This window comes from Muntiacus reevesi, chromosome 2 (assembly GCF_963930625.1).
Source record: "Muntiacus reevesi chromosome 2, mMunRee1.1, whole genome shotgun sequence".
Taxonomy (NCBI): Eukaryota; Metazoa; Chordata; class Mammalia; order Artiodactyla; family Cervidae; genus Muntiacus; species Muntiacus reevesi.
In genome coordinates, this window is record NC_089250.1 from 90,847,926 (window position 1) to 90,967,334 (window position 119,409).

The 119,409-nt window shown below is 64.1% G+C and overlaps 32 non-coding genes across 32 annotated transcripts; all 32 read right to left on the reverse strand.

Annotated features, from left to right (window-relative positions):
* Positions 1-742: 742 nt before the first annotated feature.
* Positions 743-861, reverse strand: LOC136161916 (5S ribosomal RNA). The gene has a single exon (XR_010661806.1). It is a non-coding gene; the product is annotated as a 5S ribosomal RNA (ribosomal RNA).
* Positions 862-4,485: 3,624 nt separating this feature from the next.
* LOC136161949 (5S ribosomal RNA) lies at positions 4,486-4,604 on the reverse strand. The gene has a single exon (XR_010661822.1). It is a non-coding gene; the product is annotated as a 5S ribosomal RNA (ribosomal RNA).
* A 3,609-nt stretch (positions 4,605-8,213) lies between these two features.
* On the reverse strand, positions 8,214-8,332 carry LOC136162063 (5S ribosomal RNA). Its single transcript, XR_010661913.1, has one exon. It is a non-coding gene; the product is annotated as a 5S ribosomal RNA (ribosomal RNA).
* Positions 8,333-11,958: 3,626 nt separating this feature from the next.
* On the reverse strand, positions 11,959-12,077 carry LOC136162181 (5S ribosomal RNA). Its single transcript, XR_010662008.1, has one exon. It is a non-coding gene; the product is annotated as a 5S ribosomal RNA (ribosomal RNA).
* Positions 12,078-15,702: 3,625 nt separating this feature from the next.
* LOC136162299 (5S ribosomal RNA) lies at positions 15,703-15,821 on the reverse strand. The gene has a single exon (XR_010662103.1). It is a non-coding gene; the product is annotated as a 5S ribosomal RNA (ribosomal RNA).
* A 3,623-nt stretch (positions 15,822-19,444) lies between these two features.
* LOC136161904 (5S ribosomal RNA) lies at positions 19,445-19,563 on the reverse strand. Its single transcript, XR_010661794.1, has one exon. It is a non-coding gene; the product is annotated as a 5S ribosomal RNA (ribosomal RNA).
* A 3,622-nt stretch (positions 19,564-23,185) lies between these two features.
* On the reverse strand, positions 23,186-23,304 carry LOC136161915 (5S ribosomal RNA). Its single transcript, XR_010661805.1, has one exon. It is a non-coding gene; the product is annotated as a 5S ribosomal RNA (ribosomal RNA).
* Positions 23,305-26,946: 3,642 nt separating this feature from the next.
* Positions 26,947-27,065, reverse strand: LOC136161920 (5S ribosomal RNA). Its single transcript, XR_010661807.1, has one exon. It is a non-coding gene; the product is annotated as a 5S ribosomal RNA (ribosomal RNA).
* A 3,630-nt stretch (positions 27,066-30,695) lies between these two features.
* Positions 30,696-30,814, reverse strand: LOC136161921 (5S ribosomal RNA). Its single transcript, XR_010661808.1, has one exon. It is a non-coding gene; the product is annotated as a 5S ribosomal RNA (ribosomal RNA).
* Positions 30,815-34,439: 3,625 nt separating this feature from the next.
* On the reverse strand, positions 34,440-34,558 carry LOC136161922 (5S ribosomal RNA). Its single transcript, XR_010661809.1, has one exon. It is a non-coding gene; the product is annotated as a 5S ribosomal RNA (ribosomal RNA).
* A 3,613-nt stretch (positions 34,559-38,171) lies between these two features.
* Positions 38,172-38,290, reverse strand: LOC136161923 (5S ribosomal RNA). Its single transcript, XR_010661810.1, has one exon. It is a non-coding gene; the product is annotated as a 5S ribosomal RNA (ribosomal RNA).
* A 3,569-nt stretch (positions 38,291-41,859) lies between these two features.
* Positions 41,860-41,978, reverse strand: LOC136161924 (5S ribosomal RNA). The gene has a single exon (XR_010661811.1). It is a non-coding gene; the product is annotated as a 5S ribosomal RNA (ribosomal RNA).
* A 3,630-nt stretch (positions 41,979-45,608) lies between these two features.
* LOC136161925 (5S ribosomal RNA) lies at positions 45,609-45,727 on the reverse strand. Its single transcript, XR_010661812.1, has one exon. It is a non-coding gene; the product is annotated as a 5S ribosomal RNA (ribosomal RNA).
* Positions 45,728-49,361: 3,634 nt separating this feature from the next.
* Positions 49,362-49,480, reverse strand: LOC136161932 (5S ribosomal RNA). Its single transcript, XR_010661818.1, has one exon. It is a non-coding gene; the product is annotated as a 5S ribosomal RNA (ribosomal RNA).
* A 3,630-nt stretch (positions 49,481-53,110) lies between these two features.
* On the reverse strand, positions 53,111-53,229 carry LOC136161943 (5S ribosomal RNA). The gene has a single exon (XR_010661820.1). It is a non-coding gene; the product is annotated as a 5S ribosomal RNA (ribosomal RNA).
* A 3,606-nt stretch (positions 53,230-56,835) lies between these two features.
* LOC136161955 (5S ribosomal RNA) lies at positions 56,836-56,954 on the reverse strand. The gene has a single exon (XR_010661825.1). It is a non-coding gene; the product is annotated as a 5S ribosomal RNA (ribosomal RNA).
* Positions 56,955-60,594: 3,640 nt separating this feature from the next.
* On the reverse strand, positions 60,595-60,713 carry LOC136161966 (5S ribosomal RNA). Its single transcript, XR_010661827.1, has one exon. It is a non-coding gene; the product is annotated as a 5S ribosomal RNA (ribosomal RNA).
* Positions 60,714-64,351: 3,638 nt separating this feature from the next.
* On the reverse strand, positions 64,352-64,470 carry LOC136161977 (5S ribosomal RNA). The gene has a single exon (XR_010661831.1). It is a non-coding gene; the product is annotated as a 5S ribosomal RNA (ribosomal RNA).
* Positions 64,471-68,094: 3,624 nt separating this feature from the next.
* LOC136161988 (5S ribosomal RNA) lies at positions 68,095-68,213 on the reverse strand. The gene has a single exon (XR_010661841.1). It is a non-coding gene; the product is annotated as a 5S ribosomal RNA (ribosomal RNA).
* Positions 68,214-71,833: 3,620 nt separating this feature from the next.
* On the reverse strand, positions 71,834-71,952 carry LOC136161999 (5S ribosomal RNA). The gene has a single exon (XR_010661852.1). It is a non-coding gene; the product is annotated as a 5S ribosomal RNA (ribosomal RNA).
* Positions 71,953-75,587: 3,635 nt separating this feature from the next.
* LOC136162011 (5S ribosomal RNA) lies at positions 75,588-75,706 on the reverse strand. The gene has a single exon (XR_010661863.1). It is a non-coding gene; the product is annotated as a 5S ribosomal RNA (ribosomal RNA).
* Positions 75,707-79,330: 3,624 nt separating this feature from the next.
* Positions 79,331-79,449, reverse strand: LOC136162022 (5S ribosomal RNA). The gene has a single exon (XR_010661874.1). It is a non-coding gene; the product is annotated as a 5S ribosomal RNA (ribosomal RNA).
* Positions 79,450-83,081: 3,632 nt separating this feature from the next.
* LOC136162033 (5S ribosomal RNA) lies at positions 83,082-83,200 on the reverse strand. Its single transcript, XR_010661885.1, has one exon. It is a non-coding gene; the product is annotated as a 5S ribosomal RNA (ribosomal RNA).
* Positions 83,201-86,828: 3,628 nt separating this feature from the next.
* On the reverse strand, positions 86,829-86,947 carry LOC136161897 (5S ribosomal RNA). The gene has a single exon (XR_010661787.1). It is a non-coding gene; the product is annotated as a 5S ribosomal RNA (ribosomal RNA).
* Positions 86,948-90,575: 3,628 nt separating this feature from the next.
* LOC136162044 (5S ribosomal RNA) lies at positions 90,576-90,694 on the reverse strand. Its single transcript, XR_010661896.1, has one exon. It is a non-coding gene; the product is annotated as a 5S ribosomal RNA (ribosomal RNA).
* A 3,626-nt stretch (positions 90,695-94,320) lies between these two features.
* Positions 94,321-94,439, reverse strand: LOC136162056 (5S ribosomal RNA). The gene has a single exon (XR_010661907.1). It is a non-coding gene; the product is annotated as a 5S ribosomal RNA (ribosomal RNA).
* A 3,604-nt stretch (positions 94,440-98,043) lies between these two features.
* LOC136162069 (5S ribosomal RNA) lies at positions 98,044-98,162 on the reverse strand. The gene has a single exon (XR_010661920.1). It is a non-coding gene; the product is annotated as a 5S ribosomal RNA (ribosomal RNA).
* Positions 98,163-101,784: 3,622 nt separating this feature from the next.
* LOC136162081 (5S ribosomal RNA) lies at positions 101,785-101,903 on the reverse strand. Its single transcript, XR_010661931.1, has one exon. It is a non-coding gene; the product is annotated as a 5S ribosomal RNA (ribosomal RNA).
* Positions 101,904-105,511: 3,608 nt separating this feature from the next.
* Positions 105,512-105,630, reverse strand: LOC136162093 (5S ribosomal RNA). The gene has a single exon (XR_010661942.1). It is a non-coding gene; the product is annotated as a 5S ribosomal RNA (ribosomal RNA).
* A 3,612-nt stretch (positions 105,631-109,242) lies between these two features.
* On the reverse strand, positions 109,243-109,361 carry LOC136162104 (5S ribosomal RNA). The gene has a single exon (XR_010661953.1). It is a non-coding gene; the product is annotated as a 5S ribosomal RNA (ribosomal RNA).
* A 3,614-nt stretch (positions 109,362-112,975) lies between these two features.
* Positions 112,976-113,094, reverse strand: LOC136162116 (5S ribosomal RNA). Its single transcript, XR_010661963.1, has one exon. It is a non-coding gene; the product is annotated as a 5S ribosomal RNA (ribosomal RNA).
* Positions 113,095-116,704: 3,610 nt separating this feature from the next.
* LOC136162128 (5S ribosomal RNA) lies at positions 116,705-116,823 on the reverse strand. The gene has a single exon (XR_010661971.1). It is a non-coding gene; the product is annotated as a 5S ribosomal RNA (ribosomal RNA).
* Between the last annotated feature and the right edge of the window lie 2,586 nt (positions 116,824-119,409).

The following is a 119,409-nucleotide window of genomic DNA, read 5'->3' on the forward strand; positions in this document are numbered from 1 at the left end:
AAAGGCCAGAGGGTGAGTGTGTGAGAGTGTGTGTGTGAGTGTGTCAGTGGGCAAGGGTGTGGGCGGGCCGACTGGGGTCCGGGGGGATACCCAGATTGGAGGGCCGAGGGTGTGGAGGCCGTGGGTTGTTGGGAAGCCTGTGTGGTCCTCTTGCGGTTTCTCTCTCCCTCTTTCTCCATCTCCCTTACCTGTGGTCCCTGGCTCCTGACCTGCCTCGGCGGCGGGCTGGGTGTGTGGGTGTGTGTGTGTGTGGGGGTGTGTCTGCGTGTGTGTGTGTGTGTGTGAGCCCGCGGGAGAGCACGGGCTGTCGCGTGCGAGGATGGCACTAGGGTTGTGGGTGGGGCTGGGGCGTGGGGCAGCCCCCGGGATGGACTGAGGCTTGCCTAGGGAGCCCCAGACGGAGACCGGGAGGTCATGTGGTTTTTGGAAGCCGAAAGCGGAGGGGCTCTCGGGCCGCGCGGAGGCAGCCCAGGTCTGTGGCGGGCATCGGGCCCCCTAACCCCCACCCCCACCCCCACCCCCCCGGCCCCGGTCTCCCACCCGGGGAGGGGCTGTGGCCGCGGGGATCCAAGAGTTGGCATGCTGCTGCTGCCTGCGAGGACCGCCGGCTGGAAGGCAGGCGACGGACGGCTGTGAGCGCGCTGGGGTGCAAGGGGCCAGGGGCTGGTGGGGCTTGCGGTGCAGGGCCACGCCGGGGCTGGGGGAGGTGTGGGGCGGGGGCTAAAGGAGAGGGGAGGCAAAAAGCCTACAGCACCCGGTATTCCCAGGCGGTCTTCCATCCAAGTACTAACCAGGCCCGACCCTGCTTAGCTTCCGAGATCAGACGAGATCGGGCGCGTTCAGGGTGGTATGGCCGTAGACGGAGGCGGCTGCCTCCAGGCTCCCTAAGAGCCCTGCGCCGCGCCTCCCTTTCGCTGTGCCCTGCCTGCCGGTCGGGCCAGCCGGCCGCACCTCTCCACGGGCCGCGCGCTGTACCTGAGCCGGTCGACCCGCCACCGCACTCCGGCACGCCGCCCCGCCCCCGCACACCATCACCCCCTGCCAGCACCCGCCTGGCCCTCCGGGCTCCCGGGACCCCCCAGCCGCAGTCCCGGCGTGCGTGCGTGCGTGCGTCCGTGCGGGGGCGGGAGGGGCGCGGAGGTCTCGGCGCTCTCCCACCCCGGGCCTCTGCAGGCCCGCCCCGGGCTGGGCGGCGCCCCCACCCCCATCCCGTCGTCCGCTGCACAGGGCCAGGTTGCCCCGGAGGTCTCCGGCTTCCGGGCCCGCCGCTGCCCGCCGCCGCCCGCCGCCCGGGGACCTCTGAGCCTCCTCTGGGCCTCCTGCGCAGCCCAGCCGGGGCCCTGAGCGCCCATCCTGCCCGGCACCTGCCCGGTGCCCAAACCCACGGGGAGCCAGCAGCGCGGTCGACAGCAGAGCGTCAGCCCCGCCCCTTCGGCCGAACGAGGCCCCACTTGCCTCCACGCCGCCAGCCAAGCACAGGACCTTCCTGAGAGAGCACACGGGCGACAGACAGGCAGCCACACGGACGGACACACAGACACTCGCACGCGCCCACGCCAGCTGAGACAAGCCGGCCGGGGCAAGCTCGTCAGCCAGAGCCAGAGCCCCAGCAACCTGTGAGAGGCCGGGGCCAGAGGAAGCGACGGGAGGCCGCGTGTCAGGAGATACAGAGACAGAAAGGGACGGAGCTTCAGAGACAAGACTCGAGGACGGCCGAGAGGGAGATGCAGGCAGGCAGGCAGGCAGGCAGACGGGCGCGCCTGCGCAGACACACACACACACACACACACACACACACACACACACACAGAGGGAGACACAGAGACTGACGGACAGAAAACGGCAGGCAGACACGGGAGAGAGGATGGCATCCGATCCGAGCCAGACACAGTGGCACAGTCCCTGACACACCTCAGAGAGAGGCCAGGCGGAAGAAGCAGCTGCCCCAAGGGAGCGGGGCGTCAGCCTCGGGCCGGGCCCCAGCTGGACGCGGCGCCCTGGGGCTGGCAGAGCCCCGTGGGGTCCCCAAGACGTCTTGGCAGCCGAGGTCTCAAAGGTCCCCTTCGGCTTGGCTACCTGAGGCAAGACCCAGCCCCCGTGCAAAGGCCAGAGAGTGAGTGTATGGGAGTGTGTGTGTGAGTGTGTCAGTGGGCAAGGGTGTGGGCGGGCCGACTGGGGTGCGGGGGGATACCCAGAATGGAGGGGGGAAGGGTGTGGAGCCGGGGGGTGGGGGTAGGGGTGGGGTTGCATATCATGTGGAGTCCAAGCATACCGGACGGTCATCTCGTTTCTTGCAATCCGAATGCGGAGTGGCCCTCCGGCCTGCGTTGGGAGTCGGGGCCCCGGTCATCCTCCCGCAGAGGGGCTATGGCCGTGGCGATCCAAAAGGTGGCACGCTGCTACCCGCCATGGCCGCTGACTGACTGACTGACTGGCTGGCTGGCTGGCCAAAGGCCCTGTTGGCTGGAAGATAGGCTACGGCTTGACGGCTTTCCGGTCATATCTGTTCTTATTCCAGGGGTGGGCCTCATCCTAATGTTACTTGGTTGATGATAGGAGAATCTCTGAGTGACAATATTTCCTTGCTTTTCAATGGATCCCTTTTGTTGCAGAACCTTTCCCTCGAAAGTGAAGGAACCTGTGTCTGCACAGGCACTAATGCTCTTGGAAAGGCAATAGCAATTCCGTCCTCCACTAGCTTGGTAAGCACCAAGTCCTTGTTGTCTTCAAGTGCTTCCCATAATACGTGCAAAGTAGGACCCGGTTTTGTGGAGTCTGGAGTCAAGGAGTTTACAAGTGGACGTTATATGACTTTCACCATTGCTGTCACTGCCCACTTACAAACCGCCTCTAAATTTAACCCTCTGTCTTACCTGTTCTTCTCTCACAAGGCTGTGACTGCCTTGCTGCTGCTTCTCTGCCTAAGAATCCACAATGAGATATTAACTTTCTGCCCAGAATCAAGATCCTTCATACTCTGCCTCCGTGTGCATGCTTCTGTGCCACGTTGATTCAGTCCTGTCTGACTGTTTGTGACCCCATGGGCTGTAGCCCGCCAGGCTCCGCTTACTGTAGCATCCTCGAGGCAAGCATACTGAAGTAGGTTGTCATGTCGTTCTCCAGGGGATCTTCCCAACCCAGGTATCAAACCCACATCTCCTTCATCCCCTGCGTTGGCAGACAGGTTCTTTACTGCTAGCACCACCTGGGAAGCCCATTCTGGCTCTACATCTCCTTCATTTATAACTAAACTCTGTTCTAGGCAACGCAGTTTCCCGCACTGTGATCCAACACCACACACACACACACACACACACAGCTTCCCACCCTGTGATCCAACACCAGACACACACACACACACACACACACACACACACACACACAGCTTCCCACCCTGTGATCCAACACCACACACACACACACACACACACACACACAGAGACAGAGAGAGGGAGGGAGACACAGCGACTGACGGACAGAAAACGGGAGGCAGACACCGGAGGAGGATGGCATCCGATCCGAGCCAGACACAGTGGCACAGTCCCTGACCCACCTCAGACAGAGGCCAGGCGGAAGAAGCAGCTGCCCCAAGGGACGGGGCGTCAGCCTTGGGCCCGGGCCCCAGCTGGACGCGGTGCCCTGGGGCTGGCAGAGCCCCGTGGGGTCCCCAAGACGTCTTTGGCAGCCGAGGTCTCAAAGGTCCCCTTCGGCATGGCTACCTGAGGCAAGACCCAGCCCCCGCCCAAAGGCCAGAGGGTGAGTGTGTGAGAGTGTGTGTGTGAGTGTGTCAGTGGGCAAGGGTGTGGGCGGGCCGACTGGGGTCCGGGGGGATACCCAGATTGGAGGGCCGAGGGTGTGGAGGCCGTGGGTTGTTGGGAAGCCTGTGTGGTCCTCTTGCGGTTTCTCTCTCCCTCTTTCTCCATCTCCCTTACCTGTGGTCCCTGGCTCCTGACCTGCCTCGGCGGCGGGCTGGGTGTGTGGGTGTGTGTGTGTGTGGGGGTGTGTCTGCGTGTGTGTGTGTGTGTGTGAGCCCGCGGGAGAGCACGCGCTGTCGCGTGCGAGGATGGCACTAGGGTTGTGGGTGGGGCTGGGGCGTGGGGCAGCCCCCGGGATGGACTGAGGCTTGCCTAGGGAGCCCCAGACGGAGACCGGGAGGTCATGTGGTTTTTGGAAGCCGAAAGCGGAGGGGCTCTCGGGCCGCGCGGAGGCAGCCCAGGTCTGTGGCGGGCATCGGGCCCCCTAACCCCCACCCCCACCCCCACCCCCCGGCCCCGGTCTCCCACCCGGGGAGGGGCTGTGGCCGCGGGGATCCAAGAGTTGGCACGCTGCTGCTGCCTGCGAGGGCCGCCGGCTGGAAGGCAGGCGACGGACGGCTGTGAGCGCGCTGGGGTGCAAGGGGCCAGGGGCTGGTGGGGCTTGCGGTGCAGGGCCACGCCGGGGCTGGGGGAGGTGTGGGGCGGGGGCTAAAGGAGAGGGGAGGCAAAAAGCCTACAGCACCCGGTATTCCCAGGCGGTCTCCCATCCAAGTACTAACCAGGCCCGACCCTGCTTAGCTTCCGAGATCAGACGAGATCGGGCGCGTTCAGGGTGGTATGGCCGTAGACGGAGGCGGCTGCCTCCAGGCTCCCTAAGAGCCCTGCGCCGCGCCTCCCTTTCGCTGTGCCCTGCCTGCCGGTCGGGCCAGCCGGCCGCACCTCTCCACGGGCCGCGCGCTGTACCTGAGCCGGTCGACCCGCCACCGCACTCCGGCACGCCGCCCCGCCCCCGCACACCATCACCCCCTGCCAGCACCCGCCTGGCCCTCCGGGCTCCCGGGACCCCCCAGCCGCAGTCCCGGCGTGCGTGCGTGCGTGCGTCCGTGCGGGGGCGGGAGGGGCGCGGAGGTCTCGGCGCTCTCCCACCCCGGGCCTCTGCAGGCCCGCCCCGGGCTGGGCGGCGCCCCCACCCCCATCCCGTCGTCCGCTGCACAGGGCCAGGTTGCCCCGGAGGTCTCCGGCTTCCGGGCCCGCCGCTGCCCGCCGCCGCCCGCCGCCCGGGGACCTCTGAGCCTCCTCTGGGCCTCCTGCGCAGCCCAGCCGGGGCCCTGAGCGCCCATCCTGCCCGGCACCTGCCCGGTGCCCAAACCCACGGGGAGCCAGCAGCGCGGTCGACAGCAGAGCGTCAGCCCCGCCCCTTCGGCCGAACGAGGCCCCACTTGCCTCCACGCCGCCAGCCAAGCACAGGACCTTCCTGAGAGAGCACACGGGCGACAGACAGGCAGCCACACGGACGGACACACAGACACTCGCACGCGCCCACGCCAGCTGAGACAAGCCGGCCGGGGCAAGCTCGTCAGCCAGAGCCAGAGCCCCAGCAACCTGTGAGAGGCCGGGGCCAGAGGAAGCGACGGGAGGCCGCGTGTCAGGAGATACAGAGACAGAAAGGGACGGAGCTTCAGAGACAAGACTCGAGGACGGCCGAGAGGGAGATGCAGGCAGGCAGGCAGGCAGGCAGACGGGCGCGCCTGCGCAGACACACACACACACACACACACACACACACACACACACACAGAGGGAGACACAGAGACTGACGGACAGAAAACGGCAGGCAGACACGGGAGAGAGGATGGCATCCGATCCGAGCCAGACACAGTGGCACAGTCCCTGACACACCTCAGAGAGAGGCCAGGCGGAAGAAGCAGCTGCCCCAAGGGAGCGGGGCGTCAGCCTCGGGCCGGGCCCCAGCTGGACGCGGCGCCCTGGGGCTGGCAGAGCCCCGTGGGGTCCCCAAGACGTCTTGGCAGCCGAGGTCTCAAAGGTCCCCTTCGGCTTGGCTACCTGAGGCAAGACCCAGCCCCCGTGCAAAGGCCAGAGAGTGAGTGTATGGGAGTGTGTGTGTGAGTGTGTCAGTGGGCAAGGGTGTGGGCGGGCCGACTGGGGTGCGGGGGGATACCCAGAATGGAGGGGGGAAGGGTGTGGAGCCGGGGGGTGGGGGTAGGGGTGGGGTTGCATATCATGTGGAGTCCAAGCATACCGGACGGTCATCTCGTTTCTTGCAATCCGAATGCGGAGTGGCCCTCCGGCCTGCGTTGGGAGTCGGGGCCCCGGTCATCCTCCCGCAGAGGGGCTATGGCCGTGGCGATCCAAAAGGTGGCACGCTGCTACCCGCCATGGCCGCTGACTGACTGACTGACTGGCTGGCTGGCTGGCCAAAGGCCCTGTTGGCTGGAAGATAGGCTACGGCTTGACGGCTTTCCGGTCATATCTGTTCTTATTCCAGGGGTGGGCCTCATCCTAATGTTACTTGGTTGATGATAGGAGAATCTCTGAGTGACAATATTTCCTTGCTTTTCAATGGATCCCTTTTGTTGCAGAACCTTTCCCTCGAAAGTGAAGGAACCTGTGTCTGCACAGGCACTAATGCTCTTGGAAAGGCAATAGCAATTCCGTCCTCCACTAGCTTGGTAAGCACCAAGTCCTTGTTGTCTTCAAGTGCTTCCCATAATACGTGCAAAGTAGGACCCGGTTTTGTGGAGTCTGGAGTCAAGGAGTTTACAAGTGGACGTTATATGACTTTCACCATTGCTGTCACTGCCCACTTACAAACCGCCTCTAAATTTAACCCTCTGTCTTACCTGTTCTTCTCTCACAAGGCTGTGACTGCCTTGCTGCTGCTTCTCTGCCTAAGAATCCACAATGAGATATTAACTTTCTGCCCAGAATCAAGATCCTTCATACTCTGCCTCCGTGTGCATGCTTCTGTGCCACGTTGATTCAGTCCTGTCTGACTGTTTGTGACCCCATGGGCTGTAGCCCGCCAGGCTCCGCTTACTGTAGCATCCTCGAGGCAAGCATACTGAAGTAGGTTGTCATGTTTCCCAACCCAGGTATCAAACCCACATCTCCTTCATCCCCTGCGTTGGCAGACAGGTTCTTTACTGCTAGCACCACCTGGGAAGCCCATTCTGGCTCTACATCTCCTTCATTTATAACTAAACTCTGTTCTAGGCAACGCAGTTTCCCGCACTGTGATCCAACACCACACACACACACACACACACACAGCTTCCCACCCTGTGATCCAACACCAGACACACACACACACACACACACACACACACACACACACAGCTTCCCACCCTGTGATCCAACACCACACACACACACACACACACACACACACAGAGACAGAGAGAGGGAGGGAGACACAGCGACTGACGGACAGAAAACGGGAGGCAGACACCGGAGGAGGATGGCATCCGATCCGAGCCAGACACAGTGGCACAGTCCCTGACCCACCTCAGACAGAGGCCAGGCGGAAGAAGCAGCTGCCCCAAGGGACGGGGCGTCAGCCTTGGGCCCGGGCCCCAGCTGGACGCGGTGCCCTGGGGCTGGCAGAGCCCCGTGGGGTCCCCAAGACGTCTTTGGCAGCCGAGGTCTCAAAGGTCCCCTTCGGCATGGCTACCTGAGGCAAGACCCAGCCCCCGCCCAAAGGCCAGAGGGTGAGTGTGTGAGAGTGTGTGTGTGAGTGTGTCAGTGGGCAAGGGTGTGGGCGGGCCGACTGGGGTCCGGGGGGATACCCAGATTGGAGGGCCGAGGGTGTGGAGGCCGTGGGTTGTTGGGAAGCCTGTGTGGTCCTCTTGCGGTTTCTCTCTCCCTCTTTCTCCATCTCCCTTACCTGTGGTCCCTGGCTCCTGACCTGCCTCGGCGGCGGGCTGGGTGTGTGGGTGTGTGTGTGTGTGGGGGTGTGTCTGCGTGTGTGTGTGTGTGTGTGAGCCCGCGGGAGAGCACGCGCTGTCGCGTGCGAGGATGGCACTAGGGTTGTGGGTGGGGCTGGGGCGTGGGGCAGCCCCCGGGATGGACTGAGGCTTGCCTAGGGAGCCCCAGACGGAGACCGGGAGGTCATGTGGTTTTTGGAAGCCGAAAGCGGAGGGGCTCTCGGGCCGCGCGGAGGCAGCCCAGGTCTGTGGCGGGCATCGGGCCCCCTAACCCCCACCCCCACCCCCACCCCCCCGGCCCCGGTCTCCCACCCGGGGAGGGGCTGTGGCCGCGGGGATCCAAGAGTTGGCACGCTGCTGCTGCCTGCGAGGGCCGCCGGCTGGAAGGCAGGCGACGGACGGCTGTGAGCGCGCTGGGGTGCAAGGGGCCAGGGGCTGGTGGGGCTTGCGGTGCAGGGCCACGCCGGGGCTGGGGGAGGTGTGGGGCGGGGGCTAAAGGAGAGGGGAGGCAAAAAGCCTACAGCACCCGGTATTCCCAGGCGGTCTCCCATCCAAGTACTAACCAGGCCCGACCCTGCTTAGCTTCCGAGATCAGACGAGATCGGGCGCGTTCAGGGTGGTATGGCCGTAGACGGAGGCGGCTGCCTCCAGGCTCCCTAAGAGCCCTGCGCCGCGCCTCCCTTTCGCTGTGCCCTGCCTGCCGGTCGGGCCAGCCGGCCGCACCTCTCCACGGGCCGCGCGCTGTACCTGAGCCGGTCGACCCGCCACCGCACTCCGGCACGCCGCCCCGCCCCCGCACACCATCACCCCCTGCCAGCACCCGCCTGGCCCTCCGGGCTCCCGGGACCCCCCAGCCGCAGTCCCGGCGTGCGTGCGTGCGTGCGTCCGTGCGGGGGCGGGAGGGGCGCGGAGGTCTCGGCGCTCTCCCACCCCGGGCCTCTGCAGGCCCGCCCCGGGCTGGGCGGCGCCCCCACCCCCATCCCGTCGTCCGCTGCACAGGGCCAGGTTGCCCCGGAGGTCTCCGGCTTCCGGGCCCGCCGCTGCCCGCCGCCGCCCGCCGCCCGGGGACCTCTGAGCCTCCTCTGGGCCTCCTGCGCAGCCCAGCCGGGGCCCTGAGCGCCCATCCTGCCCGGCACCTGCCCGGTGCCCAAACCCACGGGGAGCCAGCAGCGCGGTCGACAGCAGAGCGTCAGCCCCGCCCCTTCGGCCGAACGAGGCCCCACTTGCCTCCACGCCGCCAGCCAAGCACAGGACCTTCCTGAGAGAGCACACGGGCGACAGACAGGCAGCCACACGGACGGACACACAGACACTCGCACGCGCCCACGCCAGCTGAGACAAGCCGGCCGGGGCAAGCTCGTCAGCCAGAGCCAGAGCCCCAGCAACCTGTGAGAGGCCGGGGCCAGAGGAAGCGACGGGAGGCCGCGTGTCAGGAGATACAGAGACAGAAAGGGACGGAGCTTCAGAGACAAGACTCGAGGACGGCCGAGAGGGAGATGCAGGCAGGCAGGCAGGCAGGCAGACGGGCGCGCGCGCGCAGACACACACACACACACACACACACACACACACACACACACACACAGAGGGAGACACAGAGACTGACGGACAGAAAACGGCAGGCAGACACGGGAGAGAGGATGGCATCCGATCCGAGCCAGACACAGTGGCACAGTCCCTGACACACCTCAGAGAGAGGCCAGGCGGAAGAAGCAGCTGCCCCAAGGGAGCGGGGCGTCAGCCTCGGGCCGGGCCCCAGCTGGACGCGGCGCCCTGGGGCTGGCAGAGCCCCGTGGGGTCCCCAAGACGTCTTGGCAGCCGAGGTCTCAAAGGTCCCCTTCGGCTTGGCTACCTGAGGCAAGACCCAGCCCCCGTGCAAAGGCCAGAGAGTGAGTGTATGGGAGTGTGTGTGTGAGTGTGTCAGTGGGCAAGGGTGTGGGCGGGCCGACTGGGGTGCGGGGGGATACCCAGAATGGAGGGGGGAAGGGTGTGGAGCCGGGGGGTGGGGGTAGGGGTGGGGTTGCATATCATGTGCAGTCCAAGCATACCGGACGGTCATCTCGTTTCTTGCAATCCGAATGCGGAGTGGCCCTCCGGCCTGCGTTGGGAGTCGGGGCCCCGGTCATCCTCCCGCAGAGGGGCTATGGCCGTGGCGATCCAAAAGGTGGCACGCTGCTACCCGCCATGGCCGCTGACTGACTGACTGACTGGCTGGCTGGCTGGCCAAAGGCCCTGTTGGCTGGAAGATAGGCTACGGCTTGACGGCTTTCCGGTCATATCTGTTCTTATTCCAGGGGTGGGCCTCATCCTAATGTTACTTGGTTGATGATAGGAGAATCTCTGAGTGACAATATTTCCTTGCTTTTCAATGGATCCCTTTTGTTGCAGAACCTTTCCCTCGAAAGTGAAGGAACCTGTGTCTGCACAGGCACTAATGCTCTTGGAAAGGCAATAGCAATTCCGTCCTCCACTAGCTTGGTAAGCACCAAGTCCTTGTTGTCTTCAAGTGCTTCCCATAATACGTGCAAAGTAGGACCCGGTTTTGTGGAGTCTGGAGTCAAGGAGTTTACAAGTGGACGTTATATGACTTTCACCATTGCTGTCACTGCCCACTTACAAACCGCCTCTAAATTTAACCCTCTGTCTTACCTGTTCTTCTCTCACAAGGCTGTGACTGCCTTGCTGCTGCTTCTCTGCCTAAGAATCCACAATGAGATATTAACTTTCTGCCCAGAATCAAGATCCTTCATACTCTGCCTCCGTGTGCATGCTTCTGTGCCACGTTGATTCAGTCCTGTCTGACTGTTTGTGACCCCATGGGCTGTAGCCCGCCAGGCTCCGCTTACTGTAGCATCCTCGAGGCAAGCATACTGAAGTAGGTTGTCATGTCGTTCTCCAGGGGATCTTCCCAACCCAGGTATCAAACCCACATCTCCTTCATCCCCTGCGTTGGCAGACAGGTTCTTTACTGCTAGCACCACCTGGGAAGCCCATTCTGGCTCTACATCTCCTTCATTTATAACTAAACTCTGTTCTAGGCAACGCAGTTTCCCGCACTGTGATCCAACACCACACACACACACACACACACACAGCTTCCCACCCTGTGATCCAACACCAGACACACACACACACACACACACACACACACACACACAGCTTCCCACCCTGTGATCCAACACCACACACACACACACACACACACACACACAGAGACAGAGAGAGGGAGGGAGACACAGCGACTGACGGACAGAAAACGGGAGGCAGACACCGGAGGAGGATGGCATCCGATCCGAGCCAGACACAGTGGCACAGTCCCTGACCCACCTCAGACAGAGGCCAGGCGGAAGAAGCAGCTGCCCCAAGGGACGGGGCGTCAGCCTTGGGCCCGGGCCCCAGCTGGACGCGGTGCCCTGGGGCTGGCAGAGCCCCGTGGGGTCCCCAAGACGTCTTTGGCAGCCGAGGTCTCAAAGGTCCCCTTCGGCATGGCTACCTGAGGCAAGACCCAGCCCCCGCCCAAAGGCCAGAGGGTGAGTGTGTGAGAGTGTGTGTGTGAGTGTGTCAGTGGGCAAGGGTGTGGGCGGGCCGACTGGGGTCCGGGGGGATACCCAGATTGGAGGGCCGAGGGTGTGGAGGCCGTGGGTTGTTGGGAAGCCTGTGTGGTCCTCTTGCGGTTTCTCTCTCCCTCTTTCTCCATCTCCCTTACCTGTGGTCCCTGGCTCCTGACCTGCCTCGGCGGCGGGCTGGGTGTGTGGGTGTGTGTGTGTGTGGGGGTGTGTCTGCGTGTGTGTGTGTGTGTGTGAGCCCGCGGGAGAGCACGCGCTGTCGCGTGCGAGGATGGCACTAGGGTTGTGGGTGGGGCTGGGGCGTGGGGCAGCCCCCGGGATGGACTGAGGCTTGCCTAGGGAGCCCCAGACGGAGACCGGGAGGTCATGTGGTTTTTGGAAGCCGAAAGCGGAGGGGCTCTCGGGCCGCGCGGAGGCAGCCCAGGTCTGTGGCGGGCATCGGGCCCCCTAACCCCCACCCCCACCCCCACCCCCCGGCCCCGGTCTCCCACCCGGGGAGGGGCTGTGGCCGCGGGGATCCAAGAGTTGGCACGCTGCTGCTGCCTGCGAGGGCCGCCGGCTGGAAGGCAGGCGACGGACGGCTGTGAGCGCGCTGGGGTGCAAGGGGCCAGGGGCTGGTGGGGCTTGCGGTGCAGGGCCACGCCGGGGCTGGGGGAGGTGTGGGGCGGGGGCTAAAGGAGAGGGGAGGCAAAAAGCCTACAGCACCCGGTATTCCCAGGCGGTCTCCCATCCAAGTACTAACCAGGCCCGACCCTGCTTAGCTTCCGAGATCAGACGAGATCGGGCGCGTTCAGGGTGGTATGGCCGTAGACGGAGGCGGCTGCCTCCAGGCTCCCTAAGAGCCCTGCGCCGCGCCTCCCTTTCGCTGTGCCCTGCCTGCCGGTCGGGCCAGCCGGCCGCACCTCTCCACGGGCCGCGCGCTGTACCTGAGCCGGTCGACCCGCCACCGCACTCCGGCACGCCGCCCCGCCCCCGCACACCATCACCCCCTGCCAGCACCCGCCTGGCCCTCCGGGCTCCCGGGACCCCCCAGCCGCAGTCCCGGCGTGCGTGCGTGCGTGCGTCCGTGCGGGGGCGGGAGGGGCGCGGAGGTCTCGGCGCTCTCCCACCCCGGGCCTCTGCAGGCCCGCCCCGGGCTGGGCGGCGCCCCCACCCCCATCCCGTCGTCCGCTGCACAGGGCCAGGTTGCCCCGGAGGTCTCCGGCTTCCGGGCCCGCCGCTGCCCGCCGCCGCCCGCCGCCCGGGGACCTCTGAGCCTCCTCTGGGCCTCCTGCGCAGCCCAGCCGGGGCCCTGAGCGCCCATCCTGCCCGGCACCTGCCCGGTGCCCAAACCCACGGGGAGCCAGCAGCGCGGTCGACAGCAGAGCGTCAGCCCCGCCCCTTCGGCCGAACGAGGCCCCACTTGCCTCCACGCCGCCAGCCAAGCACAGGACCTTCCTGAGAGAGCACACGGGCGACAGACAGGCAGCCACACGGACGGACACACAGACACTCGCACGCGCCCACGCCAGCTGAGACAAGCCGGCCGGGGCAAGCTCGTCAGCCAGAGCCAGAGCCCCAGCAACCTGTGAGAGGCCGGGGCCAGAGGAAGCGACGGGAGGCCGCGTGTCAGGAGATACAGAGACAGAAAGGGACGGAGCTTCAGAGACAAGACTCGAGGACGGCCGAGAGGGAGATGCAGGCAGGCAGGCAGGCAGGCAGACGGGCGCGCGCGCGCAGACACACACACACACACACACACACACACACACACACACACACACAGAGGGAGACACAGAGACTGACGGACAGAAAACGGCAGGCAGACACGGGAGAGAGGATGGCATCCGATCCGAGCCAGACACAGTGGCACAGTCCCTGACACACCTCAGAGAGAGGCCAGGCGGAAGAAGCAGCTGCCCCAAGGGAGCGGGGCGTCAGCCTCGGGCCGGGCCCCAGCTGGACGCGGCGCCCTGGGGCTGGCAGAGCCCCGTGGGGTCCCCAAGACGTCTTGGCAGCCGAGGTCTCAAAGGTCCCCTTCGGCTTGGCTACCTGAGGCAAGACCCAGCCCCCGTGCAAAGGCCAGAGAGTGAGTGTATGGGAGTGTGTGTGTGAGTGTGTCAGTGGGCAAGGGTGTGGGCGGGCCGACTGGGGTGCGGGGGGATACCCAGAATGGAGGGGGGAAGGGTGTGGAGCCGGGGGGTGGGGGTAGGGGTGGGGTTGCATATCATGTGGAGTCCAAGCATACCGGACGGTCATCTCGTTTCTTGCAATCCGAATGCGGAGTGGCCCTCCGGCCTGCGTTGGGAGTCGGGGCCCCGGTCATCCTCCCGCAGAGGGGCTATGGCCGTGGCGATCCAAAAGGTGGCACGCTGCTACCCGCCATGGCCGCTGACTGACTGACTGACTGGCTGGCTGGCTGGCCAAAGGCCCTGTTGGCTGGAAGATAGGCTACGGCTTGACGGCTTTCCGGTCATATCTGTTCTTATTCCAGGGGTGGGCCTCATCCTAATGTTACTTGGTTGATGATAGGAGAATCTCTGAGTGACAATATTTCCTTGCTTTTCAATGGATCCCTTTTGTTGCAGAACCTTTCCCTCGAAAGTGAAGGAACCTGTGTCTGCACAGGCACTAATGCTCTTGGAAAGGCAATAGCAATTCCGTCCTCCACTAGCTTGGTAAGCACCAAGTCCTTGTTGTCTTCAAGTGCTTCCCATAATACGTGCAAAGTAGGACCCGGTTTTGTGGAGTCTGGAGTCAAGGAGTTTACAAGTGGACGTTATATGACTTTCACCATTGCTGTCACTGCCCACTTACAAACCGCCTCTAAATTTAACCCTCTGTCTTACCTGTTCTTCTCTCACAAGGCTGTGACTGCCTTGCTGCTGCTTCTCTGCCTAAGAATCCACAATGAGATATTAACTTTCTGCCCAGAATCAAGATCCTTCATACTCTGCCTCCGTGTGCATGCTTCTGTGCCACGTTGATTCAGTCCTGTCTGACTGTTTGTGACCCCATGGGCTGTAGCCCGCCAGGCTCCGCTTACTGTAGCATCCTCGAGGCAAGCATACTGAAGTAGGTTGTCATGTCGTTCTCCAGGGGATCTTCCCAACCCAGGTATCAAACCCACATCTCCTTCATCCCCTGCGTTGGCAGACAGGTTCTTTACTGCTAGCACCACCTGGGAAGCCCATTCTGGCTCTACATCTCCTTCATTTATAACTAAACTCTGTTCTAGGCAACGCAGTTTCCCGCACTGTGATCCAACACCACACACACACACACACACACACAGCTTCCCACCCTGTGATCCAACACCAGACACACACACACACACACACACACACACACACACAGCTTCCCACCCTGTGATCCAACACCACACACACACACACACACACACACACACAGAGACAGAGAGAGGGAGGGAGACACAGCGACTGACGGACAGAAAACGGGAGGCAGACACCGGAGGAGGATGGCATCCGATCCGAGCCAGACACAGTGGCACAGTCCCTGACCCACCTCAGACAGAGGCCAGGCGGAAGAAGCAGCTGCCCCAAGGGACGGGGCGTCAGCCTTGGGCCCGGGCCCCAGCTGGACGCGGTGCCCTGGGGCTGGCAGAGCCCCGTGGGGTCCCCAAGACGTCTTTGGCAGCCGAGGTCTCAAAGGTCCCCTTCGGCATGGCTACCTGAGGCAAGACCCAGCCCCCGCCCAAAGGCCAGAGGGTGAGTGTGTGAGAGTGTGTGTGTGAGTGTGTCAGTGGGCAAGGGTGTGGGCGGGCCGACTGGGGTCCGGGGGGATACCCAGATTGGAGGGCCGAGGGTGTGGAGGCCGTGGGTTGTTGGGAAGCCTGTGTGGTCCTCTTGCGGTTTCTCTCTCCCTCTTTCTCCATCTCCCTTACCTGTGGTCCCTGGCTCCTGACCTGCCTCGGCGGCGGGCTGGGTGTGTGGGTGTGTGTGTGTGTGGGGGTGTGTCTGCGTGTGTGTGTGTGTGTGTGAGCCCGCGGGAGAGCACGCGCTGTCGCGTGCGAGGATGGCACTAGGGTTGTGGGTGGGGCTGGGGCGTGGGGCAGCCCCCGGGATGGACTGAGGCTTGCCTAGGGAGCCCCAGACGGAGACCGGGAGGTCATGTGGTTTTTGGAAGCCGAAAGCGGAGGGGCTCTCGGGCCGCGCGGAGGCAGCCCAGGTCTGTGGCGGGCATCGGGCCCCCTAACCCCCACCCCCACCCCCACCCCCCCGGCCCCGGTCTCCCACCCGGGGAGGGGCTGTGGCCGCGGGGATCCAAGAGTTGGCACGCTGCTGCTGCCTGCGAGGGCCGCCGGCTGGAAGGCAGGCGACGGACGGCTGTGAGCGCGCTGGGGTGCAAGGGGCCAGGGGCTGGTGGGGCTTGCGGTGCAGGGCCACGCCGGGGCTGGGGGAGGTGTGGGGCGGGGGCTAAAGGAGAGGGGAGGCAAAAAGCCTACAGCACCCGGTATTCCCAGGCGGTCTCCCATCCAAGTACTAACCAGGCCCGACCCTGCTTAGCTTCCGAGATCAGACGAGATCGGGCGCGTTCAGGGTGGTATGGCCGTAGACGGAGGCGGCTGCCTCCAGGCTCCCTAAGAGCCCTGCGCCGCGCCTCCCTTTCGCTGTGCCCTGCCTGCCGGTCGGGCCAGCCGGCCGCACCTCTCCACGGGCCGCGCGCTGTACCTGAGCCGGTCGACCCGCCACCGCACTCCGGCACGCCGCCCCGCCCCCGCACACCATCACCCCCTGCCAGCACCCGCCTGGCCCTCCGGGCTCCCGGGACCCCCCAGCCGCAGTCCCGGCGTGCGTGCGTGCGTGCGTCCGTGCGGGGGCGGGAGGGGCGCGGAGGTCTCGGCGCTCTCCCACCCCGGGCCTCTGCAGGCCCGCCCCGGGCTGGGCGGCGCCCCCACCCCCATCCCGTCGTCCGCTGCACAGGGCCAGGTTGCCCCGGAGGTCTCCGGCTTCCGGGCCCGCCGCTGCCCGCCGCCGCCCGCCGCCCGGGGACCTCTGAGCCTCCTCTGGGCCTCCTGCGCAGCCCAGCCGGGGCCCTGAGCGCCCATCCTGCCCGGCACCTGCCCGGTGCCCAAACCCACGGGGAGCCAGCAGCGCGGTCGACAGCAGAGCGTCAGCCCCGCCCCTTCGGCCGAACGAGGCCCCACTTGCCTCCACGCCGCCAGCCAAGCACAGGACCTTCCTGAGAGAGCACACGGGCGACAGACAGGCAGCCACACGGACGGACACACAGACACTCGCACGCGCCCACGCCAGCTGAGACAAGCCGGCCGGGGCAAGCTCGTCAGCCAGAGCCAGAGCCCCAGCAACCTGTGAGAGGCCGGGGCCAGAGGAAGCGACGGGAGGCCGCGTGTCAGGAGATACAGAGACAGAAAGGGACGGAGCTTCAGAGACAAGACTCGAGGACGGCCGAGAGGGAGATGCAGGCAGGCAGGCAGGCAGGCAGACGGGCGCGCCTGCGCAGACACACACACACACACACACACACACACACACACACACACAGAGGGAGACACAGAGACTGACGGACAGAAAACGGCAGGCAGACACGGGAGAGAGGATGGCATCCGATCCGAGCCAGACACAGTGGCACAGTCCCTGACACACCTCAGAGAGAGGCCAGGCGGAAGAAGCAGCTGCCCCAAGGGAGCGGGGCGTCAGCCTCGGGCCGGGCCCCAGCTGGACGCGGCGCCCTGGGGCTGGCAGAGCCCCGTGGGGTCCCCAAGACGTCTTGGCAGCCGAGGTCTCAAAGGTCCCCTTCGGCTTGGCTACCTGAGGCAAGACCCAGCCCCCGTGCAAAGGCCAGAGAGTGAGTGTATGGGAGTGTGTGTGTGAGTGTGTCAGTGGGCAAGGGTGTGGGCGGGCCGACTGGGGTGCGGGGGGATACCCAGAATGGAGGGGGGAAGGGTGTGGAGCCGGGGGGTGGGGGTAGGGGTGGGGTTGCATATCATGTGGAGTCCAAGCATACCGGACGGTCATCTCGTTTCTTGCAATCCGAATGCGGAGTGGCCCTCCGGCCTGCGTTGGGAGTCGGGGCCCCGGTCATCCTCCCGCAGAGGGGCTATGGCCGTGGCGATCCAAAAGGTGGCACGCTGCTACCCGCCATGGCCGCTGACTGACTGACTGACTGGCTGGCTGGCTGGCCAAAGGCCCTGTTGGCTGGAAGATAGGCTACGGCTTGACGGCTTTCCGGTCATATCTGTTCTTATTCCAGGGGTGGGCCTCATCCTAATGTTACTTGGTTGATGATAGGAGAATCTCTGAGTGACAATATTTCCTTGCTTTTCAATGGATCCCTTTTGTTGCAGAACCTTTCCCTCGAAAGTGAAGGAACCTGTGTCTGCACAGGCACTAATGCTCTTGGAAAGGCAATAGCAATTCCGTCCTCCACTAGCTTGGTAAGCACCAAGTCCTTGTTGTCTTCAAGTGCTTCCCATAATACGTGCAAAGTAGGACCCGGTTTTGTGGAGTCTGGAGTCAAGGAGTTTACAAGTGGACGTTATATGACTTTCACCATTGCTGTCACTGCCCACTTACAAACCGCCTCTAAATTTAACCCTCTGTCTTACCTGTTCTTCTCTCACAAGGCTGTGACTGCCTTGCTGCTGCTTCTCTGCCTAAGAATCCACAATGAGATATTAACTTTCTGCCCAGAATCAAGATCCTTCATACTCTGCCTCCGTGTGCATGCTTCTGTGCCACGTTGATTCAGTCCTGTCTGACTGTTTGTGACCCCATGGGCTGTAGCCCGCCAGGCTCCGCTTACTGTAGCATCCTCGAGGCAAGCATACTGAAGTAGGTTGTCATGTCGTTCTCCAGGGGATCTTCCCAACCCAGGTATCAAACCCACATCTCCTTCATCCCCTGCGTTGGCAGACAGGTTCTTTACTGCTAGCACCACCTGGGAAGCCCATTCTGGCTCTACATCTCCTTCATTTATAACTAAACTCTGTTCTAGGCAACGCAGTTTCCCGCACTGTGATCCAACACCACACACACACACACACACACACAGCTTCCCACCCTGTGATCCAACACCAGACACACACACACACACACACACACACACACACACACAGCTTCCCACCCTGTGATCCAACACCACACACACACACACACACACACACACACAGAGACAGAGAGAGGGAGGGAGACACAGCGACTGACGGACAGAAAACGGGAGGCAGACACCGGAGGAGGATGGCATCCGATCCGAGCCAGACACAGTGGCACAGTCCCTGACCCACCTCAGACAGAGGCCAGGCGGAAGAAGCAGCTGCCCCAAGGGACGGGGCGTCAGCCTTGGGCCCGGGCCCCAGCTGGACGCGGTGCCCTGGGGCTGGCAGAGCCCCGTGGGGTCCCCAAGACGTCTTTGGCAGCCGAGGTCTCAAAGGTCCCCTTCGGCATGGCTACCTGAGGCAAGACCCAGCCCCCGCCCAAAGGCCAGAGGGTGAGTGTGTGAGAGTGTGTGTGTGAGTGTGTCAGTGGGCAAGGGTGTGGGCGGGCCGACTGGGGTCCGGGGGGATACCCAGATTGGAGGGCCGAGGGTGTGGAGGCCGTGGGTTGTTGGGAAGCCTGTGTGGTCCTCTTGCGGTTTCTCTCTCCCTCTTTCTCCATCTCCCTTACCTGTGGTCCCTGGCTCCTGACCTGCCTCGGCGGCGGGCTGGGTGTGTGGGTGTGTGTGTGTGTGGGGGTGTGTCTGCGTGTGTGTGTGTGTGTGTGAGCCCGCGGGAGAGCACGCGCTGTCGCGTGCGAGGATGGCACTAGGGTTGTGGGTGGGGCTGGGGCGTGGGGCAGCCCCCGGGATGGACTGAGGCTTGCCTAGGGAGCCCCAGACGGAGACCGGGAGGTCATGTGGTTTTTGGAAGCCGAAAGCGGAGGGGCTCTCGGGCCGCGCGGAGGCAGCCCAGGTCTGTGGCGGGCATCGGGCCCCCTAACCCCCACCCCCACCCCCACCCCCCCGGCCCCGGTCTCCCACCCGGGGAGGGGCTGTGGCCGCGGGGATCCAAGAGTTGGCACGCTGCTGCTGCCTGCGAGGGCCGCCGGCTGGAAGGCAGGCGACGGACGGCTGTGAGCGCGCTGGGGTGCAAGGGGCCAGGGGCTGGTGGGGCTTGCGGTGCAGGGCCACGCCGGGGCTGGGGGAGGTGTGGGGCGGGGGCTAAAGGAGAGGGGAGGCAAAAAGCCTACAGCACCCGGTATTCCCAGGCGGTCTCCCATCCAAGTACTAACCAGGCCCGACCCTGCTTAGCTTCCGAGATCAGACGAGATCGGGCGCGTTCAGGGTGGTATGGCCGTAGACGGAGGCGGCTGCCTCCAGGCTCCCTAAGAGCCCTGCGCCGCGCCTCCCTTTCGCTGTGCCCTGCCTGCCGGTCGGGCCAGCCGGCCGCACCTCTCCACGGGCCGCGCGCTGTACCTGAGCCGGTCGACCCGCCACCGCACTCCGGCACGCCGCCCCGCCCCCGCACACCATCACCCCCTGCCAGCACCCGCCTGGCCCTCCGGGCTCCCGGGACCCCCCAGCCGCAGTCCCGGCGTGCGTGCGTGCGTGCGTCCGTGCGGGGGCGGGAGGGGCGCGGAGGTCTCGGCGCTCTCCCACCCCGGGCCTCTGCAGGCCCGCCCCGGGCTGGGCGGCGCCCCCACCCCCATCCCGTCGTCCGCTGCACAGGGCCAGGTTGCCCCGGAGGTCTCCGGCTTCCGGGCCCGCCGCTGCCCGCCGCCGCCCGCCGCCCGGGGACCTCTGAGCCTCCTCTGGGCCTCCTGCGCAGCCCAGCCGGGGCCCTGAGCGCCCATCCTGCCCGGCACCTGCCCGGTGCCCAAACCCACGGGGAGCCAGCAGCGCGGTCGACAGCAGAGCGTCAGCCCCGCCCCTTCGGCCGAACGAGGCCCCACTTGCCTCCACGCCGCCAGCCAAGCACAGGACCTTCCTGAGAGAGCACACGGGCGACAGACAGGCAGCCACACGGACGGACACACAGACACTCGCACGCGCCCACGCCAGCTGAGACAAGCCGGCCGGGGCAAGCTCGTCAGCCAGAGCCAGAGCCCCAGCAACCTGTGAGAGGCCGGGGCCAGAGGAAGCGACGGGAGGCCGCGTGTCAGGAGATACAGAGACAGAAAGGGACGGAGCTTCAGAGACAAGACTCGAGGACGGCCGAGAGGGAGATGCAGGCAGGCAGGCAGGCAGGCAGACGGGCGCGCCTGCGCAGACACACACACACACACACACACACACACACACACACACACAGAGGGAGACACAGAGACTGACGGACAGAAAACGGCAGGCAGACACGGGAGAGAGGATGGCATCCGATCCGAGCCAGACACAGTGGCACAGTCCCTGACACACCTCAGAGAGAGGCCAGGCGGAAGAAGCAGCTGCCCCAAGGGAGCGGGGCGTCAGCCTCGGGCCGGGCCCCAGCTGGACGCGGCGCCCTGGGGCTGGCAGAGCCCCGTGGGGTCCCCAAGACGTCTTGGCAGCCGAGGTCTCAAAGGTCCCCTTCGGCTTGGCTACCTGAGGCAAGACCCAGCCCCCGTGCAAAGGCCAGAGAGTGAGTGTATGGGAGTGTGTGTGTGAGTGTGTCAGTGGGCAAGGGTGTGGGCGGGCCGACTGGGGTGCGGGGGGATACCCAGAATGGAGGGGGGAAGGGTGTGGAGCCGGGGGGTGGGGGTAGGGGTGGGGTTGCATATCATGTGGAGTCCAAGCATACCGGACGGTCATCTCGTTTCTTGCAATCCGAATGCGGAGTGGCCCTCCGGCCTGCGTTGGGAGTCGGGGCCCCGGTCATCCTCCCGCAGAGGGGCTATGGCCGTGGCGATCCAAAAGGTGGCACGCTGCTACCCGCCATGGCCGCTGACTGACTGACTGACTGGCTGGCTGGCTGGCCAAAGGCCCTGTTGGCTGGAAGATAGGCTACGGCTTGACGGCTTTCCGGTCATATCTGTTCTTATTCCAGGGGTGGGCCTCATCCTAATGTTACTTGGTTGATGATAGGAGAATCTCTGAGTGACAATATTTCCTTGCTTTTCAATGGATCCCTTTTGTTGCAGAACCTTTCCCTCGAAAGTGAAGGAACCTGTGTCTGCACAGGCACTAATGCTCTTGGAAAGGCAATAGCAATTCCGTCCTCCACTAGCTTGGTAAGCACCAAGTCCTTGTTGTCTTCAAGTGCTTCCCATAATACGTGCAAAGTAGGACCCGGTTTTGTGGAGTCTGGAGTCAAGGAGTTTACAAGTGGACGTTATATGACTTTCACCATTGCTGTCACTGCCCACTTACAAACCGCCTCTAAATTTAACCCTCTGTCTTACCTGTTCTTCTCTCACAAGGCTGTGACTGCCTTGCTGCTGCTTCTCTGCCTAAGAATCCACAATGAGATATTAACTTTCTGCCCAGAATCAAGATCCTTCATACTCTGCCTCCGTGTGCATGCTTCTGTGCCACGTTGATTCAGTCCTGTCTGACTGTTTGTGACCCCATGGGCTGTAGCCCGCCAGGCTCCGCTTACTGTAGCATCCTCGAGGCAAGCATACTGAAGTAGGTTGTCATGTCGTTCTCCAGGGGATCTTCCCAACCCAGGTATCAAACCCACATCTCCTTCATCCCCTGCGTTGGCAGACAGGTTCTTTACTGCTAGCACCACCTGGGAAGCCCATTCTGGCTCTACATCTCCTTCATTTATAACTAAACTCTGTTCTAGGCAACGCAGTTTCCCGCACTGTGATCCAACACCACACACACACACACACACACACAGCTTCCCACCCTGTGATCCAACACCAGACACACACACACACACACACACACACACACACACACAGCTTCCCACCCTGTGATCCAACACCACACACACACACACACACACACACACACAGAGACAGAGAGAGGGAGGGAGACACAGCGACTGACGGACAGAAAACGGGAGGCAGACACCGGAGGAGGATGGCATCCGATCCGAGCCAGACACAGTGGCACAGTCCCTGACCCACCTCAGACAGAGGCCAGGCGGAAGAAGCAGCTGCCCCAAGGGACGGGGCGTCAGCCTTGGGCCCGGGCCCCAGCTGGACGCGGTGCCCTGGGGCTGGCAGAGCCCCGTGGGGTCCCCAAGACGTCTTTGGCAGCCGAGGTCTCAAAGGTCCCCTTCGGCTTGGCTACCTGAGGCAAGACCCAGCCCCCGCCCAAAGGCCAGAGGGTGAGTGTGTGAGAGTGTGTGTGTGAGTGTGTCAGTGGGCAAGGGTGTGGGCGGGCCGACTGGGGTCCGGGGGGATACCCAGATTGGAGGGCCGAGGGTGTGGAGGCCGTGGGTTGTTGGGAAGCCTGTGTGGTCCTCTTGCGGTTTCTCTCTCCCTCTTTCTCCATCTCCCTTACCTGTGGTCCCTGGCTCCTGACCTGCCTCGGCGGCGGGCTGGGTGTGTGGGTGTGTGTGTGTGTGGGGGTGTGTCTGCGTGTGTGTGTGTGTGTGTGAGCCCGCGGGAGAGCACGCGCTGTCGCGTGCGAGGATGGCACTAGGGTTGTGGGTGGGGCTGGGGCGTGGGGCAGCCCCCGGGATGGACTGAGGCTTGCCTAGGGAGCCCCAGACGGAGACCGGGAGGTCATGTGGTTTTTGGAAGCCGAAAGCGGAGGGGCTCTCGGGCCGCGCGGAGGCAGCCCAGGTCTGTGGCGGGCATCGGGCCCCCTAACCCCCACCCCCACCCCCACCCCCCGGCCCCGGTCTCCCACCCGGGGAGGGGCTGTGGCCGCGGGGATCCAAGAGTTGGCACGCTGCTGCTGCCTGCGAGGGCCGCCGGCTGGAAGGCAGGCGACGGACGGCTGTGAGCGCGCTGGGGTGCAAGGGGCCAGGGGCTGGTGGGGCTTGCGGTGCAGGGCCACGCCGGGGCTGGGGGAGGTGTGGGGCGGGGGCTAAAGGAGAGGGGAGGCAAAAAGCCTACAGCACCCGGTATTCCCAGGCGGTCTCCCATCCAAGTACTAACCAGGCCCGACCCTGCTTAGCTTCCGAGATCAGACGAGATCGGGCGCGTTCAGGGTGGTATGGCCGTAGACGGAGGCGGCTGCCTCCAGGCTCCCTAAGAGCCCTGCGCCGCGCCTCCCTTTCGCTGTGCCCTGCCTGCCGGTCGGGCCAGCCGGCCGCACCTCTCCACGGGCCGCGCGCTGTACCTGAGCCGGTCGACCCGCCACCGCACTCCGGCACGCCGCCCCGCCCCCGCACACCATCACCCCCTGCCAGCACCCGCCTGGCCCTCCGGGCTCCCGGGACCCCCCAGCCGCAGTCCCGGCGTGCGTGCGTGCGTGCGTCCGTGCGGGGGCGGGAGGGGCGCGGAGGTCTCGGCGCTCTCCCACCCCGGGCCTCTGCAGGCCCGCCCCGGGCTGGGCGGCGCCCCCACCCCCATCCCGTCGTCCGCTGCACAGGGCCAGGTTGCCCCGGAGGTCTCCGGCTTCCGGGCCCGCCGCTGCCCGCCGCCGCCCGCCGCCCGGGGACCTCTGAGCCTCCTCTGGGCCTCCTGCGCAGCCCAGCCGGGGCCCTGAGCGCCCATCCTGCCCGGCACCTGCCCGGTGCCCAAACCCACGGGGAGCCAGCAGCGCGGTCGACAGCAGAGCGTCAGCCCCGCCCCTTCGGCCGAACGAGGCCCCACTTGCCTCCACGCCGCCAGCCAAGCACAGGACCTTCCTGAGAGAGCACACGGGCGACAGACAGGCAGCCACACGGACGGACACACAGACACTCGCACGCGCCCACGCCAGCTGAGACAAGCCGGCCGGGGCAAGCTCGTCAGCCAGAGCCAGAGCCCCAGCAACCTGTGAGAGGCCGGGGCCAGAGGAAGCGACGGGAGGCCGCGTGTCAGGAGATACAGAGACAGAAAGGGACGGAGCTTCAGAGACAAGACTCGAGGACGGCCGAGAGGGAGATGCAGGCAGGCAGGCAGGCAGGCAGACGGGCGCGCGCGCGCAGACACACACACACACACACACACACACACACACACACACACACACACACACACACACAGAGGGAGACACAGAGACTGACGGACAGAAAACGGCAGGCAGACACGGGAGAGAGGATGGCATCCGATCCGAGCCAGACACAGTGGCACAGTCCCTGACACACCTCAGAGAGAGGCCAGGCGGAAGAAGCAGCTGCCCCAAGGGAGCGGGGCGTCAGCCTCGGGCCGGGCCCCAGCTGGACGCGGCGCCCTGGGGCTGGCAGAGCCCCGTGGGGTCCCCAAGACGTCTTGGCAGCCGAGGTCTCAAAGGTCCCCTTCGGCTTGGCTACCTGAGGCAAGACCCAGCCCCCGTGCAAAGGCCAGAGAGTGAGTGTATGGGAGTGTGTGTGTGAGTGTGTCAGTGGGCAAGGGTGTGGGCGGGCCGACTGGGGTGCGGGGGGATACCCAGAATGGAGGGGGGAAGGGTGTGGAGCCGGGGGGTGGGGGTAGGGGTGGGGTTGCATATCATGTGGAGTCCAAGCATACCGGACGGTCATCTCGTTTCTTGCAATCCGAATGCGGAGTGGCCCTCCGGCCTGCGTTGGGAGTCGGGGCCCCGGTCATCCTCCCGCAGAGGGGCTATGGCCGTGGCGATCCAAAAGGTGGCACGCTGCTACCCGCCATGGCCGCTGACTGACTGACTGACTGGCTGGCTGGCTGGCCAAAGGCCCTGTTGGCTGGAAGATAGGCTACGGCTTGACGGCTTTCCGGTCATATCTGTTCTTATTCCAGGGGTGGGCCTCATCCTAATGTTACTTGGTTGATGATAGGAGAATCTCTGAGTGACAATATTTCCTTGCTTTTCAATGGATCCCTTTTGTTGCAGAACCTTTCCCTCGAAAGTGAAGGAACCTGTGTCTGCACAGGCACTAATGCTCTTGGAAAGGCAATAGCAATTCCGTCCTCCACTAGCTTGGTAAGCACCAAGTCCTTGTTGTCTTCAAGTGCTTCCCATAATACGTGCAAAGTAGGACCCGGTTTTGTGGAGTCTGGAGTCAAGGAGTTTACAAGTGGACGTTATATGACTTTCACCATTGCTGTCACTGCCCACTTACAAACCGCCTCTAAATTTAACCCTCTGTCTTACCTGTTCTTCTCTCACAAGGCTGTGACTGCCTTGCTGCTGCTTCTCTGCCTAAGAATCCACAATGAGATATTAACTTTCTGCCCAGAATCAAGATCCTTCATACTCTGCCTCCGTGTGCATGCTTCTGTGCCACGTTGATTCAGTCCTGTCTGACTGTTTGTGACCCCATGGGCTGTAGCCCGCCAGGCTCCGCTTACTGTAGCATCCTCGAGGCAAGCATACTGAAGTAGGTTGTCATGTCGTTCTCCAGGGGATCTTCCCAACCCAGGTATCAAACCCACATCTCCTTCATCCCCTGCGTTGGCAGACAGGTTCTTTACTGCTAGCACCACCTGGGAAGCCCATTCTGGCTCTACATCTCCTTCATTTATAACTAAACTCTGTTCTAGGCAACGCAGTTTCCCGCACTGTGATCCAACACCACACACACACACACACACACACAGCTTCCCACCCTGTGATCCAACACCAGACACACACACACACACACACACACACACACACACACAGCTTCCCACCCTGTGATCCAACACCACACACACACACACACACACACACACACACACAGAGACAGAGAGAGGGAGGGAGACACAGCGACTGACGGACAGAAAACGGGAGGCAGACACCGGAGGAGGATGGCATCCGATCCGAGCCAGACACAGTGGCACAGTCCCTGACCCACCTCAGACAGAGGCCAGGCGGAAGAAGCAGCTGCCCCAAGGGACGGGGCGTCAGCCTTGGGCCCGGGCCCCAGCTGGACGCGGTGCCCTGGGGCTGGCAGAGCCCCGTGGGGTCCCCAAGACGTCTTTGGCAGCCGAGGTCTCAAAGGTCCCCTTCGGCATGGCTACCTGAGGCAAGACCCAGCCCCCGCCCAAAGGCCAGAGGGTGAGTGTGTGAGAGTGTGTGTGTGAGTGTGTCAGTGGGCAAGGGTGTGGGCGGGCCGACTGGGGTCCGGGGGGATACCCAGATTGGAGGGCCGAGGGTGTGGAGGCCGTGGGTTGTTGGGAAGCCTGTGTGGTCCTCTTGCGGTTTCTCTCTCCCTCTTTCTCCATCTCCCTTACCTGTGGTCCCTGGCTCCTGACCTGCCTCGGCGGCGGGCTGGGTGTGTGGGTGTGTGTGTGTGTGGGGGTGTGTCTGCGTGTGTGTGTGTGTGTGTGAGCCCGCGGGAGAGCACGCGCTGTCGCGTGCGAGGATGGCACTAGGGTTGTGGGTGGGGCTGGGGCGTGGGGCAGCCCCCGGGATGGACTGAGGCTTGCCTAGGGAGCCCCAGACGGAGACCGGGAGGTCATGTGGTTTTTGGAAGCCGAAAGCGGAGGGGCTCTCGGGCCGCGCGGAGGCAGCCCAGGTCTGTGGCGGGCATCGGGCCCCCTAACCCCCACCCCCACCCCCACCCCCCGGCCCCGGTCTCCCACCCGGGGAGGGGCTGTGGCCGCGGGGATCCAAGAGTTGGCACGCTGCTGCTGCCTGCGAGGGCCGCCGGCTGGAAGGCAGGCGACGGACGGCTGTGAGCGCGCTGGGGTGCAAGGGGCCAGGGGCTGGTGGGGCTTGCGGTGCAGGGCCACGCCGGGGCTGGGGGAGGTGTGGGGCGGGGGCTAAAGGAGAGGGGAGGCAAAAAGCCTACAGCACCCGGTATTCCCAGGCGGTCTCCCATCCAAGTACTAACCAGGCCCGACCCTGCTTAGCTTCCGAGATCAGACGAGATCGGGCGCGTTCAGGGTGGTATGGCCGTAGACGGAGGCGGCTGCCTCCAGGCTCCCTAAGAGCCCTGCGCCGCGCCTCCCTTTCGCTGTGCCCTGCCTGCCGGTCGGGCCAGCCGGCCGCACCTCTCCACGGGCCGCGCGCTGTACCTGAGCCGGTCGACCCGCCACCGCACTCCGGCACGCCGCCCCGCCCCCGCACACCATCACCCCCTGCCAGCACCCGCCTGGCCCTCCGGGCTCCCGGGACCCCCCAGCCGCAGTCCCGGCGTGCGTGCGTGCGTGCGTCCGTGCGGGGGCGGGAGGGGCGCGGAGGTCTCGGCGCTCTCCCACCCCGGGCCTCTGCAGGCCCGCCCCGGGCTGGGCGGCGCCCCCACCCCCATCCCGTCGTCCGCTGCACAGGGCCAGGTTGCCCCGGAGGTCTCCGGCTTCCGGGCCCGCCGCTGCCCGCCGCCGCCCGCCGCCCGGGGACCTCTGAGCCTCCTCTGGGCCTCCTGCGCAGCCCAGCCGGGGCCCTGAGCGCCCATCCTGCCCGGCACCTGCCCGGTGCCCAAACCCACGGGGAGCCAGCAGCGCGGTCGACAGCAGAGCGTCAGCCCCGCCCCTTCGGCCGAACGAGGCCCCACTTGCCTCCACGCCGCCAGCCAAGCACAGGACCTTCCTGAGAGAGCACACGGGCGACAGACAGGCAGCCACACGGACGGACACACAGACACTCGCACGCGCCCACGCCAGCTGAGACAAGCCGGCCGGGGCAAGCTCGTCAGCCAGAGCCAGAGCCCCAGCAACCTGTGAGAGGCCGGGGCCAGAGGAAGCGACGGGAGGCCGCGTGTCAGGAGATACAGAGACAGAAAGGGACGGAGCTTCAGAGACAAGACTCGAGGACGGCCGAGAGGGAGATGCAGGCAGGCAGGCAGGCAGGCAGACGGGCGCGCGCGCGCAGACACACACACACACACACACACACACACACACACACACACACACAGAGGGAGACACAGAGACTGACGGACAGAAAACGGCAGGCAGACACGGGAGAGAGGATGGCATCCGATCCGAGCCAGACACAGTGGCACAGTCCCTGACACACCTCAGAGAGAGGCCAGGCGGAAGAAGCAGCTGCCCCAAGGGAGCGGGGCGTCAGCCTCGGGCCGGGCCCCAGCTGGACGCGGCGCCCTGGGGCTGGCAGAGCCCCGTGGGGTCCCCAAGACGTCTTGGCAGCCGAGGTCTCAAAGGTCCCCTTCGGCTTGGCTACCTGAGGCAAGACCCAGCCCCCGTGCAAAGGCCAGAGAGTGAGTGTATGGGAGTGTGTGTGTGAGTGTGTCAGTGGGCAAGGGTGTGGGCGGGCCGACTGGGGTGCGGGGGGATACCCAGAATGGAGGGGGGAAGGGTGTGGAGCCGGGGGGTGGGGGTAGGGGTGGGGTTGCATATCATGTGGAGTCCAAGCATACCGGACGGTCATCTCGTTTCTTGCAATCCGAATGCGGAGTGGCCCTCCGGCCTGCGTTGGGAGTCGGGGCCCCGGTCATCCTCCCGCAGAGGGGCTATGGCCGTGGCGATCCAAAAGGTGGCACGCTGCTACCCGCCATGGCCGCTGACTGACTGACTGACTGGCTGGCTGGCTGGCCAAAGGCCCTGTTGGCTGGAAGATAGGCTACGGCTTGACGGCTTTCCGGTCATATCTGTTCTTATTCCAGGGGTGGGCCTCATCCTAATGTTACTTGGTTGATGATAGGAGAATCTCTGAGTGACAATATTTCCTTGCTTTTCAATGGATCCCTTTTGTTGCAGAACCTTTCCCTCGAAAGTGAAGGAACCTGCCTGTGTCTGCACAGGCACTAATGCTCTTGGAAAGGCAATAGCAATTCCGTCCTCCACTAGCTTGGTAAGCACCAAGTCCTTGTTGTCTTCAAGTGCTTCCCATAATACGTGCAAAGTAGGACCCGGTTTTGTGGAGTCTGGAGTCAAGGAGTTTACAAGTGGACGTTATATGACTTTCACCATTGCTGTCACTGCCCACTTACAAACCGCCTCTAAATTTAACCCTCTGTCTTACCTGTTCTTCTCTCACAAGGCTGTGACTGCCTTGCTGCTGCTTCTCTGCCTAAGAATCCACAATGAGATATTAACTTTCTGCCCAGAATCAAGATCCTTCATACTCTGCCTCCGTGTGCATGCTTCTGTGCCACGTTGATTCAGTCCTGTCTGACTGTTTGTGACCCCATGGGCTGTAGCCCGCCAGGCTCCGCTTACTGTAGCATCCTCGAGGCAAGCATACTGAAGTAGGTTGTCATGTCGTTCTCCAGGGGATCTTCCCAACCCAGGTATCAAACCCACATCTCCTTCATCCCCTGCGTTGGCAGACAGGTTCTTTACTGCTAGCACCACCTGGGAAGCCCATTCTGGCTCTACATCTCCTTCATTTATAACTAAACTCTGTTCTAGGCAACGCAGTTTCCCGCACTGTGATCCAACACCACACACACACACACACACACACAGCTTCCCACCCTGTGATCCAACACCAGACACACACACACACACACACACACACACACACACACAGCTTCCCACCCTGTGATCCAACACCACACACACACACACACACACACACACACAGAGACAGAGAGAGGGAGGGAGACACAGCGACTGACGGACAGAAAACGGGAGGCAGACACCGGAGGAGGATGGCATCCGATCCGAGCCAGACACAGTGGCACAGTCCCTGACCCACCTCAGACAGAGGCCAGGCGGAAGAAGCAGCTGCCCCAAGGGACGGGGCGTCAGCCTTGGGCCCGGGCCCCAGCTGGACGCGGTGCCCTGGGGCTGGCAGAGCCCCGTGGGGTCCCCAAGACGTCTTTGGCAGCCGAGGTCTCAAAGGTCCCCTTCGGCATGGCTACCTGAGGCAAGACCCAGCCCCCGCCCAAAGGCCAGAGGGTGAGTGTGTGAGAGTGTGTGTGTGAGTGTGTCAGTGGGCAAGGGTGTGGGCGGGCCGACTGGGGTCCGGGGGGATACCCAGATTGGAGGGCCGAGGGTGTGGAGGCCGTGGGTTGTTGGGAAGCCTGTGTGGTCCTCTTGCGGTTTCTCTCTCCCTCTTTCTCCATCTCCCTTACCTGTGGTCCCTGGCTCCTGACCTGCCTCGGCGGCGGGCTGGGTGTGTGGGTGTGTGTGTGTGTGGGGGTGTGTCTGCGTGTGTGTGTGTGTGTGTGAGCCCGCGGGAGAGCACGCGCTGTCGCGTGCGAGGATGGCACTAGGGTTGTGGGTGGGGCTGGGGCGTGGGGCAGCCCCCGGGATGGACTGAGGCTTGCCTAGGGAGCCCCAGACGGAGACCGGGAGGTCATGTGGTTTTTGGAAGCCGAAAGCGGAGGGGCTCTCGGGCCGCGCGGAGGCAGCCCAGGTCTGTGGCGGGCATCGGGCCCCCTAACCCCCACCCCCACCCCCACCCCCCGGCCCCGGTCTCCCACCCGGGGAGGGGCTGTGGCCGCGGGGATCCAAGAGTTGGCACGCTGCTGCTGCCTGCGAGGGCCGCCGGCTGGAAGGCAGGCGACGGACGGCTGTGAGCGCGCTGGGGTGCAAGGGGCCAGGGGCTGGTGGGGCTTGCGGTGCAGGGCCACGCCGGGGCTGGGGGAGGTGTGGGGCGGGGGCTAAAGGAGAGGGGAGGCAAAAAGCCTACAGCACCCGGTATTCCCAGGCGGTCTCCCATCCAAGTACTAACCAGGCCCGACCCTGCTTAGCTTCCGAGATCAGACGAGATCGGGCGCGTTCAGGGTGGTATGGCCGTAGACGGAGGCGGCTGCCTCCAGGCTCCCTAAGAGCCCTGCGCCGCGCCTCCCTTTCGCTGTGCCCTGCCTGCCGGTCGGGCCAGCCGGCCGCACCTCTCCACGGGCCGCGCGCTGTACCTGAGCCGGTCGACCCGCCACCGCACTCCGGCACGCCGCCCCGCCCCCGCACACCATCACCCCCTGCCAGCACCCGCCTGGCCCTCCGGGCTCCCGGGACCCCCCAGCCGCAGTCCCGGCGTGCGTGCGTGCGTGCGTCCGTGCGGGGGCGGGAGGGGCGCGGAGGTCTCGGCGCTCTCCCACCCCGGGCCTCTGCAGGCCCGCCCCGGGCTGGGCGGCGCCCCCACCCCCATCCCGTCGTCCGCTGCACAGGGCCAGGTTGCCCCGGAGGTCTCCGGCTTCCGGGCCCGCCGCTGCCCGCCGCCGCCCGCCGCCCGGGGACCTCTGAGCCTCCTCTGGGCCTCCTGCGCAGCCCAGCCGGGGCCCTGAGCGCCCATCCTGCCCGGCACCTGCCCGGTGCCCAAACCCACGGGGAGCCAGCAGCGCGGTCGACAGCAGAGCGTCAGCCCCGCCCCTTCGGCCGAACGAGGCCCCACTTGCCTCCACGCCGCCAGCCAAGCACAGGACCTTCCTGAGAGAGCACACGGGCGACAGACAGGCAGCCACACGGACGGACACACAGACACTCGCACGCGCCCACGCCAGCTGAGACAAGCCGGCCGGGGCAAGCTCGTCAGCCAGAGCCAGAGCCCCAGCAACCTGTGAGAGGCCGGGGCCAGAGGAAGCGACGGGAGGCCGCGTGTCAGGAGATACAGAGACAGAAAGGGACGGAGCTTCAGAGACAAGACTCGAGGACGGCCGAGAGGGAGATGCAGGCAGGCAGGCAGGCAGGCAGACGGGCGCGCCTGCGCAGACACACACACACACACACACACACACACACACACACACACACAGAGGGAGACACAGAGACTGACGGACAGAAAACGGCAGGCAGACACGGGAGAGAGGATGGCATCCGATCCGAGCCAGACACAGTGGCACAGTCCCTGACACACCTCAGAGAGAGGCCAGGCGGAAGAAGCAGCTGCCCCAAGGGAGCGGGGCGTCAGCCTCGGGCCGGGCCCCAGCTGGACGCGGCGCCCTGGGGCTGGCAGAGCCCCGTGGGGTCCCCAAGACGTCTTGGCAGCCGAGGTCTCAAAGGTCCCCTTCGGCTTGGCTACCTGAGGCAAGACCCAGCCCCCGTGCAAAGGCCAGAGAGTGAGTGTATGGGAGTGTGTGTGTGAGTGTGTCAGTGGGCAAGGGTGTGGGCGGGCCGACTGGGGTGCGGGGGGATACCCAGAATGGAGGGGGGAAGGGTGTGGAGCCGGGGGGTGGGGGTAGGGGTGGGGTTGCATATCATGTGGAGTCCAAGCATACCGGACGGTCATCTCGTTTCTTGCAATCCGAATGCGGAGTGGCCCTCCGGCCTGCGTTGGGAGTCGGGGCCCCGGTCATCCTCCCGCAGAGGGGCTATGGCCGTGGCGATCCAAAAGGTGGCACGCTGCTACCCGCCATGGCCGCTGACTGACTGACTGACTGGCTGGCTGGCTGGCCAAAGGCCCTGTTGGCTGGAAGATAGGCTACGGCTTGACGGCTTTCCGGTCATATCTGTTCTTATTCCAGGGGTGGGCCTCATCCTAATGTTACTTGGTTGATGATAGGAGAATCTCTGAGTGACAATATTTCCTTGCTTTTCAATGGATCCCTTTTGTTGCAGAACCTTTCCCTCGAAAGTGAAGGAACCTGTGTCTGCACAGGCACTAATGCTCTTGGAAAGGCAATAGCAATTCCGTCCTCCACTAGCTTGGTAAGCACCAAGTCCTTGTTGTCTTCAAGTGCTTCCCATAATACGTGCAAAGTAGGACCCGGTTTTGTGGAGTCTGGAGTCAAGGAGTTTACAAGTGGACGTTATATGACTTTCACCATTGCTGTCACTGCCCACTTACAAACCGCCTCTAAATTTAACCCTCTGTCTTACCTGTTCTTCTCTCACAAGGCTGTGACTGCCTTGCTGCTGCTTCTCTGCCTAAGAATCCACAATGAGATATTAACTTTCTGCCCAGAATCAAGATCCTTCATACTCTGCCTCCGTGTGCATGCTTCTGTGCCACGTTGATTCAGTCCTGTCTGACTGTTTGTGACCCCATGGGCTGTAGCCCGCCAGGCTCCGCTTACTGTAGCATCCTCGAGGCAAGCATACTGAAGTAGGTTGTCATGTCGTTCTCCAGGGGATCTTCCCAACCCAGGTATCAAACCCACATCTCCTTCATCCCCTGCGTTGGCAGACAGGTTCTTTACTGCTAGCACCACCTGGGAAGCCCATTCTGGCTCTACATCTCCTTCATTTATAACTAAACTCTGTTCTAGGCAACGCAGTTTCCCGCACTGTGATCCAACACCACACACACACACACACACACACAGCTTCCCACCCTGTGATCCAACACCAGACACACACACACACACACACACACACACACACACACAGCTTCCCACCCTGTGATCCAACACCACACACACACACACACACACACACACACAGAGACAGAGAGAGGGAGGGAGACACAGCGACTGACGGACAGAAAACGGGAGGCAGACACCGGAGGAGGATGGCATCCGATCCGAGCCAGACACAGTGGCACAGTCCCTGACCCACCTCAGACAGAGGCCAGGCGGAAGAAGCAGCTGCCCCAAGGGACGGGGCGTCAGCCTTGGGCCCGGGCCCCAGCTGGACGCGGTGCCCTGGGGCTGGCAGAGCCCCGTGGGGTCCCCAAGACGTCTTTGGCAGCCGAGGTCTCAAAGGTCCCCTTCGGCATGGCTACCTGAGGCAAGACCCAGCCCCCGCCCAAAGGCCAGAGGGTGAGTGTGTGAGAGTGTGTGTGTGAGTGTGTCAGTGGGCAAGGGTGTGGGCGGGCCGACTGGGGTCCGGGGGGATACCCAGATTGGAGGGCCGAGGGTGTGGAGGCCGTGGGTTGTTGGGAAGCCTGTGTGGTCCTCTTGCGGTTTCTCTCTCCCTCTTTCTCCATCTCCCTTACCTGTGGTCCCTGGCTCCTGACCTGCCTCGGCGGCGGGCTGGGTGTGTGGGTGTGTGTGTGTGTGGGGGTGTGTCTGCGTGTGTGTGTGTGTGTGTGAGCCCGCGGGAGAGCACGCGCTGTCGCGTGCGAGGATGGCACTAGGGTTGTGGGTGGGGCTGGGGCGTGGGGCAGCCCCCGGGATGGACTGAGGCTTGCCTAGGGAGCCCCAGACGGAGACCGGGAGGTCATGTGGTTTTTGGAAGCCGAAAGCGGAGGGGCTCTCGGGCCGCGCGGAGGCAGCCCAGGTCTGTGGCGGGCATCGGGCCCCCTAACCCCCACCCCCACCCCCACCCCCCCGGCCCCGGTCTCCCACCCGGGGAGGGGCTGTGGCCGCGGGGATCCAAGAGTTGGCACGCTGCTGCTGCCTGCGAGGGCCGCCGGCTGGAAGGCAGGCGACGGACGGCTGTGAGCGCGCTGGGGTGCAAGGGGCCAGGGGCTGGTGGGGCTTGCGGTGCAGGGCCACGCCGGGGCTGGGGGAGGTGTGGGGCGGGGGCTAAAGGAGAGGGGAGGCAAAAAGCCTACAGCACCCGGTATTCCCAGGCGGTCTCCCATCCAAGTACTAACCAGGCCCGACCCTGCTTAGCTTCCGAGATCAGACGAGATCGGGCGCGTTCAGGGTGGTATGGCCGTAGACGGAGGCGGCTGCCTCCAGGCTCCCTAAGAGCCCTGCGCCGCGCCTCCCTTTCGCTGTGCCCTGCCTGCCGGTCGGGCCAGCCGGCCGCACCTCTCCACGGGCCGCGCGCTGTACCTGAGCCGGTCGACCCGCCACCGCACTCCGGCACGCCGCCCCGCCCCCGCACACCATCACCCCCTGCCAGCACCCGCCTGGCCCTCCGGGCTCCCGGGACCCCCCAGCCGCAGTCCCGGCGTGCGTGCGTGCGTGCGTCCGTGCGGGGGCGGGAGGGGCGCGGAGGTCTCGGCGCTCTCCCACCCCGGGCCTCTGCAGGCCCGCCCCGGGCTGGGCGGCGCCCCCACCCCCATCCCGTCGTCCGCTGCACAGGGCCAGGTTGCCCCGGAGGTCTCCGGCTTCCGGGCCCGCCGCTGCCCGCCGCCGCCCGCCGCCCGGGGACCTCTGAGCCTCCTCTGGGCCTCCTGCGCAGCCCAGCCGGGGCCCTGAGCGCCCATCCTGCCCGGCACCTGCCCGGTGCCCAAACCCACGGGGAGCCAGCAGCGCGGTCGACAGCAGAGCGTCAGCCCCGCCCCTTCGGCCGAACGAGGCCCCACTTGCCTCCACGCCGCCAGCCAAGCACAGGACCTTCCTGAGAGAGCACACGGGCGACAGACAGGCAGCCACACGGACGGACACACAGACACTCGCACGCGCCCACGCCAGCTGAGACAAGCCGGCCGGGGCAAGCTCGTCAGCCAGAGCCAGAGCCCCAGCAACCTGTGAGAGGCCGGGGCCAGAGGAAGCGACGGGAGGCCGCGTGTCAGGAGATACAGAGACAGAAAGGGACGGAGCTTCAGAGACAAGACTCGAGGACGGCCGAGAGGGAGATGCAGGCAGGCAGGCAGGCAGGCAGACGGGCGCGCCTGCGCAGACACACACACACACACACACACACACACACAGAGGGAGACACAGAGACTGACGGACAGAAAACGGCAGGCAGACACGGGAGAGAGGATGGCATCCGATCCGAGCCAGACACAGTGGCACAGTCCCTGACACACCTCAGAGAGAGGCCAGGCGGAAGAAGCAGCTGCCCCAAGGGAGCGGGGCGTCAGCCTCGGGCCGGGCCCCAGCTGGACGCGGCGCCCTGGGGCTGGCAGAGCCCCGTGGGGTCCCCAAGACGTCTTGGCAGCCGAGGTCTCAAAGGTCCCCTTCGGCTTGGCTACCTGAGGCAAGACCCAGCCCCCGTGCAAAGGCCAGAGAGTGAGTGTATGGGAGTGTGTGTGTGAGTGTGTCAGTGGGCAAGGGTGTGGGCGGGCCGACTGGGGTGCGGGGGGATACCCAGAATGGAGGGGGGAAGGGTGTGGAGCCGGGGGGTGGGGGTAGGGGTGGGGTTGCATATCATGTGGAGTCCAAGCATACCGGACGGTCATCTCGTTTCTTGCAATCCGAATGCGGAGTGGCCCTCCGGCCTGCGTTGGGAGTCGGGGCCCCGGTCATCCTCCCGCAGAGGGGCTATGGCCGTGGCGATCCAAAAGGTGGCACGCTGCTACCCGCCATGGCCGCTGACTGACTGACTGACTGGCTGGCTGGCTGGCCAAAGGCCCTGTTGGCTGGAAGATAGGCTACGGCTTGACGGCTTTCCGGTCATATCTGTTCTTATTCCAGGGGTGGGCCTCATCCTAATGTTACTTGGTTGATGATAGGAGAATCTCTGAGTGACAATATTTCCTTGCTTTTCAATGGATCCCTTTTGTTGCAGAACCTTTCCCTCGAAAGTGAAGGAACCTGTGTCTGCACAGGCACTAATGCTCTTGGAAAGGCAATAGCAATTCCGTCCTCCACTAGCTTGGTAAGCACCAAGTCCTTGTTGTCTTCAAGTGCTTCCCATAATACGTGCAAAGTAGGACCCGGTTTTGTGGAGTCTGGAGTCAAGGAGTTTACAAGTGGACGTTATATGACTTTCACCATTGCTGTCACTGCCCACTTACAAACCGCCTCTAAATTTAACCCTCTGTCTTACCTGTTCTTCTCTCACAAGGCTGTGACTGCCTTGCTGCTGCTTCTCTGCCTAAGAATCCACAATGAGATATTAACTTTCTGCCCAGAATCAAGATCCTTCATACTCTGCCTCCGTGTGCATGCTTCTGTGCCACGTTGATTCAGTCCTGTCTGACTGTTTGTGACCCCATGGGCTGTAGCCCGCCAGGCTCCGCTTACTGTAGCATCCTCGAGGCAAGCATACTGAAGTAGGTTGTCATGTCGTTCTCCAGGGGATCTTCCCAACCCAGGTATCAAACCCACATCTCCTTCATCCCCTGCGTTGGCAGACAGGTTCTTTACTGCTAGCACCACCTGGGAAGCCCATTCTGGCTCTACATCTCCTTCATTTATAACTAAACTCTGTTCTAGGCAACGCAGTTTCCCGCACTGTGATCCAACACCACACACACACACACACACACACAGCTTCCCACCCTGTGATCCAACACCAGACACACACACACACACACACACACACACACACACACAGCTTCCCACCCTGTGATCCAACACCACACACACACACACACACACACACACACAGAGACAGAGAGAGGGAGGGAGACACAGCGACTGACGGACAGAAAACGGGAGGCAGACACCGGAGGAGGATGGCATCCGATCCGAGCCAGACACAGTGGCACAGTCCCTGACCCACCTCAGACAGAGGCCAGGCGGAAGAAGCAGCTGCCCCAAGGGACGGGGCGTCAGCCTTGGGCCCGGGCCCCAGCTGGACGCGGTGCCCTGGGGCTGGCAGAGCCCCGTGGGGTCCCCAAGACGTCTTTGGCAGCCGAGGTCTCAAAGGTCCCCTTCGGCATGGCTACCTGAGGCAAGACCCAGCCCCCGCCCAAAGGCCAGAGGGTGAGTGTGTGAGAGTGTGTGTGTGAGTGTGTCAGTGGGCAAGGGTGTGGGCGGGCCGACTGGGGTCCGGGGGGATACCCAGATTGGAGGGCCGAGGGTGTGGAGGCCGTGGGTTGTTGGGAAGCCTGTGTGGTCCTCTTGCGGTTTCTCTCTCCCTCTTTCTCCATCTCCCTTACCTGTGGTCCCTGGCTCCTGACCTGCCTCGGCGGCGGGCTGGGTGTGTGGGTGTGTGTGTGTGTGGGGGTGTGTCTGCGTGTGTGTGTGTGTGTGTGAGCCCGCGGGAGAGCACGCGCTGTCGCGTGCGAGGATGGCACTAGGGTTGTGGGTGGGGCTGGGGCGTGGGGCAGCCCCCGGGATGGACTGAGGCTTGCCTAGGGAGCCCCAGACGGAGACCGGGAGGTCATGTGGTTTTTGGAAGCCGAAAGCGGAGGGGCTCTCGGGCCGCGCGGAGGCAGCCCAGGTCTGTGGCGGGCATCGGGCCCCCTAACCCCCACCCCCACCCCCACCCCCCCGGCCCCGGGCTCCCACCCGGGGAGGGGCTGTGGCCGCGGGGATCCAAGAGTTGGCACGCTGCTGCTGCCTGCGAGGGCCGCCGGCTGGAAGGCAGGCGACGGACGGCTGTGAGCGCGCTGGGGTGCAAGGGGCCAGGGGCTGGTGGGGCTTGCGGTGCAGGGCCACGCCGGGGCTGGGGGAGGTGTGGGGCGGGGGCTAAAGGAGAGGGGAGGCAAAAAGCCTACAGCACCCGGTATTCCCAGGCGGTCTCCCATCCAAGTACTAACCAGGCCCGACCCTGCTTAGCTTCCGAGATCAGACGAGATCGGGCGCGTTCAGGGTGGTATGGCCGTAGACGGAGGCGGCTGCCTCCAGGCTCCCTAAGAGCCCTGCGCCGCGCCTCCCTTTCGCTGTGCCCTGCCTGCCGGTCGGGCCAGCCGGCCGCACCTCTCCACGGGCCGCGCGCTGTACCTGAGCCGGTCGACCCGCCACCGCACTCCGGCACGCCGCCCCGCCCCCGCACACCATCACCCCCTGCCAGCACCCGCCTGGCCCTCCGGGCTCCCGGGACCCCCCAGCCGCAGTCCCGGCGTGCGTGCGTGCGTGCGTCCGTGCGGGGGCGGGAGGGGCGCGGAGGTCTCGGCGCTCTCCCACCCCGGGCCTCTGCAGGCCCGCCCCGGGCTGGGCGGCGCCCCCACCCCCATCCCGTCGTCCGCTGCACAGGGCCAGGTTGCCCCGGAGGTCTCCGGCTTCCGGGCCCGCCGCTGCCCGCCGCCGCCCGCCGCCCGGGGACCTCTGAGCCTCCTCTGGGCCTCCTGCGCAGCCCAGCCGGGGCCCTGAGCGCCCATCCTGCCCGGCACCTGCCCGGTGCCCAAACCCACGGGGAGCCAGCAGCGCGGTCGACAGCAGAGCGTCAGCCCCGCCCCTTCGGCCGAACGAGGCCCCACTTGCCTCCACGCCGCCAGCCAAGCACAGGACCTTCCTGAGAGAGCACACGGGCGACAGACAGGCAGCCACACGGACGGACACACAGACACTCGCACGCGCCCACGCCAGCTGAGACAAGCCGGCCGGGGCAAGCTCGTCAGCCAGAGCCAGAGCCCCAGCAACCTGTGAGAGGCCGGGGCCAGAGGAAGCGACGGGAGGCCGCGTGTCAGGAGATACAGAGACAGAAAGGGACGGAGCTTCAGAGACAAGACTCGAGGACGGCCGAGAGGGAGATGCAGGCAGGCAGGCAGGCAGGCAGACGGGCGCGCCTGCGCAGACACACACACACACACACACACACACACACACACACACACAGAGGGAGACACAGAGACTGACGGACAGAAAACGGCAGGCAGACACGGGAGAGAGGATGGCATCCGATCCGAGCCAGACACAGTGGCACAGTCCCTGACACACCTCAGAGAGAGGCCAGGCGGAAGAAGCAGCTGCCCCAAGGGAGCGGGGCGTCAGCCTCGGGCCGGGCCCCAGCTGGACGCGGCGCCCTGGGGCTGGCAGAGCCCCGTGGGGTCCCCAAGACGTCTTGGCAGCCGAGGTCTCAAAGGTCCCCTTCGGCTTGGCTACCTGAGGCAAGACCCAGCCCCCGTGCAAAGGCCAGAGAGTGAGTGTATGGGAGTGTGTGTGTGAGTGTGTCAGTGGGCAAGGGTGTGGGCGGGCCGACTGGGGTGCGGGGGGATACCCAGAATGGAGGGGGGAAGGGTGTGGAGCCGGGGGGTGGGGGTAGGGGTGGGGTTGCATATCATGTGGAGTCCAAGCATACCGGACGGTCATCTCGTTTCTTGCAATCCGAATGCGGAGTGGCCCTCCGGCCTGCGTTGGGAGTCGGGGCCCCGGTCATCCTCCCGCAGAGGGGCTATGGCCGTGGCGATCCAAAAGGTGGCACGCTGCTACCCGCCATGGCCGCTGACTGACTGACTGACTGGCTGGCTGGCTGGCCAAAGGCCCTGTTGGCTGGAAGATAGGCTACGGCTTGACGGCTTTCCGGTCATATCTGTTCTTATTCCAGGGGTGGGCCTCATCCTAATGTTACTTGGTTGATGATAGGAGAATCTCTGAGTGACAATATTTCCTTGCTTTTCAATGGATCCCTTTTGTTGCAGAACCTTTCCCTCGAAAGTGAAGGAACCTGTGTCTGCACAGGCACTAATGCTCTTGGAAAGGCAATAGCAATTCCGTCCTCCACTAGCTTGGTAAGCACCAAGTCCTTGTTGTCTTCAAGTGCTTCCCATAATACGTGCAAAGTAGGACCCGGTTTTGTGGAGTCTGGAGTCAAGGAGTTTACAAGTGGACGTTATATGACTTTCACCATTGCTGTCACTGCCCACTTACAAACCGCCTCTAAATTTAACCCTCTGTCTTACCTGTTCTTCTCTCACAAGGCTGTGACTGCCTTGCTGCTGCTTCTCTGCCTAAGAATCCACAATGAGATATTAACTTTCTGCCCAGAATCAAGATCCTTCATACTCTGCCTCCGTGTGCATGCTTCTGTGCCACGTTGATTCAGTCCTGTCTGACTGTTTGTGACCCCATGGGCTGTAGCCCGCCAGGCTCCGCTTACTGTAGCATCCTCGAGGCAAGCATACTGAAGTAGGTTGTCATGTCGTTCTCCAGGGGATCTTCCCAACCCAGGTATCAAACCCACATCTCCTTCATCCCCTGCGTTGGCAGACAGGTTCTTTACTGCTAGCACCACCTGGGAAGCCCATTCTGGCTCTACATCTCCTTCATTTATAACTAAACTCTGTTCTAGGCAACGCAGTTTCCCGCACTGTGATCCAACACCACACACACACACACACACACACAGCTTCCCACCCTGTGATCCAACACCAGACACACACACACACACACACACACACACACACACACAGAGACAGAGAGAGGGAGGGAGACACAGCGACTGACGGACAGAAAACGGGAGGCAGACACCGGAGGAGGATGGCATCCGATCCGAGCCAGACACAGTGGCACAGTCCCTGACCCACCTCAGACAGAGGCCAGGCGGAAGAAGCAGCTGCCCCAAGGGACGGGGCGTCAGCCTTGGGCCCGGGCCCCAGCTGGACGCGGTGCCCTGGGGCTGGCAGAGCCCCGTGGGGTCCCCAAGACGTCTTTGGCAGCCGAGGTCTCAAAGGTCCCCTTCGGCATGGCTACCTGAGGCAAGACCCAGCCCCCGCCCAAAGGCCAGAGGGTGAGTGTGTGAGAGTGTGTGTGTGAGTGTGTCAGTGGGCAAGGGTGTGGGCGGGCCGACTGGGGTCCGGGGGGATACCCAGATTGGAGGGCCGAGGGTGTGGAGGCCGTGGGTTGTTGGGAAGCCTGTGTGGTCCTCTTGCGGTTTCTCTCTCCCTCTTTCTCCATCTCCCTTACCTGTGGTCCCTGGCTCCTGACCTGCCTCGGCGGCGGGCTGGGTGTGTGGGTGTGTGTGTGTGTGGGGGTGTGTCTGCGTGTGTGTGTGTGTGTGTGAGCCCGCGGGAGAGCACGCGCTGTCGCGTGCGAGGATGGCACTAGGGTTGTGGGTGGGGCTGGGGCGTGGGGCAGCCCCCGGGATGGACTGAGGCTTGCCTAGGGAGCCCCAGACGGAGACCGGGAGGTCATGTGGTTTTTGGAAGCCGAAAGCGGAGGGGCTCTCGGGCCGCGCGGAGGCAGCCCAGGTCTGTGGCGGGCATCGGGCCCCCTAACCCCCACCCCCACCCCCACCCCCCCGGCCCCGGGCTCCCACCCGGGGAGGGGCTGTGGCCGCGGGGATCCAAGAGTTGGCACGCTGCTGCTGCCTGCGAGGGCCGCCGGCTGGAAGGCAGGCGACGGACGGCTGTGAGCGCGCTGGGGTGCAAGGGGCCAGGGGCTGGTGGGGCTTGCGGTGCAGGGCCACGCCGGGGCTGGGGGAGGTGTGGGGCGGGGGCTAAAGGAGAGGGGAGGCAAAAAGCCTACAGCACCCGGTATTCCCAGGCGGTCTCCCATCCAAGTACTAACCAGGCCCGACCCTGCTTAGCTTCCGAGATCAGACGAGATCGGGCGCGTTCAGGGTGGTATGGCCGTAGACGGAGGCGGCTGCCTCCAGGCTCCCTAAGAGCCCTGCGCCGCGCCTCCCTTTCGCTGTGCCCTGCCTGCCGGTCGGGCCAGCCGGCCGCACCTCTCCACGGGCCGCGCGCTGTACCTGAGCCGGTCGACCCGCCACCGCACTCCGGCACGCCGCCCCGCCCCCGCACACCATCACCCCCTGCCAGCACCCGCCTGGCCCTCCGGGCTCCCGGGACCCCCCAGCCGCAGTCCCGGCGTGCGTGCGTGCGTGCGTCCGTGCGGGGGCGGGAGGGGCGCGGAGGTCTCGGCGCTCTCCCACCCCGGGCCTCTGCAGGCCCGCCCCGGGCTGGGCGGCGCCCCCACCCCCATCCCGTCGTCCGCTGCACAGGGCCAGGTTGCCCCGGAGGTCTCCGGCTTCCGGGCCCGCCGCTGCCCGCCGCCGCCCGCCGCCCGGGGACCTCTGAGCCTCCTCTGGGCCTCCTGCGCAGCCCAGCCGGGGCCCTGAGCGCCCATCCTGCCCGGCACCTGCCCGGTGCCCAAACCCACGGGGAGCCAGCAGCGCGGTCGACAGCAGAGCGTCAGCCCCGCCCCTTCGGCCGAACGAGGCCCCACTTGCCTCCACGCCGCCAGCCAAGCACAGGACCTTCCTGAGAGAGCACACGGGCGACAGACAGGCAGCCACACGGACGGACACACAGACACTCGCACGCGCCCACGCCAGCTGAGACAAGCCGGCCGGGGCAAGCTCGTCAGCCAGAGCCAGAGCCCCAGCAACCTGTGAGAGGCCGGGGCCAGAGGAAGCGACGGGAGGCCGCGTGTCAGGAGATACAGAGACAGAAAGGGACGGAGCTTCAGAGACAAGACTCGAGGACGGCCGAGAGGGAGATGCAGGCAGGCAGGCAGGCAGGCAGACGGGCGCGCCTGCGCAGACACACACACACACACACACACACACACACACACACACACAGAGGGAGACACAGAGACTGACGGACAGAAAACGGCAGGCAGACACGGGAGAGAGGATGGCATCCGATCCGAGCCAGACACAGTGGCACAGTCCCTGACACACCTCAGAGAGAGGCCAGGCGGAAGAAGCAGCTGCCCCAAGGGAGCGGGGCGTCAGCCTCGGGCCGGGCCCCAGCTGGACGCGGCGCCCTGGGGCTGGCAGAGCCCCGTGGGGTCCCCAAGACGTCTTGGCAGCCGAGGTCTCAAAGGTCCCCTTCGGCTTGGCTACCTGAGGCAAGACCCAGCCCCCGTGCAAAGGCCAGAGAGTGAGTGTATGGGAGTGTGTGTGTGAGTGTGTCAGTGGGCAAGGGTGTGGGCGGGCCGACTGGGGTGCGGGGGGATACCCAGAATGGAGGGGGGAAGGGTGTGGAGCCGGGGGGTGGGGGTAGGGGTGGGGTTGCATATCATGTGGAGTCCAAGCATACCGGACGGTCATCTCGTTTCTTGCAATCCGAATGCGGAGTGGCCCTCCGGCCTGCGTTGGGAGTCGGGGCCCCGGTCATCCTCCCGCAGAGGGGCTATGGCCGTGGCGATCCAAAAGGTGGCACGCTGCTACCCGCCATGGCCGCTGACTGACTGACTGACTGGCTGGCTGGCTGGCCAAAGGCCCTGTTGGCTGGAAGATAGGCTACAGCTTGACGGCTTTCCGGTCATATCTGTTCTTATTCCAGGGGTGGGCCTCATCCTAATGTTACTTGGTTGATGATAGGAGAATCTCTGAGTGACAATATTTCCTTGCTTTTCAATGGATCCCTTTTGTTGCAGAACCTTTCCCTCGAAAGTGAAGGAACCTGTGTCTGCACAGGCACTAATGCTCTTGGAAAGGCAATAGCAATTCCGTCCTCCACTAGCTTGGTAAGCACCAAGTCCTTGTTGTCTTCAAGTGCTTCCCATAATACGTGCAAAGTAGGACCCGGTTTTGTGGAGTCTGGAGTCAAGGAGTTTACAAGTGGACGTTATATGACTTTCACCATTGCTGTCACTGCCCACTTACAAACCGCCTCTAAATTTAACCCTCTGTCTTACCTGTTCTTCTCTCACAAGGCTGTGACTGCCTTGCTGCTGCTTCTCTGCCTAAGAATCCACAATGAGATATTAACTTTCTGCCCAGAATCAAGATCCTTCATACTCTGCCTCCGTGTGCATGCTTCTGTGCCACGTTGATTCAGTCCTGTCTGACTGTTTGTGACCCCATGGGCTGTAGCCCGCCAGGCTCCGCTTACTGTAGCATCCTCGAGGCAAGCATACTGAAGTAGGTTGTCATGTCGTTCTCCAGGGGATCTTCCCAACCCAGGTATCAAACCCACATCTCCTTCATCCCCTGCGTTGGCAGACAGGTTCTTTACTGCTAGCACCACCTGGGAAGCCCATTCTGGCTCTACATCTCCTTCATTTATAACTAAACTCTGTTCTAGGCAACGCAGTTTCCCGCACTGTGATCCAACACCACACACACACACACACACACACACACAGCTTCCCACCCTGTGATCCAACACCAGACACACACACACACACACACACACACACACACACACACAGCTTCCCACCCTGTGATCCAACACCACACACACACACACACACACACACACACACAGAGACAGAGAGAGGGAGGGAGACACAGCGACTGACGGACAGAAAACGGGAGGCAGACACCGGAGGAGGATGGCATCCGATCCGAGCCAGACACAGTGGCACAGTCCCTGACCCACCTCAGACAGAGGCCAGGCGGAAGAAGCAGCTGCCCCAAGGGACGGGGCGTCAGCCTTGGGCCCGGGCCCCAGCTGGACGCGGTGCCCTGGGGCTGGCAGAGCCCCGTGGGGTCCCCAAGACGTCTTTGGCAGCCGAGGTCTCAAAGGTCCCCTTCGGCATGGCTACCTGAGGCAAGACCCAGCCCCCGCCCAAAGGCCAGAGGGTGAGTGTGTGAGAGTGTGTGTGTGAGTGTGTCAGTGGGCAAGGGTGTGGGCGGGCCGACTGGGGTCCGGGGGGATACCCAGATTGGAGGGCCGAGGGTGTGGAGGCCGTGGGTTGTTGGGAAGCCTGTGTGGTCCTCTTGCGGTTTCTCTCTCCCTCTTTCTCCATCTCCCTTACCTGTGGTCCCTGGCTCCTGACCTGCCTCGGCGGCGGGCTGGGTGTGTGGGTGTGTGTGTGTGTGGGGGTGTGTCTGCGTGTGTGTGTGTGTGTGTGAGCCCGCGGGAGAGCACGCGCTGTCGCGTGCGAGGATGGCACTAGGGTTGTGGGTGGGGCTGGGGCGTGGGGCAGCCCCCGGGATGGACTGAGGCTTGCCTAGGGAGCCCCAGACGGAGACCGGGAGGTCATGTGGTTTTTGGAAGCCGAAAGCGGAGGGGCTCTCGGGCCGCGCGGAGGCAGCCCAGGTCTGTGGCGGGCATCGGGCCCCCTAACCCCCACCCCCACCCCCACCCCCCGGCCCCGGTCTCCCACCCGGGGAGGGGCTGTGGCCGCGGGGATCCAAGAGTTGGCACGCTGCTGCTGCCTGCGAGGGCCGCCGGCTGGAAGGCAGGCGACGGACGGCTGTGAGCGCGCTGGGGTGCAAGGGGCCAGGGGCTGGTGGGGCTTGCGGTGCAGGGCCACGCCGGGGCTGGGGGAGGTGTGGGGCGGGGGCTAAAGGAGAGGGGAGGCAAAAAGCCTACAGCACCCGGTATTCCCAGGCGGTCTCCCATCCAAGTACTAACCAGGCCCGACCCTGCTTAGCTTCCGAGATCAGACGAGATCGGGCGCGTTCAGGGTGGTATGGCCGTAGACGGAGGCGGCTGCCTCCAGGCTCCCTAAGAGCCCTGCGCCGCGCCTCCCTTTCGCTGTGCCCTGCCTGCCGGTCGGGCCAGCCGGCCGCACCTCTCCACGGGCCGCGCGCTGTACCTGAGCCGGTCGACCCGCCACCGCACTCCGGCACGCCGCCCCGCCCCCGCACACCATCACCCCCTGCCAGCACCCGCCTGGCCCTCCGGGCTCCCGGGACCCCCCAGCCGCAGTCCCGGCGTGCGTGCGTGCGTGCGTCCGTGCGGGGGCGGGAGGGGCGCGGAGGTCTCGGCGCTCTCCCACCCCGGGCCTCTGCAGGCCCGCCCCGGGCTGGGCGGCGCCCCCACCCCCATCCCGTCGTCCGCTGCACAGGGCCAGGTTGCCCCGGAGGTCTCCGGCTTCCGGGCCCGCCGCTGCCCGCCGCCGCCCGCCGCCCGGGGACCTCTGAGCCTCCTCTGGGCCTCCTGCGCAGCCCAGCCGGGGCCCTGAGCGCCCATCCTGCCCGGCACCTGCCCGGTGCCCAAACCCACGGGGAGCCAGCAGCGCGGTCGACAGCAGAGCGTCAGCCCCGCCCCTTCGGCCGAACGAGGCCCCACTTGCCTCCACGCCGCCAGCCAAGCACAGGACCTTCCTGAGAGAGCACACGGGCGACAGACAGGCAGCCACACGGACGGACACACAGACACTCGCACGCGCCCACGCCAGCTGAGACAAGCCGGCCGGGGCAAGCTCGTCAGCCAGAGCCAGAGCCCCAGCAACCTGTGAGAGGCCGGGGCCAGAGGAAGCGACGGGAGGCCGCGTGTCAGGAGATACAGAGACAGAAAGGGACGGAGCTTCAGAGACAAGACTCGAGGACGGCCGAGAGGGAGATGCAGGCAGGCAGGCAGGCAGGCAGACGGGCGCGCGCGCGCAGACACACACACACACACACACACACACACACACACACACACACACACACACAGAGGGAGACACAGAGACTGACGGACAGAAAACGGCAGGCAGACACGGGAGAGAGGATGGCATCCGATCCGAGCCAGACACAGTGGCACAGTCCCTGACACACCTCAGAGAGAGGCCAGGCGGAAGAAGCAGCTGCCCCAAGGGAGCGGGGCGTCAGCCTCGGGCCGGGCCCCAGCTGGACGCGGCGCCCTGGGGCTGGCAGAGCCCCGTGGGGTCCCCAAGACGTCTTGGCAGCCGAGGTCTCAAAGGTCCCCTTCGGCTTGGCTACCTGAGGCAAGACCCAGCCCCCGTGCAAAGGCCAGAGAGTGAGTGTATGGGAGTGTGTGTGTGAGTGTGTCAGTGGGCAAGGGTGTGGGCGGGCCGACTGGGGTGCGGGGGGATACCCAGAATGGAGGGGGGAAGGGTGTGGAGCCGGGGGGTGGGGGTAGGGGTGGGGTTGCATATCATGTGGAGTCCAAGCATACCGGACGGTCATCTCGTTTCTTGCAATCCGAATGCGGAGTGGCCCTCCGGCCTGCGTTGGGAGTCGGGGCCCCGGTCATCCTCCCGCAGAGGGGCTATGGCCGTGGCGATCCAAAAGGTGGCACGCTGCTACCCGCCATGGCCGCTGACTGACTGACTGACTGGCTGGCTGGCTGGCCAAAGGCCCTGTTGGCTGGAAGATAGGCTACGGCTTGACGGCTTTCCGGTCATATCTGTTCTTATTCCAGGGGTGGGCCTCATCCTAATGTTACTTGGTTGATGATAGGAGAATCTCTGAGTGACAATATTTCCTTGCTTTTCAATGGATCCCTTTTGTTGCAGAACCTTTCCCTCGAAAGTGAAGGAACCTGTGTCTGCACAGGCACTAATGCTCTTGGAAAGGCAATAGCAATTCCGTCCTCCACTAGCTTGGTAAGCACCAAGTCCTTGTTGTCTTCAAGTGCTTCCCATAATACGTGCAAAGTAGGACCCGGTTTTGTGGAGTCTGGAGTCAAGGAGTTTACAAGTGGACGTTATATGACTTTCACCATTGCTGTCACTGCCCACTTACAAACCGCCTCTAAATTTAACCCTCTGTCTTACCTGTTCTTCTCTCACAAGGCTGTGACTGCCTTGCTGCTGCTTCTCTGCCTAAGAATCCACAATGAGATATTAACTTTCTGCCCAGAATCAAGATCCTTCATACTCTGCCTCCGTGTGCATGCTTCTGTGCCACGTTGATTCAGTCCTGTCTGACTGTTTGTGACCCCATGGGCTGTAGCCCGCCAGGCTCCGCTTACTGTAGCATCCTCGAGGCAAGCATACTGAAGTAGGTTGTCATGTCGTTCTCCAGGGGATCTTCCCAACCCAGGTATCAAACCCACATCTCCTTCATCCCCTGCGTTGGCAGACAGGTTCTTTACTGCTAGCACCACCTGGGAAGCCCATTCTGGCTCTACATCTCCTTCATTTATAACTAAACTCTGTTCTAGGCAACGCAGTTTCCCGCACTGTGATCCAACACCACACACACACACACACACACACAGCTTCCCACCCTGTGATCCAACACCAGACACACACACACACACACACACACACACACACACACACAGCTTCCCACCCTGTGATCCAACACCACACACACACACACACACACACACACACAGAGACAGAGAGAGGGAGGGAGACACAGCGACTGACGGACAGAAAACGGAGGCAGACACCGGAGGAGGATGGCATCCGATCCGAGCCAGACACAGTGGCACAGTCCCTGACCCACCTCAGACAGAGGCCAGGCGGAAGAAGCAGCTGCCCCAAGGGACGGGGCGTCAGCCTTGGGCCCGGGCCCCAGCTGGACGCGGTGCCCTGGGGCTGGCAGAGCCCCGTGGGGTCCCCAAGACGTCTTTGGCAGCCGAGGTCTCAAAGGTCCCCTTCGGCATGGCTACCTGAGGCAAGACCCAGCCCCCGCCCAAAGGCCAGAGGGTGAGTGTGTGAGAGTGTGTGTGTGAGTGTGTCAGTGGGCAAGGGTGTGGGCGGGCCGACTGGGGTCCGGGGGGATACCCAGATTGGAGGGCCGAGGGTGTGGAGGCCGTGGGTTGTTGGGAAGCCTGTGTGGTCCTCTTGCGGTTTCTCTCTCCCTCTTTCTCCATCTCCCTTACCTGTGGTCCCTGGCTCCTGACCTGCCTCGGCGGCGGGCTGGGTGTGTGGGTGTGTGTGTGTGTGGGGGTGTGTCTGCGTGTGTGTGTGTGTGTGTGAGCCCGCGGGAGAGCACGCGCTGTCGCGTGCGAGGATGGCACTAGGGTTGTGGGTGGGGCTGGGGCGTGGGGCAGCCCCCGGGATGGACTGAGGCTTGCCTAGGGAGCCCCAGACGGAGACCGGGAGGTCATGTGGTTTTTGGAAGCCGAAAGCGGAGGGGCTCTCGGGCCGCGCGGAGGCAGCCCAGGTCTGTGGCGGGCATCGGGCCCCCTAACCCCCACCCCCACCCCCACCCCCCCGGCCCCGGTCTCCCACCCGGGGAGGGGCTGTGGCCGCGGGGATCCAAGAGTTGGCACGCTGCTGCTGCCTGCGAGGGCCGCCGGCTGGAAGGCAGGCGACGGACGGCTGTGAGCGCGCTGGGGTGCAAGGGGCCAGGGGCTGGTGGGGCTTGCGGTGCAGGGCCACGCCGGGGCTGGGGGAGGTGTGGGGCGGGGGCTAAAGGAGAGGGGAGGCAAAAAGCCTACAGCACCCGGTATTCCCAGGCGGTCTCCCATCCAAGTACTAACCAGGCCCGACCCTGCTTAGCTTCCGAGATCAGACGAGATCGGGCGCGTTCAGGGTGGTATGGCCGTAGACGGAGGCGGCTGCCTCCAGGCTCCCTAAGAGCCCTGCGCCGCGCCTCCCTTTCGCTGTGCCCTGCCTGCCGGTCGGGCCAGCCGGCCGCACCTCTCCACGGGCCGCGCGCTGTACCTGAGCCGGTCGACCCGCCACCGCACTCCGGCACGCCGCCCCGCCCCCGCACACCATCACCCCCTGCCAGCACCCGCCTGGCCCTCCGGGCTCCCGGGACCCCCCAGCCGCAGTCCCGGCGTGCGTGCGTGCGTGCGTCCGTGCGGGGGCGGGAGGGGCGCGGAGGTCTCGGCGCTCTCCCACCCCGGGCCTCTGCAGGCCCGCCCCGGGCTGGGCGGCGCCCCCACCCCCATCCCGTCGTCCGCTGCACAGGGCCAGGTTGCCCCGGAGGTCTCCGGCTTCCGGGCCCGCCGCTGCCCGCCGCCGCCCGCCGCCCGGGGACCTCTGAGCCTCCTCTGGGCCTCCTGCGCAGCCCAGCCGGGGCCCTGAGCGCCCATCCTGCCCGGCACCTGCCCGGTGCCCAAACCCACGGGGAGCCAGCAGCGCGGTCGACAGCAGAGCGTCAGCCCCGCCCCTTCGGCCGAACGAGGCCCCACTTGCCTCCACGCCGCCAGCCAAGCACAGGACCTTCCTGAGAGAGCACACGGGCGACAGACAGGCAGCCACACGGACGGACACACAGACACTCGCACGCGCCCACGCCAGCTGAGACAAGCCGGCCGGGGCAAGCTCGTCAGCCAGAGCCAGAGCCCCAGCAACCTGTGAGAGGCCGGGGCCAGAGGAAGCGACGGGAGGCCGCGTGTCAGGAGATACAGAGACAGAAAGGGACGGAGCTTCAGAGACAAGACTCGAGGACGGCCGAGAGGGAGATGCAGGCAGGCAGGCAGGCAGGCAGACGGGCGCGCGCGCGCAGACACACACACACACACACACACACACACACACACACACACACACACACACAGAGGGAGACACAGAGACTGACGGACAGAAAACGGCAGGCAGACACGGGAGAGAGGATGGCATCCGATCCGAGCCAGACACAGTGGCACAGTCCCTGACACACCTCAGAGAGAGGCCAGGCGGAAGAAGCAGCTGCCCCAAGGGAGCGGGGCGTCAGCCTCGGGCCGGGCCCCAGCTGGACGCGGCGCCCTGGGGCTGGCAGAGCCCCGTGGGGTCCCCAAGACGTCTTGGCAGCCGAGGTCTCAAAGGTCCCCTTCGGCTTGGCTACCTGAGGCAAGACCCAGCCCCCGTGCAAAGGCCAGAGAGTGAGTGTATGGGAGTGTGTGTGTGAGTGTGTCAGTGGGCAAGGGTGTGGGCGGGCCGACTGGGGTGCGGGGGGATACCCAGAATGGAGGGGGGAAGGGTGTGGAGCCGGGGGGTGGGGGTAGGGGTGGGGTTGCATATCATGTGGAGTCCAAGCATACCGGACGGTCATCTCGTTTCTTGCAATCCGAATGCGGAGTGGCCCTCCGGCCTGCGTTGGGAGTCGGGGCCCCGGTCATCCTCCCGCAGAGGGGCTATGGCCGTGGCGATCCAAAAGGTGGCACGCTGCTACCCGCCATGGCCGCTGACTGACTGACTGACTGGCTGGCTGGCTGGCCAAAGGCCCTGTTGGCTGGAAGATAGGCTACGGCTTGACGGCTTTCCGGTCATATCTGTTCTTATTCCAGGGGTGGGCCTCATCCTAATGTTACTTGGTTGATGATAGGAGAATCTCTGAGTGACAATATTTCCTTGCTTTTCAATGGATCCCTTTTGTTGCAGAACCTTTCCCTCGAAAGTGAAGGAACCTGTGTCTGCACAGGCACTAATGCTCTTGGAAAGGCAATAGCAATTCCGTCCTCCACTAGCTTGGTAAGCACCAAGTCCTTGTTGTCTTCAAGTGCTTCCCATAATACGTGCAAAGTAGGACCCGGTTTTGTGGAGTCTGGAGTCAAGGAGTTTACAAGTGGACGTTATATGACTTTCACCATTGCTGTCACTGCCCACTTACAAACCGCCTCTAAATTTAACCCTCTGTCTTACCTGTTCTTCTCTCACAAGGCTGTGACTGCCTTGCTGCTGCTTCTCTGCCTAAGAATCCACAATGAGATATTAACTTTCTGCCCAGAATCAAGATCCTTCATACTCTGCCTCCGTGTGCATGCTTCTGTGCCACGTTGATTCAGTCCTGTCTGACTGTTTGTGACCCCATGGGCTGTAGCCCGCCAGGCTCCGCTTACTGTAGCATCCTCGAGGCAAGCATACTGAAGTAGGTTGTCATGTCGTTCTCCAGGGGATCTTCCCAACCCAGGTATCAAACCCACATCTCCTTCATCCCCTGCGTTGGCAGACAGGTTCTTTACTGCTAGCACCACCTGGGAAGCCCATTCTGGCTCTACATCTCCTTCATTTATAACTAAACTCTGTTCTAGGCAACGCAGTTTCCCGCACTGTGATCCAACACCACACACACACACACACACACACACAGCTTCCCACCCTGTGATCCAACACCAGACACACACACACACACACACACACACACACAGCTTCCCACCCTGTGATCCAACACCACACACACACACACACACACACACACACACAGAGACAGAGAGAGGGAGGGAGACACAGCGACTGACGGACAGAAAACGGGAGGCAGACACCGGAGGAGGATGGCATCCGATCCGAGCCAGACACAGTGGCACAGTCCCTGACCCACCTCAGACAGAGGCCAGGCGGAAGAAGCAGCTGCCCCAAGGGACGGGGCGTCAGCCTTGGGCCCGGGCCCCAGCTGGACGCGGTGCCCTGGGGCTGGCAGAGCCCCGTGGGGTCCCCAAGACGTCTTTGGCAGCCGAGGTCTCAAAGGTCCCCTTCGGCTTGGCTACCTGAGGCAAGACCCAGCCCCCGCCCAAAGGCCAGAGGGTGAGTGTGTGAGAGTGTGTGTGTGAGTGTGTCAGTGGGCAAGGGTGTGGGCGGGCCGACTGGGGTCCGGGGGGATACCCAGATTGGAGGGCCGAGGGTGTGGAGGCCGTGGGTTGTTGGGAAGCCTGTGTGGTCCTCTTGCGGTTTCTCTCTCCCTCTTTCTCCATCTCCCTTACCTGTGGTCCCTGGCTCCTGACCTGCCTCGGCGGCGGGCTGGGTGTGTGGGTGTGTGTGTGTGGGGGGGTGTGTCTGCGTGTGTGTGTGTGTGTGTGAGCCCGCGGGAGAGCACGCGCTGTCGCGTGCGAGGATGGCACTAGGGTTGTGGGTGGGGCTGGGGCGTGGGGCAGCCCCCGGGATGGACTGAGGCTTGCCTAGGGAGCCCCAGACGGAGACCGGGAGGTCATGTGGTTTTTGGAAGCCGAAAGCGGAGGGGCTCTCGGGCCGCGCGGAGGCAGCCCAGGTCTGTGGCGGGCATCGGGCCCCCTAACCCCCACCCCCACCCCCACCCCCCGGCCCCGGTCTCCCACCCGGGGAGGGGCTGTGGCCGCGGGGATCCAAGAGTTGGCACGCTGCTGCTGCCTGCGAGGGCCGCCGGCTGGAAGGCAGGCGACGGACGGCTGTGAGCGCGCTGGGGTGCAAGGGGCCAGGGGCTGGTGGGGCTTGCGGTGCAGGGCCACGCCGGGGCTGGGGGAGGTGTGGGGCGGGGGCTAAAGGAGAGGGGAGGCAAAAAGCCTACAGCACCCGGTATTCCCAGGCGGTCTCCCATCCAAGTACTAACCAGGCCCGACCCTGCTTAGCTTCCGAGATCAGACGAGATCGGGCGCGTTCAGGGTGGTATGGCCGTAGACGGAGGCGGCTGCCTCCAGGCTCCCTAAGAGCCCTGCGCCGCGCCTCCCTTTCGCTGTGCCCTGCCTGCCGGTCGGGCCAGCCGGCCGCACCTCTCCACGGGCCGCGCGCTGTACCTGAGCCGGTCGACCCGCCACCGCACTCCGGCACGCCGCCCCGCCCCCGCACACCATCACCCCCTGCCAGCACCCGCCTGGCCCTCCGGGCTCCCGGGACCCCCCAGCCGCAGTCCCGGCGTGCGTGCGTGCGTGCGTCCGTGCGGGGGCGGGAGGGGCGCGGAGGTCTCGGCGCTCTCCCACCCCGGGCCTCTGCAGGCCCGCCCCGGGCTGGGCGGCGCCCCCACCCCCATCCCGTCGTCCGCTGCACAGGGCCAGGTTGCCCCGGAGGTCTCCGGCTTCCGGGCCCGCCGCTGCCCGCCGCCGCCCGCCGCCCGGGGACCTCTGAGCCTCCTCTGGGCCTCCTGCGCAGCCCAGCCGGGGCCCTGAGCGCCCATCCTGCCCGGCACCTGCCCGGTGCCCAAACCCACGGGGAGCCAGCAGCGCGGTCGACAGCAGAGCGTCAGCCCCGCCCCTTCGGCCGAACGAGGCCCCACTTGCCTCCACGCCGCCAGCCAAGCACAGGACCTTCCTGAGAGAGCACACGGGCGACAGACAGGCAGCCACACGGACGGACACACAGACACTCGCACGCGCCCACGCCAGCTGAGACAAGCCGGCCGGGGCAAGCTCGTCAGCCAGAGCCAGAGCCCCAGCAACCTGTGAGAGGCCGGGGCCAGAGGAAGCGACGGGAGGCCGCGTGTCAGGAGATACAGAGACAGAAAGGGACGGAGCTTCAGAGACAAGACTCGAGGACGGCCGAGAGGGAGATGCAGGCAGGCAGGCAGGCAGGCAGACGGGCGCGCCTGCGCAGACACACACACACACACACACACACAGAGGGAGACACAGAGACTGACGGACAGAAAACGGCAGGCAGACACGGGAGAGAGGATGGCATCCGATCCGAGCCAGACACAGTGGCACAGTCCCTGACACACCTCAGAGAGAGGCCAGGCGGAAGAAGCAGCTGCCCCAAGGGAGCGGGGCGTCAGCCTCGGGCCGGGCCCCAGCTGGACGCGGCGCCCTGGGGCTGGCAGAGCCCCGTGGGGTCCCCAAGACGTCTTGGCAGCCGAGGTCTCAAAGGTCCCCTTCGGCTTGGCTACCTGAGGCAAGACCCAGCCCCCGTGCAAAGGCCAGAGAGTGAGTGTATGGGAGTGTGTGTGTGAGTGTGTCAGTGGGCAAGGGTGTGGGCGGGCCGACTGGGGTGCGGGGGGATACCCAGAATGGAGGGGGGAAGGGTGTGGAGCCGGGGGGTGGGGGTAGGGGTGGGGTTGCATATCATGTGGAGTCCAAGCATACCGGACGGTCATCTCGTTTCTTGCAATCCGAATGCGGAGTGGCCCTCCGGCCTGCGTTGGGAGTCGGGGCCCCGGTCATCCTCCCGCAGAGGGGCTATGGCCGTGGCGATCCAAAAGGTGGCACGCTGCTACCCGCCATGGCCGCTGACTGACTGACTGACTGGCTGGCTGGCTGGCCAAAGGCCCTGTTGGCTGGAAGATAGGCTACGGCTTGACGGCTTTCCGGTCATATCTGTTCTTATTCCAGGGGTGGGCCTCATCCTAATGTTACTTGGTTGATGATAGGAGAATCTCTGAGTGACAATATTTCCTTGCTTTTCAATGGATCCCTTTTGTTGCAGAACCTTTCCCTCGAAAGTGAAGGAACCTGTGTCTGCACAGGCACTAATGCTCTTGGAAAGGCAATAGCAATTCCGTCCTCCACTAGCTTGGTAAGCACCAAGTCCTTGTTGTCTTCAAGTGCTTCCCATAATACGTGCAAAGTAGGACCCGGTTTTGTGGAGTCTGGAGTCAAGGAGTTTACAAGTGGACGTTATATGACTTTCACCATTGCTGTCACTGCCCACTTACAAACCGCCTCTAAATTTAACCCTCTGTCTTACCTGTTCTTCTCTCACAAGGCTGTGACTGCCTTGCTGCTGCTTCTCTGCCTAAGAATCCACAATGAGATATTAACTTTCTGCCCAGAATCAAGATCCTTCATACTCTGCCTCCGTGTGCATGCTTCTGTGCCACGTTGATTCAGTCCTGTCTGACTGTTTGTGACCCCATGGGCTGTAGCCCGCCAGGCTCCGCTTACTGTAGCATCCTCGAGGCAAGCATACTGAAGTAGGTTGTCATGTCGTTCTCCAGGGGATCTTCCCAACCCAGGTATCAAACCCACATCTCCTTCATCCCCTGCGTTGGCAGACAGGTTCTTTACTGCTAGCACCACCTGGGAAGCCCATTCTGGCTCTACATCTCCTTCATTTATAACTAAACTCTGTTCTAGGCAACGCAGTTTCCCGCACTGTGATCCAACACCACACACACACACACACACACACAGCTTCCCACCCTGTGATCCAACACCAGACACACACACACACACACACACACACACACACACACAGCTTCCCACCCTGTGATCCAACACCACACACACACACACACACACACACACACAGAGACAGAGAGAGGGAGGGAGACACAGCGACTGACGGACAGAAAACGGGAGGCAGACACCGGAGGAGGATGGCATCCGATCCGAGCCAGACACAGTGGCACAGTCCCTGACCCACCTCAGACAGAGGCCAGGCGGAAGAAGCAGCTGCCCCAAGGGACGGGGCGTCAGCCTTGGGCCCGGGCCCCAGCTGGACGCGGTGCCCTGGGGCTGGCAGAGCCCCGTGGGGTCCCCAAGACGTCTTTGGCAGCCGAGGTCTCAAAGGTCCCCTTCGGCATGGCTACCTGAGGCAAGACCCAGCCCCCGCCCAAAGGCCAGAGGGTGAGTGTGTGAGAGTGTGTGTGTGAGTGTGTCAGTGGGCAAGGGTGTGGGCGGGCCGACTGGGGTCCGGGGGGATACCCAGATTGGAGGGCCGAGGGTGTGGAGGCCGTGGGTTGTTGGGAAGCCTGTGTGGTCCTCTTGCGGTTTCTCTCTCCCTCTTTCTCCATCTCCCTTACCTGTGGTCCCTGGCTCCTGACCTGCCTCGGCGGCGGGCTGGGTGTGTGGGTGTGTGTGTGTGTGGGGGTGTGTCTGCGTGTGTGTGTGTGTGTGTGAGCCCGCGGGAGAGCACGCGCTGTCGCGTGCGAGGATGGCACTAGGGTTGTGGGTGGGGCTGGGGCGTGGGGCAGCCCCCGGGATGGACTGAGGCTTGCCTAGGGAGCCCCAGACGGAGACCGGGAGGTCATGTGGTTTTTGGAAGCCGAAAGCGGAGGGGCTCTCGGGCCGCGCGGAGGCAGCCCAGGTCTGTGGCGGGCATCGGGCCCCCTAACCCCCACCCCCACCCCCACCCCCCGGCCCCGGTCTCCCACCCGGGGAGGGGCTGTGGCCGCGGGGATCCAAGAGTTGGCACGCTGCTGCTGCCTGCGAGGGCCGCCGGCTGGAAGGCAGGCGACGGACGGCTGTGAGCGCGCTGGGGTGCAAGGGGCCAGGGGCTGGTGGGGCTTGCGGTGCAGGGCCACGCCGGGGCTGGGGGAGGTGTGGGGCGGGGGCTAAAGGAGAGGGGAGGCAAAAAGCCTACAGCACCCGGTATTCCCAGGCGGTCTCCCATCCAAGTACTAACCAGGCCCGACCCTGCTTAGCTTCCGAGATCAGACGAGATCGGGCGCGTTCAGGGTGGTATGGCCGTAGACGGAGGCGGCTGCCTCCAGGCTCCCTAAGAGCCCTGCGCCGCGCCTCCCTTTCGCTGTGCCCTGCCTGCCGGTCGGGCCAGCCGGCCGCACCTCTCCACGGGCCGCGCGCTGTACCTGAGCCGGTCGACCCGCCACCGCACTCCGGCACGCCGCCCCGCCCCCGCACACCATCACCCCCTGCCAGCACCCGCCTGGCCCTCCGGGCTCCCGGGACCCCCCAGCCGCAGTCCCGGCGTGCGTGCGTGCGTGCGTCCGTGCGGGGGCGGGAGGGGCGCGGAGGTCTCGGCGCTCTCCCACCCCGGGCCTCTGCAGGCCCGCCCCGGGCTGGGCGGCGCCCCCACCCCCATCCCGTCGTCCGCTGCACAGGGCCAGGTTGCCCCGGAGGTCTCCGGCTTCCGGGCCCGCCGCTGCCCGCCGCCGCCCGCCGCCCGGGGACCTCTGAGCCTCCTCTGGGCCTCCTGCGCAGCCCAGCCGGGGCCCTGAGCGCCCATCCTGCCCGGCACCTGCCCGGTGCCCAAACCCACGGGGAGCCAGCAGCGCGGTCGACAGCAGAGCGTCAGCCCCGCCCCTTCGGCCGAACGAGGCCCCACTTGCCTCCACGCCGCCAGCCAAGCACAGGACCTTCCTGAGAGAGCACACGGGCGACAGACAGGCAGCCACACGGACGGACACACAGACACTCGCACGCGCCCACGCCAGCTGAGACAAGCCGGCCGGGGCAAGCTCGTCAGCCAGAGCCAGAGCCCCAGCAACCTGTGAGAGGCCGGGGCCAGAGGAAGCGACGGGAGGCCGCGTGTCAGGAGATACAGAGACAGAAAGGGACGGAGCTTCAGAGACAAGACTCGAGGACGGCCGAGAGGGAGATGCAGGCAGGCAGGCAGGCAGGCAGACGGGCGCGCGCGCGCAGACACACACACACACACACACACACACACACACACACACACACACACAGAGGGAGACACAGAGACTGACGGACAGAAAACGGCAGGCAGACACGGGAGAGAGGATGGCATCCGATCCGAGCCAGACACAGTGGCACAGTCCCTGACACACCTCAGAGAGAGGCCAGGCGGAAGAAGCAGCTGCCCCAAGGGAGCGGGGCGTCAGCCTCGGGCCGGGCCCCAGCTGGACGCGGCGCCCTGGGGCTGGCAGAGCCCCGTGGGGTCCCCAAGACGTCTTGGCAGCCGAGGTCTCAAAGGTCCCCTTCGGCTTGGCTACCTGAGGCAAGACCCAGCCCCCGTGCAAAGGCCAGAGAGTGAGTGTATGGGAGTGTGTGTGTGAGTGTGTCAGTGGGCAAGGGTGTGGGCGGGCCGACTGGGGTGCGGGGGGATACCCAGAATGGAGGGGGGAAGGGTGTGGAGCCGGGGGGTGGGGGTAGGGGTGGGGTTGCATATCATGTGGAGTCCAAGCATACCGGACGGTCATCTCGTTTCTTGCAATCCGAATGCGGAGTGGCCCTCCGGCCTGCGTTGGGAGTCGGGGCCCCGGTCATCCTCCCGCAGAGGGGCTATGGCCGTGGCGATCCAAAAGGTGGCACGCTGCTACCCGCCATGGCCGCTGACTGACTGACTGACTGGCTGGCTGGCTGGCCAAAGGCCCTGTTGGCTGGAAGATAGGCTACGGCTTGACGGCTTTCCGGTCATATCTGTTCTTATTCCAGGGGTGGGCCTCATCCTAATGTTACTTGGTTGATGATAGGAGAATCTCTGAGTGACAATATTTCCTTGCTTTTCAATGGATCCCTTTTGTTGCAGAACCTTTCCCTCGAAAGTGAAGGAACCTGTGTCTGCACAGGCACTAATGCTCTTGGAAAGGCAATAGCAATTCCGTCCTCCACTAGCTTGGTAAGCACCAAGTCCTTGTTGTCTTCAAGTGCTTCCCATAATACGTGCAAAGTAGGACCCGGTTTTGTGGAGTCTGGAGTCAAGGAGTTTACAAGTGGACGTTATATGACTTTCACCATTGCTGTCACTGCCCACTTACAAACCGCCTCTAAATTTAACCCTCTGTCTTACCTGTTCTTCTCTCACAAGGCTGTGACTGCCTTGCTGCTGCTTCTCTGCCTAAGAATCCACAATGAGATATTAACTTTCTGCCCAGAATCAAGATCCTTCATACTCTGCCTCCGTGTGCATGCTTCTGTGCCACGTTGATTCAGTCCTGTCTGACTGTTTGTGACCCCATGGGCTGTAGCCCGCCAGGCTCCGCTTACTGTAGCATCCTCGAGGCAAGCATACTGAAGTAGGTTGTCATGTCGTTCTCCAGGGGATCTTCCCAACCCAGGTATCAAACCCACATCTCCTTCATCCCCTGCGTTGGCAGACAGGTTCTTTACTGCTAGCACCACCTGGGAAGCCCATTCTGGCTCTACATCTCCTTCATTTATAACTAAACTCTGTTCTAGGCAACGCAGTTTCCCGCACTGTGATCCAACACCACACACACACACACACACACACACAGCTTCCCACCCTGTGATCCAACACCAGACACACACACACACACACACACACACACACACACACACACACAGCTTCCCACCCTGTGATCCAACACCACACACACACACACACACACACACACACACAGAGACAGAGAGAGGGAGGGAGACACAGCGACTGACGGACAGAAAACGGGAGGCAGACACCGGAGGAGGATGGCATCCGATCCGAGCCAGACACAGTGGCACAGTCCCTGACCCACCTCAGACAGAGGCCAGGCGGAAGAAGCAGCTGCCCCAAGGGACGGGGCGTCAGCCTTGGGCCCGGGCCCCAGCTGGACGCGGTGCCCTGGGGCTGGCAGAGCCCCGTGGGGTCCCCAAGACGTCTTTGGCAGCCGAGGTCTCAAAGGTCCCCTTCGGCTTGGCTACCTGAGGCAAGACCCAGCCCCCGCCCAAAGGCCAGAGGGTGAGTGTGTGAGAGTGTGTGTGTGAGTGTGTCAGTGGGCAAGGGTGTGGGCGGGCCGACTGGGGTCCGGGGGGATACCCAGATTGGAGGGCCGAGGGTGTGGAGGCCGTGGGTTGTTGGGAAGCCTGTGTGGTCCTCTTGCGGTTTCTCTCTCCCTCTTTCTCCATCTCCCTTACCTGTGGTCCCTGGCTCCTGACCTGCCTCGGCGGCGGGCTGGGTGTGTGGGTGTGTGTGTGTGTGGGGGTGTGTCTGCGTGTGTGTGTGTGTGTGTGAGCCCGCGGGAGAGCACGCGCTGTCGCGTGCGAGGATGGCACTAGGGTTGTGGGTGGGGCTGGGGCGTGGGGCAGCCCCCGGGATGGACTGAGGCTTGCCTAGGGAGCCCCAGACGGAGACCGGGAGGTCATGTGGTTTTTGGAAGCCGAAAGCGGAGGGGCTCTCGGGCCGCGCAGAGGCAGCCCAGGTCTGTGGCGGGCATCGGGCCCCCTAACCCCCACCCCCACCCCCACCCCCCGGCCCCGGTCTCCCACCCGGGGAGGGGCTGTGGCCGCGGGGATCCAAGAGTTGGCACGCTGCTCTGCTGCCTGCGAGGGCCGCCGGCTGGAAGGCAGGCGACGGACGGCTGTGAGCGCGCTGGGGTGCAAGGGGCCAGGGGCTGGTGGGGCTTGCGGTGCAGGGCCACGCCGGGGCTGGGGGAGGTGTGGGGCGGGGGCTAAAGGAGAGGGGAGGCAAAAAGCCTACAGCACCCGGTATTCCCAGGCGGTCTCCCATCCAAGTACTAACCAGGCCCGACCCTGCTTAGCTTCCGAGATCAGACGAGATCGGGCGCGTTCAGGGTGGTATGGCCGTAGACGGAGGCGGCTGCCTCCAGGCTCCCTAAGAGCCCTGCGCCGCGCCTCCCTTTCGCTGTGCCCTGCCTGCCGGTCGGGCCAGCCGGCCGCACCTCTCCACGGGCCGCGCGCTGTACCTGAGCCGGTCGACCCGCCACCGCACTCCGGCACGCCGCCCCGCCCCCGCACACCATCACCCCCTGCCAGCACCCGCCTGGCCCTCCGGGCTCCCGGGACCCCCCAGCCGCAGTCCCGGCGTGCGTGCGTGCGTGCGTCCGTGCGGGGGCGGGAGGGGCGCGGAGGTCTCGGCGCTCTCCCACCCCGGGCCTCTGCAGGCCCGCCCCGGGCTGGGCGGCGCCCCCACCCCCATCCCGTCGTCCGCTGCACAGGGCCAGGTTGCCCCGGAGGTCTCCGGCTTCCGGGCCCGCCGCTGCCCGCCGCCGCCCGCCGCCCGGGGACCTCTGAGCCTCCTCTGGGCCTCCTGCGCAGCCCAGCCGGGGCCCTGAGCGCCCATCCTGCCCGGCACCTGCCCGGTGCCCAAACCCACGGGGAGCCAGCAGCGCGGTCGACAGCAGAGCGTCAGCCCCGCCCCTTCGGCCGAACGAGGCCCCACTTGCCTCCACGCCGCCAGCCAAGCACAGGACCTTCCTGAGAGAGCACACGGGCGACAGACAGGCAGCCACACGGACGGACACACAGACACTCGCACGCGCCCACGCCAGCTGAGACAAGCCGGCCGGGGCAAGCTCGTCAGCCAGAGCCAGAGCCCCAGCAACCTGTGAGAGGCCGGGGCCAGAGGAAGCGACGGGAGGCCGCGTGTCAGGAGATACAGAGACAGAAAGGGACGGAGCTTCAGAGACAAGACTCGAGGACGGCCGAGAGGGAGATGCAGGCAGGCAGGCAGGCAGGCAGACGGGCGCGCGCGCGCAGACACACACACACACACACACACACACACACACACACACACACACACAGAGGGAGACACAGAGACTGACGGACAGAAAACGGCAGGCAGACACGGGAGAGAGGATGGCATCCGATCCGAGCCAGACACAGTGGCACAGTCCCTGACACACCTCAGAGAGAGGCCAGGCGGAAGAAGCAGCTGCCCCAAGGGAGCGGGGCGTCAGCCTCGGGCCGGGCCCCAGCTGGACGCGGCGCCCTGGGGCTGGCAGAGCCCCGTGGGGTCCCCAAGACGTCTTGGCAGCCGAGGTCTCAAAGGTCCCCTTCGGCTTGGCTACCTGAGGCAAGACCCAGCCCCCGTGCAAAGGCCAGAGAGTGAGTGTATGGGAGTGTGTGTGTGAGTGTGTCAGTGGGCAAGGGTGTGGGCGGGCCGACTGGGGTGCGGGGGGATACCCAGAATGGAGGGGGGAAGGGTGTGGAGCCGGGGGGTGGGGGTAGGGGTGGGGTTGCATATCATGTGGAGTCCAAGCATACCGGACGGTCATCTCGTTTCTTGCAATCCGAATGCGGAGTGGCCCTCCGGCCTGCGTTGGGAGTCGGGGCCCCGGTCATCCTCCCGCAGAGGGGCTATGGCCGTGGCGATCCAAAAGGTGGCACGCTGCTACCCGCCATGGCCGCTGACTGACTGACTGACTGGCTGGCTGGCTGGCCAAAGGCCCTGTTGGCTGGAAGATAGGCTACGGCTTGACGGCTTTCCGGTCATATCTGTTCTTATTCCAGGGGTGGGCCTCATCCTAATGTTACTTGGTTGATGATAGGAGAATCTCTGAGTGACAATATTTCCTTGCTTTTCAATGGATCCCTTTTGTTGCAGAACCTTTCCCTCGAAAGTGAAGGAACCTGTGTCTGCACAGGCACTAATGCTCTTGGAAAGGCAATAGCAATTCCGTCCTCCACTAGCTTGGTAAGCACCAAGTCCTTGTTGTCTTCAAGTGCTTCCCATAATACGTGCAAAGTAGGACCCGGTTTTGTGGAGTCTGGAGTCAAGGAGTTTACAAGTGGACGTTATATGACTTTCACCATTGCTGTCACTGCCCACTTACAAACCGCCTCTAAATTTAACCCTCTGTCTTACCTGTTCTTCTCTCACAAGGCTGTGACTGCCTTGCTGCTGCTTCTCTGCCTAAGAATCCACAATGAGATATTAACTTTCTGCCCAGAATCAAGATCCTTCATACTCTGCCTCCGTGTGCATGCTTCTGTGCCACGTTGATTCAGTCCTGTCTGACTGTTTGTGACCCCATGGGCTGTAGCCCGCCAGGCTCCGCTTACTGTAGCATCCTCGAGGCAAGCATACTGAAGTAGGTTGTCATGTCGTTCTCCAGGGGATCTTCCCAACCCAGGTATCAAACCCACATCTCCTTCATCCCCTGCGTTGGCAGACAGGTTCTTTACTGCTAGCACCACCTGGGAAGCCCATTCTGGCTCTACATCTCCTTCATTTATAACTAAACTCTGTTCTAGGCAACGCAGTTTCCCGCACTGTGATCCAACACCACACACACACACACACACACACACAGCTTCCCACCCTGTGATCCAACACCAGACACACACACACACACACACACACACACACACACACACACACAGCTTCCCACCCTGTGATCCAACACCACACACACACACACACACACACACACACACAGAGACAGAGAGAGGGAGGGAGACACAGCGACTGACGGACAGAAAACGGGAGGCAGACACCGGAGGAGGATGGCATCCGATCCGAGCCAGACACAGTGGCACAGTCCCTGACCCACCTCAGACAGAGGCCAGGCGGAAGAAGCAGCTGCCCCAAGGGACGGGGCGTCAGCCTTGGGCCCGGGCCCCAGCTGGACGCGGTGCCCTGGGGCTGGCAGAGCCCCGTGGGGTCCCCAAGACGTCTTTGGCAGCCGAGGTCTCAAAGGTCCCCTTCGGCTTGGCTACCTGAGGCAAGACCCAGCCCCCGCCCAAAGGCCAGAGGGTGAGTGTGTGAGAGTGTGTGTGTGAGTGTGTCAGTGGGCAAGGGTGTGGGCGGGCCGACTGGGGTCCGGGGGGATACCCAGATTGGAGGGCCGAGGGTGTGGAGGCCGTGGGTTGTTGGGAAGCCTGTGTGGTCCTCTTGCGGTTTCTCTCTCCCTCTTTCTCCATCTCCCTTACCTGTGGTCCCTGGCTCCTGACCTGCCTCGGCGGCGGGCTGGGTGTGTGGGTGTGTGTGTGTGTGGGGGTGTGTCTGCGTGTGTGTGTGTGTGTGTGAGCCCGCGGGAGAGCACGCGCTGTCGCGTGCGAGGATGGCACTAGGGTTGTGGGTGGGGCTGGGGCGTGGGGCAGCCCCCGGGATGGACTGAGGCTTGCCTAGGGAGCCCCAGACGGAGACCGGGAGGTCATGTGGTTTTTGGAAGCCGAAAGCGGAGGGGCTCTCGGGCCGCGCAGAGGCAGCCCAGGTCTGTGGCGGGCATCGGGCCCCCTAACCCCCACCCCCACCCCCACCCCCCGGCCCCGGTCTCCCACCCGGGGAGGGGCTGTGGCCGCGGGGATCCAAGAGTTGGCACGCTGCTGCTGCCTGCGAGGGCCGCCGGCTGGAAGGCAGGCGACGGACGGCTGTGAGCGCGCTGGGGTGCAAGGGGCCAGGGGCTGGTGGGGCTTGCGGTGCAGGGCCACGCCGGGGCTGGGGGAGGTGTGGGGCGGGGGCTAAAGGAGAGGGGAGGCAAAAAGCCTACAGCACCCGGTATTCCCAGGCGGTCTCCCATCCAAGTACTAACCAGGCCCGACCCTGCTTAGCTTCCGAGATCAGACGAGATCGGGCGCGTTCAGGGTGGTATGGCCGTAGACGGAGGCGGCTGCCTCCAGGCTCCCTAAGAGCCCTGCGCCGCGCCTCCCTTTCGCTGTGCCCTGCCTGCCGGTCGGGCCAGCCGGCCGCACCTCTCCACGGGCCGCGCGCTGTACCTGAGCCGGTCGACCCGCCACCGCACTCCGGCACGCCGCCCCGCCCCCGCACACCATCACCCCCTGCCAGCACCCGCCTGGCCCTCCGGGCTCCCGGGACCCCCCAGCCGCAGTCCCGGCGTGCGTGCGTGCGTGCGTCCGTGCGGGGGCGGGAGGGGCGCGGAGGTCTCGGCGCTCTCCCACCCCGGGCCTCTGCAGGCCCGCCCCGGGCTGGGCGGCGCCCCCACCCCCATCCCGTCGTCCGCTGCACAGGGCCAGGTTGCCCCGGAGGTCTCCGGCTTCCGGGCCCGCCGCTGCCCGCCGCCGCCCGCCGCCCGGGGACCTCTGAGCCTCCTCTGGGCCTCCTGCGCAGCCCAGCCGGGGCCCTGAGCGCCCATCCTGCCCGGCACCTGCCCGGTGCCCAAACCCACGGGGAGCCAGCAGCGCGGTCGACAGCAGAGCGTCAGCCCCGCCCCTTCGGCCGAACGAGGCCCCACTTGCCTCCACGCCGCCAGCCAAGCACAGGACCTTCCTGAGAGAGCACACGGGCGACAGACAGGCAGCCACACGGACGGACACACAGACACTCGCACGCGCCCACGCCAGCTGAGACAAGCCGGCCGGGGCAAGCTCGTCAGCCAGAGCCAGAGCCCCAGCAACCTGTGAGAGGCCGGGGCCAGAGGAAGCGACGGGAGGCCGCGTGTCAGGAGATACAGAGACAGAAAGGGACGGAGCTTCAGAGACAAGACTCGAGGACGGCCGAGAGGGAGATGCAGGCAGGCAGGCAGGCAGGCAGACGGGCGCGCGCGCGCAGACACACACACACACACACACACACACACACACACACACACACACAGAGGGAGACACAGAGACTGACGGACAGAAAACGGCAGGCAGACACGGGAGAGAGGATGGCATCCGATCCGAGCCAGACACAGTGGCACAGTCCCTGACACACCTCAGAGAGAGGCCAGGCGGAAGAAGCAGCTGCCCCAAGGGAGCGGGGCGTCAGCCTCGGGCCGGGCCCCAGCTGGACGCGGCGCCCTGGGGCTGGCAGAGCCCCGTGGGGTCCCCAAGACGTCTTGGCAGCCGAGGTCTCAAAGGTCCCCTTCGGCTTGGCTACCTGAGGCAAGACCCAGCCCCCGTGCAAAGGCCAGAGAGTGAGTGTATGGGAGTGTGTGTGTGAGTGTGTCAGTGGGCAAGGGTGTGGGCGGGCCGACTGGGGTGCGGGGGGATACCCAGAATGGAGGGGGGAAGGGTGTGGAGCCGGGGGGTGGGGGTAGGGGTGGGGTTGCATATCATGTGGAGTCCAAGCATACCGGACGGTCATCTCGTTTCTTGCAATCCGAATGCGGAGTGGCCCTCCGGCCTGCGTTGGGAGTCGGGGCCCCGGTCATCCTCCCGCAGAGGGGCTATGGCCGTGGCGATCCAAAAGGTGGCACGCTGCTACCCGCCATGGCCGCTGACTGACTGACTGACTGGCTGGCTGGCTGGCCAAAGGCCCTGTTGGCTGGAAGATAGGCTACGGCTTGACGGCTTTCCGGTCATATCTGTTCTTATTCCAGGGGTGGGCCTCATCCTAATGTTACTTGGTTGATGATAGGAGAATCTCTGAGTGACAATATTTCCTTGCTTTTCAATGGATCCCTTTTGTTGCAGAACCTTTCCCTCGAAAGTGAAGGAACCTGTGTCTGCACAGGCACTAATGCTCTTGGAAAGGCAATAGCAATTCCGTCCTCCACTAGCTTGGTAAGCACCAAGTCCTTGTTGTCTTCAAGTGCTTCCCATAATACGTGCAAAGTAGGACCCGGTTTTGTGGAGTCTGGAGTCAAGGAGTTTACAAGTGGACGTTATATGACTTTCACCATTGCTGTCACTGCCCACTTACAAACCGCCTCTAAATTTAACCCTCTGTCTTACCTGTTCTTCTCTCACAAGGCTGTGACTGCCTTGCTGCTGCTTCTCTGCCTAAGAATCCACAATGAGATATTAACTTTCTGCCCAGAATCAAGATCCTTCATACTCTGCCTCCGTGTGCATGCTTCTGTGCCACGTTGATTCAGTCCTGTCTGACTGTTTGTGACCCCATGGGCTGTAGCCCGCCAGGCTCCGCTTACTGTAGCATCCTCGAGGCAAGCATACTGAAGTAGGTTGTCATGTCGTTCTCCAGGGGATCTTCCCAACCCAGGTATCAAACCCACATCTCCTTCATCCCCTGCGTTGGCAGACAGGTTCTTTACTGCTAGCACCACCTGGGAAGCCCATTCTGGCTCTACATCTCCTTCATTTATAACTAAACTCTGTTCTAGGCAACGCAGTTTCCCGCACTGTGATCCAACACCACACACACACACACACACACACACAGCTTCCCACCCTGTGATCCAACACCAGACACACACACACACACACACACACACACACAGCTTCCCACCCTGTGATCCAACACCACACACACACACACACACACACACACACACAGAGACAGAGAGAGGGAGGGAGACACAGCGACTGACGGACAGAAAACGGGAGGCAGACACCGGAGGAGGATGGCATCCGATCCGAGCCAGACACAGTGGCACAGTCCCTGACCCACCTCAGACAGAGGCCAGGCGGAAGAAGCAGCTGCCCCAAGGGACGGGGCGTCAGCCTTGGGCCCGGGCCCCAGCTGGACGCGGTGCCCTGGGGCTGGCAGAGCCCCGTGGGGTCCCCAAGACGTCTTTGGCAGCCGAGGTCTCAAAGGTCCCCTTCGGCTTGGCTACCTGAGGCAAGACCCAGCCCCCGCCCAAAGGCCAGAGGGTGAGTGTGTGAGAGTGTGTGTGTGAGTGTGTCAGTGGGCAAGGGTGTGGGCGGGCCGACTGGGGTCCGGGGGGATACCCAGATTGGAGGGCCGAGGGTGTGGAGGCCGTGGGTTGTTGGGAAGCCTGTGTGGTCCTCTTGCGGTTTCTCTCTCCCTCTTTCTCCATCTCCCTTACCTGTGGTCCCTGGCTCCTGACCTGCCTCGGCGGCGGGCTGGGTGTGTGGGTGTGTGTGTGTGGGGGGGTGTGTCTGCGTGTGTGTGTGTGTGTGTGAGCCCGCGGGAGAGCACGCGCTGTCGCGTGCGAGGATGGCACTAGGGTTGTGGGTGGGGCTGGGGCGTGGGGCAGCCCCCGGGATGGACTGAGGCTTGCCTAGGGAGCCCCAGACGGAGACCGGGAGGTCATGTGGTTTTTGGAAGCCGAAAGCGGAGGGGCTCTCGGGCCGCGCAGAGGCAGCCCAGGTCTGTGGCGGGCATCGGGCCCCCTAACCCCCACCCCCACCCCCACCCCCCGGCCCCGGTCTCCCACCCGGGGAGGGGCTGTGGCCGCGGGGATCCAAGAGTTGGCACGCTGCTGCTGCCTGCGAGGGCCGCCGGCTGGAAGGCAGGCGACGGACGGCTGTGAGCGCGCTGGGGTGCAAGGGGCCAGGGGCTGGTGGGGCTTGCGGTGCAGGGCCACGCCGGGGCTGGGGGAGGTGTGGGGCGGGGGCTAAAGGAGAGGGGAGGCAAAAAGCCTACAGCACCCGGTATTCCCAGGCGGTCTCCCATCCAAGTACTAACCAGGCCCGACCCTGCTTAGCTTCCGAGATCAGACGAGATCGGGCGCGTTCAGGGTGGTATGGCCGTAGACGGAGGCGGCTGCCTCCAGGCTCCCTAAGAGCCCTGCGCCGCGCCTCCCTTTCGCTGTGCCCTGCCTGCCGGTCGGGCCAGCCGGCCGCACCTCTCCACGGGCCGCGCGCTGTACCTGAGCCGGTCGACCCGCCACCGCACTCCGGCACGCCGCCCCGCCCCCGCACACCATCACCCCCTGCCAGCACCCGCCTGGCCCTCCGGGCTCCCGGGACCCCCCAGCCGCAGTCCCGGCGTGCGTGCGTGCGTCCGTGCGGGGGCGGGAGGGGCGCGGAGGTCTCGGCGCTCTCCCACCCCGGGCCTCTGCAGGCCCGCCCCGGGCTGGGCGGCGCCCCCACCCCCATCCCGTCGTCCGCTGCACAGGGCCAGGTTGCCCCGGAGGTCTCCGGCTTCCGGGCCCGCCGCTGCCCGCCGCCGCCCGCCGCCCGGGGACCTCTGAGCCTCCTCTGGGCCTCCTGCGCAGCCCAGCCGGGGCCCTGAGCGCCCATCCTGCCCGGCACCTGCCCGGTGCCCAAACCCACGGGGAGCCAGCAGCGCGGTCGACAGCAGAGCGTCAGCCCCGCCCCTTCGGCCGAACGAGGCCCCACTTGCCTCCACGCCGCCAGCCAAGCACAGGACCTTCCTGAGAGAGCACACGGGCGACAGACAGGCAGCCACACGGACGGACACACAGACACTCGCACGCGCCCACGCCAGCTGAGACAAGCCGGCCGGGGCAAGCTCGTCAGCCAGAGCCAGAGCCCCAGCAACCTGTGAGAGGCCGGGGCCAGAGGAAGCGACGGGAGGCCGCGTGTCAGGAGATACAGAGACAGAAAGGGACGGAGCTTCAGAGACAAGACTCGAGGACGGCCGAGAGGGAGATGCAGGCAGGCAGGCAGGCAGGCAGACGGGCGCGCGCGCGCAGACACACACACACACACACACACACACACACACACACACACACACAGAGGGAGACACAGAGACTGACGGACAGAAAACGGCAGGCAGACACGGGAGAGAGGATGGCATCCGATCCGAGCCAGACACAGTGGCACAGTCCCTGACACACCTCAGAGAGAGGCCAGGCGGAAGAAGCAGCTGCCCCAAGGGAGCGGGGCGTCAGCCTCGGGCCGGGCCCCAGCTGGACGCGGCGCCCTGGGGCTGGCAGAGCCCCGTGGGGTCCCCAAGACGTCTTGGCAGCCGAGGTCTCAAAGGTCCCCTTCGGCTTGGCTACCTGAGGCAAGACCCAGCCCCCGTGCAAAGGCCAGAGAGTGAGTGTATGGGAGTGTGTGTGTGAGTGTGTCAGTGGGCAAGGGTGTGGGCGGGCCGACTGGGGTGCGGGGGGATACCCAGAATGGAGGGGGGAAGGGTGTGGAGCCGGGGGGTGGGGGTAGGGGTGGGGTTGCATATCATGTGGAGTCCAAGCATACCGGACGGTCATCTCGTTTCTTGCAATCCGAATGCGGAGTGGCCCTCCGGCCTGCGTTGGGAGTCGGGGCCCCGGTCATCCTCCCGCAGAGGGGCTATGGCCGTGGCGATCCAAAAGGTGGCACGCTGCTACCCGCCATGGCCGCTGACTGACTGACTGACTGGCTGGCTGGCTGGCCAAAGGCCCTGTTGGCTGGAAGATAGGCTACGGCTTGACGGCTTTCCGGTCATATCTGTTCTTATTCCAGGGGTGGGCCTCATCCTAATGTTACTTGGTTGATGATAGGAGAATCTCTGAGTGACAATATTTCCTTGCTTTTCAATGGATCCCTTTTGTTGCAGAACCTTTCCCTCGAAAGTGAAGGAACCTGTGTCTGCACAGGCACTAATGCTCTTGGAAAGGCAATAGCAATTCCGTCCTCCACTAGCTTGGTAAGCACCAAGTCCTTGTTGTCTTCAAGTGCTTCCCATAATACGTGCAAAGTAGGACCCGGTTTTGTGGAGTCTGGAGTCAAGGAGTTTACAAGTGGACGTTATATGACTTTCACCATTGCTGTCACTGCCCACTTACAAACCGCCTCTAAATTTAACCCTCTGTCTTACCTGTTCTTCTCTCACAAGGCTGTGACTGCCTTGCTGCTGCTTCTCTGCCTAAGAATCCACAATGAGATATTAACTTTCTGCCCAGAATCAAGATCCTTCATACTCTGCCTCCGTGTGCATGCTTCTGTGCCACGTTGATTCAGTCCTGTCTGACTGTTTGTGACCCCATGGGCTGTAGCCCGCCAGGCTCCGCTTACTGTAGCATCCTCGAGGCAAGCATACTGAAGTAGGTTGTCATGTCGTTCTCCAGGGGATCTTCCCAACCCAGGTATCAAACCCACATCTCCTTCATCCCCTGCGTTGGCAGACAGGTTCTTTACTGCTAGCACCACCTGGGAAGCCCATTCTGGCTCTACATCTCCTTCATTTATAACTAAACTCTGTTCTAGGCAACGCAGTTTCCCGCACTGTGATCCAACACCACACACACACACACACACACACACAGCTTCCCACCCTGTGATCCAACACCAGACACACACACACACACACACACACACACACAGCTTCCCACCCTGTGATCCAACACCACACACACACACACACACACACACACACACAGAGACAGAGAGAGGGAGGGAGACACAGCGACTGACGGACAGAAAACGGGAGGCAGACACCGGAGGAGGATGGCATCCGATCCGAGCCAGACACAGTGGCACAGTCCCTGACCCACCTCAGACAGAGGCCAGGCGGAAGAAGCAGCTGCCCCAAGGGACGGGGCGTCAGCCTTGGGCCCGGGCCCCAGCTGGACGCGGTGCCCTGGGGCTGGCAGAGCCCCGTGGGGTCCCCAAGACGTCCTTGGCAGCCGAGGTCTCAAAGGTCCCCTTCGGCTTGGCTACCTGAGGCAAGACCCAGCCCCCGCCCAAAGGCCAGAGGGTGAGTGTGTGAGAGTGTGTGTGTGAGTGTGTCAGTGGGCAAGGGTGTGGGCGGGCCGACTGGGGTCCGGGGGGATACCCAGATTGGAGGGCCGAGGGTGTGGAGGCCGTGGGTTGTTGGGAAGCCTGTGTGGTCCTCTTGCGGTTTCTCTCTCCCTCTTTCTCCATCTCCCTTACCTGTGGTCCCTGGCTCCTGACCTGCCTCGGCGGCGGGCTGGGTGTGTGGGTGTGTGTGTGTGGGGGGGTGTGTCTGCGTGTGTGTGTGTGTGTGTGAGCCCGCGGGAGAGCACGCGCTGTCGCGTGCGAGGATGGCACTAGGGTTGTGGGTGGGGCTGGGGCGTGGGGCAGCCCCCGGGATGGACTGAGGCTTGCCTAGGGAGCCCCAGACGGAGACCGGGAGGTCATGTGGTTTTTGGAAGCCGAAAGCGGAGGGGCTCTCGGGCCGCGCAGAGGCAGCCCAGGTCTGTGGCGGGCATCGGGCCCCCTAACCCCCACCCCCACCCCCACCCCCCGGCCCCGGTCTCCCACCCGGGGAGGGGCTGTGGCCGCGGGGATCCAAGAGTTGGCACGCTGCTGCTGCCTGCGAGGGCCGCCGGCTGGAAGGCAGGCGACGGACGGCTGTGAGCGCGCTGGGGTGCAAGGGGCCAGGGGCTGGTGGGGCTTGCGGTGCAGGGCCACGCCGGGGCTGGGGGAGGTGTGGGGCGGGGGCTAAAGGAGAGGGGAGGCAAAAAGCCTACAGCACCCGGTATTCCCAGGCGGTCTCCCATCCAAGTACTAACCAGGCCCGACCCTGCTTAGCTTCCGAGATCAGACGAGATCGGGCGCGTTCAGGGTGGTATGGCCGTAGACGGAGGCGGCTGCCTCCAGGCTCCCTAAGAGCCCTGCGCCGCGCCTCCCTTTCGCTGTGCCCTGCCTGCCGGTCGGGCCAGCCGGCCGCACCTCTCCACGGGCCGCGCGCTGTACCTGAGCCGGTCGACCCGCCACCGCACTCCGGCACGCCGCCCCGCCCCCGCACACCATCACCCCCTGCCAGCACCCGCCTGGCCCTCCGGGCTCCCGGGACCCCCCAGCCGCAGTCCCGGCGTGCGTGCGTGCGTGCGTCCGTGCGGGGGCGGGAGGGGCGCGGAGGTCTCGGCGCTCTCCCACCCCGGGCCTCTGCAGGCCCGCCCCGGGCTGGGCGGCGCCCCCACCCCCATCCCGTCGTCCGCTGCACAGGGCCAGGTTGCCCCGGAGGTCTCCGGCTTCCGGGCCCGCCGCTGCCCGCCGCCGCCCGCCGCCCGGGGACCTCTGAGCCTCCTCTGGGCCTCCTGCGCAGCCCAGCCGGGGCCCTGAGCGCCCATCCTGCCCGGCACCTGCCCGGTGCCCAAACCCACGGGGAGCCAGCAGCGCGGTCGACAGCAGAGCGTCAGCCCCGCCCCTTCGGCCGAACGAGGCCCCACTTGCCTCCACGCCGCCAGCCAAGCACAGGACCTTCCTGAGAGAGCACACGGGCGACAGACAGGCAGCCACACGGACGGACACACAGACACTCGCACGCGCCCACGCCAGCTGAGACAAGCCGGCCGGGGCAAGCTCGTCAGCCAGAGCCAGAGCCCCAGCAACCTGTGAGAGGCCGGGGCCAGAGGAAGCGACGGGAGGCCGCGTGTCAGGAGATACAGAGACAGAAAGGGACGGAGCTTCAGAGACAAGACTCGAGGACGGCCGAGAGGGAGATGCAGGCAGGCAGGCAGGCAGGCAGACGGGCGCGCGCGCGCAGACACACACACAACACACACACACACACACACACACACACACAGAGGGAGACACAGAGACTGACGGACAGAAAACGGCAGGCAGACACGGGAGAGAGGATGGCATCCGATCCGAGCCAGACACAGTGGCACAGTCCCTGACACACCTCAGAGAGAGGCCAGGCGGAAGAAGCAGCTGCCCCAAGGGAGCGGGGCGTCAGCCTCGGGCCGGGCCCCAGCTGGACGCGGCGCCCTGGGGCTGGCAGAGCCCCGTGGGGTCCCCAAGACGTCTTGGCAGCCGAGGTCTCAAAGGTCCCCTTCGGCTTGGCTACCTGAGGCAAGACCCAGCCCCCGTGCAAAGGCCAGAGAGTGAGTGTATGGGAGTGTGTGTGTGAGTGTGTCAGTGGGCAAGGGTGTGGGCGGGCCGACTGGGGTGCGGGGGGATACCCAGAATGGAGGGGGGAAGGGTGTGGAGCCGGGGGGTGGGGGTAGGGGTGGGGTTGCATATCATGTGGAGTCCAAGCATACCGGACGGTCATCTCGTTTCTTGCAATCCGAATGCGGAGTGGCCCTCCGGCCTGCGTTGGGAGTCGGGGCCCCGGTCATCCTCCCGCAGAGGGGCTATGGCCGTGGCGATCCAAAAGGTGGCACGCTGCTACCCGCCATGGCCGCTGACTGACTGACTGACTGGCTGGCTGGCTGGCCAAAGGCCCTGTTGGCTGGAAGATAGGCTACGGCTTGACGGCTTTCCGGTCATATCTGTTCTTATTCCAGGGGTGGGCCTCATCCTAATGTTACTTGGTTGATGATAGGAGAATCTCTGAGTGACAATATTTCCTTGCTTTTCAATGGATCCCTTTTGTTGCAGAACCTTTCCCTCGAAAGTGAAGGAACCTGTGTCTGCACAGGCACTAATGCTCTTGGAAAGGCAATAGCAATTCCGTCCTCCACTAGCTTGGTAAGCACCAAGTCCTTGTTGTCTTCAAGTGCTTCCCATAATACGTGCAAAGTAGGACCCGGTTTTGTGGAGTCTGGAGTCAAGGAGTTTACAAGTGGACGTTATATGACTTTCACCATTGCTGTCACTGCCCACTTACAAACCGCCTCTAAATTTAACCCTCTGTCTTACCTGTTCTTCTCTCACAAGGCTGTGACTGCCTTGCTGCTGCTTCTCTGCCTAAGAATCCACAATGAGATATTAACTTTCTGCCCAGAATCAAGATCCTTCATACTCTGCCTCCGTGTGCATGCTTCTGTGCCACGTTGATTCAGTCCTGTCTGACTGTTTGTGACCCCATGGGCTGTAGCCCGCCAGGCTCCGCTTACTGTAGCATCCTCGAGGCAAGCATACTGAAGTAGGTTGTCATGTCGTTCTCCAGGGGATCTTCCCAACCCAGGTATCAAACCCACATCTCCTTCATCCCCTGCGTTGGCAGACAGGTTCTTTACTGCTAGCACCACCTGGGAAGCCCATTCTGGCTCTACATCTCCTTCATTTATAACTAAACTCTGTTCTAGGCAACGCAGTTTCCCGCACTGTGATCCAACACCACACACACACACACACACACACACAGCTTCCCACCCTGTGATCCAACACCAGACACACACACACACACACACACACACACACACACACACACACACAGCTTCCCACCCTGTGATCCAACACCACACACACACACACACACACACACACACACAGAGACAGAGAGAGGGAGGGAGACACAGCGACTGACGGACAGAAAACGGGAGGCAGACACCGGAGGAGGATGGCATCCGATCCGAGCCAGACACAGTGGCACAGTCCCTGACCCACCTCAGACAGAGGCCAGGCGGAAGAAGCAGCTGCCCCAAGGGACGGGGCGTCAGCCTTGGGCCCGGGCCCCAGCTGGACGCGGTGCCCTGGGGCTGGCAGAGCCCCGTGGGGTCCCCAAGACGTCTTTGGCAGCCGAGGTCTCAAAGGTCCCCTTCGGCTTGGCTACCTGAGGCAAGACCCAGCCCCCGCCCAAAGGCCAGAGGGTGAGTGTGTGAGAGTGTGTGTGTGAGTGTGTCAGTGGGCAAGGGTGTGGGCGGGCCGACTGGGGTCCGGGGGGATACCCAGATTGGAGGGCCGAGGGTGTGGAGGCCGTGGGTTGTTGGGAAGCCTGTGTGGTCCTCTTGCGGTTTCTCTCTCCCTCTTTCTCCATCTCCCTTACCTGTGGTCCCTGGCTCCTGACCTGCCTCGGCGGCGGGCTGGGTGTGTGGGTGTGTGTGTGTGGGGGGGTGTGTCTGCGTGTGTGTGTGTGTGTGTGAGCCCGCGGGAGAGCACGCGCTGTCGCGTGCGAGGATGGCACTAGGGTTGTGGGTGGGGCTGGGGCGTGGGGCAGCCCCCGGGATGGACTGAGGCTTGCCTAGGGAGCCCCAGACGGAGACCGGGAGGTCATGTGGTTTTTGGAAGCCGAAAGCGGAGGGGCTCTCGGGCCGCGCAGAGGCAGCCCAGGTCTGTGGCGGGCATCGGGCCCCCTAACCCCCACCCCCACCCCCACCCCCCGGCCCCGGTCTCCCACCCGGGGAGGGGCTGTGGCCGCGGGGATCCAAGAGTTGGCACGCTGCTGCTGCCTGCGAGGGCCGCCGGCTGGAAGGCAGGCGACGGACGGCTGTGAGCGCGCTGGGGTGCAAGGGGCCAGGGGCTGGTGGGGCTTGCGGTGCAGGGCCACGCCGGGGCTGGGGGAGGTGTGGGGCGGGGGCTAAAGGAGAGGGGAGGCAAAAAGCCTACAGCACCCGGTATTCCCAGGCGGTCTCCCATCCAAGTACTAACCAGGCCCGACCCTGCTTAGCTTCCGAGATCAGACGAGATCGGGCGCGTTCAGGGTGGTATGGCCGTAGACGGAGGCGGCTGCCTCCAGGCTCCCTAAGAGCCCTGCGCCGCGCCTCCCTTTCGCTGTGCCCTGCCTGCCGGTCGGGCCAGCCGGCCGCACCTCTCCACGGGCCGCGCGCTGTACCTGAGCCGGTCGACCCGCCACCGCACTCCGGCACGCCGCCCCGCCCCCGCACACCATCACCCCCTGCCAGCACCCGCCTGGCCCTCCGGGCTCCCGGGACCCCCCAGCCGCAGTCCCGGCGTGCGTGCGTGCGTCCGTGCGGGGGCGGGAGGGGCGCGGAGGTCTCGGCGCTCTCCCACCCCGGGCCTCTGCAGGCCCGCCCCGGGCTGGGCGGCGCCCCCACCCCCATCCCGTCGTCCGCTGCACAGGGCCAGGTTGCCCCGGAGGTCTCCGGCTTCCGGGCCCGCCGCTGCCCGCCGCCGCCCGCCGCCCGGGGACCTCTGAGCCTCCTCTGGGCCTCCTGCGCAGCCCAGCCGGGGCCCTGAGCGCCCATCCTGCCCGGCACCTGCCCGGTGCCCAAACCCACGGGGAGCCAGCAGCGCGGTCGACAGCAGAGCGTCAGCCCCGCCCCTTCGGCCGAACGAGGCCCCACTTGCCTCCACGCCGCCAGCCAAGCACAGGACCTTCCTGAGAGAGCACACGGGCGACAGACAGGCAGCCACACGGACGGACACACAGACACTCGCACGCGCCCACGCCAGCTGAGACAAGCCGGCCGGGGCAAGCTCGTCAGCCAGAGCCAGAGCCCCAGCAACCTGTGAGAGGCCGGGGCCAGAGGAAGCGACGGGAGGCCGCGTGTCAGGAGATACAGAGACAGAAAGGGACGGAGCTTCAGAGACAAGACTCGAGGACGGCCGAGAGGGAGATGCAGGCAGGCAGGCAGGCAGGCAGACGGGCGCGCGCGCGCAGACACACACACACACACACACACACACACACACACACACAGAGGGAGACACAGAGACTGACGGACAGAAAACGGCAGGCAGACACGGGAGAGAGGATGGCATCCGATCCGAGCCAGACACAGTGGCACAGTCCCTGACACACCTCAGAGAGAGGCCAGGCGGAAGAAGCAGCTGCCCCAAGGGAGCGGGGCGTCAGCCTCGGGCCGGGCCCCAGCTGGACGCGGCGCCCTGGGGCTGGCAGAGCCCCGTGGGGTCCCCAAGACGTCTTGGCAGCCGAGGTCTCAAAGGTCCCCTTCGGCTTGGCTACCTGAGGCAAGACCCAGCCCCCGTGCAAAGGCCAGAGAGTGAGTGTATGGGAGTGTGTGTGTGAGTGTGTCAGTGGGCAAGGGTGTGGGCGGGCCGACTGGGGTGCGGGGGGATACCCAGAATGGAGGGGGGAAGGGTGTGGAGCCGGGGGGTGGGGGTAGGGGTGGGGTTGCATATCATGTGGAGTCCAAGCATACCGGACGGTCATCTCGTTTCTTGCAATCCGAATGCGGAGTGGCCCTCCGGCCTGCGTTGGGAGTCGGGGCCCCGGTCATCCTCCCGCAGAGGGGCTATGGCCGTGGCGATCCAAAAGGTGGCACGCTGCTACCCGCCATGGCCGCTGACTGACTGACTGACTGGCTGGCTGGCTGGCCAAAGGCCCTGTTGGCTGGAAGATAGGCTACGGCTTGACGGCTTTCCGGTCATATCTGTTCTTATTCCAGGGGTGGGCCTCATCCTAATGTTACTTGGTTGATGATAGGAGAATCTCTGAGTGACAATATTTCCTTGCTTTTCAATGGATCCCTTTTGTTGCAGAACCTTTCCCTCGAAAGTGAAGGAACCTGTGTCTGCACAGGCACTAATGCTCTTGGAAAGGCAATAGCAATTCCGTCCTCCACTAGCTTGGTAAGCACCAAGTCCTTGTTGTCTTCAAGTGCTTCCCATAATACGTGCAAAGTAGGACCCGGTTTTGTGGAGTCTGGAGTCAAGGAGTTTACAAGTGGACGTTATATGACTTTCACCATTGCTGTCACTGCCCACTTACAAACCGCCTCTAAATTTAACCCTCTGTCTTACCTGTTCTTCTCTCACAAGGCTGTGACTGCCTTGCTGCTGCTTCTCTGCCTAAGAATCCACAATGAGATATTAACTTTCTGCCCAGAATCAAGATCCTTCATACTCTGCCTCCGTGTGCATGCTTCTGTGCCACGTTGATTCAGTCCTGTCTGACTGTTTGTGACCCCATGGGCTGTAGCCCGCCAGGCTCCGCTTACTGTAGCATCCTCGAGGCAAGCATACTGAAGTAGGTTGTCATGTCGTTCTCCAGGGGATCTTCCCAACCCAGGTATCAAACCCACATCTCCTTCATCACCTGCGTTGGCAGACAGGTTCTTTACTGCTAGCACCACCTGGGAAGCCCATTCTGGCTCTACATCTCCTTCATTTATAACTAAACTCTGTTCTAGGCAACGCAGTTTCCCGCACTGTGATCCAACACCACACACACACACACACACACACACACAGCTTCCCACCCTGTGATCCAACACCAGACACACACACACACACACACACACACACACACACACACACACACACAGCTTCCCACCCTGTGATCCAACACCACACACACACACACACACACACAGAGACAGAGAGAGGGAGGGAGACACAGCGACTGACGGACAGAAAACGGGAGGCAGACACCGGAGGAGGATGGCATCCGATCCGAGCCAGACACAGTGGCACAGTCCCTGACGCACATCAGACAGAGGCCAGGCGGAAGAAGCAGCTGCCCCAAGGGACGGGGCGTCAGCCTTGGGCCCGGGCCCCAGCTGGACGCGGTGCCCTGGGGCTGGCAGAGCCCCGTGGGGTCCCCAAGACGTCTTTGGCAGCCGAGGTCTCAAAGGTCCCCTTCGGCTTGGCTACCTGAGGCAAGACCCAGCCCCCGCCCAAAGGCCAGAGGGTGAGTGTGTGAGAGTGTGTGTGTGAGTGTGTCAGTGGGCAAGGGTGTGGGCGGGCCGACTGGGGTCCGGGGGGATACCCAGATTGGAGGGCCGAGGGTGTGGAGGCCGTGGGTTGTTGGGAAGCCTGTGTGGTCCTCTTGCGGTTTCTCTCTCCCTCTTTCTCCATCTCCCTTACCTGTGGTCCCTGGCTCCTGACCTGCCTCGGCGGCGGGCTGGGTGTGTGGGTGTGTGTGTGTGGGGGGGTGTGTCTGCGTGTGTGTGTGTGTGTGTGAGCCCGCGGGAGAGCACGCGCTGTCGCGTGCGAGGATGGCACTAGGGTTGTGGGTGGGGCTGGGGCGTGGGGCAGCCCCCGGGATGGACTGAGGCTTGCCTAGGGAGCCCCAGACGGAGACCGGGAGGTCATGTGGTTTTTGGAAGCCGAAAGCGGAGGGGCTCTCGGGCCGCGCGGAGGCAGCCCAGGTCTGTGGCGGGCATCGGGCCCCCTAACCCCCACCCCCACCCCCACCCCCCGGCCCCGGTCTCCCACCCGGGGAGGGGCTGTGGCCGCGGGGATCCAAGAGTTGGCACGCTGCTGCTGCCTGCGAGGGCCGCCGGCTGGAAGGCAGGCGACGGACGGCTGTGAGCGCGCTGGGGTGCAAGGGGCCAGGGGCTGGTGGGGCTTGCGGTGCAGGGCCACGCCGGGGCTGGGGGAGGTGTGGGGCGGGGGCTAAAGGAGAGGGGAGGCAAAAAGCCTACAGCACCCGGTATTCCCAGGCGGTCTCCCATCCAAGTACTAACCAGGCCCGACCCTGCTTAGCTTCCGAGATCAGACGAGATCGGGCGCGTTCAGGGTGGTATGGCCGTAGACGGAGGCGGCTGCCTCCAGGCTCCCTAAGAGCCCTGCGCCGCGCCTCCCTTTCGCTGTGCCCTGCCTGCCGGTCGGGCCAGCCGGCCGCACCTCTCCACGGGCCGCGCGCTGTACCTGAGCCGGTCGACCCGCCACCGCACTCCGGCACGCCGCCCCGCCCCCGCACACCATCACCCCCTGCCAGCACCCGCCTGGCCCTCCGGGCTCCCGGGACCCCCCAGCCGCAGTCCCGGCGTGCGTGCGTGCGTGCGTCCGTGCGGGGGCGGGAGGGGCGCGGAGGTCTCGGCGCTCTCCCACCCCGGGCCTCTGCAGGCCCGCCCCGGGCTGGGCGGCGCCCCCACCCCCATCCCGTCGTCCGCTGCACAGGGCCAGGTTGCCCCGGAGGTCTCCGGCTTCCGGGCCCGCCGCTGCCCGCCGCCGCCCGCCGCCCGGGGACCTCTGAGCCTCCTCTGGGCCTCCTGCGCAGCCCAGCCGGGGCCCTGAGCACCCATCCTGCCCGGCACCTGCCCGGTGCCCAAACCCACGGGGAGCCAGCAGCGCGGTCGACAGCAGAGCGTCAGCCCCGCCCCTTCGGCCGAACGAGGCCCCACTTGCCTCCACGCCGCCAGCCAAGCACAGGACCTTCCTGAGAGAGCACACGGGCGACAGACAGGCAGCCACACGGACGGACACACAGACACTCGCACGCGCCCACGCCAGCTGAGACAAGCCGGCCGGGGCAAGCTCGTCAGCCAGAGCCAGAGCCCCAGCAACCTGTGAGAGGCCGGGGCCAGAGGAAGCGACGGGAGGCCGCGTGTCAGGAGATACAGAGACAGAAAGGGACGGAGCTTCAGAGACAAGACTCGAGGACGGCCGAGAGGGAGATGCAGGCAGGCAGGCAGGCAGGCAGACGGGCGCGCGCGCGCAGACACACACACACACACACACACACACACACACACACACACACACACAGAGGGAGACACAGAGACTGACGGACAGAAAACGGCAGGCAGACACGGGAGAGAGGATGGCATCCGATCCGAGCCAGACACAGTGGCACAGTCCCTGACACACCTCAGAGAGAGGCCAGGCGGAAGAAGCAGCTGCCCCAAGGGAGCGGGGCGTCAGCCTCGGGCCGGGCCCCAGCTGGACGCGGCGCCCTGGGGCTGGCAGAGCCCCGTGGGGTCCCCAAGACGTCTTGGCAGCCGAGGTCTCAAAGGTCCCCTTCGGCTTGGCTACCTGAGGCAAGACCCAGCCCCCGTGCAAAGGCCAGAGAGTGAGTGTATGGGAGTGTGTGTGTGAGTGTGTCAGTGGGCAAGGGTGTGGGCGGGCCGACTGGGGTGCGGGGGGATACCCAGAATGGAGGGGGGAAGGGTGTGGAGCCGGGGGGTGGGGGTAGGGGTGGGGTTGCATATCATGTGCAGTCCAAGCATACCGGACGGTCATCTCGTTTCTTGCAATCCGAATGCGGAGTGGCCCTCCGGCCTGCGTTGGGAGTCGGGGCCCCGGTCATCCTCCCGCAGAGGGGCTATGGCCGTGGCGATCCAAAAGGTGGCACGCTGCTACCCGCCATGGCCGCTGACTGACTGACTGACTGGCTGGCTGGCTGGCCAAAGGCCCTGTTGGCTGGAAGATAGGCTACGGCTTGACGGCTTTCCGGTCATATCTGTTCTTATTCCAGGGGTGGGCCTCATCCTAATGTTACTTGGTTGATGATAGGAGAATCTCTGAGTGACAATATTTCCTTGCTTTTCAATGGATCCCTTTTGTTGCAGAACCTTTCCCTCGAAAGTGAAGGAACCTGTGTCTGCACAGGCACTAATGCTCTTGGAAAGGCAATAGCAATTCCGTCCTCCACTAGCTTGGTAAGCACCAAGTCCTTGTTGTCTTCAAGTGCTTCCCATAATACGTGCAAAGTAGGACCCGGTTTTGTGGAGTCTGGAGTCAAGGAGTTTACAAGTGGACGTTATATGACTTTCACCATTGCTGTCACTGCCCACTTACAAACCGCCTCTAAATTTAACCCTCTGTCTTACCTGTTCTTCTCTCACAAGGCTGTGACTGCCTTGCTGCTGCTTCTCTGCCTAAGAATCCACAATGAGATATTAACTTTCTGCCCAGAATCAAGATCCTTCATACTCTGCCTCCGTGTGCATGCTTCTGTGCCACGTTGATTCAGTCCTGTCTGACTGTTTGTGACCCCATGGGCTGTAGCCCGCCAGGCTCCGCTTACTGTAGCATCCTCGAGGCAAGCATACTGAAGTAGGTTGTCATGTCGTTCTCCAGGGGATCTTCCCAACCCAGGTATCAAACCCACATCTCCTTCATCCCCTGCGTTGGCAGACAGGTTCTTTACTGCTAGCACCACCTGGGAAGCCCATTCTGGCTCTACATCTCCTTCATTTATAACTAAACTCTGTTCTAGGCAACGCAGTTTCCCGCACTGTGATCCAACACCACACACACACACACACACACACACAGCTTCCCACCCTGTGATCCAACACCAGACACACACACACACACACACACACACACACACACAGCTTCCCACCCTGTGATCCAACACCACACACACACACACACACACACACACACACAGAGAGACAGAGAGAGGGAGGGAGACACAGCGACTGACGGACAGAAAACGGGAGGCAGACACCGGAGGAGGATGGCATCCGATCCGAGCCAGACACAGTGGCACAGTCCCTGACCCACCTCAGACAGAGGCCAGGCGGAAGAAGCAGCTGCCCCAAGGGACGGGGCGTCAGCCTTGGGCCCGGGCCCCAGCTGGACGCGGTGCCCTGGGGCTGGCAGAGCCCCGTGGGGTCCCCAAGACGTCTTTGGCAGCCGAGGTCTCAAAGGTCCCCTTCGGCTTGGCTACCTGAGGCAAGACCCAGCCCCCGCCCAAAGGCCAGAGGGTGAGTGTGTGAGAGTGTGTGTGTGAGTGTGTCAGTGGGCAAGGGTGTGGGCGGGCCGACTGGGGTCCGGGGGGATACCCAGATTGGAGGGCCGAGGGTGTGGAGGCCGTGGGTTGTTGGGAAGCCTGTGTGGTCCTCTTGCGGTTTCTCTCTCCCTCTTTCTCCATCTCCCTTACCTGTGGTCCCTGGCTCCTGACCTGCCTCGGCGGCGGGCTGGGTGTGTGGGTGTGTGTGTGTGGGGGGGTGTGTCTGCGTGTGTGTGTGTGTGTGTGAGCCCGCGGGAGAGCACGCGCTGTCGCGTGCGAGGATGGCACTAGGGTTGTGGGTGGGGCTGGGGCGTGGGGCAGCCCCCGGGATGGACTGAGGCTTGCCTAGGGAGCCCCAGACTGAGACCGGGAGGTCATGTGGTTTTTGGAAGCCGAAAGCGGAGGGGCTCTCGGGCCGCGCGGAGGCAGCCCAGGTCTGTGGCGGGCATCGGGCCCCCTAACCCCCACCCCCACCCCCACCCCCCGGCCCCGGTCTCCCACCCGGGGAGGGGCTGTGGCCGCGGGGATCCAAGAGTTGGCACGCTGCTGCTGCCTGCGAGGGCCGCCGGCTGGAAGGCAGGCGACGGACGGCTGTGAGCGCGCTGGGGTGCAAGGGGCCAGGGGCTGGTGGGGCTTGCGGTGCAGGGCCACGCCGGGGCTGGGGGAGGTGTGGGGCGGGGGCTAAAGGAGAGGGGAGGCAAAAAGCCTACAGCACCCGGTATTCCCAGGCGGTCTCCCATCCAAGTACTAACCAGGCCCGACCCTGCTTAGCTTCCGAGATCAGACGAGATCGGGCGCGTTCAGGGTGGTATGGCCGTAGACGGAGGCGGCTGCCTCCAGGCTCCCTAAGAGCCCTGCGCCGCGCCTCCCTTTCGCTGTGCCCTGCCTGCCGGTCGGGCCAGCCGGCCGCACCTCTCCACGGGCCGCGCGCTGTACCTGAGCCGGTCGACCCGCCACCGCACTCCGGCACGCCGCCCCGCCCCCGCACACCATCACCCCCTGCCAGCACCCGCCTGGCCCTCCGGGCTCCCGGGACCCCCCAGCCGCAGTCCCGGCGTGCGTGCGTGCGTGCGTCCGTGCGGGGGCGGGAGGGGCGCGGAGGTCTCGGCGCTCTCCCACCCCGGGCCTCTGCAGGCCCGCCCCGGGCTGGGCGGCGCCCCCACCCCCATCCCGTCGTCCGCTGCACAGGGCCAGGTTGCCCCGGAGGTCTCCGGCTTCCGGGCCCGCCGCTGCCCGCCGCCGCCCGCCGCCCGGGGACCTCTGAGCCTCCTCTGGGCCTCCTGCGCAGCCCAGCCGGGGCCCTGAGCGCCCATCCTGCCCGGCACCTGCCCGGTGCCCAAACCCACGGGGAGCCAGCAGCGCGGTCGACAGCAGAGCGTCAGCCCCGCCCCTTCGGCCGAACGAGGCCCCACTTGCCTCCACGCCGCCAGCCAAGCACAGGACCTTCCTGAGAGAGCACACGGGCGACAGACAGGCAGCCACACGGACGGACACACAGACACTCGCACGCGCCCACGCCAGCTGAGACAAGCCGGCCGGGGCAAGCTCGTCAGCCAGAGCCAGAGCCCCAGCAACCTGTGAGAGGCCGGGGCCAGAGGAAGCGACGGGAGGCCGCGTGTCAGGAGATACAGAGACAGAAAGGGACGGAGCTTCAGAGACAAGACTCGAGGACGGCCGAGAGGGAGATGCAGGCAGGCAGGCAGGCAGGCAGACGGGCGCGCGCGCGCAGACACACACACACACACACACACACACACACACACACACAGAGGGAGACACAGAGACTGACGGACAGAAAACGGCAGGCAGACACGGGAGAGAGGATGGCATCCGATCCGAGCCAGACACAGTGGCACAGTCCCTGACACACCTCAGAGAGAGGCCAGGCGGAAGAAGCAGCTGCCCCAAGGGAGCGGGGCGTCAGCCTCGGGCCGGGCCCCAGCTGGACGCGGCGCCCTGGGGCTGGCAGAGCCCCGTGGGGTCCCCAAGACGTCTTGGCAGCCGAGGTCTCAAAGGTTCCCTTCGGCTTGGCTACCTGAGGCAAGACCCAGCCCCCGTGCAAAGGCCAGAGAGTGAGTGTATGGGAGTGTGTGTGTGAGTGTGTCAGTGGGCAAGGGTGTGGGCGGGCCGACTGGGGTGCGGGGGGATACCCAGAATGGAGGGGGGAAGGGTGTGGAGCCGGGGGGTGGGGGTAGGGGTGGGGTTGCATATCATGTGGAGTCCAAGCATACCGGACGGTCATCTCGTTTCTTGCAATCCGAATGCGGAGTGGCCCTCCGGCCTGCGTTGGGAGTCGGGGCCCCGGTCATCCTCCCGCAGAGGGGCTATGGCCGTGGCGATCCAAAAGGTGGCACGCTGCTACCCGCCATGGCCGCTGACTGACTGACTGACTGGCTGGCTGGCTGGCCAAAGGCCCTGTTGGCTGGAAGATAGGCTACGGCTTGACGGCTTTCCGGTCATATCTGTTCTTATTCCAGGGGTGGGCCTCATCCTAATGTTACTTGGTTGATGATAGGAGAATCTCTGAGTGACAATATTTCCTTGCTTTTCAATGGATCCCTTTTGTTGCAGAACCTTTCCCTCGAAAGTGAAGGAACCTGTGTCTGCACAGGCACTAATGCTCTTGGAAAGGCAATAGCAATTCCGTCCTCCACTAGCTTGGTAAGCACCAAGTCCTTGTTGTCTTCAAGTGCTTCCCATAATACGTGCAAAGTAGGACCCGGTTTTGTGGAGTCTGGAGTCAAGGAGTTTACAAGTGGACGTTATATGACTTTCACCATTGCTGTCACTGCCCACTTACAAACCGCCTCTAAATTTAACCCTCTGTCTTACCTGTTCTTCTCTCACAAGGCTGTGACTGCCTTGCTGCTGCTTCTCTGCCTAAGAATCCACAATGAGATATTAACTTTCTGCCCAGAATCAAGATCCTTCATACTCTGCCTCCGTGTGCATGCTTCTGTGCCACGTTGATTCAGTCCTGTCTGACTGTTTGTGACCCCATGGGCTGTAGCCCGCCAGGCTCCGCTTACTGTAGCATCCTCGAGGCAAGCATACTGAAGTAGGTTGTCATGTCGTTCTCCAGGGGATCTTCCCAACCCAGGTATCAAACCCACATCTCCTTCATCCCCTGCGTTGGCAGACAGGTTCTTTACTGCTAGCACCACCTGGGAAGCCCATTCTGGCTCTACATCTCCTTCATTTATAACTAAACTCTGTTCTAGGCAACGCAGTTTCCCGCACTGTGATCCAACACCACACACACACACACACACACACACACACACAGCTTCCCACCCTGTGATCCAACACCAGACACACACACACACACACACACACACACACACACACAGCTTCCCACCCTGTGATCCAACACCACACACACACACACACACACACACACACAGAGACAGAGAGAGGGAGGGAGACACAGCGACTGACGGACAGAAAACGGGAGGCAGACACCGGAGGAGGATGGCATCCGATCCGAGCCAGACACAGTGGCACAGTCCCTGACCCACCTCAGACAGAGGCCAGGCGGAAGAAGCAGCTGCCCCAAGGGACGGGGCGTCAGCCTTGGGCCCGGGCCCCAGCTGGACGCGGTGCCCTGGGGCTGGCAGAGCCCCGTGGGGTCCCCAAGACGTCTTTGGCAGCCGAGGTCTCAAAGGTCCCCTTCGGCTTGGCTACCTGAGGCAAGACCCAGCCCCCGCCCAAAGGCCAGAGGGTGAGTGTGTGAGAGTGTGTGTGTGAGTGTGTCAGTGGGCAAGGGTGTGGGCGGGCCGACTGGGGTCCGGGGGGATACCCAGATTGGAGGGCCGAGGGTGTGGAGGCCGTGGGTTGTTGGGAAGCCTGTGTGGTCCTCTTGCGGTTTCTCTCTCCCTCTTTCTCCATCTCCCTTACCTGTGGTCCCTGGCTCCTGACCTGCCTCGGCGGCGGGCTGGGTGTGTGGGTGTGTGTGTGGGGGGGGGTGTGTCTGCGTGTGTGTGTGTGTGTGTGAGCCCGCGGGAGAGCACGCGCTGTCGCGTGCGAGGATGGCACTAGGGTTGTGGGTGGGGCTGGGGCGTGGGGCAGCCCCCGGGATGGACTGAGGCTTGCCTAGGGAGCCCCAGACGGAGACCGGGAGGTCATGTGGTTTTTGGAAGCCGAAAGCGGAGGGGCTCTCGGGCCGCGCGGAGGCAGCCCAGGTCTGTGGCGGGCATCGGGCCCCCTAACCCCCACCCCCACCCCCACCCCCCGGCCCCGGTCTCCCACCCGGGGAGGGGCTGTGGCCGCGGGGATCCAAGAGTTGGCACGCTGCTGCTGCCTGCGAGGGCCGCCGGCTGGAAGGCAGGCGACGGACGGCTGTGAGCGCGCTGGGGTGCAAGGGGCCAGGGGCTGGTGGGGCTTGCGGTGCAGGGCCACGCCGGGGCTGGGGGAGGTGTGGGGCGGGGGCTAAAGGAGAGGGGAGGCAAAAAGCCTACAGCACCCGGTATTCCCAGGCGGTCTCCCATCCAAGTACTAACCAGGCCCGACCCTGCTTAGCTTCCGAGATCAGACGAGATCGGGTGCGTTCAGGGTGGTATGGCCGTAGACGGAGGCGGCTGCCTCCAGGCTCCCTAAGAGCCCTGCGCCGCGCCTCCCTTTCGCTGTGCCCTGCCTGCAGGTCGGGCCAGCCGGCCGCACCTCTCCACGGGCCGCGCGCTGTACCTGAGCCGGTCGACCCGCCACCGCACTCCGGCACGCCGCCCCGCCCCCGCACACCATCACCCCCTGCCAGCACCCGCCTGGCCCTCCGGGCTCCCGGGACCCCCCAGCCGCAGTCCCGGCGTGCGTGCGTGCGTGCGTCCGTGCGGGGGCGGGAGGGGCGCGGAGGTCTCGGCGCTCTCCCACCCCGGGCCTCTGCAGGCCCGCCCCGGGCTGGGCGGCGCCCCCACCCCCATCCCGTCGTCCGCTGCACAGGGCCAGGTTGCCCCGGAGGTCTCCGGCTTCCGGGCCCGCCGCTGCCCGCCGCCGCCCGCCGCCCGGGGACCTCTGAGCCTCCTCTGGGCCTCCTGCGCAGCCCAGCCGGGGCCCTGAGCGCCCATCCTGCCCGGCACCTGCCCGGTGCCCAAACCCACGGGGAGCCAGCAGCGCGGTCGACAGCAGAGCGTCAGCCCCGCCCCTTCGGCCGAACGAGGCCCCACTTGCCTCCACGCCGCCAGCCAAGCACAGGACCTTCCTGAGAGAGCACACGGGCGACAGACAGGCAGCCACACGGACGGACACACAGACACTCGCACGCGCCCACGCCAGCTGAGACAAGCCGGCCGGGGCAAGCTCGTCAGCCAGAGCCAGAGCCCCAGCAACCTGTGAGAGGCCGGGGCCAGAGGAAGCGACGGGAGGCCGCGTGTCAGGAGATACAGAGACAGAAAGGGACGGAGCTTCAGAGACAAGACTCGAGGACGGCCGAGAGGGAGATGCAGGCAGGCAGGCAGGCAGGCAGACGGGCGCGCGCGCGCAGACACACACACACACACACACACACACACACACACACACAGAGGGAGACACAGAGACTGACGGACAGAAAACGGCAGGCAGACACGGGAGAGAGGATGGCATCCGATCCGAGCCAGACACAGTGGCACAGTCCCTGACACACCTCAGAGAGAGGCCAGGCGGAAGAAGCAGCTGCCCCAAGGGAGCGGGGCGTCAGCCTCGGGCCGGGCCCCAGCTGGACGCGGCGCCCTGGGGCTGGCAGAGCCCCGTGGGGTCCCCAAGACGTCTTGGCAGCCGAGGTCTCAAAGGTTCCCTTCGGCTTGGCTACCTGAGGCAAGACCCAGCCCCCGTGCAAAGGCCAGAGAGTGAGTGTATGGGAGTGTGTGTGTGAGTGTGTCAGTGGGCAAGGGTGTGGGCGGGCCGACTGGGGTGCGGGGGGATACCCAGAATGGAGGGGGGAAGGGTGTGGAGCCGGGGGGTGGGGGTAGGGGTGGGGTTGCATATCATGTGGAGTCCAAGCATACCGGACGGTCATCTCGTTTCTTGCAATCCGAATGCGGAGTGGCCCTCCGGCCTGCGTTGGGAGTCGGGGCCCCGGTCATCCTCCCGCAGAGGGGCTATGGCCGTGGCGATCCAAAAGGTGGCACGCTGCTACCCGCCATGGCCGCTGACTGACTGACTGACTGGCTGGCTGGCTGGCCAAAGGCCCTGTTGGCTGGAAGATAGGCTACGGCTTGACGGCTTTCCGGTCATATCTGTTCTTATTCCAGGGGTGGGCCTCATCCTAATGTTACTTGGTTGATGATAGGAGAATCTCTGAGTGACAATATTTCCTTGCTTTTCAATGGATCCCTTTTGTTGCAGAACCTTTCCCTCGAAAGTGAAGGAACCTGTGTCTGCACAGGCACTAATGCTCTTGGAAAGGCAATAGCAATTCCGTCCTCCACTAGCTTGGTAAGCACCAAGTCCTTGTTGTCTTCAAGTGCTTCCCATAATACGTGCAAAGTAGGACCCGGTTTTGTGGAGTCTGGAGTCAAGGAGTTTACAAGTGGACGTTATATGACTTTCACCATTGCTGTCACTGCCCACTTACAAACCGCCTCTAAATTTAACCCTCTGTCTTACCTGTTCTTCTCTCACAAGGCTGTGACTGCCTTGCTGCTGCTTCTCTGCCTAAGAATCCACAATGAGATATTAACTTTCTGCCCAGAATCAAGATCCTTCATACTCTGCCTCCGTGTGCATGCTTCTGTGCCACGTTGATTCAGTCCTGTCTGACTGTTTGTGACCCCATGGGCTGTAGCCCGCCAGGCTCCGCTTACTGTAGCATCCTCGAGGCAAGCATACTGAAGTAGGTTGTCATGTCGTTCTCCAGGGGATCTTCCCAACCCAGGTATCAAACCCACATCTCCTTCATCCCCTGCGTTGGCAGACAGGTTCTTTACTGCTAGCACCACCTGGGAAGCCCATTCTGGCTCTACATCTCCTTCATTTATAACTAAACTCTGTTCTAGGCAACGCAGTTTCCCGCACTGTGATCCAACACCACACACACACACACACACACACACAGCTTCCCACCCTGTGATCCAACACCAGACACACACACACACACACACACACACACACACACACACACACACACACAGCTTCCCACCCTGTGATCCAACACCACACACACACACACACACACACACACACAGAGACAGAGAGAGGGAGGGAGACACAGCGACTGACGGACAGAAAACGGGAGGCAGACACCGGAGGAGGATGGCATCCGATCCGAGCCAGACACAGTGGCACAGTCCCTGACGCACATCAGACAGAGGCCAGGCGGAAGAAGCAGCTGCCCCAAGGGACGGGGCGTCAGCCTTGGGCCCGGGCCCCAGCTGGACGCGGTGCCCTGGGGCTGGCAGAGCCCCGTGGGGTCCCCAAGACGTCTTTGGCAGCCGAGGTCTCAAAGGTCCCCTTCGGCTTGGCTACCTGAGGCAAGACCCAGCCCCCGCCCAAAGGCCAGAGGGTGAGTGTGTGAGAGTGTGTGTGTGAGTGTGTCAGTGGGCAAGGGTGTGGGCGGGCCGACTGGGGTCCAAGGGGATACCCAGATTGGAGGGCCGAGGGTGTGGAGGCCGTGGGTTGTTGGGAAGCCTGTGTGGTCCTCTTGCGGTTTCTCTCTCCCTCTTTCTCCATCTCCCTTACCTGTGGTCCCTGGCTCCTGACCTGCCTCGGCGGCGGGCTGGGTGTGTGGGTGTGTGTGTGTGGGGGGGTGTGTCTGCGTGTGTGTGTGTGTGTGTGAGCCCGCGGGAGAGCACGCGCTGTCGCGTGCGAGGATGGCACTAGGGTTGTGGGTGGGGCTGGGGCGTGGGGCAGCCCCCGGGATGGACTGAGGCTTGCCTAGGGAGCCCCAGACGGAGACCGGGAGGTCATGTGGTTTTTGGAAGCCGAAAGCGGAGGGGCTCTCGGGCCGCGCGGAGGCAGCCCAGGTCTGTGGCGGGCATCGGGCCCCCTAACCCCCACCCCCACCCCCCGGCCCCGGTCTCCCACCCGGGGAGGGGCTGTGGCCGCGGGGATCCAAGAGTTGGCACGCTGCTGCTGCCTGCGAGGGCCGCCGGCTGGAAGGCAGGCGACGGACGGCTGTGAGCGCGCTGGGGTGCAAGGGGCCAGGGGCTGGTGGGGCTTGCGGTGCAGGGCCACGCCGGGGCTGGGGGAGGTGTGGGGCGGGGGCTAAAGGAGAGGGGAGGCAAAAAGCCTACAGCACCCGGTATTCCCAGGCGGTCTCCCATCCAAGTACTAACCAGGCCCGACCCTGCTTAGCTTCCGAGATCAGACGAGATCGGGCGCGTTCAGGGTGGTATGGCCGTAGACGGAGGCGGCTGCCTCCAGGCTCCCTAAGAGCCCTGCGCCGCGCCTCCCTTTCGCTGTGCCCTGCCTGCCGGTCGGGCCAGCCGGCCGCACCTCTCCACGGGCCGCGCGCTGTACCTGAGCCGGTCGACCCGCCACCGCACTCCGGCACGCCGCCCCGCCCCCGCACACCATCACCCCCTGCCAGCACCCGCCTGGCCCTCCGGGCTCCCGGGACCCCCCAGCCGCAGTCCCGGCGTGCGTGCGTGCGTGCGTCCGTGCGGGGGCGGGAGGGGCGCGGAGGTCTCGGCGCTCTCCCACCCCGGGCCTCTGCAGGCCCGCCCCGGGCTGGGCGGCGCCCCCACCCCCATCCCGTCGTCCGCTGCACAGGGCCAGGTTGCCCCGGAGGTCTCCGGCTTCCGGGCCCGCCGCTGCCCGCCGCCGCCCGCCGCCCGGGGACCTCTGAGCCTCCTCTGGGCCTCCTGCGCAGCCCAGCCGGGGCCCTGAGCGCCCATCCTGCCCGGCACCTGCCCGGTGCCCAAACCCACGGGGAGCCAGCAGCGCGGTCGACAGCAGAGCGTCAGCCCCGCCCCTTCGGCCGAACGAGGCCCCACTTGCCTCCACGCCGCCAGCCAAGCACAGGACCTTCCTGAGAGAGCACACGGGCGACAGACAGGCAGCCACACGGACGGACACACAGACACTCGCACGCGCCCACGCCAGCTGAGACAAGCCGGCCGGGGCAAGCTCGTCAGCCAGAGCCAGAGCCCCAGCAACCTGTGAGAGGCCGGGGCCAGAGGAAGCGACGGGAGGCCGCGTGTCAGGAGATACAGAGACAGAAAGGGACGGAGCTTCAGAGACAAGACTCGAGGACGGCCGAGAGGGAGATGCAGGCAGGCAGGCAGGCAGGCAGACGGGCGCGCGCGCGCAGACACACACACACACACACACACACACACACACACACACAGAGGGAGACACAGAGACTGACGGACAGAAAACGGCAGGCAGACACGGGAGAGAGGATGGCATCCGATCCGAGCCAGACACAGTGGCACAGTCCCTGACACACCTCAGAGAGAGGCCAGGCGGAAGAAGCAGCTGCCCCAAGGGAGCGGGGCGTCAGCCTCGGGCCGGGCCCCAGCTGGACGCGGCGCCCTGGGGCTGGCAGAGCCCCGTGGGGTCCCCAAGACGTCTTGGCAGCCGAGGTCTCAAAGGTCCCCTTCGGCTTGGCTACCTGAGGCAAGACCCAGCCCCCGTGCAAAGGCCAGAGAGTGAGTGTATGGGAGTGTGTGTGTGAGTGTGTCAGTGGGCAAGGGTGTGGGCGGGCCGACTGGGGTGCGGGGGGATACCCAGAATGGAGGGGGGAAGGGTGTGGAGCCGGGGGGTGGGGGTAGGGGTGGGGTTGCATATCATGTGGAGTCCAAGCATACCGGACGGTCATCTCGTTTCTTGCAATCCGAATGCGGAGTGGCCCTCCGGCCTGCGTTGGGAGTCGGGGCCCCGGTCATCCTCCCGCAGAGGGGCTATGGCCGTGGCGATCCAAAAGGTGGCACGCTGCTACCCGCCATGGCCGCTGACTGACTGACTGACTGGCTGGCTGGCTGGCCAAAGGCCCTGTTGGCTGGAAGATAGGCTACGGCTTGACGGCTTTCCGGTCATATCTGTTCTTATTCCAGGGGTGGGCCTCATCCTAATGTTACTTGGTTGATGATAGGAGAATCTCTGAGTGACAATATTTCCTTGCTTTTCAATGGATCCCTTTTGTTGCAGAACCTTTCCCTCGAAAGTGAAGGAACCTGTGTCTGCACAGGCACTAATGCTCTTGGAAAGGCAATAGCAATTCCGTCCTCCACTAGCTTGGTAAGCACCAAGTCCTTGTTGTCTTCAAGTGCTTCCCATAATACGTGCAAAGTAGGACCCGGTTTTGTGGAGTCTGGAGTCAAGGAGTTTACAAGTGGACGTTATATGACTTTCACCATTGCTGTCACTGCCCACTTACAAACCGCCTCTAAATTTAACCCTCTGTCTTACCTGTTCTTCTCTCACAAGGCTGTGACTGCCTTGCTGCTGCTTCTCTGCCTAAGAATCCACAATGAGATATTAACTTTCTGCCCAGAATCAAGATCCTTCATACTCTGCCTCCGTGTGCATGCTTCTGTGCCACGTTGATTCAGTCCTGTCTGACTGTTTGTGACCCCATGGGCTGTAGCCCGCCAGGCTCCGCTTACTGTAGCATCCTCGAGGCAAGCATACTGAAGTAGGTTGTCATGTCGTTCTCCAGGGGATCTTCCCAACCCAGGTATCAAACCCACATCTCCTTCATCCCCTGCGTTGGCAGACAGGTTCTTTACTGCTAGCACCACCTGGGAAGCCCATTCTGGCTCTACATCTCCTTCATTTATAACTAAACTCTGTTCTAGGCAACGCAGTTTCCCGCACTGTGATCCAACACCACACACACACACACACACACACACACAGCTTCCCACCCTGTGATCCAACACCAGACACACACACACACACACACACACACACACACACACACACACACAGCTTCCCACCCTGTGATCCAACACCACACACACACACACACACACACAGAGACAGAGAGAGGGAGGGAGACACAGCGACTGACGGACAGAAAACGGGAGGCAGACACCGGAGGAGGATGGCATCCGATCCGAGCCAGACACAGTGGCACAGTCCCTGACGCACATCAGACAGAGGCCAGGCGGAAGAAGCAGCTGCCCCAAGGGACGGGGCGTCAGCCTTGGGCCCGGGCCCCAGCTGGACGCGGTGCCCTGGGGCTGGCAGAGCCCCGTGGGGTCCCCAAGACGTCTTTGGCAGCCGAGGTCTCAAAGGTCCCCTTCGGCATGGCTACCTGAGGCAAGACCCAGCCCCCGCCCAAAGGCCAGAGGGTGAGTGTGTGAGAGTGTGTGTGTGAGTGTGTCAGTGGGCAAGGGTGTGGGCGGGCCGACTGGGGTCCGGGGGGATACCCAGATTGGAGGGCCGAGGGTGTGGAGGCCGTGGGTTGTTGGGAAGCCTGTGTGGTCCTCTTGCGGTTTCTCTCTCCCTCTTTCTCCATCTCCCTTACCTGTGGTCCCTGGCTCCTGACCTGCCTCGGCGGCGGGCTGGGTGTGTGGGTGTGTGTGTGTGGGGGGGTGTGTCTGCGTGTGTGTGTGTGTGTGTGAGCCCGCGGGAGAGCACGCGCTGTCGCGTGCGAGGATGGCACTAGGGTTGTGGGTGGGGCTGGGGCGTGGGGCAGCCCCCGGGATGGACTGAGGCTTGCCTAGGGAGCCCCAGACGGAGACCGGGAGGTCATGTGGTTTTTGGAAGCCGAAAGCGGAGGGGCTCTCGGGCCGCGCGGAGGCAGCCCAGGTCTGTGGCGGGCATCGGGCCCCCTAACCCCCACCCCCACCCCCACCCCCCGGCCCCGGTCTCCCACCCGGGGAGGGGCTGTGGCCGCGGGGATCCAAGAGTTGGCACGCTGCTGCTGCCTGCGAGGGCCGCCGGCTGGAAGGCAGGCGACGGACGGCTGTGAGCGCGCTGGGGTGCAAGGGGCCAGGGGCTGGTGGGGCTTGCGGTGCAGGGCCACGCCGGGGCTGGGGGAGGTGTGGGGCGGGGGCTAAAGGAGAGGGGAGGCAAAAAGCCTACAGCACCCGGTATTCCCAGGCGGTCTCCCATCCAAGTACTAACCAGGCCCGACCCTGCTTAGCTTCCGAGATCAGACGAGATCGGGCGCGTTCAGGGTGGTATGGCCGTAGACGGAGGCGGCTGCCTCCAGGCTCCCTAAGAGCCCTGCGCCGCGCCTCCCTTTCGCTGTGCCCTGCCTGCCGGTCGGGCCAGCCGGCCGCACCTCTCCACGGGCCGCGCGCTGTACCTGAGCCGGTCGACCCGCCACCGCACTCCGGCACGCCGCCCCGCCCCCGCACACCATCACCCCCTGCCAGCACCCGCCTGGCCCTCCGGGCTCCCGGGACCCCCCAGCCGCAGTCCCGGCGTGCGTGCGTGCGTGCGTCCGTGCGGGGGCGGGAGGGGCGCGGAGGTCTAGGCGCTCTCCTACCCCGGGCCTCTGCAGGCCCGCCCCGGGCTGGGCGGCGCCCCCACCCCCATCCCGTCGTCCGCTGCACAGGGCCAGGTTGCCCCGGAGGTCTCCGGCTTCCGGGCCCGCCGCTGCCCGCCGCCGCCCGCCGCCCGGGGACCTCTGAGCCTCCTCTGGGCCTCCTGCGCAGCCCAGCCGGGGCCCTGAGCGCCCATCCTGCCCGGCACCTGCCCGGTGCCCAAACCCACGGGGAGCCAGCAGCGCGGTCGACAGCAGAGCGTCAGCCCCGCCCCTTCGGCCGAACGAGGCCCCACTTGCCTCCACGCCGCCAGCCAAGCACAGGACCTTCCTGAGAGAGCACACGGGCGACAGACAGGCAGCCACACGGACGGACACACAGACACTCGCACGCGCCCACGCCAGCTGAGACAAGCCGGCCGGGGCAAGCTCGTCAGCCAGAGCCAGAGCCCCAGCAACCTGTGAGAGGCCGGGGCCAGAGGAAGCGACGGGAGGCCGCGTGTCAGGAGATACAGAGACAGAAAGGGACGGAGCTTCAGAGACAAGACTCGAGGACGGCCGAGAGGGAGATGCAGGCAGGCAGGCAGGCAGGCAGACGGGCGCGCGCGCGCAGACACACACACACACACACACACACACACACAGAGGGAGACACAGAGACTGACGGACAGAAAACGGCAGGCAGACACGGGAGAGAGGATGGCATCCGATCCGAGCCAGACACAGTGGCACAGTCCCTGACACACCTCAGAGAGAGGCCAGGCGGAAGAAGCAGCTGCCCCAAGGGAGCGGGGCGTCAGCCTCGGGCCGGGCCCCAGCTGGACGCGGCGCCCTGGGGCTGGCAGAGCCCCGTGGGGTCCCCAAGACGTCTTGGCAGCCGAGGTCTCAAAGGTCCCCTTCGGCTTGGCTACCTGAGGCAAGACCCAGCCCCCGTGCAAAGGCCAGAGAGTGAGTGTATGGGAGTGTGTGTGTGAGTGTGTCAGTGGGCAAGGGTGTGGGCGGGCCGACTGGGGTGCGGGGGGATACCCAGAATGGAGGGGGGAAGGGTGTGGAGCCGGGGGGTGGGGGTAGGGGTGGGGTTGCATATCATGTGGAGTCCAAGCATACCGGACGGTCATCTCGTTTCTTGCAATCCGAATGCGGAGTGGCCCTCCGGCCTGCGTTGGGAGTCGGGGCCCCGGTCATCCTCCCGCAGAGGGGCTATGGCCGTGGCGATCCAAAAGGTGGCACGCTGCTACCCGCCATGGCCGCTGACTGACTGACTGACTGGCTGGCTGGCTGGCCAAAGGCCCTGTTGGCTGGAAGATAGGCTACGGCTTGACGGCTTTCCGGTCATATCTGTTCTTATTCCAGGGGTGGGCCTCATCCTAATGTTACTTGGTTGATGATAGGAGAATCTCTGAGTGACAATATTTCCTTGCTTTTCAATGGATCCCTTTTGTTGCAGAACCTTTCCCTCGAAAGTGAAGGAACCTGTGTCTGCACAGGCACTAATGCTCTTGGAAAGGCAATAGCAATTCCGTCCTCCACTAGCTTGGTAAGCACCAAGTCCTTGTTGTCTTCAAGTGCTTCCCATAATACGTGCAAAGTAGGACCCGGTTTTGTGGAGTCTGGAGTCAAGGAGTTTACAAGTGGACGTTATATGACTTTCACCATTGCTGTCACTGCCCACTTACAAACCGCCTCTAAATTTAACCCTCTGTCTTACCTGTTCTTCTCTCACAAGGCTGTGACTGCCTTGCTGCTGCTTCTCTGCCTAAGAATCCACAATGAGATATTAACTTTCTGCCCAGAATCAAGATCCTTCATACTCTGCCTCCGTGTGCATGCTTCTGTGCCACGTTGATTCAGTCCTGTCTGACTGTTTGTGACCCCATGGGCTGTAGCCCGCCAGGCTCCGCTTACTGTAGCATCCTCGAGGCAAGCATACTGAAGTAGGTTGTCATGTCGTTCTCCAGGGGATCTTCCCAACCCAGGTATCAAACCCACATCTCCTTCATCCCCTGCGTTGGCAGACAGGTTCTTTACTGCTAGCACCACCTGGGAAGCCCATTCTGGCTCTACATCTCCTTCATTTATAACTAAACTCTGTTCTAGGCAACGCAGTTTCCCGCACTGTGATCCAACACCACACACACACACACACACACACACACACAGCTTCCCACCCTGTGATCCAACACCAGACACACACACACACACACACACACACACACACACAGCTTCCCACCCTGTGATCCAACACCACACACACACACACACACACACAGAGACAGAGAGAGGGAGGGAGACACAGCGACTGACGGACAGAAAACGGGAGGCAGACACCGGAGGAGGATGGCATCCGATCCGAGCCAGACACAGTGGCACAGTCCCTGACGCACATCAGACAGAGGCCAGGCGGAAGAAGCAGCTGCCCCAAGGGACGGGGCGTCAGCCTTGGGCCCGGGCCCCAGCTGGACGCGGTGCCCTGGGGCTGGCAGAGCCCCGTGGGGTCCCCAAGACGTCTTTGGCAGCCGAGGTCTCAAAGGTCCCCTTCGGCTTGGCTACCTGAGGCAAGACCCAGCCCCCGCCCAAAGGCCAGAGGGTGAGTGTGTGAGAGTGTGTGTGTGAGTGTGTCAGTGGGCAAGGGTGTGGGCGGGCCGACTGGGGTCCGGGGGGATACCCAGATTGGAGGGCCGAGGGTGTGGAGGCCGTGGGTTGTTGGGAAGCCTGTGTGGTCCTCTTGCGGTTTCTCTCTCCCTCTTTCTCCATCTCCCTTACCTGTGGTCCCTGGCTCCTGACCTGCCTCGGCGGCGGGCTGGGTGTGTGGGTGTGTGTGTGTGGGGGGGTGTGTCTGCGTGTGTGTGTGTGTGTGTGAGCCCGCGGGAGAGCACGCGCTGTCGCGTGCGAGGATGGCACTAGGGTTGTGGGTGGGGCTGGGGCGTGGGGCAGCCCCCGGGATGGACTGAGGCTTGCCTAGGGAGCCCCAGACGGAGACCGGGAGGTCATGTGGTTTTTGGAAGCCGAAAGCGGAGGGGCTCTCGGGCCGCGCGGAGGCAGCCCAGGTCTGTGGCGGGCATCGGGCCCCCTAACCCCCACCCCCACCCCCCGGCCCCGGTCTCCCACCCGGGGAGGGGCTGTGGCCGCGGGGATCCAAGAGTTGGCACGCTGCTGCTGCCTGCGAGGGCCGCCGGCTGGAAGGCAGGCGACGGACGGCTGTGAGCGCGCTGGGGTGCAAGGGGCCAGGGGCTGGTGGGGCTTGCGGTGCAGGGCCACGCCGGGGCTGGGGGAGGTGTGGGGCGGGGGCTAAAGGAGAGGGGAGGCAAAAAGCCTACAGCACCCGGTATTCCCAGGCGGTCTCCCATCCAAGTACTAACCAGGCCCGACCCTGCTTAGCTTCCGAGATCAGACGAGATCGGGCGCGTTCAGGGTGGTATGGCCGTAGACGGAGGCGGCTGCCTCCAGGCTCCCTAAGAGCCCTGCGCCGCGCCTCCCTTTCGCTGTGCCCTGCCTGCCGGTCGGGCCAGCCGGCCGCACCTCTCCACGGGCCGCGCGCTGTACCTGAGCCGGTCGACCCGCCACCGCACTCCGGCACGCCGCCCCGCCCCCGCACACCATCACCCCCTGCCAGCACCCGCCTGGCCCTCCGGGCTCCCGGGACCCCCCAGCCGCAGTCCCGGCGTGCGTGCGTGCGTGCGTCCGTGCGGGGGCGGGAGGGGCGCGGAGGTCTCGGCGCTCTCCCACCCCGGGCCTCTGCAGGCCCGCCCCGGGCTGGGCGGCGCCCCCACCCCCATCCCGTCGTCCGCTGCACAGGGCCAGGTTGCCCCGGAGGTCTCCGGCTTCCGGGCCCGCCGCTGCCCGCCGCCGCCCGCCGCCCGGGGACCTCTGAGCCTCCTCTGGGCCTCCTGCGCAGCCCAGCCGGGGCCCTGAGCGCCCATCCTGCCCGGCACCTGCCCGGTGCCCAAACCCACGGGGAGCCAGCAGCGCGGTCGACAGCAGAGCGTCAGCCCCGCCCCTTCGGCCGAACGAGGCCCCACTTGCCTCCACGCCGCCAGCCAAGCACAGGACCTTCCTGAGAGAGCACACGGGCGACAGACAGGCAGCCACACGGACGGACACACAGACACTCGCACGCGCCCACGCCAGCTGAGACAAGCCGGCCGGGGCAAGCTCGTCAGCCAGAGCCAGAGCCCCAGCAACCTGTGAGAGGCCGGGGCCAGAGGAAGCGACGGGAGGCCGCGTGTCAGGAGATACAGAGACAGAAAGGGACGGAGCTTCAGAGACAAGACTCGAGGACGGCCGAGAGGGAGATGCAGGCAGGCAGGCAGGCAGGCAGACGGGCGCGCGCGCGCAGACACACACACACACACACACACACACACACACACACACAGAGGGAGACACAGAGACTGACGGACAGAAAACGGCAGGCAGACACGGGAGAGAGGATGGCATCCGATCCGAGCCAGACACAGTGGCACAGGCCCTGACACACCTCAGAGAGAGGCCAGGCGGAAGAAGCAGCTGCCCCAAGGGAGCGGGGCGTCAGCCTCGGGCCGGGCCCCAGCTGGACGCGGCGCCCTGGGGCTGGCAGAGCCCCGTGGGGTCCCCAAGACGTCTTGGCAGCCGAGGTCTCAAAGGTTCCCTTCGGCTTGGCTACCTGAGGCAAGACCCAGCCCCCGTGCAAAGGCCAGAGAGTGAGTGTATGGGAGTGTGTGTGTGAGTGTGTCAGTGGGCAAGGGTGTGGGCGGGCCGACTGGGGTGCGGGGGGATACCCAGAATGGAGGGGGGAAGGGTGTGGAGCCGGGGGGTGGGGGTAGGGGTGGGGTTGCATATCATGTGGAGTCCAAGCATACCGGACGGTCATCTCGTTTCTTGCAATCCGAATGCGGAGTGGCCCTCCGGCCTGCGTTGGGAGTCGGGGCCCCGGTCATCCTCCCGCAGAGGGGCTATGGCCGTGGCGATCCAAAAGGTGGCACGCTGCTACCCGCCATGGCCGCTGACTGACTGACTGACTGGCTGGCTGGCTGGCCAAAGGCCCTGTTGGCTGGAAGATAGGCTACGGCTTGACGGCTTTCCGGTCATATCTGTTCTTATTCCAGGGGTGGGCCTCATCCTAATGTTACTTGGTTGATGATAGGAGAATCTCTGAGTGACAATATTTCCTTGCTTTTCAATGGATCCCTTTTGTTGCAGAACCTTTCCCTCGAAAGTGAAGGAACCTGTGTCTGCACAGGCACTAATGCTCTTGGAAAGGCAATAGCAATTCCGTCCTCCACTAGCTTGGTAAGCACCAAGTCCTTGTTGTCTTCAAGTGCTTCCCATAATACGTGCAAAGTAGGACCCGGTTTTGTGGAGTCTGGAGTCAAGGAGTTTACAAGTGGACGTTATATGACTTTCACCATTGCTGTCACTGCCCACTTACAAACCGCCTCTAAATTTAACCCTCTGTCTTACCTGTTCTTCTCTCACAAGGCTGTGACTGCCTTGCTGCTGCTTCTCTGCCTAAGAATCCACAATGAGATATTAACTTTCTGCCCAGAATCAAGATCCTTCATACTCTGCCTCCGTGTGCATGCTTCTGTGCCACGTTGATTCAGTCCTGTCTGACTGTTTGTGACCCCATGGGCTGTAGCCCGCCAGGCTCCGCTTACTGTAGCATCCTCGAGGCAAGCATACTGAAGTAGGTTGTCATGTCGTTCTCCAGGGGATCTTCCCAACCCAGGTATCAAACCCACATCTCCTTCATCCCCTGCGTTGGCAGACAGGTTCTTTACTGCTAGCACCACCTGGGAAGCCCATTCTGGCTCTACATCTCCTTCATTTATAACTAAACTCTGTTCTAGGCAACGCAGTTTCCCGCACTGTGATCCAACACCACACACACACACACACACACACACACAGCTTCCCACCCTGTGATCCAACACCAGACACACACACACACACACACACACACACACACACACACAGCTTCCCACCCTGTGATCCAACACCACACACACACACACACACACACAGAGACAGAGAGAGGGAGGGAGACACAGCGACTGACGGACAGAAAACGGGAGGCAGACACCGGAGGAGGATGGCATCCGATCCGAGCCAGACACAGTGGCACAGTCCCTGACGCACATCAGACAGAGGCCAGGCGGAAGAAGCAGCTGCCCCAAGGGACGGGGCGTCAGCCTTGGGCCCGGGCCCCAGCTGGACGCGGTGCCCTGGGGCTGGCAGAGCCCCGTGGGGTCCCCAAGACGTCTTTGGCAGCCGAGGTCTCAAAGGTCCCCTTCGGCTTGGCTACCTGAGGCAAGACCCAGCCCCCGCCCAAAGGCCAGAGGGTGAGTGTGTGAGAGTGTGTGTGTGAGTGTGTCAGTGGGCAAGGGTGTGGGCGGGCCGACTGGGGTCCGGGGGGATACCCAGATTGGAGGGCCGAGGGTGTGGAGGCCGTGGGTTGTTGGGAAGCCTGTGTGGTCCTCTTGCGGTTTCTCTCTCCCTCTTTCTCCATCTCCCTTACCTGTGGTCCCTGGCTCCTGACCTGCCTCGGCGGCAGGCTGGGTGTGTGGGTGTGTGTGTGTGGGGGGGTGTGTCTGCGTGTGTGTGTGTGTGTGTGTGAGCCCGCGGGAGAGCACGCGCTGTCGCGTGCGAGGATGGCACTAGGGTTGTGGGTGGGGCTGGGGCGTGGGGCAGCCCCCGGGATGGACTGAGGCTTGCCTAGGGAGCCCCAGACGGAGACCGGGAGGTCATGTGGTTTTTGGAAGCCGAAAGCGGAGGGGCTCTCGGGCCGCGCGGAGGCAGCCCAGGTCTGTGGCGGGCATCGGGCCCCCTAACCCCCACCCCCACCCCCACCCCCCGGCCCCGGTCTCCCACCCGGGGAGGGGCTGTGGCCGCGGGGATCCAAGAGTTGGCACGCTGCTGCTGCCTGCGAGGGCCGCCGGCTGGAAGGCAGGCGACGGACGGCTGTGAGCGCGCTGGGGTGCAAGGGGCCAGGGGCTGGTGGGGCTTGCGGTGCAGGGCCACGCCGGGGCTGGGGGAGGTGTGGGGCGGGGGCTAAAGGAGAGGGGAGGCAAAAAGCCTACAGCACCCGGTATTCCCAGGCGGTCTCCCATCCAAGTACTAACCAGGCCCGACCCTGCTTAGCTTCCGAGATCAGACGAGATCGGGCGCGTTCAGGGTGGTATGGCCGTAGACGGAGGCGGCTGCCTCCAGGCTCCCTAAGAGCCCTGCGCCGCGCCTCCCTTTCGCTGTGCCCTGCCTGCCGGTCGGGCCAGCCGGCCGCACCTCTCCACGGGCCGCGCGCTGTACCTGAGCCGGTCGACCCGCCACCGCACTCCGGCACGCCGCCCCGCCCCCGCACACCATCACCCCCTGCCAGCACCCGCCTGGCCCTCCGGGCTCCCGGGACCCCCCAGCCGCAGTCCCGGCGTGCGTGCGTGCGTGCGTCCGTGCGGGGGCGGGAGGGGCGCGGAGGTCTAGGCGCTCTCCTACCCCGGGCCTCTGCAGGCCCGCCCCGGGCTGGGCGGCGCCCCCACCCCCATCCCGTCGTCCGCTGCACAGGGCCAGGTTGCCCCGGAGGTCTCCGGCTTCCGGGCCCGCCGCTGCCCGCCGCCGCCCGCCGCCCGGGGACCTCTGAGCCTCCTCTGGGCCTCCTGCGCAGCCCAGCCGGGGCCCTGAGCGCCCATCCTGCCCGGCACCTGCCCGGTGCCCAAACCCACGGGGAGCCAGCAGCGCGGTCGACAGCAGAGCGTCAGCCCCGCCCCTTCGGCCGAACGAGGCCCCACTTGCCTCCACGCCGCCAGCCAAGCACAGGACCTTCCTGAGAGAGCACACGGGCGACAGACAGGCAGCCACACGGACGGACACACAGACACTCGCACGCGCCCACGCCAGCTGAGACAAGCCGGCCGGGGCAAGCTCGTCAGCCAGAGCCAGAGCCCCAGCAACCTGTGAGAGGCCGGGGCCAGAGGAAGCGACGGGAGGCCGCGTGTCAGGAGATACAGAGACAGAAAGGGACGGAGCTTCAGAGACAAGACTCGAGGACGGCCGAGAGGGAGATGCAGGCAGGCAGGCAGGCAGGCAGACGGGCGCGCGCGCGCAGACACACACACACACACACACACACACACACAGAGGGAGACACAGAGACTGACGGACAGAAAACGGCAGGCAGACACGGGAGAGAGGATGGCATCCGATCCGAGCCAGACACAGTGGCACAGTCCCTGACACACCTCAGAGAGAGGCCAGGCGGAAGAAGCAGCTGCCCCAAGGGAGCGGGGCGTCAGCCTCGGGCCGGGTCCCAGCTGGACGCGGCGCCCTGGGGCTGGCAGAGCCCCGTGGGGTCCCCAAGACGTCTTGGCAGCCGAGGTCTCAAAGGTTCCCTTCGGCTTGGCTACCTGAGGCAAGACCCAGCCCCCGTGCAAAGGCCAGAGAGTGAGTGTATGGGAGTGTGTGTGTGAGTGTGTCAGTGGGCAAGGGTGTGGGCGGGCCGACTGGGGTGCGGGGGGATACCCAGAATGGAGGGGGGAAGGGTGTGGAGCCGGGGGGTGGGGGTAGGGGTGGGGTTGCATATCATGTGGAGTCCAAGCATACCGGACGGTCATCTCGTTTCTTGCAATCTGAATGCGGAGTGGCCCTCCGGCCTGCGTTGGGAGTCGGGGCCCCGGTCATCCTCCCGCAGAGGGGCTATGGCCGTGGCGATCCAAAAGGTGGCACGCTGCTACCCGCCATGGCCGCTGACTGACTGACTGACTGGCTGGCTGGCTGGCCAAAGGCCCTGTTGGCTGGAAGATAGGCTACGGCTTGACGGCTTTCCGGTCATATCTGTTCTTATTCCAGGGGTGGGCCTCATCCTAATGTTACTTGGTTGATGATAGGAGAATCTCTGAGTGACAATATTTCCTTGCTTTTCAATGGATCCCTTTTGTTGCAGAACCTTTCCCTCGAAAGTGAAGGAACCTGTGTCTGCACAGGCACTAATGCTCTTGGAAAGGCAATAGCAATTCCGTCCTCCACTAGCTTGGTAAGCACCAAGTCCTTGTTGTCTTCAAGTGCTTCCCATAATACGTGCAAAGTAGGACCCGGTTTTGTGGAGTCTGGAGTCAAGGAGTTTACAAGTGGACGTTATATGACTTTCACCATTGCTGTCACTGCCCACTTACAAACCGCCTCTAAATTTAACCCTCTGTCTTACCTGTTCTTCTCTCACAAGGCTGTGACTGCCTTGCTGCTGCTTCTCTGCCTAAGAATCCACAATGAGATATTAACTTTCTGCCCAGAATCAAGATCCTTCATACTCTGCCTCCGTGTGCATGCTTCTGTGCCACGTTGATTCAGTCCTGTCTGACTGTTTGTGACCCCATGGGCTGTAGCCCGCCAGGCTCCGCTTACTGTAGCATCCTCGAGGCAAGCATACTGAAGTAGGTTGTCATGTCGTTCTCCAGGGGATCTTCCCAACCCAGGTATCAAACCCACATCTCCTTCATCCCCTGCGTTGGCAGACAGGTTCTTTACTGCTAGCACCACCTGGGAAGCCCATTCTGGCTCTACATCTCCTTCATTTATAACTAAACTCTGTTCTAGGCAACGCAGTTTCCCGCACTGTGATCCAACACCACACACACACACACACACACACACACAGCTTCCCACCCTGTGATCCAACACCAGACACACACACACACACACACACACACACACACACAGCTTCCCACCCTGTGATCCAACACCACACACACACACACACACACACAGAGACAGAGAGAGGGAGGGAGACACAGCGACTGACGGACAGAAAACGGGAGGCAGACACCGGAGGAGGATGGCATCCGATCCGAGCCAGACACAGTGGCACAGTCCCTGACGCACATCAGACAGAGGCCAGGCGGAAGAAGCAGCTGCCCCAAGGGACGGGGCGTCAGCCTTGGGCCCGGGCCCCAGCTGGACGCGGTGCCCTGGGGCTGGCAGAGCCCCGTGGGGTCCCCAAGACGTCTTTGGCAGCCGAGGTCTCAAAGGTCCCCTTCGGCTTGGCTACCTGAGGCAAGACCCAGCCCCCGCCCAAAGGCCAGAGGGTGAGTGTGTGAGAGTGTGTGTGTGAGTGTGTCAGTGGGCAAGGGTGTGGGCGGGCCGACTGGGGTCCGGGGGGATACCCAGATTGGAGGGCCGAGGGTGTGGAGGCCGTGGGTTGTTGGGAAGCCTGTGTGGTCCTCTTGCGGTTTCTCTCTCCCTCTTTCTCCATCTCCCTTACCTGTGGTCCCTGGCTCCTGACCTGCCTCGGCGGCGGGCTGGGTGTGTGGGTGTGTGTGTGTGGGGGGGTGTGTCTGCGTGTGTGTGTGTGTGTGTGAGCCCGCGGGAGAGCACGCGCTGTCGCGTGCGAGGATGGCACTAGGGTTGTGGGTGGGGCTGGGGCGTGGGGCAGCCCCCGGGATGGACTGAGGCTTGCCTAGGGAGCCCCAGACGGAGACCGGGAGGTCATGTGGTTTTTGGAAGCCGAAAGCGGAGGGGCTCTCGGGCCGCGCGGAGGCAGCCCAGGTCTGTGGCGGGCATCGGGCCCCCTAACCCCCACCCCCACCCCCACCCCCCGGCCCCGGTCTCCCACCCGGGGAGGGGCTGTGGCCGCGGGGATCCAAGAGTTGGCACGCTGCTGCTGCCTGCGAGGGCCGCCGGCTGGAAGGCAGGCGACGGACGGCTGTGAGCGCGCTGGGGTGCAAGGGGCCAGGGGCTGGTGGGGCTTGCGGTGCAGGGCCACGCCGGGGCTGGGGGAGGTGTGGGGCGGGGGCTAAAGGAGAGGGGAGGCAAAAAGCCTACAGCACCCGGTATTCCCAGGCGGTCTCCCATCCAAGTACTAACCAGGCCCGACCCTGCTTAGCTTCCGAGATCAGACGAGATCGGGCGCGTTCAGGGTGGTATGGCCGTAGACGGAGGCGGCTGCCTCCAGGCTCCCTAAGAGCCCTGCGCCGCGCCTCCCTTTCGCTGTGCCCTGCCTGCCGGTCGGGCCAGCCGGCCGCACCTCTCCACGGGCCGCGCGCTGTACCTGAGCCGGTCGACCCGCCACCGCACTCCGGCACGCCGCCCCGCCCCCGCACACCATCACCCCCTGCCAGCACCCGCCTGGCCCTCCGGGCTCCCGGGACCCCCCAGCCGCAGTCCCGGCGTGCGTGCGTGCGTGCGTCCGTGCGGGGGCGGGAGGGGCGCGGAGGTCTCGGCGCTCTCCCACCCCGGGCCTCTGCAGGCCCGCCCCGGGCTGGGCGGCGCCCCCACCCCCATCCCGTCGTCCGCTGCACAGGGCCAGGTTGCCCCGGAGGTCTCCGGCTTCCGGGCCCGCCGCTGCCCGCCGCCGCCCGCCGCCCGGGGACCTCTGAGCCTCCTCTGGGCCTCCTGCGCAGCCCAGCCGGGGCCCTGAGCGCCCATCCTGCCCGGCACCTGCCCGGTGCCCAAACCCACGGGGAGCCAGCAGCGCGGTCGACAGCAGAGCGTCAGCCCCGCCCCTTCGGCCGAACGAGGCCCCACTTGCCTCCACGCCGCCAGCCAAGCACAGGACCTTCCTGAGAGAGCACACGGGCGACAGACAGGCAGCCACACGGACGGACACACAGACACTCGCACGCGCCCACGCCAGCTGAGACAAGCCGGCCGGGGCAAGCTCGTCAGCCAGAGCCAGAGCCCCAGCAACCTGTGAGAGGCCGGGGCCAGAGGAAGCGACGGGAGGCCGCGTGTCAGGAGATACAGAGACAGAAAGGGACGGAGCTTCAGAGACAAGACTCGAGGACGGCCGAGAGGGAGATGCAGGCAGGCAGGCAGGCAGGCAGACGGGCGCGCGCGCGCAGACACACACACACACACACACACACACACACAGAGGGAGACACAGAGACTGACGGACAGAAAACGGCAGGCAGACACGGGAGAGAGGATGGCATCCGATCCGAGCCAGACACAGTGGCACAGTCCCTGACACACCTCAGAGAGAGGCCAGGCGGAAGAAGCAGCTGCCCCAAGGGAGCGGGGCGTCAGCCTCGGGCCGGGCCCCAGCTGGACGCGGCGCCCTGGGGCTGGCAGAGCCCCGTGGGGTCCCCAAGACGTCTTGGCAGCCGAGGTCTCAAAGGTTCCCTTCGGCTTGGCTACCTGAGGCAAGACCCAGCCCCCGTGCAAAGGCCAGAGAGTGAGTGTATGGGAGTGTGTGTGTGAGTGTGTCAGTGGGCAAGGGTGTGGGCGGGCCGACTGGGGTGCGGGGGGATACCCAGAATGGAGGGGGGAAGGGTGTGGAGCCGGGGGGTGGGGGTAGGGGTGGGGTTGCATATCATGTGGAGTCCAAGCATACCGGACGGTCATCTCGTTTCTTGCAATCCGAATGCGGAGTGGCCCTCCGGCCTGCGTTGGGAGTCGGGGCCCCGGTCATCCTCCCGCAGAGGGGCTATGGCCGTGGCGATCCAAAAGGTGGCACGCTGCTACCCGCCATGGCCGCTGACTGACTGACTGACTGGCTGGCTGGCTGGCCAAAGGCCCTGTTGGCTGGAAGATAGGCTACGGCTTGACGGCTTTCCGGTCATATCTGTTCTTATTCCAGGGGTGGGCCTCATCCTAATGTTACTTGGTTGATGATAGGAGAATCTCTGAGTGACAATATTTCCTTGCTTTTCAATGGATCCCTTTTGTTGCAGAACCTTTCCCTCGAAAGTGAAGGAACCTGTGTCTGCACAGGCACTAATGCTCTTGGAAAGGCAATAGCAATTCCGTCCTCCACTAGCTTGGTAAGCACCAAGTCCTTGTTGTCTTCAAGTGCTTCCCATAATACGTGCAAAGTAGGACCCGGTTTTGTGGAGTCTGGAGTCAAGGAGTTTACAAGTGGACGTTATATGACTTTCACCATTGCTGTCACTGCCCACTTACAAACCGCCTCTAAATTTAACCCTCTGTCTTACCTGTTCTTCTCTCACAAGGCTGTGACTGCCTTGCTGCTGCTTCTCTGCCTAAGAATCCACAATGAGATATTAACTTTCTGCCCAGAATCAAGATCCTTCATACTCTGCCTCCGTGTGCATGCTTCTGTGCCACGTTGATTCAGTCCTGTCTGACTGTTTGTGACCCCATGGGCTGTAGCCCGCCAGGCTCCGCTTACTGTAGCATCCTCGAGGCAAGCATACTGAAGTAGGTTGTCATGTCGTTCTCCAGGGGATCTTCCCAACCCAGGTATCAAACCCACATCTCCTTCATCCCCTGCGTTGGCAGACAGGTTCTTTACTGCTAGCACCACCTGGGAAGCCCATTCTGGCTCTACATCTCCTTCATTTATAACTAAACTCTGTTCTAGGCAACGCAGTTTCCCGCACTGTGATCCAACACCACACACACACACACACACACACACAGCTTCCCACCCTGTGATCCAACACCAGACACACACACACACACACACACACACACACACACACACACAGCTTCCCACCCTGTGATCCAACACCACACACACACACACACACACACAGAGACAGAGAGAGGGAGGGAGACACAGCGACTGACGGACAGAAAACGGGAGGCAGACACCGGAGGAGGATGGCATCCGATCCGAGCCAGACACAGTGGCACAGTCCCTGACGCACATCAGACAGAGGCCAGGCGGAAGAAGCAGCTGCCCCAAGGGACGGGGCGTCAGCCTTGGGCCCGGGCCCCAGCTGGACGCGGTGCCCTGGGGCTGGCAGAGCCCCGTGGGGTCCCCAAGACGTCTTTGGCAGCCGAGGTCTCAAAGGTCCCCTTCGGCTTGGCTACCTGAGGCAAGACCCAGCCCCCGCCCAAAGGCCAGAGGGTGAGTGTGTGAGAGTGTGTGTGTGAGTGTGTCAGTGGGCAAGGGTGTGGGCGGGCCGACTGGGGTCCGGGGGGATACCCAGATTGGAGGGCCGAGGGTGTGGAGGCCGTGGGTTGTTGGGAAGCCTGTGTGGTCCTCTTGCGGTTTCTCTCTCCCTCTTTCTCCATCTCCCTTACCTGTGGTCCCTGGCTCCTGACCTGCCTCGGCGGCGGGCTGGGTGTGTGGGTGTGTGTGTGTGGGGGGGTGTGTCTGCGTGTGTGTGTGTGTGTGTGAGCCCGCGGGAGAGCACGCGCTGTCGCGTGCGAGGATGGCACTAGGGTTGTGGGTGGGGCTGGGGCGTGGGGCAGCCCCCGGGATGGACTGAGGCTTGCCTAGGGAGCCCCAGACGGAGACCGGGAGGTCATGTGGTTTTTGGAAGCCGAAAGCGGAGGGGCTCTCGGGCCGCGCGGAGGCAGCCCAGGTCTGTGGCGGGCATCGGGCCCCCTAACCCCCACCCCCACCCCCACCCCCCGGCCCCGGTCTCCCACCCGGGGAGGGGCTGTGGCCGCGGGGATCCAAGAGTTGGCACGCTGCTGCTGCCTGCGAGGGCCGCCGGCTGCAAGGCAGGCGACGGACGGCTGTGAGCGCGCTGGGGTGCAAGGGGCCAGGGGCTGGTGGGGCTTGCGGTGCAGGGCCACGCCGGGGCTGGGGGAGGTGTGGGGCGGGGGCTAAAGGAGAGGGGAGGCAAAAAGCCTACAGCACCCGGTATTCCCAGGCGGTCTCCCATCCAAGTACTAACCAGGCCCGACCCTGCTTAGCTTCCGAGATCAGACGAGATCGGGCGCGTTCAGGGTGGTATGGCCGTAGACGGAGGCGGCTGCCTCCAGGCTCCCTAAGAGCCCTGCGCCGCGCCTCCCTTTCGCTGTGCCCTGCCTGCCGGTCGGGCCAGCCGGCCGCACCTCTCCACGGGCCGCGCGCTGTACCTGAGCCGGTCGACCCGCCACCGCACTCCGGCACGCCGCCCCGCCCCCGCACACCATCACCCCCTGCCAGCACCCGCCTGGCCCTCCGGGCTCCCGGGACCCCCCAGCCGCAGTCCCGGCGTGCGTGCGTGCGTGCGTCCGTGCGGGGGCGGGAGGGGCGCGGAGGTCTCGGCGCTCTCCCACCCCGGGCCTCTGCAGGCCCGCCCCGGGCTGGGCGGCGCCCCCACCCCCATCCCGTCGTCCGCTGCACAGGGCCAGGTTGCCCCGGAGGTCTCCGGCTTCCGGGCCCGCCGCTGCCCGCCGCCGCCCGCCGCCCGGGGACCTCTGAGCCTCCTCTGGGCCTCCTGCGCAGCCCAGCCGGGGCCCTGAGCGCCCATCCTGCCCGGCACCTGCCCGGTGCCCAAACCCACGGGGAGCCAGCAGCGCGGTCGACAGCAGAGCGTCAGCCCCGCCCCTTCGGCCGAACGAGGCCCCACTTGCCTCCACGCCGCCAGCCAAGCACAGGACCTTCCTGAGAGAGCACACGGGCGACAGACAGGCAGCCACACGGACGGACACACAGACACTCGCACGCGCCCACGCCAGCTGAGACAAGCCGGCCGGGGCAAGCTCGTCAGCCAGAGCCAGAGCCCCAGCAACCTGTGAGAGGCCGGGGCCAGAGGAAGCGACGGGAGGCCGCGTGTCAGGAGATACAGAGACAGAAAGGGACGGAGCTTCAGAGACAAGACTCGAGGACGGCCGAGAGGGAGATGCAGGCAGGCAGGCAGGCAGGCAGACGGGCGCGCGCGCGCAGACACACACACACACACACACACACACACACACACACACAGAGGGAGACACAGAGACTGACGGACAGAAAACGGCAGGCAGACACGGGAGAGAGGATGGCATCCGATCCGAGCCAGACACAGTGGCACAGTCCCTGACACACCTCAGAGAGAGGCCAGGCGGAAGAAGCAGCTGCCCCAAGGGAGCGGGGCGTCAGCCTCGGGCCGGGCCCCAGCTGGACGCGGCGCCCTGGGGCTGGCAGAGCCCCGTGGGGTCCCCAAGACGTCTTGGCAGCCGAGGTCTCAAAGGTTCCCTTCGGCTTGGCTACCTGAGGCAAGACCCAGCCCCCGTGCAAAGGCCAGAGAGTGAGTGTATGGGAGTGTGTGTGTGAGTGTGTCAGTGGGCAAGGGTGTGGGCGGGCCGACTGGGGTGCGGGGGGATACCCAGAATGGAGGGGGGAAGGGTGTGGAGCCGGGGGGTGGGGGTAGGGGTGGGGTTGCATATCATGTGGAGTCCAAGCATACCGGACGGTCATCTCGTTTCTTGCAATCCGAATGCGGAGTGGCCCTCCGGCCTGCGTTGGGAGTCGGGGCCCCGGTCATCCTCCCGCAGAGGGGCTATGGCCGTGGCGATCCAAAAGGTGGCACGCTGCTACCCGCCATGGCCGCTGACTGACTGACTGACTGGCTGGCTGGCTGGCCAAAGGCCCTGTTGGCTGGAAGATAGGCTACGGCTTGACGGCTTTCCGGTCATATCTGTTCTTATTCCAGGGGTGGGCCTCATCCTAATGTTACTTGGTTGATGATAGGAGAATCTCTGAGTGACAATATTTCCTTGCTTTTCAATGGATCCCTTTTGTTGCAGAACCTTTCCCTCGAAAGTGAAGGAACCTGTGTCTGCACAGGCACTAATGCTCTTGGAAAGGCAATAGCAATTCCGTCCTCCACTAGCTTGGTAAGCACCAAGTCCTTGTTGTCTTCAAGTGCTTCCCATAATACGTGCAAAGTAGGACCCGGTTTTGTGGAGTCTGGAGTCAAGGAGTTTACAAGTGGACGTTATATGACTTTCACCATTGCTGTCACTGCCCACTTACAAACCGCCTCTAAATTTAACCCTCTGTCTTACCTGTTCTTCTCTCACAAGGCTGTGACTGCCTTGCTGCTGCTTCTCTGCCTAAGAATCCACAATGAGATATTAACTTTCTGCCCAGAATCAAGATCCTTCATACTCTGCCTCCGTGTGCATGCTTCTGTGCCACGTTGATTCAGTCCTGTCTGACTGTTTGTGACCCCATGGGCTGTAGCCCGCCAGGCTCCGCTTACTGTAGCATCCTCGAGGCAAGCATACTGAAGTAGGTTGTCATGTCGTTCTCCAGGGGATCTTCCCAACCCAGGTATCAAACCCACATCTCCTTCATCCCCTGCGTTGGCAGACAGGTTCTTTACTGCTAGCACCACCTGGGAAGCCCATTCTGGCTCTACATCTCCTTCATTTATAACTAAACTCTGTTCTAGGCAACGCAGTTTCCCGCACTGTGATCCAACACCACACACACACACACACACACACACAGCTTCCCACCCTGTGATCCAACACCAGACACACACACACACACACACACACACACACACACAGCTTCCCACCCTGTGATCCAACACCACACACACACACACACACACACAGAGACAGAGAGAGGGAGGGAGACACAGCGACTGACGGACAGAAAACGGGAGGCAGACACCGGAGGAGGATGGCATCCGATCCGAGCCAGACACAGTGGCACAGTCCCTGACGCACATCAGACAGAGGCCAGGCGGAAGAAGCAGCTGCCCCAAGGGACGGGGCGTCAGCCTTGGGCCCGGGCCCCAGCTGGACGCGGTGCCCTGGGGCTGGCAGAGCCCCGTGGGGTCCCCAAGACGTCTTTGGCAGCCGAGGTCTCAAAGGTCCCCTTCGGCTTGGCTACCTGAGGCAAGACCCAGCCCCCGCCCAAAGGCCAGAGGGTGAGTGTGTGAGAGTGTGTGTGTGAGTGTGTCAGTGGGCAAGGGTGTGGGCGGGCCGACTGGGGTCCGGGGGGATACCCAGATTGGAGGGCCGAGGGTGTGGAGGCCGTGGGTTGTTGGGAAGCCTGTGTGGTCCTCTTGCGGTTTCTCTCTCCCTCTTTCTCCATCTCCCTTACCTGTGGTCCCTGGCTCCTGACCTGCCTCGGCGGCGGGCTGGGTGTGTGGGTGTGTGTGTGGGGGGGGGTGTGTCTGCGTGTGTGTGTGTGTGTGTGAGCCCGCGGGAGAGCACGCGCTGTCGCGTGCGAGGATGGCACTAGGGTTGTGGGTGGGGCTGGGGCGTGGGGCAGCCCCCGGGATGGACTGAGGCTTGCCTAGGGAGCCCCAGACGGAGACCGGGAGGTCATGTGGTTTTTGGAAGCCGAAAGCGGAGGGGCTCTCGGGCCGCGCGGAGGCAGCCCAGGTCTGTGGCGGGCATCGGGCCCCCTAACCCCCACCCCCACCCCCACCCCCCGGCCCCGGTCTCCCACCCGGGGAGGGGCTGTGGCCGCGGGGATCCAAGAGTTGGCACGCTGCTGCTGCCTGCGAGGGCCGCCGGCTGCAAGGCAGGCGACGGACGGCTGTGAGCGCGCTGGGGTGCAAGGGGCCAGGGGCTGGTGGGGCTTGCGGTGCAGGGCCACGCCGGGGCTGGGGGAGGTGTGGGGCGGGGGCTAAAGGAGAGGGGAGGCAAAAAGCCTACAGCACCCGGTATTCCCAGGCGGTCTCCCATCCAAGTACTAACCAGGCCCGACCCTGCTTAGCTTCCGAGATCAGACGAGATCGGGCGCGTTCAGGGTGGTATGGCCGTAGACGGAGGCGGCTGCCTCCAGGCTCCCTAAGAGCCCTGCGCCGCGCCTCCCTTTCGCTGTGCCCTGCCTGCCGGTCGGGCCAGCCGGCCGCACCTCTCCACGGGCCGCGCGCTGTACCTGAGCCGGTCGACCCGCCACCGCACTCCGGCACGCCGCCCCGCCCCCGCACACCATCACCCCCTGCCAGCACCCGCCTGGCCCTCCGGGCTCCCGGGACCCCCCAGCCGCAGTCCCGGCGTGCGTGCGTGCGTGCGTCCGTGCGGGGGCGGGAGGGGCGCGGAGGTCTCGGCGCTCTCCCACCCCGGGCCTCTGCAGGCCCGCCCCGGGCTGGGCGGCGCCCCCACCCCCATCCCGTCGTCCGCTGCACAGGGCCAGGTTGCCCCGGAGGTCTCCGGCTTCCGGGCCCGCCGCTGCCCGCCGCCGCCCGCCGCCCGGGGACCTCTGAGCCTCCTCTGGGCCTCCTGCGCAGCCCAGCCGGGGCCCTGAGCGCCCATCCTGCCCGGCACCTGCCCGGTGCCCAAACCCACGGGGAGCCAGCAGCGCGGTCGACAGCAGAGCGTCAGCCCCGCCCCTTCGGCCGAACGAGGCCCCACTTGCCTCCACGCCGCCAGCCAAGCACAGGACCTTCCTGAGAGAGCACACGGGCGACAGACAGGCAGCCACACGGACGGACACACAGACACTCGCACGCGCCCACGCCAGCTGAGACAAGCCGGCCGGGGCAAGCTCGTCAGCCAGAGCCAGAGCCCCAGCAACCTGTGAGAGGCCGGGGCCAGAGGAAGCGACGGGAGGCCGCGTGTCAGGAGATACAGAGACAGAAAGGGACGGAGCTTCAGAGACAAGACTCGAGGACGGCCGAGAGGGAGATGCAGGCAGGCAGGCAGGCAGGCAGACGGGCGCGCGCGCGCAGACACACACACACACACACACACACACACACAGAGGGAGACACAGAGACTGACGGACAGAAAACGGCAGGCAGACACGGGAGAGAGGATGGCATCCGATCCGAGCCAGACACAGTGGCACAGTCCCTGACACACCTCAGAGAGAGGCCAGGCGGAAGAAGCAGCTGCCCCAAGGGAGCGGGGCGTCAGCCTCGGGCCGGGTCCCAGCTGGACGCGGCGCCCTGGGGCTGGCAGAGCCCCGTGGGGTCCCCAAGACGTCTTGGCAGCCGAGGTCTCAAAGGTTCCCTTCGGCTTGGCTACCTGAGGCAAGACCCAGCCCCCGTGCAAAGGCCAGAGAGTGAGTGTATGGGAGTGTGTGTGTGAGTGTGTCAGTGGGCAAGGGTGTGGGCGGGCCGACTGGGGTGCGGGGGGATACCCAGAATGGAGGGGGGAAGGGTGTGGAGCCGGGGGGTGGGGGTAGGGGTGGGGTTGCATATCATGTGGAGTCCAAGCATACCGGACGGTCATCTCGTTTCTTGCAATCTGAATGCGGAGTGGCCCTCCGGCCTGCGTTGGGAGTCGGGGCCCCGGTCATCCTCCCGCAGAGGGGCTATGGCCGTGGCGATCCAAAAGGTGGCACGCTGCTACCCGCCATGGCCGCTGACTGACTGACTGACTGGCTGGCTGGCTGGCCAAAGGCCCTGTTGGCTGGAAGATAGGCTACGGCTTGACGGCTTTCCGGTCATATCTGTTCTTATTCCAGGGGTGGGCCTCATCCTAATGTTACTTGGTTGATGATAGGAGAATCTCTGAGTGACAATATTTCCTTGCTTTTCAATGGATCCCTTTTGTTGCAGAACCTTTCCCTCGAAAGTGAAGGAACCTGTGTCTGCACAGGCACTAATGCTCTTGGAAAGGCAATAGCAATTCCGTCCTCCACTAGCTTGGTAAGCACCAAGTCCTTGTTGTCTTCAAGTGCTTCCCATAATACGTGCAAAGTAGGACCCGGTTTTGTGGAGTCTGGAGTCAAGGAGTTTACAAGTGGACGTTATATGACTTTCACCATTGCTGTCACTGCCCACTTACAAACCGCCTCTAAATTTAACCCTCTGTCTTACCTGTTCTTCTCTCACAAGGCTGTGACTGCCTTGCTGCTGCTTCTCTGCCTAAGAATCCACAATGAGATATTAACTTTCTGCCCAGAATCAAGATCCTTCATACTCTGCCTCCGTGTGCATGCTTCTGTGCCACGTTGATTCAGTCCTGTCTGACTGTTTGTGACCCCATGGGCTGTAGCCCGCCAGGCTCCGCTTACTGTAGCATCCTCGAGGCAAGCATACTGAAGTAGGTTGTCATGTCGTTCTCCAGGGGATCTTCCCAACCCAGGTATCAAACCCACATCTCCTTCATCCCCTGCGTTGGCAGACAGGTTCTTTACTGCTAGCACCACCTGGGAAGCCCATTCTGGCTCTACATCTCCTTCATTTATAACTAAACTCTGTTCTAGGCAACGCAGTTTCCCGCACTGTGATCCAACACCACACACACACACACACACACACACACAGCTTCCCACCCTGTGATCCAACACCAGACACACACACACACACACACACACACACACACACACAGCTTCCCACCCTGTGATCCAACACCACACACACACACACACACACACAGAGACAGAGAGAGGGAGGGAGACACAGCGACTGACGGACAGAAAACGGGAGGCAGACACCGGAGGAGGATGGCATCCGATCCGAGCCAGACACAGTGGCACAGTCCCTGACGCACATCAGACAGAGGCCAGGCGGAAGAAGCAGCTGCCCCAAGGGACGGGGCGTCAGCCTTGGGCCCGGGCCCCAGCTGGACGCGGTGCCCTGGGGCTGGCAGAGCCCCGTGGGGTCCCCAAGACGTCTTTGGCAGCCGAGGTCTCAAAGGTCCCCTTCGGCTTGGCTACCTGAGGCAAGACCCAGCCCCCGCCCAAAGGCCAGAGGGTGAGTGTGTGAGAGTGTGTGTGTGAGTGTGTCAGTGGGCAAGGGTGTGGGCGGGCCGACTGGGGTCCGGGGGGATACCCAGATTGGAGGGCCGAGGGTGTGGAGGCCGTGGGTTGTTGGGAAGCCTGTGTGGTCCTCTTGCGGTTTCTCTCTCCCTCTTTCTCCATCTCCCTTACCTGTGGTCCCTGGCTCCTGACCTGCCTCGGCGGCGGGCTGGGTGTGTGGGTGTGTGTGTGTGGGGGGGTGTGTCTGCGTGTGTGTGTGTGTGTGTGAGCCCGCGGGAGAGCACGCGCTGTCGCGTGCGAGGATGGCACTAGGGTTGTGGGTGGGGCTGGGGCGTGGGGCAGCCCCCGGGATGGACTGAGGCTTGCCTAGGGAGCCCCAGACGGAGACCGGGAGGTCATGTGGTTTTTGGAAGCCGAAAGCGGAGGGGCTCTCGGGCCGCGCGGAGGCAGCCCAGGTCTGTGGCGGGCATCGGGCCCCCTAACCCCCACCCCCACCCCCACCCCCCGGCCCCGGTCTCCCACCCGGGGAGGGGCTGTGGCCGCGGGGATCCAAGAGTTGGCACGCTGCTGCTGCCTGCGAGGGCCGCCGGCTGGAAGGCAGGCGACGGACGGCTGTGAGCGCGCTGGGGTGCAAGGGGCCAGGGGCTGGTGGGGCTTGCGGTGCAGGGCCACGCCGGGGCTGGGGGAGGTGTGGGGCGGGGGCTAAAGGAGAGGGGAGGCAAAAAGCCTACAGCACCCGGTATTCCCAGGCGGTCTCCCATCCAAGTACTAACCAGGCCCGACCCTGCTTAGCTTCCGAGATCAGACGAGATCGGGCGCGTTCAGGGTGGTATGGCCGTAGACGGAGGCGGCTGCCTCCAGGCTCCCTAAGAGCCCTGCGCCGCGCCTCCCTTTCGCTGTGCCCTGCCTGCCGGTCGGGCCAGCCGGCCGCACCTCTCCACGGGCCGCGCGCTGTACCTGAGCCGGTCGACCCGCCACCGCACTCCGGCACGCCGCCCCGCCCCCGCACACCATCACCCCCTGCCAGCACCCGCCTGGCCCTCCGGGCTCCCGGGACCCCCCAGCCGCAGTCCCGGCGTGCGTGCGTGCGTGCGTCCGTGCGGGGGCGGGAGGGGCGCGGAGGTCTCGGCGCTCTCCCACCCCGGGCCTCTGCAGGCCCGCCCCGGGCTGGGCGGCGCCCCCACCCCCATCCCGTCGTCCGCTGCACAGGGCCAGGTTGCCCCGGAGGTCTCCGGCTTCCGGGCCCGCCGCTGCCCGCCGCCGCCCGCCGCCCGGGGACCTCTGAGCCTCCTCTGGGCCTCCTGCGCAGCCCAGCCGGGGCCCTGAGCGCCCATCCTGCCCGGCACCTGCCCGGTGCCCAAACCCACGGGGAGCCAGCAGCGCGGTCGACAGCAGAGCGTCAGCCCCGCCCCTTCGGCCGAACGAGGCCCCACTTGCCTCCACGCCGCCAGCCAAGCACAGGACCTTCCTGAGAGAGCACACGGGCGACAGACAGGCAGCCACACGGACGGACACACAGACACTCGCACGCGCCCACGCCAGCTGAGACAAGCCGGCCGGGGCAAGCTCGTCAGCCAGAGCCAGAGCCCCAGCAACCTGTGAGAGGCCGGGGCCAGAGGAAGCGACGGGAGGCCGCGTGTCAGGAGATACAGAGACAGAAAGGGACGGAGCTTCAGAGACAAGACTCGAGGACGGCCGAGAGGGAGATGCAGGCAGGCAGGCAGGCAGGCAGACGGGCGCGCGCGCGCAGACACACACACACACACACACACACACACACACACACACAGAGGGAGACACAGAGACTGACGGACAGAAAACGGCAGGCAGACACGGGAGAGAGGATGGCATCCGATCCGAGCCAGACACAGTGGCACAGTCCCTGACACACCTCAGAGAGAGGCCAGGCGGAAGAAGCAGCTGCCCCAAGGGAGCGGGGCGTCAGCCTCGGGCCGGGCCCCAGCTGGACGCGGCGCCCTGGGGCTGGCAGAGCCCCGTGGGGTCCCCAAGACGTCTTGGCAGCCGAGGTCTCAAAGGTTCCCTTCGGCTTGGCTACCTGAGGCAAGACCCAGCCCCCGTGCAAAGGCCAGAGAGTGAGTGTATGGGAGTGTGTGTGTGAGTGTGTCAGTGGGCAAGGGTGTGGGCGGGCCGACTGGGGTGCGGGGGGATACCCAGAATGGAGGGGGGAAGGGTGTGGAGCCGGGGGGTGGGGGTAGGGGTGGGGTTGCATATCATGTGGAGTCCAAGCATACCGGACGGTCATCTCGTTTCTTGCAATCCGAATGCGGAGTGGCCCTCCGGCCTGCGTTGGGAGTCGGGGCCCCGGTCATCCTCCCGCAGAGGGGCTATGGCCGTGGCGATCCAAAAGGTGGCACGCTGCTACCCGCCATGGCCGCTGACTGACTGACTGACTGGCTGGCTGGCTGGCCAAAGGCCCTGTTGGCTGGAAGATAGGCTACGGCTTGACGGCTTTCCGGTCATATCTGTTCTTATTCCAGGGGTGGGCCTCATCCTAATGTTACTTGGTTGATGATAGGAGAATCTCTGAGTGACAATATTTCCTTGCTTTTCAATGGATCCCTTTTGTTGCAGAACCTTTCCCTCGAAAGTGAAGGAACCTGTGTCTGCACAGGCACTAATGCTCTTGGAAAGGCAATAGCAATTCCGTCCTCCACTAGCTTGGTAAGCACCAAGTCCTTGTTGTCTTCAAGTGCTTCCCATAATACGTGCAAAGTAGGACCCGGTTTTGTGGAGTCTGGAGTCAAGGAGTTTACAAGTGGACGTTATATGACTTTCACCATTGCTGTCACTGCCCACTTACAAACCGCCTCTAAATTTAACCCTCTGTCTTACCTGTTCTTCTCTCACAAGGCTGTGACTGCCTTGCTGCTGCTTCTCTGCCTAAGAATCCACAATGAGATATTAACTTTCTGCCCAGAATCAAGATCCTTCATACTCTGCCTCCGTGTGCATGCTTCTGTGCCACGTTGATTCAGTCCTGTCTGACTGTTTGTGACCCCATGGGCTGTAGCCCGCCAGGCTCCGCTTACTGTAGCATCCTCGAGGCAAGCATACTGAAGTAGGTTGTCATGTCGTTCTCCAGGGGATCTTCCCAACCCAGGTATCAAACCCACATCTCCTTCATCCCCTGCGTTGGCAGACAGGTTCTTTACTGCTAGCACCACCTGGGAAGCCCATTCTGGCTCTACATCTCCTTCATTTATAACTAAACTCTGTTCTAGGCAACGCAGTTTCCCGCACTGTGATCCAACACCACACACACACACACACACACACACAGCTTCCCACCCTGTGATCCAACACCAGACACACACACACACACACACACACACACACACACACACACAGCTTCCCACCCTGTGATCCAACACCACACACACACACACACACACACAGAGACAGAGAGAG